This window comes from Scyliorhinus torazame, chromosome 3 (assembly GCF_047496885.1).
Source record: "Scyliorhinus torazame isolate Kashiwa2021f chromosome 3, sScyTor2.1, whole genome shotgun sequence".
Taxonomy (NCBI): Eukaryota; Metazoa; Chordata; class Chondrichthyes; order Carcharhiniformes; family Scyliorhinidae; genus Scyliorhinus; species Scyliorhinus torazame.
This window is the reverse complement of record NC_092709.1, coordinates 191,010,626-191,154,804: the sequence shown is the minus strand read 5'-3', so window position 1 is coordinate 191,154,804 and position 144,179 is coordinate 191,010,626. Positions and strand designations below refer to the sequence as shown.

The 144,179-nt window shown below is 48.6% G+C and overlaps 1 protein-coding gene across 2 annotated transcripts; it reads left to right on the top strand.

Annotated features, from left to right (window-relative positions):
* Positions 1 to 65,218: 65,218 nt before the first annotated feature.
* On the top strand, positions 65,219 to 141,470 carry LOC140408861 (BEN domain-containing protein 4). Of its 2 annotated transcripts, none has more exons than XM_072496667.1 (5): positions 65,219 to 66,027; positions 90,048 to 90,605; positions 91,346 to 91,437; positions 119,049 to 119,289; positions 136,417 to 141,470. In XM_072496667.1, the coding sequence occupies exons 1-5, from the start codon at positions 65,550 to 65,552 to the stop codon at positions 136,635 to 136,637; spliced, it is 1,590 nt and encodes a 529-aa protein (XP_072352768.1). In that variant the 5' UTR covers positions 65,219 to 65,549; the 3' UTR covers positions 136,638 to 141,470. The 2 variants fall into 2 exon arrangements, with proteins under 2 accessions (XP_072352768.1, XP_072352769.1); XM_072496668.1 differs by lacking the exon at positions 136,417 to 141,470 and adding an exon at positions 120,584 to 120,988.
* The last annotated feature ends 2,709 nt before the right edge of the window (positions 141,471 to 144,179 follow it).

Here is a 144,179-nt window from a genome sequence, read left to right as displayed (position 1 = left end):
CCCGAACGATTCAGGCCCCGACAATGGGCTAGGATTGGGGCCGCGTCATCTACACGCGCCAGGCCTTGTCGCCGCGTAAAGGCGGCGCCGCATAGATGACGCGGCCGGCGCAGCATAACTGGCGTCACCCGCGCATGCGCGGTTGCCGTCCTCTCTAATTCCGCCCCACAAGAAGATGTCAGGCGGATCTTGTGGGGCTGCGGAAGGAAGGAGGTCATCCTTCAGAGAGGACGGCCCGACGATCGGTGGGCACCGATCGCGGGCCACCCCACATTTGAGGTACCCCCCTGGTGCAGGATCCACCCTCGCCCCCCCCCACAGGCCGCCCCCCCCCAGCGTTCGCGCGCTGTTCCTGACGGCAGCGACCAGGTGTGGATGGCGCCGGGGGGAACCCGCCATTTTAGCCTGGCCGCTCGGCCCATCCGAGCCTGAGAATAGCAGGGGTGCCGGAGAATCGCCATTTTGGGTGTCTCCGCGATTCTCTGGCCTGCGGCCCGCGGAACTCGACCGGCGTCCCAGGAAATTTTGGGGGCCCAGGCGATTCTCCCAACCGGCGCGGGAGTGGAGAATCTCGCCCACTATGTTCAAAAACTCAGTAAAAAACGTTTGTAAAAAACAAATCACTGCTTTAAAGTTAAGAGCGCAGTCGCGTAACTTTTCCTTCATTGCTGATTCAATGCTTCACGATCATGTTGTATTTGTGATAAATGCTGAACGTTTGTGAGAAAAATTGTTAAATGACCAATTTTGTCATGAGCTGAAGCGATTAATATGTGCAAAGCCAGTGAACAAGCATCCTCTGAATATGCGGAGTTCAGGGCAAACAAAAAAGGCGCGAAGTCGAGAAACATGGCAGACGTCATTAATGCTGTGTCGCAGCACTGAAAACTGTATACAATGGCTGGTGGCCATTTTGAGAGTTACGTCACGAGCGTGATCATGTACACGCACTGTGGACACGTCTATAGTAAAAAACATTGTCTGGCAAAATGCAATCAATGTTCAAATTGTTGCAAGTTTAATCACTTGGCAGCACAGTGTCGTTTCTCAACAGCTTCTCCAGTAAACACATTTTCAAAATCCTACCATGACTACAGAAAGATCCAAAGGCAAAATATCTTAACTGATAATGAAGATTCCTCCTTATTCCCACTAAAGGATACTTTCATGGTTAATGCAGTTACTAGGATTAATGCACTGGATTGTAATCACAAACCTGTACAACAGCTCTCAAAGATAATTAAAGAGTGGACTGCATTACTGGAAATAAATGGCTCATATATTCCATTTGAAATTGATACAGGAGCACACTCAAATTGTAATCCAGAAAATAATTTAAGACAAGCATACCGTACACCGCAAATACAGAAATCTACCTGTAGGTTAACCGATTACCATTACCAGCAGAGGCTCCTGCCGTCTCATTGTTAGAAATGGTGACATCAAAATGCCAATTGACTTTGAGATAGTGGAAGATGATAAGTCATCGCTAATTGGGGTGGATGCTAGTGAAAGATTAAACCTAGTAAAGCGGATACACAAAACAAATAAGTTGAAAGACACGCTACAGAATGAAATTGGGCAACTTTTGGACAAGTATGCACATGTTTTCTCGGGAATGGGCACCCTACTCTTTACATACTCAATCAAACTAAAAAAGGATGCCAACCTGATGATACATGCACCATGACAGGTGCCAGCTCCATTGAGAGATTGTCTCAAGATCGAGCTTGACCACGTGTAACAGCAAGATGTCACCTCCAAGGTCACTCAACAACGGACTGGGTCAGTTCAATGGTATGCATACACAAACCTAATAGAATCTGCATAAATCCAAAAGACCTGAACAACTACATTATGATGGAACACCACCAAATTTCCAAGAGGGAAGAAATCACATCCGAAATGGCTAATGCCAAGCTACTCAGGAAGTTGGATGCCTCAAAAGGCTTTTGGCAACTCAAACTTGACCATCAAAGCCGAACACTCTACACATTCAGCACACCTTTCAGAAGATATTGTTTCAATTGGCTACCGTTTGGAATAATATCGGCATCTGAAATCTTTCAGAGGGCCATGGAGACTGCAATCGAAGTGATTCCGGGGGTAAGAGTCTATGTTGATGACGTTATCATCTGGTCCAATACTCCAGAAGAACATTGTGATAGGCTCAAGAAAGTGTTTGACAGAGTTCAGCATTATGGACTTAAATTGAACCAGGACAAATATCAGTTTCGGATCCACAAATTGAAATTTTTAGGCAATATCATCTCGCAGGAAGGAATACGACTGGATCCAGACAAGATAAAGACCGAGAAGGAAATGGCAGTACCAAAGGACAACAAAGAGATTCTGTGAATGCTCAGTGTGGTAAACTTCATGGAGAAGCTCATTCCCAATTTATCCAATCGTACAATGGCTCTACGTAACCTCTAAAGGAGAATTTAAATGGATGCCTGAACACGCAGCTGAGTGGCAAGGCATGAAAACAGCTCTGACCCACTGCCCCAGTGGGTCGATCTGTGATTCGACGAAAGAAATGAAAATCTCTATTGATGCCAGCAAACAGGACATTGGCGCAGTCCTCCTCCAGAAAGATAATCAGGATATGTGGAAACCTATTGCATATGCATCTCGTTCAATGACTCTTACAGAGCAGAGACATGTGCAAATTGAAAAAGAGTGCCTTGGTCTCTTGACAGGCATCACTAAATTACACAACTATCTTTATGGGTTGCCACATTTCAGTGCCGAAGCTGATCACAGACCGTTAGTGAACATCATAAGAAAAGACCTCAGTGAGATGTCTCCGCGTCTTCAGAGAATGATGATGAAGCTCAGCATTATGATTTCACAGTAGCCTATACACCATGACAAGACTTAGTTGTTGCTGATACCTTATCCAGAGCTACCACTGATTCTAACACCTCAGATACAGATATAATACACATCGTGGAAGCACAAGCCTCATTTGTTGCTGAGATGCTACCAGTGTCTGACAGAAAGCTACAAATCATTAAAGAAAAAACAGAAAAGGACCTAAAAGGTGATCAAATACCTCAAAGAAGGATGGCCCAGTGGAAGTTGCTCAGCTTTTCGCAGTATCAAAGATGACCTCACAGTAATTAACAGATTCCTACTCAAAGGAGACAGGATAGTTATTCCTTCATGCTTCCGACAACGTATCTTGGAACAGATACACGAGGGCCACCAAGGAATTGAAAAATATAATTGACGAGCAAAACAATCTGTGTACTGGCCTGGAATCAACAAGGATTTGGACAATCGCGTGCACGAATGCACAATCTGTCAAATGCATCAGTTGGTGCAGTGCAAAGAACGTTTGTACGAGCATGAACTCATTACCAATCCATGGATCGAAGTTGCTATGGATCTGTTCTACTTTAAAGGTTGCGACTGTCTAGTCATCATTGACTATTATTCCAACTATCCCGAGGTGATTATGCTGAATGATGCAATGACAAGATCTGTAATATGGGCAGCAAAATCCATTTTTGCTCGCCATGGGATACCATTATACATTGTCTCTGACAATGGTCCTTGCTTCAACGGCAGGGAGTGGACACAATTTGCAGAAAGGTATAATTTTAATCACATCACATCAAGCCCATTGTATCCTCAATAAAATGGCAAACCAGAGAAATGTGTAGGAATAGTCAAAAATTGTTCCATAAAGCAATCAATGACAACAAAAACTTATCTTTAGCACTGCTGACGTACAGAGTAACACCACTGTCATGAGGTGTATTGCCAGCTCAGATGCTGATGGGTAGAAAGATTCACACCACGTTACCTGAGATAACTATTCCAGATATGGATCATCAAGAGGTACATAACCGCATAAGATTACGTAAGTAGAAACAAAAAGAGTATGACGACAAGCACACTAAACCTTCATCAAAATTGAATGAAGGCGACTACGTACATTTACAAAATCCAGAAGGTGGATTGCAACACATTGCTAAAGTTCTGAAACAAGTCGCACCCAGATCATACTTGGTTCAGACAGAACAATATTCAATGTTCAGAAGAAATAGAAGAGCATTACTACAAATAAAATGTCATGTTCCATCTGCAACTCAGAACATTATTGCTCAGGATTACATCTTCAAAGACATTGAATTTCCAAATCTGTCCTTGTCACCATTGCGTCAAGACAATTTGGAAGATAACTTTAAACCACTGAGAAAATCAACTAGAAACAGGAGACCACCGATCAGATTAAATTGGTAATGACTGTAATGACTATTCATTTATCATCACCAATGTGACTAAAGTTATTTTTTGCCAATGAATGTAAAAGGAAAACATTAGTTAATGATTCATGCTCGCTCATGTAATGTTCGAAGAAAGAATGTTACAAACAAAGTTCATAACTTTTTTTTCCAAAGAAAGGGGGATGTGACATTATTATAAATGTAAGAACTGCAAGGGTTAATGAAATATCTAAATCAACCACTAGGTGGAGCTTGATGTACAAGTAGATAAGACATTGATGGGGAGAGAAGTGAAGGAGATAGCTAGAGTACAGACTGAAGGAAAGATAGTATGAATGAGAGAAGATCATAGTTAATGTAGTCGTGTAGAGATTAATAGTAGACGAGTGTAGATTATATGTTATTTATCAACTGTGTATTATATAGGAGCAAGTGTCAAATTCAAATTAGTAGTGTTAATAAATTTATAGCTTTGTTCAAGTTCAAGCTATTTTGTGGTCATTATGAACACTATGCCAACCAGCCTGAATTTAGCAACACAAAGAACACAGCAGGGCCCTCTGGCTCCAGGGATCCCAAAGGACGCTTGCCAGGCGCATCAAAGACCACAGGGCACAGTAAGCACAGGCTGCCTCCACCTCTGATGTGTATCCTAGGGAGACATCAAGTTTGAGGATCACTGAGAGGGCACTGTGGGATGGGAGGGGGGGCATCATCGATAGCTAGGGACAGTTATGGTCACGATTGTTCACCATTAAAACACGTTACACCAGAGATATGTGAAGCCTCTGTCACATTATTACGCACTGCCTACACCCCCTTACCCCAGTTGCACTCTGCTCTCCCCCAGCCTCAGCCCCCCAGGCATGTTGGTCCTAGATCTGGGGGCTGCCCCGAGGCATACCACGTGCAGGTGATGGGTGTGAGTGCCCTGTCTGCAGACTGATATGAGTCAGACTGTGGCATAAACTGAGGAGCACCAGAGCACAGCTCACAGCGAGTTATCACCACCTTGCTGCCTTGTATAGTAACCCGCTGACAGTGCTGACCACTATTGCACCTGTATTAGGTGATGCACGGTAGGACCTGTACTACAGGTTCACCGGTAGTCCCTGCCTGCTGGCTCCGCCCAGGAGGCGGGGTATAAATATGTGTGTCCTCCAGCCATCAGCAATTTCACCAGCTGCTGTGGGAGGCCTCCGACAGCGTATCTTGGAACAGATACACGAGGGCCACCAAGGAATTGAAAAATATCATTGACGAGCAAAACAATCTGTGTACATCTGATAGCAATAAAGCCTCAGTTGGATTCAACTATCGTCTCTGTCCAATTGATCGGGTCTCAATTTATTGCTATCAGTTTCTGAGGATGGACCTCCGTATCAAACTGGATCGCCTGTAGTTGGATCCGCACTCAAGCGACACCAGTAAGGACTTCCAGCACTGGCTAGCTTGCTTCGAAGCGCATATCAACGCGGCACTAACCCCTGTTCCGGAGGCTCAGAAGATTCTGATTTTATATTCCAGGTTGAGCTCCAAAGTCTTTCCGTTAATCCAAGATGCGCCAAACTAAGTCGAAGCCATGACCCTACTCAAGCACAGAAAACGAACACGCTCTTTGCCAGGCACGCACTCGCCACTCGCTCTCACCTCCCTGGTGAGTCCATAGAAGACTTCTGGCGGGCCCTAATCCCACTAGTCCGGGACTGTGACTGTCAGGCCGTTACGGCCACGGAACACTCAGACCTCCTTATGCGGGACGCTTTTGTGACTGGAATTGGGTCAGATCTCATACGCCAGCGACTCCTAGAAGGGGCCAAGTGCGACCTCGCAGAGACTAAAACGCTAGCGCTCTCCATGACGGTCGCCCTGCGTAACGTCCAGTCCTACACCCCCAGCCGCACAGCCCACCCCTCCTACGCTTCGTGGACCCCACAGACAGCCGCCCCAGCGGGGACGCTGACCACCCAATACGCCTGCGCTGCCCGCCAGCCAGCGAACCCCGGGGGCCCCTGATGCTATTTTTGCGGCCAACAGAAGCACCCCCGCCAACGCTGCCCGGCCCATGCTGCCCTTTGTAAAGCCTGCGGGAAGAAGGGCCACTTCGCCGTGATGTGCCGGGCCAACTCAGTAGCCGCTATCGCCCCCACCCCCCTCGGTCACAGACAATGCGCCCTGCCATCCTCCCCCCCTCAGACCACGTGCGGCCAGTGGGCACCGCCATCTACCCCTCCGTGCAACATGTGCGTTCCATGGGCGCCGCCATTTTGTAACCATCAAGATCTTTGGGCGCCGCCATCTTGTCTACCCCTCAGCACATGGGCACCACCAGCGTTCCAGGACCCGGGCTCACCAGCCACCCCATTACCAACGACCAACCAAGACTCGCCTCCATGTCAATCGACCAGTCTCGTCCGCATAACCTGACCAACGCATCCACTAGCGTGAAAGTCGACGGACATGTAACCTCCTGCCTGCTGGACTCCGGGAGCACCGAAAGCTTCATACACCCGGATACGGTAAGGCGCTGCTCCCTCACGATACACCCGCCAACCAAAAAATCTCCCTGGCCTCTGGATCCCATTGCGTAGCGATCCGGGGGTACTGTACGCTCACGGTCCAGGGCGTAGAATTCAGCGGCTTCCACCTCTACGTCCTCCCTAACCTCTGCGCTGCACTAAACCTCGGCCTGGACTTCCAGTGCAACCTCCAGAGCCTAACTCTGAAATTCGGCGGACCCTTACCACCCCATACTGTGTGCGGCCTCGCTACCCTAAAGGTTGACCCACCTTCCCTCTTTGCCAATCTAACTCGAGATTGCAAACCCGTCGCCACCAGGAGCACTGCCTTTCCAAGTAGAAAGCGACGCATCAGACGTCGCCCTTGCCGCCACCCTCTATCAGGCAGGCAGGCCCGTGGCATTCTTTTCCCGCACCCTTCATGCCTCAGAAATTCGGCACTCATCCGTCGAAAAGGAGGCCCAAGCTATCGTTTGAGCTGTGCGGCATTGGAGGCATTACCTGGCCGGCAGGAGATTCACTCTCCTCACTGACCAATGGTCGGTAGCCTTCATGTTCAACAACACACAGCAGGGCAAGATCGAAAATGATAAAATCTTGCGGTGGAGAATCGAGCTCTCCACCTATAATTACGAGATTATGTATCGCCCCGGCAAACTCATCGAACCTCCAGACGCCCTATCACGAGGTACATGTGCCAGGTAGACTGACTCCAGGCCCTGCACGACAGCCTTTGTCACCCAGGAGTCACACGGTTGTACCACTTCATTAAGGCACAAAATCTGCCCTACTCCGTCGAGGAAGTAAGGACAATCACCAGGGACTGCCAGGTCTGTGCGGAGTGCAAGCCGCACTTCTACCGGCCGGACCGCGTGCGCCTGGTGAAGGCCTCCTGACACTTTGAATGCCTCAGCGTGGACTTCAAACGCCCCCTCCCCTCCACCGACCATCACACATATTTTCTCAGTGTGATCGACGAATACTCCAGATTCTCTTTTGCCATCCCATGCCCCGACATGACGTCTGCCACCATCATTAAAGCCCTCAACAGAATCTTCACTCTGTTCGGTTCCCCCGCCTACACCCACAGTGACAGGGGATCCTCATTCATGAGCGACGAGCTGTGTCAGTTCCTGCTCAGCAGGGGTATCGCCTCCAGCAGAACGACAAGCTATAACCCCCAGGGAAACGGACAGGTAGAAAGGGAGAATGGGACGGTATGAAATGAAATGAAAATCGCTTATTGTCACAAGTAGGCTTCAAATGAAGTTACTGTGAAAAGCCCCTAGTCGCCACATTCCGGCGCCTGTTCGGGGAGGCTGGTACAGGAATTGAACCGTGCTACTGGCCTGCCTTGGTCTACGGGCAAGTAGAACTGGAGAATGGGACGGTTTGGAGGGCTGTCCAGCTGGCCTTACGTTCCAGAAACCTCCCGGCCTCCTGCTGGCAGGAAGTCCTCCCTGATGCACTCCACTCCATTCGCTCATTACTCGGCACTGCCACTAACAATACACCCCATGAACGTCTTTTTGCCTTCCCCAGGAAGTCCACATCAGGGGTGTCGCTCCCGACTTGGCTTGCAGCTCCGGGAAACGTGCTTCTCCGTAAGCACATCCAACTCCACAAGGCGGACCTGTTGCTGGAGAGGGTGCACTTGTTCCACGCAAACCCCCAGTACGCCTACGTTCCCCGACGGCCTCCAGGAGACTGTCTCCCTCAGGGACCTGGCACCAGCAGGTTCCACCCGCACACCCCCTCCGCCCCCGGCGCCACCCTCCCCTCCCCCGTCGCTCCCAACAGCACCCCTCCAGGACCATCCATCCCTCCCCTGCCCACGCCCGACGATAAAGAGGATTAAACACCCACAAGTCAAGGATGTTTTACGGATGAATAAAATATGTAAAAAATTCAATGCAGGGAAATTCATACTTAATTTTCATTCTTGGATGACCCAAAGAACATGACATTAATTATCTTCAGTGATGCTTCTCATGGCTATCTTCCTTAGGTTTTCAGAATAATTTTGATGGGCGAAAATGGGAAATGTTGCCCTTCGGCCTTCAAAGCAAAGGGGCTGTTTACCACAGGGCTAAATCGCTGACTTTGAAAGCAGACCAACGCAGGCCAGCAGCACGGTTCAATTCCCGTAACAGCTTCCCCGAACAGGCGCTGGATTGTGGCGTCTAGGGGCTTTTCACAGTAATTTCATTTGAAGTCTACTTGTGACAATAAGCGATTTTCATTTCATTTTCATTTTTCAAATAGAAGGGCTTTAGCTGCAGAAACACTGACTTTTACAGAAGCAGTAAATATAAGATTATGTTTGTCAAATCTTTTATGACCGATTATATACAAAGGGTGTACTGAAAACACTTTGTCCATCCGATGCTATATAGAGATAATTGTTCTTCGTCGGAAAACACTCACTTGACAAAAGTATAAGTGAAAAAAGATTAAGGATTTATCAGGCTAGCGTCAAACAAATGTTCGAAAAGAAAGGAAATCTTCAAGATCAAATGGATTGATGCAAGTCATTAATTATCTAATTGCTTCACAAAAAGCAGTGCTTTTAACAAATGATTACTTGGGGGCCTAGCCGAGGGTATCTTGTGGTGTAATGCTTTATGGAGAATATGGAAAATCATTTCTTCTTCAATTTGTTTTGAAATAGAGTTTGTGAATATTATGTGTTCAGTTTTCTTTAAAAAGGTGAAAAGGGAATCTGTTCATTATATAAATCGAAAGAGGTGTGGGCGGGGCCAGCAAATCATGCGCACATGTTTTGGGGTTGCGAAAAATTGGGAAGATTCTGGGTGGGAGTGTTCATGGTCTTAGCCAGGATAGTGGAGGAGGAGGTGGACCGGGTCCCTTGGAGGCGATATTTGGGGTTTCAGAGAAGCCAGAGTTCATGGAGAGGAGGAAGGCCGATGTCTTGGCCTTCGCCTCTCTGATTGCACGGCGACGAATTTTGCTGAAGTGGCGGTCGGCATTTCCACCGGGGGTAGTGGCTTAGTTGGGTGACCTGTACGACTTCCTGCGATTAGAGAAGATAAAGTATGAGTTAAGGAGCTCTTCAGGGAGGTTCGAGGAAAGATGGGGGATGTTTGTGACTATGTTTGAGGGGCTGTTCGTTGCGGGGGAGGGGGAGGTGAAAAAGGGGGAAAATCTGTACAGACTGTATAGTTGATTGTTGGGAAGTATGTTTCCCGGGGTGTTTATTCGCTGTAACCTGTTTTGATATGTGTTTGTAATAAAATACGTTTTTAAAAAAATTATATAAATTAAGGTAAGTGTCTACATGCGGACTTTACACTGGACAATAACGTTTGCACACATAAAGAGACATTTTGTGACACTGGTGATGGGGTAGAGAGTCAGAAGCTATACTTTTATAATGTCTCACTTTGTGAATAAATCTAAAACTGAGTAAAGATTAACTTCAGATCTTCTCCTTCACCAGCTGCCTATAAGAAGTTAAACATGTCACAGTGTCGAGTGCTGGGGCCTCAATTGTTTATGGTTTATATTCACATCTTGGATAAAGGGATGGAGTAGATTACAGCCAAATTTGCTGATGACGCAAAGTTAATTGAGAAAGCAAGTTTTGAAGAGAACACATGGAGTCTGGAAATGGATATGGATAGGTTAACTGAGTGAGCAATAATTTGGTGGATGGAGTATGGTGTGGGAAAATATGAGGTTATCCACTTTGGTGGAAAGTAGAATATTATGAAATGGAGAGAGACTGCAGAATACTATGGTGCAGAGGGATCTGGGTGTCCTCGTAGATGAATCATAAAAGTTAACATGAAGGTACAGCAAGTATTTGGAAACCCATGGGGATGGAGAATGAAGTAGGGACGTCTTACTACAACTATACAGGGTGTTGGTGAGAGCACACAAAGAGGACTGTGTAAAGCTATCTCTTTAGACTTCCGGTGGCGGCTATGCTGTGAACAGTCGCACATTTAGCAGCTCCCGCTCTTGGTGGTTTTTTGACGGCTTTTCAGCTGGATTTTCGTGGCAATTTTTAATGACATAAGTGGATAAAAGTGAGAGGAGGAGAAGGTGACCCCTATCCTATGGAATTACGTTCAAAACGTAATCGCAAAAGAAGGAATCAAAAGCTGGTTGGAAGTGAGGATCTGAGCTTGGTGGTTGCAATGGCAGAGAAGCGAGGTCCGGCCCCGCCGGCTCAATGGTCGATGGATCGGTTGGTTACATACCTGGATGAGAAGTTCGCCCAGCACCGTAAGGAGTGTGCGGAGGACCTGACCAAGGTGGTAGCCTCGATTAAGGAGCCTGTTGACAGGATGGAGGTGACAGTGACGGCCCAGGGACAGTCAATCCAAAAGCTACAGGAGCTGACGATGGAACAAGAGGAGCAGTCCACAGGGATGGCACTGCAAATTGGCATTTTACAGGATCGGCAAAAGCGGCTGCTGGAAAAAGTGGAAGACCTGGAGAATCGTTCCCGCAGGCAGAACATTCAGATCGTCAGTCTGCCAGGAAGGATCGGATGCCAGTGCGTATGTTGTGAAGATTTTCGAGAAAATGATAGGGGCAGAAGCGTTCCACAGGCCATTGGAGGTGGACCGGGCTCACAGAATACTTATGCATAAGCACCAGTGTCCTGAGCCCCCGAGGGCGATGTTGGTGAGGCTGCATCGATTCCTGGACAAAGAACGCACCATGAGATGGACTAGGCAGACAAAACGGTTCGTATGGGAAGAAGCCGAGATCTGGGTTTACCAAAACTTGGGAGCAGAACTTGCTAAGGGGAGGGTGAGTTTTAATAAAGTTAAAGTGGCCCTGTAAGCGAAGGGAATAAAATTTGGACCGCTCTACCCGGCCAGGCTTTGGGTAACCTACGAGGACGGGGAACTATATTTTGGCTCACCGGAAGAAGTGGTGGTCTTCATGAAAGACAACAAACTGGGGGACCCATAAGGACTTAAAAAAAGAAAAAACTGGTCGGTAGCGATGTAAATCAAAATGAACTGTGGTGCACTGTCGCTTGAGTTGCAATGACTGGGAAGAGGAGGATTTCTCTGCGTTATCTAACTTTGACCTTTTAGTGTATGTACCAAGGTACAGTTTCTTCCTTTTTGTTGTGTGTTTGTAAAAAAAGAAAAATTTTAAAAATGGAGGGGGTTGAAGAAAAGTTCTCAACTTGAGATGTTCGAGGAAGGAAAGACATCTGTCTGAATTGTTGCATGCATAATTTTTTCTGTCTTTCCATTTATCCTGTTTGTTTTCACTTCCATTGTTTGGGGCTCTGTTTGACGGTGATGGGATTGATAAGAGTTGTAGAGGGGAGGGGTGGCCGTTGAGCCCAGACCTCAAGTGGATGGTTTGTTTGCTTTCAATGTTCGGTGCTATTGTTTTGAAAACTTATGTTAAGTGTTGGGGGGTAAAGATCTAGCAGGTGGTAGAATCCTAGGCGCCAGGGCCGCGACCTGCTAGGCTAGCTGGTAAGGCTGTTTCACGGGAGCGAAGTGGGGGGAGAGCTGAAAAGTGACGGGGTGTGGGGGGGGGACTGCTGATGATTAGGGGACTTCCAGGAGGCTGGAGATGGAGACTAGATGGCGGTTGCTGCTGAGGGGCGAATCTGGGGAGGTGCGGGCCATGGGCTAAGGGCTGGCCTAGGAAAGGTCATGGCTGATTGACAGGAGAGTGGGGGTGGGGTGCTAAGGCCCCCCCCCCCCCCCCCCCCGACCAGACTGGTTATGTGGAATGTTCATGGCCTGAATGGGCCGGTCAAGAGGGCCCGTGTGTTCCCACACTTGAGACAGTTAAAGGCGGACATGGCCATGTTACAGGAGACACACTTGAAGCTGGGGGATCAATTTAGACTGAAAAAGGGATGGGTCGGACAGGTATTCCATTCGGGACTGGACTTTAAAACAAGGGGGGTGGCCATCCTGATTAACAAAAGAGTGGCGTTTGAGGTGGGGAAAATAGAGACAGGCCTGGGAGGCAGATTTATTGTGGTTAGCGGGAAACTGGAGGGAATGGCAGTGGTGTTGGTAAATATATATACCCCAATCTGGGATGATGTCGCATTTGTTAGGAAGATGCTGGGAAAAATCCCGGACCTCGACTTACACCGGCTGGTTATGGGGGGGGGTGATTTTAACACGGTCTTGGATCCTAGGATGGACCGGTCGAGTTCTCGGTCGGGAAAGTATCAGCAATGGCGAAAGAGCTGCGGGGGTTCATGGAGCGCATGGGAGGTGCTGATCCATGGAGATTTGAGAGGCCAAGGAGCAAGGAATATTCATTCTACTCTCATGTGCACAAGGCGTATTCCAGGATCAATTTTTTTATACTGGACATGTTGCTCTCTTTGGTTGGCTCTTAATTTGGCTTGTTTAATTACGTTTGCTCAAGAGTCGCCAGGTATCTTTCGACACCGCCACAAGGTTCAGAACCGAATATTGATCAATGACTCGATACACCAGTTAGTAAGTTCAAAAGCAATGTCCATTTATTTACACACAGTCAAATCTACTCATGCATAAACTCTACAAACTAAACTACCACTATATGATAACGCCTATACTTAGCTTCGGGTGCCCAATCAGTCAGAGGAACAATGGCCGTTGCTCGGTTCTGAGGCTGCTGGGTTGAGCTGTTAATAGGGTAGCAACTAGGAGCGTCTATCTCATAGCATGCGTTGACTTGGAACTTACTTGGTCTGCTGTAGCTGCTAGGCTGGTCCCTTTCTTCGTTGAGAGCCATAACCAAAGGAGGAAGATTCTCCCTTGGGGAATATCTTTTATACTAAAAGGGGCTTTGCGCGCTTTTGGGCGGCTCTCGAACTTGGCCTCAACTAATTGGGTCTTTCCCAATCAGTCGTATCGATCTTCCCCCAATAGAGGGGTGGTTCCCTGATTGCTGGGCGTGCCCTGGTGACCATGGTCTGCTTTGTCTTAGTCTCTTCTGGCGCCGGGGAGACTGCCTTAACATTGTGTATCTAAATGGTTCCCTTTTGTCCCCGGAGATGGCTCATTAGTATGTAGGTTGCTTGGCAGTTTCTGTCCTGTCTGAGAGTTTAAGGTTCTAAATAACAGACAGAGCTTGCACCTGCTTGTTTCTTAGCATTATCCAATTTTCCCTGCATTCTTTGCAAGTGTCCATTTTGTAATTGGAACGTGGCCATCCCATGTGGCTACACTCCCTCCTTGTGATCCTCAACGCGAAGCTGAAGGATCACACTATTACGTCGTCTTCATCCTTTGACCACCGGGGCACCCATACTTAGGCTCTACACTGTCCTATCCTCTGCAACACAATTTTACCTAAACCATTTGATATACATTCATTATCACAAAACTCTACGGGGCGCTATGACATTAATACATGCATTACAGAAAAATAAAAAAACTGGAACCTCTAACTATTCTCAATAAACTATCCTCATTCAAACAATCCACAAAATTCTCTGGCCTGGCAGTCAGACACAGAGGTTTACATCTCTTTCTTCCACAGAATACATAAAGAAAATGGATGCTCTTTAATCCGTCCCAATGGGTTTGGGGGTCTGGTGAAATCCAAAAATGGGGGACCTAAAACTGTATTCAGGGTTGTGAAAGCGATATGCTCTCTTTCGCCATTTCCTAACTCTAAATGTTTGCACGACACTGCAAAGTATGGCCAGCACTAAGAGTGCTTGGACTACATACGAGAGTGAGTACCAGGTGATAAACTTATCACACCAGGTCGGGGCATTGCTAGCTCTCGCGGGGCTAGTTATCTCGGGGTTCCGTGTATTGCAGGGGTGAGAATCATTTACGGTTTGTGTGGTAGGGTCAGGGGGGTAGCGTCCACGCACAACTGAAGGGATTCCGCTAAGATCCATGTGAACACGAAGGCTGTGTTCATCTTTGTCGGACTTCTTCTTTGTCTTCCTCTGGGGTTCCAGAGTTCTGTGAACAGAAGCATAATTTCTGTTATTATCTTGCTTAAGATCTCATATGTCTGTCTGTCCTTCGTTGCCAATTTCCCTTTATAATTGGTCACCATCTGTGACTCCCTCATTTTTTTTTTTAACCGAATATTTGAACAAGACATCTAACAAAAATACTGCTGTACTGCGAGCCGTCTCGCAGCCTGTCACTAGTTCCTCTGAACTATTGTCTGGGGACAAACTTGTTCCATTAACAAGTTTCTAGGGACAAACTAGTTCCTCTGAACTATTGTCTGGGGACAAACTTGTTCCATTAACAGCCAGGGTGCGTTAAAGGAGTGGTGACGTGGGGCCGTGAAAACCTTCGGGTTAACGAACAACGCTTAACGTGAACAGTAATGAACAAACATTCAACAAACATGGTGCAGGTTCCATCAGAAAGGACACCGTATCTCTCCATCGGTTCCTTTTTTTCTCCATCATCTGGACACCTCACTGCTCAGTAGCGAACAGGGTCGCAAAGGGATTCATTTGGTGGGAGTCAGACTCTATGTCATCATCTTCTCCTAACTGCCAAACTCTTGTCTGTAGTAACCATGCTAAAGCTGCTTGGGGCGAATTGGGATCCATCTCATCATTCCGGATGAGCCTGGACGAATTGTCTCGGTGCCAGAATCGTGTGTCGAGGTTGGAGCTACTATGCTTCAGTCCGTAATCTTCGGGCGGTGGGTCTGGGTCAGGGGCTTTGATATATGTAATCTCAAATGGGTCAGTGGAATCATGCTCGGATTCGCTGGGAGTGGGGCCTGGTACAGGGGGATAATCGTAACATGGTGTGCTGTGGCTATCGTCATCGTGATCGCTAGCACTGTCGCTGATAGTTGATGGAAGGGAGAGGCGGAGTCGTGCCTCTGGGGGCGGAGTTGAAGTTGTGTCTGAGGGCAGGCTGGAGTGGTTGGGGGAGGGTAGGAATGCGTCATCTGTGGGCGGGGCGTGCTCGTCTGCTGCTGCGAGCAGGATGTGGTGTGTGTGGTTATTCTGTGAGCCGTAAGCCTTGGGCTGGTTTATGTGAAACCACGTAGACTTACCATTGGGATAGGTTATTTTGTATACTGAGGGGCTGAGTTTGTCCGAAATGGAGTACGGTCTGGAACATTTTGGGGAAAGGAAATGTAAAGGGAAAGCATAACTTGTTGCCCTACTGTAAACTCAGTGGCATGTACTGTTTTGTCGAAACAAGCCTTGCTCTGTTTCTTCCTGGTTCCAAGTCTTACTGCTGTTGCGAGTTGGGCTGCCTTTATGTTCTGTATCAGTTGTTTAACCTCATTTTCATGCGTGAGAGCTGTAACTGCGGGGCTGGCCAAATCCAGTCCTAATAACTACTCAGTGCCTTTCATGGGCGTCCGGTAATGAGGGTGTGGGGGGTGTATCCTGTGGATGTAGATACCGTGTTTCTTAAAAACATTAAAGCAATCCAGGTGCTATTATTCTGCTGTACCATCTTCCTGAGGGTGGTTTTCAATGTCCTATTCATTCGTTCTACAATACCACTTGACTGGGGGTAGTATGCGATATGGAACTTTTGTCTAATGCCGAAAATCGTGAGGACGTTTTTCATTACACGTCCATGTGAAATTTGAGCCTTGATCGGACTCTATACTGCGTGGGAGGCCCCAGCTTGTAAAGATGTGGTGTGTTAATATTTTAGCCGTTGTCTTAGCCGTATTAGTTCGTGATGGAAATGCTTCCACCCATTTTGTTCCGGTGTCTATGACCACCAACACATACTTGTAACCATGTCTGCACGAGGGTAGGGGTCCTATATAATCTATCTGAAGATTTGTCCAGGGTCCATTAATGGGGCGGGTATGACTAAGTTGAGCCTTTTTAGCATATCTGTCTGGATTGTTCTGGGCACAGATTAAGCAATTCTCAATGTAGTGCGTCACATCGATTTTTAAATCAGGCCACCAGCAAAGCGGTCTGAGGTGGGCTAGGGTGGATTCAATTCCTTGGTGTCCATGATTGTCATGGAACTGACAAATGATCTCATTCCTGTCCTGGTTGGGAACTATATAAATGCCATCCTTCAAAATCACACCGTGATGTGTGGTTATTGAGTTTCTGTATTTATCATACGGGGCTGGGAAGGTTCCCTTTAAAACTTCCCTGAGTTTCTCGTCCTCTTTCTGGGCCTTCGCTAAATCCTGAATGTTGGTCTGTGAGACCTGAACTGCGTGTGCTGGGGTGCTTTGGGGGGGGTTCCAAAAATAACCATGCCTGGAGCCTGCCTTCGCTAGGGCGTCTGCTTTAACGTTACCAGGGGGGTAAGAACGGTGATGACTGCGAACCTTAATTATTCCGGATTTCCTATCCTTCGCTGTCTCTAGGATATGGCGGAGTAATGGGGCTGAGGGTAGAGGTTTACCATCCGTGGAAACAAATCCTCTTGTTTCCCAGAGTGGTAGGAATTCTGTCAAACTATTACAGACATACAAGCTGTCCGAATAGATGTCTGCTGGGGTCGGGAACGAGTGGTGGTCTACAATGTATGCAATTGCTGCCAGCTCTGCTGCCTGCGAGCCTAAGTGTCCTGGCAACTTTAAGGAAATTTCATTTAGGGCGCGTCCCTGCGCGTCCTCCACGTAAATACCGCAACCGGTAATTCTCTTTCCATTTAACACTGTGGACGAACCATCCACATAAATCTTCAGGAGTGCGCACGTGTCTGAGGGCTGGGGTCTCTGGGGTGTACTACCTGTTTTCCTGGGGGGTGTTTTCGGATTAAATGGGCCTGTGTTCTGTTTCGTGGTGATGATCTCACATTCATGAGGGGTGCCTGCATACTGCAAATTATCGGCAAGGAAGGTGTGGGTTTTGGTTCTCTTTACCGTGATGTCCCGTCCCTGCAAAAGAAGGGTCCAACGGGCTGCGCGGATTTGGCTGACTGTGCCATCTTTAAGTCGGCCGTCTAACAAAAGCTGTGTCTTAGGCGAAGTATTGCACTGCCCAAAAAACTGCGAGCAGGTGCCTTTCACAGGCAGAAAATCCTTGCTTTACGGGGTCTAACACGCGTGAGGCGTATGCTACGGGGCAATTAGTAATGACTTTTGGTCCATTCCATTGGCTAAAGCGAGCCAGTACAAATTCGCCTTTACATTTCAAGGGCAACAGTATACGTGGACGTGCCTTCCACAAGGTTGTGGCGTTCCTGGAGGAGCACGGCCAAAAGGGTTCGATCGGTGCTTGCAACTTCGATTGCGTATGGGGAAAGTGGATCTGGGACCTGTAGTGCGGGGGCTGTGCTGAGTGCTCTTTTTAAAGCGTCCACGGCATCTGTATGCTGTGGAAGCCATTCCCAAGGTGCCTGCTTCTTGAGTAGGAGCGCTGCTTTAGTGGCAAAACCATCAGTATGGCTTCGGCAGTAGCCAACCAGTCCTAAAAATGACCTGAGGGCTGAGACATTGTGGGGAAGGGGCAATTTGACAATCGAGTCAATTCTCTTGTGCTCGATCTCGCGTTTACCATGAGTGATCACTGTACCTAAGTAAATCACTTTTTCTTTCAAAATCTGGGCCTTCTTGGGGTTGACTTTAAAACCAATTTCTTTTAGGAGTGCTAGGAGTTCAGCGAGAAGCAAACTGTGCTCTCCCTTTGTGTCTGTCTGTAGTAACAAGTTGTCTACATACTGGACCAGACAATCGGGGCGGGAAAATTTTGCTAACCCATTTGCCAGCTGTCGGTGGAAAATGGAGGGGGAGTTGTGGAAGCCTTGTGGAAGGCACGTCCATGTACACTGTTGCCCTTGAAATGTAAAGGCGAATTTGTACTGGCTCGCTTTAGCCAATGGAATGGACCAAAAGACATTACTAATGTCCAAAACCGAAAAAAATCTTGACTGGAGTCCTTGTTTGAGCATGGTCTCTGGACTCATGGTTACGGTGGGGGCTGCTGCTGGGGTTACTTTGTTCAGTTCCCAGTCATCAATGGTTAGTCGCCATGATCCATCCGGTTTCCTGACGGGCCAAATCGGTGCGTTATTTGTGGAGGCTACTGATCGGAGTACACCTTGATCCAACAAACTCTCTATGACTTTGGAGATTTCTCCCTCTGCTTCCTGGGGAAAACCGTATTGCTTCTGGAGTTTAGGGTCGGGACATGTAATGTTCACAAAGCCAGTCAAACTGCCACAGTCGTGCTTGTGCTGTGCAAATGCTGCTTTATGTTCCTGCAGGACTGCCCTAACTTGTTTGTCTACACTAATGACTCGAGTGTTGAACCAGAAGTCTCCTACTGAGCTAATCCTGTTTACGTACTCTCCTACTGTGAGCGTGGCGGGGGCTCGTGCTGCCTTTGCCATTTTCCAAACACACTTGTTAACTGGATCAAAAGAAAGGTTATGGGAGCTCATGAAATCGATCCCAAGGATATGTTCTGCTGTCTGGGGCAGATCAACTAAAACTACGGGGTGCTTGGTTGTGATGATCCCTATCTGTATTGCTACAGGGGCTGTGATGTGTCCCTGTTGTAAATGGCCTGTAAAACCGTTGAATGCGATGGTTTCTGTTGTGGGCCACGTCTCTCGCTGAAACATTGTGGAGGAATTGAGTATGGCGCGGGACCCTCCTGTGTCCCAAAGGAATTCTACGGGTTGTCCCCTGACTTTGCCTGCTACTACCGATCTACCGGACTTGTCCCAAAGGGTGTCGCAGACCCAAGTTGGGGAGCCCGAACACCGGCAGTCGGTGCCGCTCATGTCTGCATTCTTTGAACGGGCGCTAACGCTATGGATCGGCTTTGCATTATTCCTGTTTAGGGTGCCTGTCTGTTGGCTTCTGTGCTGCTTCTGGGGCGCGTTGCACTCTCGTGCAAAGTGTCCTGGCTGTCCACAGTTGTAACATTCCCGAGCTTTGGGCTGGGGTTGGCTGTTCCTGCCCTCATTTACCCATGCGGGGTTCTGGTGTGCTCTAACTGGGTTCATCTCTGCCTGCTCTTCATCGGGTGCTATAAATGCGGTTTTGCCTGCAATTGATTGCTCCCAAGCGCGGGACAATCTCTTCAAAACCATTTTTCATTGTGGGCCTCATCTGAGAGGTCATAATTTGTGCAAGCTTTTCGTCCTGCTTCTGTGGCATGGGAGACTAGAATTCGGGTCCATTTGGCCATATTATCTAGGGACAAATGGGCGCGGGCTAACTCTCCAAAAACTGCGGTGAATTAAATCCACAAGCGTCCAGCAAATGCTGTGGGGTGCTCTGTCTTCTTTTACCTACACTTATTTAGGCCTTCTACGGGGTCTCCTCTGTTAAAGCCGGTCGCATCAAGGATCGCTGTGTGCATCTCTTGGAGTGTGCCTCCTCCTACATTCTGTGGGTCGGGAAGGGCTGCTACGACTGAAGGGTCGAGGCTTAAAACTGTGAGCTTCACTTGCTCCTTTTCGTCCAGGCCGCACATGGTAGCCTGCTGTTTGACTTTCGCGAAAAATTGGTGGGGGTCTGATGTGGGAAGGAACGGTATAATTTTTCCACACGCGTCCTGTAATTGGGTCACGGTTGATGGGGTTGCGAAAAGGAAGTCTGCTTCTCCTTCTGCTGCGGCCCTGTGGTGTGTGGTTACAGGATTCATGGGGGGGTGTTCTGCCTGTTCGGTTGGGGGTTGGCGCGCTCTCCTTTTCTGGGGGTTCTCCTGCGTACATGTCCCATGTACGTATCTATGGGCAGTCCTGTTCAATTCCTGCCAATCGGGGCCGTTTTCCTGATCTAATTGGGGTCCGAATGTACTTTGAAATCCATTTTGAACGGAAAGCAGAGATTGCAATTCTGCAATTTGCTTCCGGCACTTTGCGTGATCTACGGAGCTCTGCCTTTGTTCCATCGTGGAAGTATGGAGTGCTCGTAGGGCTGCTTTTAAATCATTGCACTATTTCTGCAATTTCTCGACTTGCTGTTCTGTCTCTTGTCTTACCAAGACCGCACGTTGCGTGTCCTGGTAGGCCTTATCATATTGCGTCTGAAAACTGTTCAAATGCGCGAGACAAGACTGATGTGCCCTTTTGGCATCATCCACCTCTCTGCCCCTTGCTGCTAACTGCTCTTTTAAATCTCGATTCTCTTTCTCTACCTCACTCACGTCTACCTCACTGGTTCTGTCTCTCTCCTCTATCTCTCGACGGAGCATCCTAACGACCTCCTCTGTGCCTCGCAATTGTGCCAAACAGGACACGATTGCCATCGGCTTGCGAGCTTTTCCCAAGCTCTTCTTGTGTATCTCTGACAGGTTCTCCCATCAAGTATGTAGTCTACTCCCGGGTCCTGCTTCCTCATTATTACAGAATTCACTCCAAAGGGGCCATCCTTTCCCTTTGAGATATTTCCTGATCTCATCTTCCCAAACGGGACACTGTCCTACTCTACTTGTCGCTGCAACCCCGGATTCCTGGGGGTCCATAAGGCGTTCCATTGCCTTCATTGCCATTTTCTCTATCTAGGTTCTCTACTGAATTTGGAACAGGGGGTGATAAAGTGGTGATGTAAACACGGATACGGCTTACACTAATTTCCAGCCTACAAAACTCCCGACAGTTTTACGCAACAAAATCTCTCAGGTTTACTTCATATCCCTGTTAGTACGCATGCATTAACACACTTCCGAATCCCATTGGCCATGTCACTGAGGGAGTCATTGGCCATGTCATTGAGGGAGCATTGGCCATGTCATTGAGGGAGCATTGGCCATGTCATTGAGGGAGTCATTGGCCATGTCATTGAGGGAGTCATTGGCCATGTCATTGAGGGAGACATTGGCCATGTCATTGAGGGAGTCATTGGCCATGTCATTGAGGGAGTCATTGGCCATGTCATTGAGGGAGACATTGGCCATGTCATTGAGGGAGACATTGGCCATGTCATTGAGGGAGTCATTGGCCATGTCATTGAGGGAGTCATTGGCCATGTCATTGAGGGAGTCATTGGCCATGTCATTGAGGGAGACATTGGCCATGTCATTGAGCGAGTCATTGGCCATGTCATTGAGGGAGTCATTGGCTATGTCATTGAGGGAGACATTGGCCATGTCATTGAGGGAGCATTGGCCATGTCATTGAGGGAGTCATTGGCCATGTCATTGAGGGAGTCATTGGCCATGTCATTGAGGGAGTCATTGGCCATGTCATTGAGGGAGTCTAATAAATGGAGGGGGGTGGTCTGAGGGGGAGAAGAGCATCGGGTGTCGCTATATGCGGATGACCTGTTGCTGTACGTGGCGGATCCAATGGAGGGGATGGTGGAGGTCATGCAGACTCTAAGGGAGTTTGGGGAGTTTTCCGGCTATAAGCTCAATGTAGGGAAGAGTGAGCTCTTTGTATTACAGGCGGGGGACCAAGAAAGAGGGATAGGGGACCTACCGCTGAGGAGGACGGAGGGGAGCTTTCGGATCTGGGGATCCAGATAGTCAGGAGTTGGGGGACCCTACATAAACTGAATCTGACGAGGTTGGTGGAGCAAATGGAGGAGGATTTCAAAAGATGGGACATGTTACCGCTCTCGCTGGCGGGTAGAGTGCAGTCGGTCAAAATGGTGGTCCTTCCGAGGTTTCTGTTTGTGTTTCAGTGCCTTCCCATCGTGATCACTAAGGCCTTTTTTAAGAGAGTGGCAGGAGTATTATGGGGTTTATGTGGGCGAATAAGGCCCCGAGAGTAAGGAGAGGGTTCCTGGAATGCAGTAGGGACCGAGGAGGGTTGGCGCTGCCAAACCTGGGGAGCTACTACTGGGCAGCAAATGTGGCGATGATCCGCAGGTGGGTTATGGAGGGAGAGGGGGCGGCATGGAAGAGGATGGAGATGGCGTCCTGTAAAGGAACGAGCCTGGGGGCGTTGGTGACGGCACCGCTGCCGCTCTTGCCGACAAAGTATACCACGAGCCCGGTGGTGGCAGCAACGCGAAGGATCTAGGGCCAGTGGAGACGGCGCCGGGGTGCAATGGGGGCATCGGTGTGGTCCCCGATCAGGGGTAACCACCGGTTTGTCCCGGGGAAGATGGACGGGGGGTTCCAGAGCTGGCATCGGGCGGGGATTGGAAGAATGGGGGACCTGTTCATCGACTTGACGTTTGCGAGCCTAGGGGCACTGGAGGAGAAGTTCGAGTTACCCCCGGGAAATGCCTTCAGATATATGCAGGTGAGGGCTTTTGTGAGGCGACAGGTGAGGGAATTCCCGTTGCTCCCGGCACAAGAAGTTCAAGATAGGGTGATCTCGGGTGTGTGGGTCAGGGGGGGCAAGGTCTCGGAAATACACCAGGAGTTGAAAGAAGAGGGGGAAGCGCTGGTAGAAGAGTTGAAGGGTAAATGGGAGGAGGAGCTGGGGGAGGAGATCGAGGAAGGTCTGTGGGCTGATGTCCTAGGTAGGGTTAATTCCTCCTCCTCGTGTGGCAGGCTCAGCCTGATACAATTTAAGGTGGTCCACAGAGCGCACTTGACGGGGGCGAGGTTGAATAGGTTCTTTGGGGTAGAGGACAGATGTGGAAGGTGCTCAGGGAGCCCGGCGAACCATGTCCATATGTTTTGGTCATGCCCGGCACTGGAGGGGTTCTGGGGAGGAGTGGCGGGAGCAATATCTCAGGTGGTGAAAGTCCAGGTCAAGCCAAGCTGGGGGCTAGCAATATTTGGAGTAGTGGACGAACTGGGAGTGCAGGGGGTGAAAGAGGCCAGCATTCTGGCCTTTGCGTCCCTAGTAGCCCGGCGAAGGATCTTGCTAATGTGGAAGGAGGCGAAGCCCCCCCAGCCTGGAGGCCTCGATAAATGATATGGCTGGGTTCATAAAGTTGGAGAGGATTAAGTTTGCCTTGAGACGGTCTGCGCAGGGGTTCTACAGGCGGTGGCAACCGTTTCTAGACTATCTCGCGGAGCGTTAGAGGAAGGTCGGTCAGCAGCAGCAGCAACCTTGGGAGGGGGGTGGAGGGGACGTCCTGGGAGGGGGGGGGGAGGAGGGGGGAAGGGGGGACTGCCTGGGAGGGTGGATGAGCAAGAGATAACATGAAAGGTTGGAGAAACTGGCACGTACGGGTGAGGGCCAGTGTACAAAGCTGTGTAAATATATCATTTTGCCATGTGTATATCTTGCTCTGCGCGATTTCTCGTTTTTTTTTTGTTACGGGGGGGGGGTTATAGTTTGTAAGGGAGAAAAATTGTGTTAAAAACTTTAATAAATATATATTTTTTAAAAACACACTTCCGAATCTCAAGAGGCTTGATTAGTACTGTTTTGACACCTGTGGTTTTTCTTTCTGTTCCCAATTGGATTCTCAATTCAAATTTTGGGTTCTCTCGGAGTGGTTAGGCCACTTCTAAGTCGAGTCCCGTCAGATGTCGGTAGTAAATGTTGCTCTCTTTGGTTGGCTCTTAATTTAGCTCTGTTTAATTACGTTTGCTCAATAGTCACCAGGTATCTTTCGACACCGCCACAAGGTTCAGAACCGAATACTGATCAATGACTCGATACACCAGTTAGTAAGTCCAAAAGCAATGCTCATTTATTTACACACAGTCAAATCTACTCATGCATAAACGCTACAAACTAAACTACCACTATTACTAAAGCCAATACTTAGCTTCGGGTACCCACTCAGTCAGAGAAACAATGGCCGTTGCTCGGTTCTGAGGCTGCTGGGTTGCGCTGTTTACAGGGTAGCAACTAGGAGCGTCTATCTCGTAGCGTGCGTTGACTTGGAACTTACTTGGTCTGCTGTAGCTGCTAGGCTGGTCTCTCTCTTCGTTGAGAGCCAAAGCCAGAGGAGGAAGATTCTCCCTTGGGGAATATCTTTTATACTTAAAGGGGCTTCGCGCGCTTTTGGGCGGGCCTTGAACTTGGCCTCAACTAATTGGGTCTTACCCAATCAGTCGTATCGATCTTCCTCCAATAGAGGGGTGGTTCCCTGATTGCTGGGCGTGTCCTGGTGACCATTGGTCTGCTTTGTTTTAGTCCCTTCTGGCGCCGGGGAGTCTGCCTTAACATTGTGTATCTAAATGTTTCCCTTTTGTCCCCGGAGATGGCTCATTAGTATGTAGATTGCTTGGCAGTTTCTGTCCTGTCTGAGAGTTTAAGGTTCTAATCAACAGACAGAGCTTGCACCTGCTTGTTTCTTAGCATTGTCCAAGTTTCCCTGCATTCTTTGCAAGTGTCCATTTAGTAATCGGGACGTGGCCATCCCAGATGGCTACAGACAAAACATTGTTAGTGGGGGTGGTGGGTACAGAGTATTCAGCGATCATAGTATCGAACCATGCGCCTCATTGGCTAGACCTACAGGTGAACACGGGAAATTCTCAGCGCTCACAGTGGAGGCTAGATGCAGGGCTGTTAGCAGACGACAAGATATGTGAGCGAGTGAGGGAGGCCATTGAGGGGTATATAAAAACCAACAACACGGGAGAGACCGCGGCTGGGGTGGTGTGGGAGATATTGAAAGCGGTCATCAGAGGGTAATATATTTTGATTCGGGCCCATAGGTAAAGGGCTGAAGAGGCAGAGCTGGACAGGCTATTGGGAGAAATCTTACATGTGGATAGGAGGTATGCGTAGTCTCCGAATGAGGAGCTCCTGAAGGAGCGTCAGAGACTTCAAATGGATTTTGGGCTCCTGCCCACAGGCAGGACGGAGGGACAGCTGAGGAGGGTTAAAGGGGCAGTATATGAATATGGGGAGAAAGCTAGCAGGGTGTCGGCACATCAGCTGAGGAAGCAGGAGGCGGCGTGAGAAATAGGGAAAATTAAGGATGTGAGGGGGAAAGTAGTGAGGGACCCGGGAGCGGTTAATGATGTGTTTTGTGAATTCTATAGTCGTTTATATGAGTCGGAGCCCCCTGCGGGGAAGGAGGGAATGAACCAATTCCTGGAGAGGCTAGAGTTTCGAAGATAGATGAGGAGCTGGTGGAAGTCTTGGGGGGCCTAATTGGGCTCGGTGAAGTAATAGACGGATTGGGGGCAATGCAATCAGGTAAGGCCCCGGGACCTGACGGATTCCCAGTGGAATTTTATAAAAGGTTTTTGGGGCTAGTGGGACCTCTGTTTGTTAAGGCTTTAAATGAATCCATGGAGTTGGGAGTGCTCCCCCCAACGCTATCACAGGCATCAATCTCTCTCATCCTGAAGCGAGACAATTAACCGGAGAGCTGTGGATCGTACAGGCCAATTTCCCTTTTAAATGTAGATGCTAAATTACTGGCAAAGATCTTGGCCACCAGAATTGAGGACTGTATCCCAGAGGTAATAGGTGAGGATCAGACGGGATTTGTGAAGGGCAGGCACTTGACGTCCAATATTAGACGGCTTCTTAATGTTATAATGATGCCAGCTGAAGGGCGTGAAGCTGAGGTGGTAGTAGCCATGGATGCTTTCGACCGGGTGGAGTGGACATACTTACGGGATATTTTAGGCAGGTTTGGGTTCAGGCAGGAATTTGTGGACTGGGTCCGGCTGTTGTATCAGGCCCCGATGGCAAATGTGAGAACTAACCGAACCCGGTCAGAATATTTTAATCTCGGGAGAGGGACAAGGCATTATTGTTTGCCCTGGCCATAGAGCCTTTATCAATGGCCCTTAGAGCATCGAGTGCTTGGCGGGGGATAGGGAATGGGGGGTGGGGGGGGAGCATAGGGTTTCTCTCTTTGCGGATGACTTGCTGCTTTATGTTACAGACCCGGTGGAGGGGGAGTGACCGAAATCATGGAGGTACTAGGAGAATTTGGGTGATTTTCAGACTGCAAGTTGAATATGGGAAAGAATGAGATGTTTGTGATCCAGGCACAGGGGCAGGATAGGAGACTGAAGGAGTTACCTTTTAAAGTGGTTGGAAGGAGTTTTAGATATTTAGGGATTTAAGTGGATAAAGAGTGGGAGCAGCTCCACAAATTAAATCTGGGTAAAGCGGTCGACCAAATGAAAAGGGATTTCCATAGAAGGGACATGCTCCCACTGATGCTAGCGGGAAGGGTCCAAATGGTGAAGATGACAGTCCTCCCAAGACTGCTTTTCTTTTTTCAATGCCTTCTGATTTTTGTCCCAAAAGCTTTTTTTAGAAAAATAAACGTGGTGATTACAGGTTTTGTGTGGGCGGGGAAAACCTGGAACGGGGTTGCGGAGAGGGGGGTCGGCCCTCCCGTGCTTTACTAATTATTACTGGGCGGCCAACATATCGATGGTCAGGAAGTGGGTAGTGAGGGAGGGGTCGGCCTGGGAGCGACCGGAAGCGGCATCCTGCAAGGGTACGAGTTTGGGTGCTTTACTAACGGCACCCCTGCTGTTCTCGCCGGCTCGGTACTCTACAAGCCCTGTGATGGTGGCAGCCCTAAGGGTGTGGGGGCAATGGAGGCAGCACATGGGATTGGAGGGGCATCAGTGTGGTCTCCGATTTGTAACAAACACCGGGTTGTCCCGGGGAGGCTGGATGGGGGCTTCAGGAGGGATCGGGAGATTTGGGGATTTATTTATCCAGGAGGGCTTTTCGACCTTGAAGGCACTGGAGGAGGAGTTTGAGCTACGGGCCGGAATGGGTATCGATATCTTCAGGTCCGGGTCTTTGTACAAAGGCAGGTTCCAAGCTTTCCTCGCCTCCCCCTGAGGGGACTACAGGATAAGGTGATGTCAAAAACTGGGGTTGGAGAGGGGAGTATTTCAGAGATATACAAAGAGTTGATGGAGTGGGAGGGGGCCCCGATCAGGGAGGTGAAGCGGAAGTGGGAAGAGGAGCTGGGAAGAGAGCTGGAAATGGAAAAGTGGGAAAAAGCCTTGAAGAGAGTCAATTCATCCTCGTTGTGTGCCAGACTTAGCCTGATCCAGTTCAAAGTGGTCCACAGGGCCCACATGATGGTAGCCCGGATGAGCAGGTTATTTGAGGAGGTGGAGGACAGATGTGAGCGGTTGGGGGTAGCCCAGCTAACCATGTACATATGTTCTGGGCATGTCCAAAGGTGAGGGGATTCTGGCAGGGATTTGCAGACATTATTTCAGAAGTCCTGGAAGGGAGGGAAACTCCGAGCCCAGAACTGGCAATATTTGGAGTATCGGATGATCCGGGGATCAAGGGGGGGAGGGAAGCCGATGTCCTAGCCTTCTCCTCCCTGGTGGCCCGGAGACGGATTTTGCTGGGATGGAGGGACTCCGAGCCCCCGAAGTCAGGTGTGTGGGTCAGCGATATGGCAGGGTTTCCCATCCTGGAAATAATCAAGTTCGCCTTGAGAGGATCAACTCAAGAGTTCGCCCAAAGATGGCAACCGTTCATCGACTTCTTCAAAGAAAATTGCATCAGCAGTAAGGGGGGGAAAGGTGGGGGGGGGGGGGGGGGGGGGAGAAAATAGGAGGCATGGCAGTGTTAGATAAGGACAGGAAACTCAGTATACAGGTAATTAGGGAATAGGGCGTGGGCAGTAGGTGTTGCTCTTTTTAATGAGTGGAATACTATCCCACCAGCGTCACCAATAATGTTGCCAAATATGGCAGTTATTAATGATAATATTGCTTTTCAGAGTTGGCTGGTATCAAATGATACCACCACAAGGCTTTACCGGATATCAATCAAAGACCAAACAACCAGTTAGTCAGTTCAAGTTCAAAGATAGTTTATTTATACACAAGGATTACTTCGACATAAAACACAACAAGTTAAACTACACCTAACAACTACAATAACCTACACTTAACTTCAGGTAACCGGCTCTATGCAGATGGACAAGGCCTTTGTCCGGATCTTGCGTGGCTGGGTGGAAGAACTGGCTCTGATTCTGCTGGGCTCATCCGTCTGGTAGCGATCGTTGGTCTTGAACTTGTCTGTCTGGTCGTTATGCTGCACTTGGGTTGGCATAGGCCGGATCCAAGAGAGACCGAGCACATGGCTGTGTCTCTTCTTATCCATCTGGGATTTTGCGCTCTTGGGGCGGTCCTTAGCTTTGGACCCAATAATTCGACAGGTTTCGATCACTGCCTTCGATTTTAGCCAATAAAGTGGCGGGTGCCTTGATGGCTGGGCGTGTCCTGAGCGGTCATTGAACTTGGCTGTTTGGGCTTTTTTAGCAAAGGGACTGGTGCCGGTTAGTCTGCATCTGTATCGGTTACCTGAGTACAGTTCTTTTGTTCTGGGGAAATGGGCCATTAGAATGCAACGAGCGGGGGTTTCGATCACGTCTAGCTATTTGGGTTGCAAATACACACACAAGCTCTGAGTGTGTCTGAGTCCTGGGTTGGCCATAATTCCCATGGTCCTTTGCAGGTGGCCATCTGAGATGGCTGCATAGGGAACATTGTTATTTTCGGTTTTTTGCGTGTGTCGGCCCACGCGGTTGTTCAAGAAATGTTAATGTGTTAAACTGTGAAAATTACAAATGCTTCAATAAAATATTTTCTAAAAAAAAAAGTTCTCTCTTTACTTGCATCAGAGGCAATTCAGGAAATGTTCGTTAGGCTGATTCCTGGGATGAAGGGGCAGTCTTATGGGGAAAGGTTGAACAGTTTGGGCCTGTACTCACTGGAGTTTTGAGGAATGAACGATCTTATTGAAACATATAAGGTTCTAAATGGGCTTAACAAAGTAAATGTTGAGACAATGTTTCCCCTTGTGGGGGAATCTAGAACTAGTGTGCACAGTTTCAAAGTAAAGGGTTTCCCAGTTAAAAAGGAGATGAGGAGGAATTTCTTCTTTCAGAGATAGGGAGCGAAATTCTCCATCCCGCCGCGCCACATTTCTGCCCTGACCCACCGGCGGGATGCTCCGTTACACCGGCCGGTCAATGGGGTTTCCCATTGTGGGGCAGCCCCACGACGTCGGGAAACCCCCGGGCGCCGGCAAAACGGAGACTCCCGCCGGCGGAGAATGACGCCCTAGGTTCCTTAATTATTGGAATCCTCTACCACAGAGCAGTGGGGAAAGTTGTGTCATTGAATATATTCAAGGCTTAGCTAGACAGATTTTTGATCCACAAAGGAGTCTTGAATTATGGGGGGGCAGATAGGAATGTGGAATCAGATCAGCATAAATTAGATCACCCATGATCTCACTGGACGGCAGAGCTATCTTGAGGCGCCAAATTACCTACCGTTGCTGACGCCACTATCAATTACAACGAGACGAGAGTAGAGTGTAATCGAGGCTTTATTACGCAGAGATGTGTAGCCTCCCGCAGCTGCTGTCGAAATGGCTGCAGCTCGGAGTGCACACACATTTATACTCCGCCTACTAGGCGGAGACAGCAGGCAGGGATCTACCCCTGTATCTGTACTACAGGGGCCTTACCGTAATACCCCTCGTATGCGGTATATACAATACAACAGTGGTGACTACCACAGTTGCTCCTATTTCTCATGTCCTTATGTTCTCACATATACATCAGTTTTTATCAGACAATTGGGGATTTTGTGGCTTACTAACTGGTGTACCAGTTTGTTGAAAAATGTTGTACTTTGCAATTTCCTGGTAGAACTAAATCCATTGCAGTTACAACAGGAGCAACTGATAACCTCTTCTGTAGCTGTTAAATTTCTATCAGCTCCAACTGAATTCTAACTGAAGAACATTTTCAAACAATTGTCTTAGCTTGTCACTACACATTGATTAGACCATCACACATAAATGGCTACAAAGTCATCTTCATTTCAGATCAGTGAACTTTCTTTTCACGGAGATACCCTTTTCATTATCTTACTGTTACCTATTATAGGAGATGAGTCTTTGAAAGATGACTTTACATTGGAGCAAAAAGGGAGTTCATTGCTATGTTTCCATAAAGGCAGTGCAGAGTCAAAAAGTGGGTGCATTTTATGTCCTATCTACAATATTGGTGGACTACCTCACATTTGAATTTCACGTTTCAAAACATGTTGTGCAGTACAAATTGTGACAGTTTCCAATATACTCTACTATTGTCGTCAAAACAATAGTGACAGCGCATCAGAAGTGATATATTGGTTGTTAAACATTTTGGGGCATCCGGCAACACAAGTTGCTCCATAAATGTAAGTCTAAGGGCAACACGGTGGTGCAGTGGTTAGCACTCCTGCTTCATGGCGCCGAGGGCCCGGGTTCGATCCCGGTCCCGGGTCATTGTCGGCGAGGAGTTTGCACATTCTCCCCCACAACCAAGAGTCTCACCTCCACAACCAAAAGAAGTGCAGGGTAGATGAATTGGCCACACTAAGTTGCCCCATAATTAGGGGGCACGGTAGCACAGTGGTTAGCACTGTTGCTTCACAGTGCCAGGGTCCTGGGTTCAATTCCTGGTTTGGGTCACTGTGCAGGGTCTGCCTGTTCTTCCTGCGTCTGCGTGGGTTTCCTCCGGGTGCTCCAGTTTCCTGCCACAAGTCCTGAAAGGCGTGCTTGTTAGGTAATTTGGACATTCTGAATACTCCCTCAGTGTACCCGAACAGGCGCTGGAATGTGGCAACTAGGGGTTTTTCACAGTAAATTCATTGCAGTGATAATGTAAGTCTACTTGTGACAATAAAGATTATTATTATTATTAATTGTACAAAAAATGGGTACTTTAAATTAAAAATTAAACAATAAATGTAAGTCTGGTCTTTCTTCTACTGGCAAGTTGGTAACATACTAAGATAGGGAATGAGCCTGTGGGCATCCTCACCTATTTGGAAAATATTAGATCTGTTGATACCAATATCAATACAGACCATATGATGCCATTTGGGGCTCTGAAATGTAAATGACTGCCAAATCGGTTGTTGATTTTTGTCCTTAGATTTCTTTGAGCATTTTCTGCAGATTCTCTCAGCCCTGATTCAGTTGAAGGCTTAGAAAAGCTGCCACAAAGCATGGAAAATCGAGGACAATGTTTCTTATATCACTTTGTGATATGGGTTAGAACTTGAAACATCTATCCTTGCACATATGTTGCAGTTGAAAGAGTATCGTTATCTTTATCATGCTTGACAGTATCCATCATTATTTTTGAAGCAAATGGGGACTTTTGTGTGAATAGATATGATTGTAATTGTTGTTGTTGTATTGGTAGTAATGAGAATCAATTATGTCTGAATATCTCAGATAATCACTGATACAATTTGAGAATTTGTCAGAGAAAATGTTGACAAGTACAGGAAATAATCTTTGTAATTACCATGACTGCATGAATGGAGGTGGAAAGTTTATTTCACTGTCAGTCAAGGAAGTTCCTCTTTCAATTTGATGGAAAACTATTGTACAGACTGGCATTTGTTACATACATTGTCACCATTATTTGCTTGAAGTCTAGCTTTAAATCTCCTAAAGTTGTGAAATGCCTGTGCCATAAAATAATTGTAGGCAGCATTTTATGTTGACTTACATACAGCTCTGCAGGTGGAGAATGCCTGTAAAATTCTGCAGGTAATTCTGCCAACCACCCGCCCGTCCCCAATTTCACTGTGATTTTATAGGCAGAGGGTGAAGCATTGGGCAGACACACTGCCCCCATCCCAATTGAGGACATTAAGGGCTACTTCCTGCCCTGATTGCAATTTTTCAGCTGGCAGGAGGAGTTTGGGGATGGGGGGTTGCCCAACAAGTAGGCCTACTTGGATCACGAGCAGAAAACTGGGGGGTATCTGTTCATTTGGTGACCGGGGGTCTCCCCTTCCACCTCCTCTTAGGTGCCCCCTCACACCGCCCCCTCTCCCCACAGCTCTTGTACTCAATATCCCACAGCCCCATGAACTTCCTGTCCTGGTCCTGCCAAGGGCCTCACAGATTTGCTTGGCATTCGGGTTCCTGGCTCTTGTTTGCTGGGAATCTGCTTCCGATGGCGCTGCTAGGTTCGGACAGCTACCAGTTCACCACATGATTGGCAGCTTTCAGAGGCAGGACTTCCAGATGGGGACCAAAGGCCCACCTCTTGCAATTTAACCCTCCCCAGAGCATTAAATGTCTGTGACGGCATCCATCCAGAGTAGAGGTGAGCTCCCCACCAACATTTTTGGTGGCAAAGCAGGAAACCCTACTGCCCTTTAAAGTTTGCCCTATGAGTCACATAATGAGACTGCCACAGTAGTGCATGGTTTCAATTATGATTGTATGGTCAATATTGTCAATAATCCTGACTTATGTGAATCCTGAGCTGCAAGTCCTGTCATGAACCAAAGATTTCCAAGCAGACATGGGCCAGAACCGTGCTGTACATGCGTAGTTCAGCATTGTAAGAAATTTGGGCCTGCAACAATTGCCAAGGTGCCCGTGTGGAGCTGGCATGAAAACTAAACCATGGGAACTGGTGTGGCAGAAAAGGTAAGCCCACATGATCAGGGAATATTTAGGAGAAGAGAGTGTTCAAGAGAAGAGGAAAGACTCCAGACAGAAAAGGTACTGCTGGTAAACACTCCAGGTAGTTGGGGACTAGAGGGAGCTGAGAAGCTCTGTGCTGGAGAGGGTTAGGGCTCCAAAGAAATCCTGGGAGACACTTATAGCTTGCTGTAGCTGGGGAATTTGACGTGTGGTGAAATCCAGGGCAGTGCCAGCCTAGTGAGCTAGGTGAGGCTATTGAAGAACTGAAATGATGCTATTAATTAAACACTAGAGTGCAGACTCAGGAATCATGGGGAATGTACTCTTGGGAGATGAGATTGAAACCCGAGGAGGTGAGGCATTGTTGAGGCAGTCTGAGATGAAGTAGCTTTCAGGGAATTCAGAGGCTTGATCTTCAAAAGTAAAACATTGGAATTCCTTGTGAGGGAGCAGAGTTTTAATGAGATTGTGTAACTCACCGTGCATATTGATATCTGGGTCTGAAAATTTGTTGCTGAAAAATCTGTGGGATCTGTCTTGGCCCCATCTGTCATTTTTGGTGCACTGTAATCTGTTTGACCACAGTTTTCCTGTTTATTCACATGTACCTCATGTTAATTCTGAATGATGAAGCATAAGATAGACATGGTGAATTGTTTTATTTTTCTGACTTCATATAGCAAAGTTTATTTTGGGTCCGGTTCAGGATTATAACGACATCAATAAGCGTTGTTAAAAGAAATGGCACAGCAACAAAATCACAGCTTTAGCTCCAAGTAATGGTTGCTTGAGGAAATGAAATATTTCTGGTTGCTGTTACTCATGGTGTATGAATATAAGAATATACAGTGCAGAAGGAGGCCATTCGGCCCATCGTGTCTGCAACGGCCCTTGGAAAGAGTACCCCCTCCAAGCCCACACCTCCACCCATCTCGGTAACCCAGCAACCCCATCTGACCTTTTTGGACACTAAGGGTAATTTATCATGGCCAATCCACCTAACCTGCACATCTTTGGACTGTGGGAGGAAACCGGAGCACCCGGAGGAAACCCACACAGACACGGCAAGAACGCGCAGATTCCACACAGACCGTGACCCAAGCCACGAATCGAACCTGGGACCCTGGAGCGGTGAAGCAATTGTGCTAACCACTGTGCTACCATGCCAGTTTTACGATGGTCAGAGCATCCAACATATCTGCATCTGATATACATCCTAAACGTTTTAGTATACGAACAAAGATTTAAAATTAACGTTTTTACAATAATATGAAAAGATGTAGTTTAATACAAGTATGTGAGGACAGCCACAATGATTTACTAAAGCTAACGCTTCATAAATTCTCCTCCCCATCAGCAGCTCCACATTGTGATACTTTAACTGAAGTGCTCGATAAATCAGGCTTAAAGGTAAATAATTGAAATCTTCAATTTTGTTCTGATTCATTTCACAATTAAAACATATTGCCTAAACAAATTGCATTATTTCCGAAGCATGCAAATTATTTCTGATGCTCGTTAGCTAAGTATTCATTTGAATGTAATGGTACAATTGCAGTCCCTAGTGTTTCCTTCATTAACCCAGCTTTTTATTCTTAACGCTGATGGTAGACAAAATTAAAGAATCTCTGTGGTTTTTAGACTTGTTGGTAATGCGCTAACTTTTATTTTTGCACTGTTGGAATGTTTCCTTGGTCATTGCGTTTGCGGAATATTTCTGACTTATTGCCTTTAACTATTTTTAAGATGTTTAATTCCAACAGAGATTTTTAATTTTGATGGGCTAAGAGCTTTAGTTTCTGAAATTATTCTGTTCCATATGTGCAGTTACAAATAGTTTGAACACAATTGTTAATATTAAAGTACAATGGGCTAGATTCTCTGTCCTGCTGCGCCACATTTCTGGTTCAGCACGCCGGCGGGATGCTCCATTTCTCCAGCTGGTCAATGGGGTTTCCCATTGTGGGGCAGCCCCACGCTTTTGGGAAACCCCCGGACTGCCGGCAAAATTAAATTCAGTCTTAAATGGCAACAGATGTTCCTATAACTTGAGAAGATTCAACTTTTGTGATACAATTTCATTGACTTGCTCTTTACCTTATGTGATAACATTTCTCCATTGTTAGCTCTGAGTTCTACCCATTCACATGCCAGATAAATGGGCTGAGATTCTCTACAAACGCGGCTAAGTATTGACGAAAACACCGAAGCGGTTCATGCCGGCGTCAATAGGCCCCAAAGAGCAGCGATTCTGGGTGCCACAAGGAGCCAGCATGGGTGCAACGGGAGGCGTGGGCCGTGGCCCCAGACCGTCGTCAGAGACGCGGCGCCGTGGCACACAAAACAGACGTGGCCCCCACACACAAGCATCCGATCCAAGATGTCCGGCTACCTAGCAGTGCCCCGTTCATGGACAACGATATCGAGACGCTCCTGGACCCCGTCGAGGAGTGGAGGGCGGCTATGTTCCCTGGACCCGGCCACAGGGTCGCAGCCAACGTCGCCCGGAATATGTGGAGGGAGGTGGGCGAGGCCGTCAGCACCGTGCCCATGGCACCAACGCCCCCACCCTCACGCATGCAACATCGCCCCCCCCCCCTCCCCAGGGTGACAGAAAAACCTCAGCCGTGACCCACATGGCTGCACCCACCCATGCCATCCGCATTGGCTGGATGCCCTGTGCACCTATTCCAACATAGACCCAACTGCTGGGCTTCATGCGTCGGACCGCCTAACACTGCTGATGTTTGTTGCCCCTCCCCCTAGGATAAGAGCACCCATAACTTGCGAGAAAGGGAGAAAACCAGAGGGGTTGCCTCTGAATTGCACCCCCACACCACACACAAACAGAGGGCATTGGACGTAGCTGGTGGATCAGAGGACCGGGAAGAGACCGGGCTGGATCACTGTCTGCGTGGAGCCTGAACGTTCTCCCCGTGTCTGCGTGGGTTTCCTCCGGGTGCTCCAGTTTCCTCCCACAGTCCAAAGACATGCAGGTTAGGTGGATTGGACATGCTAAATTTCGCTTAGTGTCCAAGAAAGGTTAGGAGGGGTTATTGGGTTACGGGGGTAGGGTGGAAATGAGGGCTTAAAGTGGGTCAGTGCAAACTCGATGGGCCGATTGGCCTCCTTCTGCACTGTATGTTCTATGAGCATTATTTCTAATGATGGCTGGTCCACAAGCCATAGAACTATATAACTTATTTCAATTTGCAACAAACAAAGATAAGATGTTGTGATAGCAAAATTTGATCTGCACTGCAAGTTACAGATTAATGAAACATAGGTCTTTAAGAAAAGGATGCAAAAAAATGGGGAGTTGATAGATTGCTTTGTGACTGATCTAAAACTCAAAGCTCAAACATGTAATTTCTCAATCCGATCTGATTCAATGTTCAGAGACCAAATTGTATTTGGAATTGTAGATGATAAGCTCAGGGATCGTTTGCAGAGACAGAAAGATCTCCAGCTTGAAATTGCTATCGAAATGTGACGAATGCATGAATTGTCCAAGAGTCAGTATTCTGAGATTCTGCAGAAAGAAAAGTGCACGAAAACGAGCCTCGAATCAGAATGTGTTGGAGCTGCAGCGCAGTTCAGAAAAATGCGCGTTTTGGATGGCAGCCATGTTGCACATGCGCATTCCCGATCTACACATGCGCACTTCGCAAAAAGACGCGAGAAGGAAGAAGACCGATCTGCGCAAGCGCGACGGCACTGTACGCGTGACAACATGAACGTCATGACGTGTAGACGCTGTGGACACATCCAAAGAACAAAGAAAAGTACAGCAAAGGAACAGGCCATTCGGCCCTTGAAGCCTGCGCCGACCATGCTGCCCGTCTAAACTAAAATCTTCTACACTTGCGAGGTCCATATCTCTCTATTCCATTGTATTCATGTAGTTGTCAAGATGCCCCTTAAATGTCACTGATGTCCCTGCTTCCACCACCTCCTCCGGCAGCGAATTCTAGGCACCCACTACCCTCTGTGTAAAAAACTTGCCTCGCACATCTCCTCTAAACCCTGCCCCTCGCACCTTAAACCTATGCCCCCTAGTAATTGGCCCCTCTACCCTGGGAAAAAGTCTCTGACTATCCACTCTGTCTATGTCCCTCATAATTTTGTATACCTCTATCAGGTCGCCCCTCAACCTTCTTTGTTCCAGTGAGAACAAACAAGTTTATTCAACCTCTCCTCATAGCTAATGCCCCCATACCGGGCAATGTCCTGGTAAATCTCTTCCACACACACATAAAATGTCCAACATGGGGAAAAACTCAACCACTTTGTTGTGCAATGCCGAACATCACTTAAAGCAACACAATTAAAATTTATTAATTTAACTAAGGCACATATGAATGTAAGAAGTGTAGACACAACAGAAGAAGCTTATAAGAATGAAAATGTTGCCAATGATCTTGATGCTTACTGCTTAGAAGATTCCTTCTTTGTAGGCATTATTGAAAAATGTGATGATACTACAGATGTTTCATCTCCTTCTAAAATTGTACAATCTATTAACACGGAATCTGAATGGAACACATTGCTTCAGGTAAATGGTTCTGCAATCATTTTCAAACTTGATACAGGAGCTTCTGCAAACTTGCTCAACAAGTATGACCTTTCGCGACTGAGGCAACCTCCTAAAATCCAGAAGACAGATTGTCAATTGCGTGATTATAATGGCAACTCAATCACCTCATTGGATCGTGTATTTATTGGTTGCGAATCACGACACTGCCATATCACTAAGATTTGAGATTGTTGAATCAAACAAATTTTCTCTCTTAGGTGTACAAGCCTGTCAGGATCTTCACCGAGTTCAAAGAATTTATAGCGCAAGTTCACCTCTTCCACCTGTTCAGGAAGACATACAAGGAATTCTTGATCGCTTTCCTCACATCTTTGAAAACATAAATACTCTATCCTATCAATATAAAATTCAATTGAAGCCACATGCCAAACCAATGGTACACCCTCCTAGAAGAGTTCCTGCCCCGCTTTGTGACAAATTAAAGCAAGAACTTGCACGTATGCAAAAATGTGGAATAATAGCCAAGATAACAGCACCGACTGACTGAGTCAGTTCAATGGTGTGTGTAAAGAAACCTTCTGGGGAATTAAGGATTTGCATCGATCCAAAAGATCTTAATGAAAATATAAAATGTTAACACTATCCACTACCCAAGCGTGAAGAAATCACCAGTGAAATAGCAAATGCTAAAGTTTTTTCCAAACTGGATGCCTCCAGAGCTTTTGGCAAATGCAGTTAGATTACACAAGCAAGAAGCTGTGTACGTTCAACTTTGTACACCGTTTGGTCGATACTGTTTCAATAGGATGCCATTTGGTATTATTTCTGCATTGGAAACATTTCATCGAGTGATGGAATAAATGACTGACGGTATTGAGGGAGTACATGTTTACGTGGATGATATCATTGTCTGGTCATCTACACGTGAAGAGCACAATGCAAGGCTGTTGCAAGTATTTCAACCAATACATAAATTTGGCTTAAAATTGAACAGAGCCAAATACAATTTTGGTATCTGATGCACGATCAATTGCACAAAGACTAAAGTTGGGTACAACTGTGACTTTATTACAGTCAGATGTGTGGCCTTCTGCTGCAGCTGGCGAAATGGCAGGGCACTGGAGGTCATCCATATTTATACAGTTCTCTGTGGGCGGGGCCAGCCGGCAGGAGCTACCGGCGAACCTGTGGTGCAGGTCCTACCTTACATCTCCTATTACAGTGGTTCACCACATTCACCCCCTGTTAAAAATGAGTCCGGCGGGGGTGACGTGAAACTATATACAATTAGTACAATTATGTTCAGTGGTAGGGAAAGAAAAGTCCATGTTGACGGTCTGGACTCCGTCAAAGGTTCAGCCGGTCCGGTGCTTTGGTGCTTCATTGGGATCGGCGTAACGGTGGCGGCGAAGTCGGTGCTGGCGGTGGTGGAGGTGGCACCGATGGCGGTGGTGGCGGTGCTGATGCTGGCCAGTCATCGGGGAACTCCGGGAGTGTGCCAAAGTCCTCTTCGTCCTCTTGTGCGGAAAAGGGGAGGGGGGTGGTGGTCCGGTGGGGTCAATATTGGCAACGTGGTGGGAGTTGGGGGGGGGGGGGCGGATTGGTGGTGGGGGGGGTGTTGGGGTGGAACCTGATGGTGCCAGGTCCCTGAGTGAGACAGTATCTTGGCGGCCGTCGGGGAACTCAACGTAGGCATATTGAGGGTTGGCGTGGAGCAGGTGAACCCTGTCCACCAAGGGGTCCACCTTGTGGAGTCGGACGTGCCGACGGAGAAGGACAGGTCCTGGAGCAGCGAGCCAAGTCGGGAGCGACACCCCGGATGTGGACTTCCTGGGGAAGGCAAAAACACGTTCATGGGGTGTGTTATTAGTGGCGGTGCACAATAGTGACCAGATGGAGTGTAGAGCATCAGGGAGGGCTTCCTGCCAGCGAGAGGCTGGGAGGTTCCTGGACTGTAGGGCCAGCTGGACGGCCCTCCAAACTGTCCCATCCTCCTGTTCTACTTGCGCGTTTCCCCGGGGGTTGTAGCTGGTCATCCTGCTGGAGGCTATTCCCCTGCTGAGCAGGAACTGACACAGTTCATCGCTCATGAATGAGGATCCCCTGTCACTGTGGGATGTAGGTGAGGAAACCGAACAGAGCGAAGGTGGTGCTGAGGGTCTTGATGACGGTGGCAGACGTCATATCGGGGCATGGGATGGCGAAGGGGAATCCCTCCCCTGCACCGTTAGGGTAACTATGCAGAATCCTTGGATCTGTACGGAGTGGGATCCTGCAGCTAGGGAAATCTTTTGTGCGCTGGGATAGGTGGTCAAGGAACAGCGTCTTACCGTGTCGGGGTGGATAAAGCTCTCCGTGCTCCCGGAGTCGACTAGGCATGGCGTCTCGTGGCCGTTTATTAGCACCGTTGTCGTCGTCGTCTGGAGTGTCCGGGGCCGAGCTTGATCGAACGTAATTGAAGCGAGACATGGTTGTAGTAGTGGAGTGGGGTCTGTTGTTGCCGTCCAAGATGGCGTCGGAGATGGACAAAATGGCCGCCCCCATACATCGCACGTGGCTGGTGGGTCACAAGATGGCGACGGGGGTGGACAAAATGGCCGCCCCCACGCGTCGTACAGGTCTGGGGCGGTCCAAGATGGCGGCGCCCTTCCTACCCTCGTGGTGGCCGGGACCCAAAATGGCGGCGTCTGCGGGTCGCAATGGGGCGCTGGGGGGGCTGGGGAGCACTAGGACCGCGCGGAGCTCCCTCACCGGGGACAGCGGTGGTCGGGACCCAAGTTGGTGGCGCCGGCGGGTCAGACGTGGGGCGCGGGGTGGGGGTTAGGGGGGCGTTAGGGACGCGCAAAACTCCCTCTTCTCCGTGGAGAGTGGTGGCCGGAATCCAAAGCGGTAGCGCCGGCGGGTCATACATGGGGTACGGGGAGGGGGGTTGGGGAGCGTAAGCGGCGTGCAGGGCTCCTTGTTCTCCCGGGACCGCGGTGGTCGGGACCCAGAGCGGCTGCGGCTGCGGGTCGTACATGGCGTGCTGGGGGGGTTGGGGCGCGTAAACGGCTTGCAGGGCTCCCTGTTCTCCCGGGACAGCGGCGACCTCGCGGGACCGGCACACAACCGCGTAATGGCCCTTTTTCCCGCAGCTCTTGCAGATAGCTGCGCGGGCCGGGCAGCGCTGCCGGGGGTGTTTCGCCTGGCCGCAGAAATAACAGCGGGCGCCCCCGGTGCGACTCGACGTTTGGACCGCGCAAGCCTGTGGGGTGTCCGGGGGGGGGTGGGTTTGTCGCGACGGGTACGTATGGAGCCCAATGGGCTGCCGCGCGGTCGGGGCCGTAGGCGCGGGTATTACGCGCGGCCACGTCTAGGGAGTCTGCTAGGGCCCGGGCCTCTGAGAGTCCTGGCGACTCTCTTTCTAGAAGTCTTTGGCGGATTTGGGAGGAATTCATACCTGCCACAAAAGCATCGCGCATTAACATGTCCGTGTGTTCATTTGCGTTCACCGAAGGGCAGCTGCAGGCTCGTCCCAAAATCAGCAGCACGGCGTAGAATTCGTCCATCGATTCTCCGGGACCTTGCCGTCTCGTCGCGAGCTGGTAGCGAGCGTAGATTTGGTTAACTGGGCGGACATAGAGACTTTTCAGTGCTGCGAACGCCGTCTGGAAATCGTCCGAGTCTTCGATGAGGGAGAAGATTTCCGTGCTCACCCTCGAGTGCAGGACCTGTAGTTTTTGGTCTTCTGTGACCCGGCCGGTGGTCGTTCTGAGGCAGGCCTCGAAGCAAGTCTGCCAGTGCTTGAAGGCTGCTGCCGCGTTCACTGCGTGGGGGCTGATCCTCAGGCATTCCGGAATGATCCTGAGCTCCATAGTCCTTTTTAGGCACGCTTAATAAATTGTAGCGCACAAAGACTCCGTGAGACGAATAGAGTGAAGTCGATGAGGCTTTATTAAGCGTGTCTGTTCCCCCGCAGCTCAATAGTAGACTGGCCTGCGGGGGAGGACTCCGGCTTCTTATACTCCGCCTTCAGGGCGGAGCTAGAGGTCAACGGCCAACCAGGACCCGGGATCTGTCAGCCAATGACATTAGGGCTTCCAGTCCCACATGACCCCCAATACATACTACCACACAGGGATAGAGAGATGGTCCTGAGCTGGACCAAGAAGGCACGGAGTAGCAAATGGGTGATACGTGTGTATCAGGACTGGATTGCGGAGGTGGCGAGAAGGAGGGCGAGCTTTAACCGGGCCAAGGCAGTGCTCCATAGGAAGAAAATAAAATTTGGGATGCTGCAGCCGGCGCGACTGTGGGTCACGCATCAGGGCAAGCACCACTACTTCGAGACGACGGATGAGGTATGGACATTTATCCAAGAAGAGAAACTGGACTAGACTTGAGAGTTTGATGTTTGGAGAGAAGCAGCGAGGTGATGGTACAGAAATGTAAAGTGGGGAAAGTGGAGGGCTATTGTACAGCAATGTTGGACGGGGAATTTTTCTCCCCCCGGGGTGGACACGAAGAAATGTGGGCGCCGGTGGGAAAAGGGACAGGGAAGGGGAATGAGGGAACTGCGCCATAGGGGGCGGGGCTGAGAGGAAAGCGCGGGTATTTTCCCGCGCTATGGAAATTATAGCGGGAAAACGGGCGCAGGAAGGAAGGGAGCCCCACACGCAGGGAGGTCAAAGAGGGAACGGGGGAAGCCGAGGTCAGCCAGAGTTAGCTGACTTCCGGAAGCAACATGGGGGGAGTAATCAAGCTAGAGGGGGATCTAGCGCGGGAGACGGGGGGGGATCAACTGGGTTGCTGCTGCTGAGTGCAAGGGGGAGCTGGTAAGAGATGAGGTGACCGGGGCGGGAAGGCGCTGCCTGGGGGACAGACGGGTGCGCGGGACCTGGATGAGGAGATGGCCTAAAAAAGGGGATGGCTAGTCGACGAGGGGGGGGGGGGGTGAATGGCCCCCCAATCCGGCTGATCACGTGGCATGTGAGAGGCTTAAATGGGCCGATTAAGAGGGCACAGGTGTTTGCGCACTTAAAGAGACTGAAGACAGACGTAGTCATGCTCCAGGAGACGCACCTGAAGGTGGCGGATCAGGTCAGACTAAGAAAAGGATGGGTGGGACAGGTATTCCACTCAGGGTTGGACGCGAAAAACAGAGGGGTGGCAATATTGGTGGGGAAACGTGTATCATTCGAGGCTAAGAACATACTGGTGGACAGGGGGGGCAGATATGTAATGGCGAGTGTCAGACTGCAGGGCGAGGCGGTAGTGCTGGTGAATGTATATGCCCCGAATTGGGATGACGCGGGATTCATGAAGCGAATGCTGGGGCGTATCCCGGACCTGGAGGTGGGAAATTTGATAATGGGGGGGGGGATTTTAACACAGTGCTGGATCCAGGGCTAGACCGGTCCAGATCCAGGACCAGGAGAAGGCCGGCAGCGGCCAAGGTGCTTAAGGGATTTATGGAACAAATGGGGGGAGTGGATCCGTGGAGATTCGCCAGGCCGATGGCTAAAGAGTTCTCTTTCTTCTCCCACGTCCATAAGGTATACTCCCGGATAGACTTTTTCGTTTTGGGAAGGGCACTGATCCCGAAAGTGGCAGGAACGGAGTACTCGGCCATAGCCGTTTCAGACCACGCCCCACATTGGGTGGATCTGGAACTAGGAGAGGAAAGGGAGCAGCGGCCACTCTGGCGACTAGATATGGGACTACTGGCGGACGAGGGGGTCTGCGGACGGGTGAGGGGGAGTATTGAGCGATACCTGGAGGTCAACGACGATGGGGAGGTTCAGGTGGGGGTAGTATGGGAAGCGCTGAAGGCGGTGGTTAGAGGAGAGCTGATCTCCATCAGAGCCCACAAGGGGAAACAAGAGGGCAAAGAAAGAGCGAGATTAGTGGGGGAAATTTTGAGGGTGGATAAAAAATATGCGGAGGACCCAGACGAAGGGCTATACAGAGAAAGACGAAGACTACAGATGGAGTTTGACCTGCTGACCACGGGAAAGGCAGAGGCACAGTGGAGGAAGGCACAGGGGATGCAATATGAGTATGGGGAAAAGGCGAGCCGGCAGTTGGCCCACCAACCTCGGAAGAGGATGGCGGCGAGAGAGATCGGGGGAGTTAGGGACGAAACGGGAAATATGGAGCAGAGAGCAGGGAAAGTGAACGAGGTGTTCAAGACTTTTTATGAGAGGCTATATATGTCCCAACCCCCGGGGGAAAAAGAAGGAATGCTACACTTTCTGGACCAGCTAAGGTTCCCGAAGGTGAAGGGGCAGGAGGTGGCAGGTCTGGGGGCGCCAATCGAGGTGGATGAGGTGATTAAAGGACTGGGGAACATGCAGGCAGGGAAGGCCCCGGGACCAGACGGGTTTCCGGTGGAATTCTACAGGAAGTATATGGATCTGTTGGCCCCGCTTTTGGCGAGAACCTTCAATGAGGCTAAGGAAAGGGGGATGCTACCCCCGACAATGTCGGAGGCGACGATATCGCTAATCCTGAAACGAGATAAAGACCCGCTGCAATGCGGGTCATACAGGCCTGTCTCACTCCTAAATGTAGATGCCAAACTGCTGGCCAAAGTGATGGCGACAAGGATAGAGGATTGTGTCCCAGGGGTGGTGCATGACGATCAGACAGGGTTTGTAAAGGGGAGACAACTGAATGTTAATGTCCGAAGGTTGCTGGGGGTGATGATGACGCCCCCACCGGAGGGGGAGGCAGAGATAGTGGCGGCGATGGATGCAGAGAAGGCATTTGATAGGGTGGAGTGGGACTATCTGTGGGAGGTGCTGAAGAGGTTTGGGTTCGGTGAGGGGTTTATTAGATGGGTCAGACTCTTATATGGGGCCCCGATGGCAAGCGTAGTCACAAACCGGCAAAGATCGGGGTATTTTCGGCTACATAGGGGTACAAGACAAGGGTGTCCCCTGTCCCCGCTACTGTTCGCGTTGGCAATTGAACCACTGGCCATAGCGCTGAGGGATTCTAAGAAGTGGAGGGGGGTGCTTAGAGGGGGAGAGGAACACCGAGTGTCGTTCTACGCAGATGATCTACTGCTATACGTTGCGGACCCAGAGGGGATGCCAGAGGTAATGCAGATACTTAGGGAGTTTGGAGAGTTCTCAGGATACAAACTAAATATGGGGAAGAGCGAGCTTTTTGTAATGCACCCCGGGGAACAGGGTAGGGGGATAGATGCTCTGCCGCTGAGGAGAGTGGTAAGGAACTTCCAATACCTGGGGATCCAGGTGGCCAGGAACTGGGGAACCCTGCATAGACTTAACCTGACGCGACTGGTGGAGCAGATGGAGGAGGACTTCAAGAGGTGGGATATGGTGCCGCTGTCGCTGGCGGGCAGAGTGCAGGCAGTTAAAATGGTGGTCCTCCCGAGGTTTCTTTTCGTGTTTCAGTGCCTCCCCATTCTGATCACAAAGGCCTTTTTTTTTTAAATAGATAGGAGCATTACGAGCTTTGTGTGGGCAGGAAAGACCCCGAGAGTAAAGAGGGGGTTCCTGCAGCGCAGTAGGGACAGAGGGGGACTGGCGCTGCCGAGTTTGAGCGACTACTATTGGGCCGCCAATGTGTCGATGGTCTGTAAGTGGATGAGGGAGGAAGAGGAAGCAGCGTGGAAGAAGCTGGAGATGGCGCCCTGTAAGGGAACGAGCCTAAAAGCGCTGGTGACGGCGCCGCTGCCGTTCTCCCCGAAAAGGTACACCACAAGCCCAGTGGTGGTGGCAACCTTGAGGATCTGGGGGCAGTGGAGGCGACACAGGGGAGTGATGGGTGCCTCGGTGTGGTCCCCGATAAGGAATAACCACAGGTTTGTCCCAGGGAGGATGGGTGGGGGGTTCCAGTGTTGGCATCGAGCAGGAATTAGGATGCTGAGGGACCTGTTTATAGACGGGACGTTTGCAAGTCTGGGAGAGCTAGAAGAAAAATATAAGTTGCCCCCAGGGAACGCCTTCCGATATATGCAAGTGAGGGCATTTACGAGGCAACAGGTGAGGGAATTTCCGCAGCTCCCGACGCAGGGGATCCAAGATAGAGTGATTTCGGGGGCATGGGTTGGAGAGGGCAAAGTGTCCGAAATATAACGGGAGATGAGGAACAAGGGGGAGGCGATGATAGAGGAGCTGAAGGGAAAATGGAAAGAAGAGCTGGGGGAAGAGATTGAGGAGGGGCTATGGGCGGATGCCCTAAGTAGGGTAAATTCCTCGTCCTCATGTGCCAGGCTTAGCCTGATTCAATTTAAGGTTCTACATAGAGCACATATGACGGGAGCAAGACTGAGCAGGTTTTTCGGGGTCGAGGACAGGTGTGGGAGGTGCTCAGGAAGCTCGGCGAACCACACACACATGTTCTGGTCGTGTCCGGCACTGCATGAGTTCTGGGGGTGTGTGGCAAGGGTAATTTCAAAGGTGGTGAAGGTCCGGGTCAAGCCAGGCTGGGGGTTAGCTATATTTGGGGTTGCAGAAGAGCCGGGAGTGCGGCAGGCGAAAGAAGCTGATATTTTGGCCTTTGCGCCCCTTGTAGCCCGGCGTAGGATTCTACTCATGTGGAAGGAAGCGAAGCCCCCGGGCGTGGAGACCTGGATAAACGACATGGCAGGGTTCATAAGATTGGAACGAATAAAATTTGCGTTGAGAGGATCGGCTCAGGGGTTCTCCAGGCGGTGGCAACCGTTCCTTGACTATCTCGCGGAACGATAATGAAAAGATAGAAATGACAGCAGCAGCAACCCAGGAGGGAGGGGGGGGGGGGGGAGGGGCGGGTTGGGGGAGGGGGGGGAAGCACTATTCTGTGCTTTTGCTATTTGTTTTTCTTTTTTAGTTCTTGCTGTGAGTTCACTATATTATTTAAATAATGTTATTTCCCAGTTAATGTATAATCCCTTGTTGAGTTGTAAAAACGGAAACATTTTTGTTTGAAAATTTTTAATGAAATATATTTTTTTTTGAAAAAAGTAGGAATCGACTTGTTTCATTTCTATGGTCGTGATTATGTGTTAATCAAAGACTACTTTTCAAATTATTCTGAAGTCATTAAGTTGTCGACCTGTCGTCAAGGCGACAAAAGAAATCTTTGCAAGACATGGTGTCCCAAACAAAGTCATGACTGATAATGAACCATGCTTAGTTATGAATGGACAGAATTTGTCAAAGCATATAATTTTGCTCATATAACTTCAAGTCTTCACTATCCACAATTGAATGGAAACGTTGAAGAATGGGTTCACATGGTGAAGCAATTTTTACATAAATCCTTTGATTCTCATGCTGATATGAACCTTGCTTTACTCAACTACAGAGCAACTCCGCTTGCTACGGGTTTATCTCCTGCACAATTGTTGATGAACAGGGAATTAAGAACAACTCTTCCATGCATTAGACCACCCGATCCTGATCATCAGCCAGTCATTAAAAAGATGCAACGTCAACAAGACATACAACAACAATACTACAATCAACATGCAGCAACACTGGAATCACTGAATCCAGGTGATCAAGTCAGGATTCGCATTCCTGATGGAGGATGGTCTACTGTTGCTAAAGTAATTTGTCAAGTAGCACTACGCTCATATACCATTCAAACAAATGAAGGTTCGATTGTACAACAAAATCGACGAGCACTTTTGAAAATCAAATCATCAAACAAGATTTTTCCTGATCTTCAAATGCATGAAAGTCAAGGTTATTGAAGACTCACAGGAGACGTTAAAAACTTCTGAAACTCCTCTTTTTGGTTTGAGAAGATCATCCAGTATTAGAAGGATGCCGGAATGACTCAATTTGTGAATCATCACAGTTGGACTGTTGGATTATTTTTTTTTTACCTTATATGTTAATTTCATATACAGATCATGTGCTATGTACCGATACATTTTTTTCCTTTTAATAGAGAAGAAATGTCTAAAAAAAGGGGGGCAGATGTAATATAACACCTGTCTAAATTGCTTTCTAGCTTCTAGGCAGGGGTCTTTTTACTGGGGAGAGGGGGGCTGCCTCTGGGGGGTTCCCTCTATTTATTGGGTCCCTGTGGGGGAGCCTAGTTAGGGGGCACTGGGGGGGTCTCCCATTTTAGGTAGTCCCTGTCCGGGGGGGAGGGGGGGGAATGTTGGGGAAGGGTGGGAAGGGTGTGCATTTTGGGGGAGGCCCTTGGATGGATTTTGATGGTAATCCCCTTAAAGAGTTACCCTCTTGGGCCACCGTGAGGTCCACTACATCAGGCTCACATTTGGGGAGACCTGTTGTAAATCGCACCCACGTGATTCCCGATCCAGGGTTTGAAGTGCATTCCAAGTACTAACTGCAATCCAATCACTCAAGGTGACTGCACTATACTTACCTCTCTTTGATGTGGTCAAAGTTTGTAAACATAACATTGGGGTTTCACCACTTAATCCACTGAACCATGAAGGCAGTTGCAGATGGTTTGTAGAAGCTGTCAATCTCAGACCACCGAGAAACTTATGAAAGGCTGGCATCTAATGGATCTGTGGGCCTTCGAGGAATGGACACGGGGGGGGGGGGGTGCGTCGGGGGGAGCGCAGAGAGCAAAAAAGAAGCAAAGAGAAGGATGAGGTAGAGAAACAGAACAGACACAGGCATTGGCAGGCATGGAGCAGGTCGAGGAACCAAGATGGCGGTGCAAACAGCTACTTGGGAGGGCATCAAGGCAAAGGAAGACCCTGGAGTGCAGGGGCGCATCCATGTGGCATACACATAGCTGGTTGCCACCATGCTGGGTGCCCCAGGACAAAGGAAAACCCCGGAGCTCTGGGGCCCGATCTCATAGTGAGAGCGGAGACAGCAACCATTTTGGACGGCCCCCTAACAAAGGGAAACCCCGGAGTGCAGGGGCGCTCCACCAGGTAAGTATTGGTGACCCCGCAGGACCGGAGGGTCAGAAACCCCCCACCAGGATCGCGATCTGAAACGTAAGGGGACTCAACGGCCCAGTGAAAAGATCCAGAGACTTTGCCTACCTAAGAAGCCTAAAAGCAGACATAATCTACTTACAAGGGACGCACCTGAGGGAGAAGGACCGACTGCTAGTAAGGAAGAGCTGGGTGGGACAAACGTACCATTCATGTTGCAGGCCGAGGGCTAGGGGGAATTGGCAATACTAATTAACAAGAGGACAAGGTTTACAGAAACCAAGACAGTTATGGACCCAGGGGGAACGGTACGCCATGGTCAGCAGTGTCCTGGAAGGGGCACCGGTCGTACTGGTAAATGTGTATGCTCCCAACTGGGATGACACAGAATTCATTAAGAAGACAAACTTAACCTGGGCAAAAGCTAGGCATTCCCAGTGAACCCAAAAGGGGGAGGGGCAGAGCTGGAGGGGCTCCCGTTTAAAACGGCTCAGAACAGTTTCTGTTAACTGGGGATCCAGATAGCCAGAGACTGGACACAGATCCACAAGTAGAACCTAACCAGCCTGGTGGTGGAAGTAAAAGAGGACCTTCAAAGTGGGGCTCACTCCCACTGTCCCTGGCGGGGAGAGTGCAGACGAACAAGATGAACGTACTGCCAAGGTTCCTCTTCCTGTTGTCATGTGAGAGTACCTTTAAGACATGGATGTTTAAGCAATGTATCTTTAAGAAAACAGTGATGTCAGAGAGTGGGTGGAGCTGGGCTTTAGATCAGCCATTTTGCAGTTTAGTTTTGCAGTTTGAAAAAGAACATGTGTGTTTCTGGGTGTTTCCAGAGAGCTGCAGTTTTAAAGAGCAGCTTGTGTGTATCTGTGTGTTTCCAGAGAGCTGCAATTTGGAGGAAAATAGCTTGGGGAGTGTCTGTGTTTGCAGTGAGCTGGATCTCTGCCATGAAAGACTATCTTTGGGTGATTTAAACTCATAATAGTAAAGCCTTTAACCTGATGTCATTCTGTTTAAAGTTGTTAAGTCTCTTGGAAGTTTGAAGGAACATTTTGAGGAATTATTTACTGTTGCAATGTTTTCTGAGTTATCTTTGAAGTAAGGGGTGTTAAGAGATCCAATGTTTATTTAAGATGTTAAGTTGAGTTCATGGAATAAACATAGTTTTGTGTTTAAAAACCCACGTGTCCATAATTGTAATCCCACGCCTAGGGAACAAGCCGTGTGCTAGGAATCATAGAATTTACAACGCAGAAGGAGGCCATTCGGCCCATCGAGTCTGCACCGGCTCTTGGAAAGAGCACCCTACCCAAGGTCAACACCTCCACCCTATCCCCACAACCCAGTAACCCCACCCAACACCAAGAGCAATTTTGAACACTAAGGGCAATTTATCATGGCCAATCCACCTAACCTGCACATCTTTGAAACCGGAGCACCCGGAGGAAACCCACGCACACACAGGGAGGATGTGCAGACTCCGCACAGATAGTGACCCAAGCCGGAATCAAACCTGGGACCCTGGAGCTGTGAAGCAATTGTGCTATCCACAATGCTACCATGCTGGAAAAGCAACAAATACATTAAAGGGAGAGGTTGGTTGAACTCCATGATACATTTTGGGGTTCTGAAAATGCTCGCCCATAACACTGTCTAGATCCATACCGATCTTCATCCCCAAGGCCTTTTTCCAAAATGTAGGCAGTCTAATCATGGCGTTTGTGTGGGTGGGGTGAGTGGGGTGGGGGGGGGGGGGGGGGGGGGCGGTGTAAGAACCTGAGAATTCCAAACCAACACTGCAAAGAAGGAAAATCAAAGGGGGTTTCGCTTTACCAAACCTACAATACTACCACTGGACAGCAACGGCAGAAAGAGTGAGGGGATGGGTTCATGAACCCGGTGCAGACTGGGTACAAATGGAGGAGGCATCCAGTAAAGGAACGACCCTCCGGGCTCTGGCCACAGCAGCACTCCCATCCTCCTCAACAAGGTACACAACAAGCCCAATGCTAGCGGCCACGCTGAGAACGTGGACCCAGCTGAGACAACACTTTGGGATAACTAAAATGTCTCCCATGGCCCCCATCTGCAGCAATCACAGATTACCCCCAGCCATGCTAGATACCACCTTCAAAAGATGGAGGCACACTGACGGTTGGGGACTTTTACGTAGGTCGCAGACTGGCGACACTGGACGAACTGGCGAGGAAGTGGAAACTAGCAAAAGGACAGGAAATGAGACACCGCCAAATAAAACACTTCCTCTGCAAAGAGACAGTAGGGTACCCTGGGGCTCCAGAAACAACACTACTAGAGGACCTGACAGGCACAAGCAACAAGAAGGGGGTATCATGATATCCACATCAGCATATCATGGTGCAATCACACACAAACTGATGGACAGGCAGTTGGACCAACCAGCACATACATAATATCACAGCCAATCACCAGTGAGAGCACATGCACTATAAAACAGGGAACACCACAGTTCCCGCTCATTCTACCAGGAGATAGCTCAGAGCACAGAGCTCACAGCGTGCCACTCAGACATAGTCCATGTGCTGAGTGCCTCACTAAGATAGTGATAGGGCTGGGTCCACAGGTTAGCTGGTGAAGCACGTACCCAAGCCAGCAGTTAGTTGTAACCGTTGTTAAGACAATAAAACAGAGTTGTACCATCTACAGCCGTGTTGGATCATTGGTGCAGCAGAACACCCAACACGACAGGGGGGACAATGTGGGAAAATATACGGACAGTTGCTGGACAGAGCTCGAACACCACTGGCCGAGGCAATGTTCAAGGTTGTGGGGGTGAGGGTGAAGTCGTGCCTGATAGTGGCAATCTTCGGGGTATCGGAGCAGCCAGAGTTACACATGGGGAAGGGGGCCAACGCCCTCGCTTTCGCTTCCCTAATCGCACGCCGGAGAATCCTGCTCGGCTGGCGATCGGCAGCACCACCTGCAGACTGGCTCGCTGACCTCTCGGAATTTCTCCACCTGGAGAAGATTAAGTACGCCATCCGAGGGTCGGAGGAAGGTTGCCTAAATGCATGGGAGCAGTTTGTCGGCCTGTTCCAAAACCTGTTTGAGGCTAGCAAAGAGGAGTAAGTTAAGAATAAAAAACCAAGATAGATGAGGAACCAAAGGACTGTGCAACCCGGGGTGGGGGGGGGGGGGGGGGGGGGGAGAGATGGAAGGAAGGCGGGAAAACCACAAAAGGAGAGAAGATGAGGAGGGTTTTTTCCCCCCCTGAAAACGAAAACAAAACATAGCTGAAGCCAAAGGGAGTGGGGGGGACACACACGGACTGACCATAGGCCGATCCAGAGGATGGCGAAATGTATATAGGGTCAATTAAATGAAAGACAAAATAAACCTCTCTGTACAATAAAGAAAATTAACACGGGTAAGAAAATGTGATATATATATACAATTGTTAATAAATACGAAAAATGCAAATAAAAAGTTTTTTTTTTTTAAAAGATGCAAGAAGGATTTCCTATTTATAGGTGTGGTCACAAATAGGGTGAGACTAATAGAGAGAAGCACTGACACATACAGGTACATATATAAACAGGATGACACACGGAGTCACACTGGGCGGAATTCTCTACTGCCTTCTGCAGGTCCCGATGGGGCGGAAAATCGGGTGTCGAGGGAAAAACTGGATTGCCACCCATTTGCAATCCCTTCGCTGGCAGCGCGATCGAGATTCACACCCGCACACCTGCGGCAGCTTGCAAATGGGTCTTAATGATCCATTTGCATCCACTTAGCAGGCCAGGCAGGTTCTCCGGGCCTGCGGAATTCTCTGGTCCTCTGGGCCGGGAAGCTTATGGGCAGGGTGTACTACTGGTATTTTCCATTGCGGCCCTGACATGGTGGGTCTGACGGTGGGCCAAGGGGGTAACCCCTTAAGGGATGCACGATCAATGACCACTAAAGCGACGTTGTAGTCCAATTGAAGGCTTTAATAAGCTAGATGTTTCCTCCAGCAGCTCAGGTACAGAATGAGGGCTGCTGGGGCGGCACGGGTTCTTATACCCCGCCTATCAGGGCGGAGCTATCATACACTCAAACCAATAGAAGGCATACAGTTTCCACCAATGGTGCTTTAGCCTATCAGGTACCGTAATACCTATAATACCACATTCACCCCCAGTTAAAAAAAAGAGTCTGGCGAGGATGGTGGCCAGAAACTACAAAACATAACATGGTATAATTAGTTATGGAGGTACCGTAATACCTCCGTACAGTGTTTAGTAATTATTTACAAGTCTGGTAGCCATGTACATTTGATGGTTTATATTTACAGATTACAGTTAAAATGAAGCAATCAGTCGATCGGGGGCCCTGGTCGTCCTCTGTGATCGTCGGAGCCTCGGTGGTGACTCCGATGGAGGCTCGGGCATCTGTGACTCCGGGAGCGTGGCTTTGATCTCCATGGCAGCTTCGTCACCCCGAGACGGCGCAGGTGGGGAAAAAGGCTGACCTGGGAAGGGAGCGCCTGCGGGGGGCGTTGGTGGGTGGGAGGCCCTAGACGGGGGTGGCGGAAGGACCGATCCTCCTGTAAGGTGCTGCGGTGGAGGGGAGGGTGGGACTGGTGGCTGGAATGTGCGTGGGGTTCCGGCGGGCGCCAGGTCCCCTAGTGAGACCGTATCTTGTCAGCCAGCGGGGTATGCCACGTAGGCGTAATGGGGGATAGCATGAAGCAGATGGACCCTCTCGACCAACGGGTCCGACTTGTGTGCCGCACGTGTTTTCGGAGCAGGATGGGTCCGGGTGCTGCCAGCCAGGTCGGGAGCGAGGTCCCAGAGGAGGACTTCCTAAGGAAGACAAGGAGACGTTCGTGAGGTGTCTGGTTGGTGGTGGTACAAAGCAGTGACCGGATGGTGTGGAGGGCATCCGGGAGGACTTCTTGCCAGCGGGAGACTGGGAGATTCCTGGACTGTAGGGCCAGTAGGACAGTCTTCCAGATCGTTCCGTTCTCCCTCTCTACCTGTCCGTTACCCCGGGGGTTGTAACTGGTCGTCCTGCTCGAGGCAATACCCTTGCTGAGCAGGAATTAACACAGTTCGTCACTCATAAAGGAGGACCCCCTATCACTGTGAATGTAAGCGGGGAAACCAAACAGTGCAAAGGTGCTATGGAGGGCCTTGATGACGGTGGTTGCGGTCATGTCGGGGCAAGGGGATGGTGAATGGGAACTGGGAGTACTCGTCAATCACGTTCAGGAAGTACGTGTTGCGGTCGGTGGAGGGGAGGGGGCCTTTGAAGTCCATGCTGAGGCGTTCAAAGGGACGGGAAGCCTTTATCAGGTGCGCTTTTTCTGGCCAGTAGAAGTGCGGTTTGCACTCCGCGCAGATTTGGCAGTCCCTGGTGGCTGTCCTGACCTCCTCGATGGAGTAGGGCAGGTTGCAGGTCTTGACAAAATGGAAAAAGCGAGTGACCCCCGGGTGGCAGAGGTCCTCGTGGAGTGCTCGGAGGCGGTCCACTTGTGCGTTGGCACATGTGCCGCGGGACAGGGTGTCAGGAGGCTCGTTTAGCTTCCCGGGACGATACAAGATCTCGTAGTTGTAGGTGGAGAGTTCGATCCTCCACCGCAAGATCTTGTCGTCTTTTATCTTGCCCCACTGTGCATTATCAAACATGAAAGTCACCGACCGTTGGTCAGTGAGGAGAGTGAATCTCCTGCCGGCCAGGTAATGCCTCCAATGTCGCACAGCTTCTACTATGGCCTGGGCCTCCTTCTCGACTGAGTGGCGGATTTCGGAAGCATGGAGGGTACGTGAGAAGAAGGCCACGGGCCTGCCCGCTTGGTTGAGGGTGGCCGCCAGAGCTACGTCGGACGCATCGCTCCCGACCTGGAAGGTGAGGGACTCGTCGATGGCATGCATCGTGGCCTTTGCAATGTCTGCTTTGATGCTGCTGAAGGCCTGGCGGGCCTCTATCGACAGAGGAAAAACTGTGGACTGGATCAGGGGATGGGCCTTGTCCGCGTAGTTGGGAACCCACTGAGCGTAGTAGCTAAAAAACCCGAGGCAACGTTTCAGGGCCTTGGAGCAGTGAGGGAGGGGGAACTCCATAAGGGGGCGCATGCATTCAGGGTCAGGACCTATAACTCCATTTTGCACTACGTAGCCAAGAATGGCTAGATGGTCGGTGCTAAACACACATTTATCCTTGTTGTATGTTAGGTTAAGGATTTTAGCGGTCTGGAGAAATTTTCGGAGGTTGGTGTCGTGGTCCTGCTGGTCGTGGCCACAGATGGTGACATTATCGAGATACGGGAATGTTGCCCGTAAACCGTACCGGTCAACCATTCGGTCCATCTTGTGCTGGAAGACCGAGACCCCGTTGGTGACACCGAAGGGAACCCTTAAGAAGTGATAGAGCCGCCCGTCTGCCTCGAAGGCAGTGTATTTGCGGTCATTAGTGCGGATGGGGAGCTGGTGATAGGCGGACTTGAGATCCACCGTGAAGAAGACCTTATAATGCGTGATCCTGTTTACCAGGTCGGATATGCGGGGGAGAGGGTATGCGTCCAGCTGCAAAACCTGTTGATGGTCTGACTGTAGTCGATGACCATTGTATGCTTCTCCCCGGTCTTTACCACCACTACTTGAGCTCTCCAGGGGCTGTTACTGGATCCAATGACCCCTTCCATCAGTAGACTTTGGACCTCTGACCTATTAAAAATCCGGTCCTGGGCACTGTAGCGTCTGCTCCTGGTGGCGATGGGTTTGCAATCCGGGATGAGGTTCGTAAACAGAGAAGGCGGGTCGACCTTAAGGGTCGCGAGGCCACAGACAGTAGGGGGGGGCGGGGGGGGGGGGTATAGGGCCGCCGAATTGGAAGGTCAGACTTTGAAGGTTACACTGGAAGTCTAAACCCAGGAGTGTAGCCGCGCAGAGGTGGGGAAGGACGTAGAGACGGAAATTTTTGAACTCCCTTCCCTGGACTGCGAGATTTGCTACACAAAACCCCTTTATCTCCACTGAGTGTGAACCGGAGGCCAGGGAGATTTTTTGATTAACGGGGTGGATAAGGAGAGAACAACGCCTTACTGTGTCGGGGTGTATGAAGCTCTCCGTGCTCCCAGAGTCGATTAGGCAGGACCGGTTCACGGACAGAGAGAGGGTCCAGAAATGGGCCAAGAAGGAGCGGAGCAATAAGTGGGACAATGCAGAGATCTGAATATACCCGGACTGGAGCACGGAGGTTGCAAAGCAGAGAGCGGGTTTCAACCGGGCCAAAGCAGTGTTGCACCGGAAAGAACTGAAATTCGGAATGCTGCAGCCAGCGCGACTGTGGGTCACATACAAGGGCGAACACTATTACTTTGAAACGCCTGAAGAGGCGTGGACATTTATACAAACCGAAAAGTTGGACTCTAACTGAGGGTTTGTGAGGGTGAGGGGGATATTTGAGGTTTGATGTGTGATGGTTGTTGTATATAGGGATCAATCACAATCACGCGCAGGAAATGTTACATGGGTTGGGGAAGAGAGACAAGGCCGTGACAGGAGCTGCGCCAGAGGGGGCGGAGCGGGCTTTGGAAAGCGCGGGGTTTCTTGTTTTTCCCGCGCGCGGGAAGGTAGAGGGGGAACTTCCACACGGGGAGGTCAATGGGATAGCGGGGGTAGCCGGGGTCAGCTGACTTATGGGAGTGACATGGGGGGAGCAAGAAAGCTAGACAAGGGTCTAGCGGGGGGAGGGGAGGGGGGGAAAAAGTGTTGCTGCTGCACTGGCCGAAAGATAATGGGACATAGAAGAGGTGGTCGGGACGGGGGTCCCCCGTCTGGGGGACTGGAGGGTGAGGGAGGCGTGGACATGGGACAGGCCCAGAAAAGAAGATGGATAGTCGGCAGGGGTGGATGGGGGGGGGGGGAGTGCCCCTCCAATCCGGCTGATAACGTGGAACGTGAGGGGCCTGAATGGGCCGGTGAAGAGGGCTCGAGTGTTCACGCACTTAAAGGGGCTGAAGGTAGATGTGGTCATGCTCCAAGAGACACACCTGAAGGTGGCGGACCAGGTCAGGTTAAGAAAGGGCTGGGTAGGACAGATATTTCACTCGGGACTGGACGCGAAGAATAGAGGGGTGGCAATACTGGTGGGAAAACGGGTGCTATTTGAGGCCAAGACTATTGTAGTGGACAATGGAGGGCGATATGTAATGGTGAGTGGTAGGTTGCAAGGGGCGCGGGTGGTGTTGGTAAACGTATATGCCCCGATCTGGGATGATGCAGGATTCATGAAGCGCATGTTGGGGCGCATTCCGGACCTGGAGATAGGAGGCCTGATAATGGGAGGGGACTTCAATAGTGTTGGATCCAGCACTGGACTGCTCCAAATCAAGGACTGGAAAGAGGCCGGCGGCGGCCAAGGCGCTCAGGGGGTTTATGGATCAGATGGGGGGAGTGGACCCATGGCGGTTTGCAAGGCCGCAGGCCAGGGAATTTTCTTTCTTCTCCCATGTACACAAAGCCTACTCCCGGATACATTTTTTGTTCTGGGCAGGGCGCTCATCCCGAGGGTGGAGGGGACGGAGTATTCAGCCATAGCCGTTTCGGACCATGCCCCGCACTGGGTGGAACTGGCGCTGGGAGAGGAGAGGGACCAACGCCCGCTGTGGCGGCTGGATGTGGGACTGCTGGCGGACGAGGTGGTGTGTGGGAAGGTGAGGGGGCGTATCGAAAGGTACTTGGAGGCCAATGACAACGGGGAGGTGCTGGTGGGGGTGGTATGGGAGGCGTTGAAGGCGGTGATCAGGGGAGAGCTAATCTCCATTAGGGCTCATAGGGAGACGACAGAGGGCATGGAAAGGGAGAGGTTAGTGGGGGAGATTTTGAGAGTGGACAGGAGATACGCAGAGACCCCGGAGGAAAGATTACTTGGGGAAAGACGACGGCTCCAGACGGAGTTTGACCTGTTGACCACAGGGAAGGCGGAGGCACAGTGGAGGAAAGCGCAGGGGGCGATCTACGAGCATGGGGAAAAGGCTAGTTGGATGCTGGCACACCAGCTCCGTAAGAGGATGGCAGCGAGGGAAATAGGGGGAGTCCAGGATGGAAGGGGAGCCACGGTTCGGAGTGCGACGAAAATAAACGAGGTATTTAAGACCTTCTATGAAGAGCTGTACAGATCCCAGCCCCCAGCGGGGGAAGAGAGGATAAGACGATTCCTAGACCAACTGAGATTCCCGAGGGTGGAAGAGCAGGAGGTGGCTGGTTTGGGGGCACCAATTGAGTTGGAGGAGCTGAGCAAGGGTTTGGGGAGTATGCAGGCGGGGAAGGCCCCGGGACCGGACAGGTTCTCGGTGGAGTTCTACAGGAAGTATGTAGACCTGTTGGCCCCGATACTAGTGAGGACCTTTAATGAGGCAAGAGAGGAGGGGACCCTGCCCCCGACAATTTCTTTGATCTTAAAGCGGGACAAGGACCCACTGAAACGTGGATCGTACAGGCCGATCTCGCTCCTCAATGTGGATGCAAAGTTGCTGGCAAAAGTGCTGGCCACGAGGATCGAGGACTGTGTCCCGGGGGTGATCCATGAAGACCAGACGGGATTTGTAAAGGGCAGGCCATTAAACACAAACGTGCGGCGGCTTTTAAACGTGATGATGATGCCATCGGAGGAGGGAGAGGCGGAGATAGTGGCAGGTATGGACGCGGAGAAGGCCTTTGACCGAGTAGAGTGGGAGTACCTCTGGGAGGCGCTGCGTAGGTTTGGGTTCGGGGGAGGGTTTATCAGTTGGGTTAAGCTCCTTTACAGAGCCCCGGTGGCGAGTGTAGTGACGAACCGGCGGAGGTCGGAGTACTTTTGACTGTACCGAGGGACGAGGCAGGGGTGCCCCCTGTCGTTCGCATTGGCGATCGAACCATTGGCCATGTCATTGAGGGAGTCTAATAAATGGAGGGGGGTGGTCCGAGGGGGAGAAGAGCATCGGGTGCCGCTATATGCGGATGACCTGTTGCTGTACGTGGCGGATCCAATGGAGGGGATGGTGGAGGTCATGCAAACTCTGAGGGAGTTTTCGGGCTATAAGCTCAATGTAGGGAAGAGTGAGCTCTTTGTATTACAGGCGGCGGACCAAGAAAGAGGGATAGGGGACCTACCGCTGAGGAGGGCGGAGGGGAGCTTTCGGTATCTGGGGATCCAGATAGCCAGGAGTTCGGGGGGCCTACATAAACCGAATCTGACGAGTTTGGTGGAGCAAATGGTGGAGGATTTCAAAAGATGGGACATGTTACCGCTCTCGCTGGCGGGTAGATGCAGTCGGTCAAAATGGTGGTCCTTCCGAGGTTTTTGTTTGTGTTTCAGTGCCTTCCCATCGTGATCACTAAGGCCATTTTTAAGAGAGTAGGTAGAAGTATTATGGGGTTTGTGTGGGCAAATAAGACCCCGAGGGTAAGGAGAGGGTTCCTGGAATGCAGTCGGGACCGAGGAGGGTTGGCGCTGCCAAACCTGGGGAGCTACTACTGGGCAGCAAATGTGGCGATGATCCGCAAGTGGGTTATGGAGGGAGGGGGCGGCATGGAAGAGGATGGAGATGGCGTCCTGCAAAGGAACGAGCCTGGGGGCGTTGGTGATGGCACCGCTGCCACTCTCACCGACAAAGTATACCACGAGCCCGGTGGTGGCGGCAACGTTAAGGATCTAGGGCCAGCGGAGATGGCATCGGGGCACAATGGGAGCATCGGTATGGTCCCCGATCAGAGGTAACCACCGGTTTGTTCCGGGGAAGATGGACGGGGGGCTCCAGAGCTGGCATCGGGCGGGGATTAGTAGAATGGGGGACCTGTTAATTGACGGGACGTTTGCGAGCTTAGGGGCACTGGAGGAGAGGTTCGAGTTACCCCCGGGAAATGCCTTTAGATATATGCAGGTGAGGGCTTTTGTGAGGAGACAGGTGAGGGAATTCCCATTGCTCCCGGCACAAGAAATTCAAGACAGGGTGATCTCGGGTGTACGGGTCGGGGAGGGCAAGGTGTCGGAAATACACCAGGAGTTGAAAGGAGAGGGGGAAGCGCTGGTAGAAGAGTTGAAGGGTAAATGGGAGGAGGGGCTGGGGGAGGAGTTCGAGGAAAGTCTGTGGGCTGATGCCCTGGGTAGGGTTAATTCCTCCTCCTCCTCATGTGCCTGGCTCAGCCTGATACAATTTAAGGTGGTTCACAGAGCTCACTTGACGGGGGCGAGGTTGAGCAGGTTCTTTGGGGTAGAGGACAGATGTGGAAGGTGCTCAGGGAGCCCGGCGAACCATGTCCATATTTTTTGGTCATGCCCGGCACTGGAGGGGTTCTGGAGAGGAGTGGCGAGAGCAATATCTCAGGTGGTGAAAGTCCGGGTCAAGCCAAGCTGGGGGCTAGAAATATTCGGAGTAGTGGACGAACCGGGAGTGCAGGAGGCGAAAGAGGCCAGTATTCTGGCCTTTGCGTCCCTAGTAGTCTGGCGAAGGATCTTGCTAATGTGGAAGGAAGCGAAGCCCCCCAGCGTGGAGGCCTGGATAAACGATATGGCTGGGTTCGTAAAGTTGGAGAGGATTAAGTTTGCCTTCAGAGGGTCTGCGCAGGGGTTCTACAGGCGGTGGCAACCGTTCCTAGACTATCTCGCGGAGCGTGAGAGGAAGGTCGGTCAGCAGCAGCGGCAACCTGGGGGGGGGGGGGGGGGGGGAGCTGCCTGGGGGGGTGGATGAGCAAGAGAGGGGGGGGGGGGGGGGAGCTGCCTGGGGGGGTGGATGAGCAAGAGATAACATGAAGAGCCGGGGAAACTGGCACGTACGGGAGAGAGCCAGTGTACAAAGCTATGTAAATGTACTATTTTGCCATGTATATATCTTGCTCTGCGCCATTTCTCGTTTCTTTTTTTTTTGTTACGGGGAGTGGGGGGGGGTTAATGTTTGTAAGGGAGAAAAACTGTGTTAAAAACTTTAATAAATACATTTTTTTATATAAAAGAATGTGTTCGAGGCCGAGACTGATCCAGAGTCACCGAGGCCAATCGCAGCAGTTGAGAGTTCTGTTCGGGCAGTGCGTGGTCAGCCGCGCTGGGGTCCTGGGGGTTCATCCAAGATGGCGTCTCCCATTGGTCGCACATGGCTGGGGGCGCCCATCCCTCCAACGCGGCGTCCGCGGAACAAGATGGCGGCGCCCGGGGTCATAGAAATCATAGAATTTACAGTGCAGAAGGAGGCCATTCGGCCCATCGAGTCTGCACCGGCTCTTGGAAAGAGCACCCTACCCAAGGTCAACACCTGCACCCCATCCCCATAAACCAGTAACCCCACCCAACACTAAGGGCAATTTTGTACACTAAGGGCAATTTTATCATGGCCAATCCACCTAACCTACACATCTTTGGACTGTGGGAGGAAACCGGAGCACCCGGAGGAAACCCACGCACACACAGGGAGGATGTGCAGACTCCACACAGACAGTGACCTAAGCCGGAATCGAACCTGGGACCCTGGAGCTGTGAAGCAATTGTGCTACCCACAATGCTACCGTGCTGCCCTCACGTGGCCCTGGGATATGGAGGTGGCGGCGACCGCTGGCCGCACGGAGCCCGTGGAGAGGTCTGTGGTTGCGGTCCGCAATCGCCGCTGGAGACCGCGGCCACCGCTCAGGCCTGGCATACCCCCATGAAATGGCCCTTTTTGCTGCATCCCTTGCAGGTGGATGCGCGGGTCGGGCAGCGCTGGCGGGGGTGCTTGGCCTGCCCGCAAAAATAGCAGCGGGGCCCCTCGGGGTTGCCAGATGATGTAGGGACCCCATATGAGGGCTATCCTCCCTCCCACAATGCCAGACATGCCCACTCCATCCGCCCCCCCCCCCCCATTCCCTCCTCCGAGACCCCCTAAATAAGGTAACCCCTTCAATAGGAGAACCCCGCACAGGGAGCTCCTAAATTGGGGTCCCCCAACAGAAAGCCTGTAAAAAGGGGGAGACCCCCCCCCTAAAGAAAGTCACTCCTCAATAGACCCCGCAGAAGAGACCCCTATCTGGAAGCTTTCGAGCTGTCCAGACAGAGATGGTGAAAAAGATCCCTTTTCTTATACTCACCTGGGCATACACCTGTTGACTCAGACAGAGGAAGAAGCACGTGTCAATTCCAGGAAAAAAACAGTAACCTGTGTTTAAACCCCGCAGATCCTTGAGCTGCAAGCCATTCATTCATTTCCCTTAATGGGCTGAGATTGACAGCTCTCACAAACATACACACAACTGTGAGCCTTGCTTCATTCACCTTCCTTCATGGTTCTGTAACTCTGAAGTGCTCTGACCACAATGTTTACAAACATCAACCACTTTGAGTTAAATGCTGTCAATTTCCAGCTCAGCACTTCAAAATTACTCAAGTGTGAAGTGAGGGGGTGGTGTTTGGAATGCACTTACCTCTCTTTGAAGGACTCTCAACAATGGCGCCAAGGAGACCAGCCACAAGATTCAGGGACGCTGACCGGGGGAGGCTCCTGGACGCGGTGGAGGCCAGGAGAAATGTCCTGTTCCTCCGAGGGTCCAGGAGGGTGAGCCATTAGGCAGCCAGTGCTGCCTGGGACAAGGTGGTGGCAGCAATCAGTTCAGGCAGTCTGACCAGGAAGACTGGCCTCCCAGTGCAGGAAAAAGGTCAACGACCTACACCGGGCAGCACAAGTGACTAGACCCCAATGTTCCACTCCCCCCCACCCCCCCCATGGGAGCAACCGCCTAGGCTACCGCGAACCCTCCCTCCATCCTCCACCCATCCTTTCAACCCTCCCTCCACCCCAACCATCTCTGCACAACCCCACCCCACCCAACAACTGTGAACCACACATGTGGCTAACGATACCTTCTCTGTGTCTCCTCAGGAAAAGTTCTCCCATAATTTGCGGGAGAGGGCCCAGACTGGTGGAGGGATGCTGGATTTAAGACTCCTCACCTCCTTCGCGGAGCGGGCCCTGGAGGTGACCGGTGCGGCTGAGGACAGGGTGGTCACCCACACTGGCTGGCGGATGCCGCAGAGGTGAGGAACCAGTGGGCTCCACTGGAGGACCTGTCACATGTGAGTAGTGATTGCCTCACTGACTGACCCATCCCTCCCACTCACCACATGTCCATTCTCCCACAGGTCCTCCAGCCAACGGCGCGGCCCATCCCGGGTGGCAGGTTCTCACGACTCCGAGGAGAACAACTGTGATAGTTGCGGTATAGCGGTCATCCTCACCCTTCACCAGTGCAGATACACGAACCTCGGTGGGAAATGTTAGTGGTCTGGCTTCTGGGACACAATCTGGTGAGCACTACACTGCTAATGATGCACATCAGGTGGAGGGAGGAACCCCCACGTGAGACAACAGTTGGAGGTCTGCTGGATCCCAGGACTCAGCTGGGTTCCTGCCTGATGCTGAGCCTGTGGAACAGGGTTACCCGGAGTTGATGGAGATATGAGGGAGTGGCTGGGACATTCAGAGAGAGATGTCAGCGACGCTCCTGCAGGTCCATAGTCAATTGGAGGAGTTCCAGAGCCAACGGGCGCAGCAGATGTCGCCGGCAATGAGTGGCACTGAGGCCAACACTGCTAGGGTGGCGACCGCAGTGGAGAGCCTGGTGCATGACGCCGGCACCATGAGTGAAGGTGTCCAAGGTGTCACGCAGTCGGTGACGGCCACCGCTGAGGGTCGCGACAGTATGTCTGCCTCGCTGGAGAACGTGACCCAGTACTAGGCTGACCTTGATGAGGTTCTGCGGGACATGTCCCGCTCTCAGATTGGGATGGAGCTGCAGAGCTTGACCCAGTCACTGAGGAGCATCGCCGAGGGTGCCGACACGATGGTGTGGGCCATGGGGCTGGCAGAGCCAGATGATGTAGGGACAGCCGGGGCTTGATCCCAAGACACTTGCTGAGACACAGACACTTGCTGAGACACAGACACTCACTGGGACACTGAGAGACACAGACACTCGCTGAGACAGAGACACAGACACTCGCTGAGGCACTGAGAGACACAGACACTCGCTGAGACAGAGACACAGACACTCGCTGAGGCACTGAGAGACACAGACACAGGCTGAGACACTGAGAGACACAGACACTCGCTGAGACAGAGACACAGACACTCGCTGAGGCACTGAGAGACACAGACACTCGCTGAGACACGGAGAGACACAGACACTCGCTGAGACACACAGACACACACTGAGTCACACAGACTCACGCTGAGACACAGTCACACACTGAGACACAGAAAAACACAGACACAGGCTGAGACACTGAGAGACACAGACACAGGCTGAGACACTGAGAGACACAGACACAGGCTGAGACACTGAGAGACACAGACAGAGACACTGAGAGACACAGACACAGGCTGAGACAGAGGGACACAGACACAGGCTGAGACAGAGAGACACAGACACAGGCTGAGACAGAGAGACACAGACACTCACTGAGACTGAGAGACACAGACACTCACTGAGAGACACAGACACTCACTGAGAGACACAGACACTCACTGAGAGACACAGACACTCACTGAGAGACACAGACACTCGCTGAGACACAGACACTCGCTGAGACACAGACACTCGCTGAGACACAGACACTCGCTGAGACAGACACTCGCTGAGACAGACACTCGCTGAGACACACACAGACACTCGCCGAGACACACACAGACACACACTGAGACACAGTCACACAGACACAGAAAGAGACACACGCTGAGACAGTCACACAGACTCACGCTGAGACACAGTCACACACTGAGACACAAAGACAGACACATGCTGAGACACTGAGAGACAGACACACGCTGAGACAGAGAGACATAGACACACGCTGAGACAGAGAGACATCGACACACGCTAAGACACTGAGAGACACACTCGCTGAGACAGAGAGACACAGACACTCGCTGAGACACTGAGACACAGACACTCGCTGAGACAGACACTCACTGAGACACAGAGACAGAGACTCGCTGAGACACTGAGAGACAGACACTCGCTGAGACACAGAGACAGAGACTCGCTGAGACACAGAGACAGAGACTCGCTGAGACACAGAGACAGAGACTCGCTGAGACACTGACAGACTGACACTCGCTGAGACACAGAGACAGACACTCACTGAGGCACTGAGAGACAGACACTCGCTGAGACACTGACAGACATTCGCTGAGACACAGAGACAGACACTCGCTGAGACACAGAGACTCGCTGAGGCACTAAGAGAGACACTCGCTGAGACGCAGGCACAGACACTCGCTGAGACACAGTCACTCGCTGAGACACTGAGAGACACAACCTGTAACACAGAGACACACACAGACACACCCTGAGACTCAACCAGGGGCAGAGTTACAGACACATGCTGAGACACAGAGAGACACAACCTGTAACACTGAGAGACAGACACACCCTGAGACTCAACCAGGGAGAGTTACAGTCACATGCTGAGACACAGAGTCACACCGACACTTGCTGAGGCACACACAGAAACACACACACACAAACATAAATCGAGACAGAGACATACACAGACACACGCTGAGACACACAAACACAGGCTGAGACACAGAACCTCACTGAGGCGCACACACACACACCGAGACACAATGAGCCAACACAGAGACATACAGACACTTACTGAGACACAGAGAGATACGCTGAGATACAGGTAGACGCTGGGAGAGAGACACGTGTTGGGTATTTGCTCAGAGAGACACATAAAGACACAAGCTGTGATACAGAGAGACACACGCTGAGGCACAGAGAGACACGTCCTCAGACAGCACACCCACAGACAGAAGCTGTGACACTGAGAGACGACACAGACACCCGCTGAGTCACAGAGAGACACCCGCTGAGTCACAGAGAGACACCCGCTGAGTCACAGAGAGACACCCGCTGAGACACATACAGAGAGCCGCACACAGAATGATAGAGATTTACAGACAGTCTGGGACACTGAGTAACACACAGTGAGACAGACAGCGACATTTGGAGGCAGACACTGAAAGCAGGGCAACTCAATTGGAAGCAGAAGTCCCGCCCTTGTATCTTTCTCATTGGGTTACTCCGGGGGCTGCGCGTCACTCCGCCGGCATGTCTCCTGGGGATAGGTCAGTGTCCATGTCAATCAGCGGCGGCCTTTCCGACTGCAAACCCGGCCGAGTGGAAGCGTCAAACCAGAAGGATAAGAAAGACTGCCCCCGCCCCTTCGCATAGGCGATCCGCAATGGAGGAGGTGACGAACCAGGTGGAGGACGAAGGACTGCGTTCGGGCACCGTCTCCAAACTGTGCAAGCAGCGCAACCCCTACAGCGTCCTCAAACCATTCCCCGGCAAGAAGGTGATGAGCAGGAGGTTCGAGAGACCCACCATGGTGGAGATGCCGCAACTGGCCATTGGAACTGGAACTGGAGCGGGAGGAGGGGCTCATCACCATCATCCGCCGGTTAGCATCAACACCGAGCAGCAGCCAGAACAACAGCAGCATCACTTCCACCATCAGCACCAACAGCAGCAGCAGCAGCATTACCCATACCAGAGTATCTCCAACAGCAGGGTAGCCCTGGGAGCAGCATCAACATCATCCTCTACCTTAGCTTCAGCATCTCAATCACACCTTGGAGCAGCGGCTCCAGACTATCCTGTCAGGTATCACAACATATCCACAAGCCAATCCGGAGCTGAAAACATCATTCTCAGCGCAGGTACAGTGTCGGTGTCCCTGATCACAGTGTTCATACGTTGTGTTATATTCCATTCACTAAAAGCCAAAAGTTTCTCTTTTGAAGGCAGTAATTTTGTTCTTGGCAAGTTTTCCCAAGAATGGGTGAACTCTTAAGTTACTATTTTGTTTTACAGCATGTACCTGGCTTATTAAAGCACCATGGGTACAACACAGGAAGGATTTTACTCCATATGCTGGTGAATCTGTATTAAGGTTCACTCTCAGTTTAAATTATATTACATGTCGCTATGGTTTGAAGATACCTTTTCGCTGCCGAGTTCAGTGTCATTGTGATAGCTGGTGGCAAAACATAGATACAAATTGAAATGAATACAGAAAACGTGAAGTAAAAAGCAACAATGCCGGGAATATGAAGCAGATTTGTCAGCTTCTGTAGGAAACGACAGGATAACAAATGAGGTAGGGACATTCCTCAAGAATGGCAGTTTGTGCATTTGATTAATGTATTATTAATCACTCACTTTTTACTGTTCTTGGAGTTGATATTTGTACTGCATATCATGGTGCGATTCCAACATTGCTATTCTACATCTCGATGATATATTAAACTCTGAGATTTTGGTGAAATTCAAACACAGGGTTCACCTTTTCAACTAAATTAGCAAAACTGGTTCTGAATTGGTAATTCTTCATAAGAATTTGCTTGTCTTTTATTACATTGTTCCTTTCAGTTATTGGCTGAAAGGTTGTAAATCTTGCATTGCCTTGCATTATGGAGCAGTGAATCCACATTATTACTGCTCAATTAATAGTGAACACTGGAGATTAGCAGCAGCTTGATCAGCATCTGCAAAGGAAAGGTAGCAACATGATTTGCACATAACCAATAATCCAAACTGACACAACTAGGGTGGAGGAATCCCTTTTGGATGAATCATGGCAGGTCAGGACAAGGCGAGGAATATAAAGAGGGGACAGAAGGACAACAGGTAAAGAGTCAAAAGCTAATCACTTCCACAAAAGAGATGTTCAAATTAAAAGTCTATTTGCCGACTTATTAATGAAAAAACTTGATCTTATCTCTTCAGCTCTGCCTTTAATCTACACACACTTCCTTCCCTCCTGTTCAGCTGGCCTCCTCCCCTTTGAGCACAGAGGTTGTAAGTGCAAGTCCCACCCCAGGACTTGAACACAATATTCCAGTCTGCCACAACATTACACTACTGAGGGAGTGCTGCATTGTCAGAGGTGGGTGGTCTTTCAGATAAGACATTAAACTGAGGCCCTATGTTCCTTCTCAGGTGGATTTTAAAAGATTCCATGGTATACGAAGGGCCTGTACTGCGCTGTAATGTTCTATGTTCTATATCGAAGAAGAGCAGGCAAGTTATCTCTTTCACCAGGTTCCTGGTCCTAATATCTCGTAATGTGACTCGGTGCCAATTTTAGCTTCATAACGTTCTTGTAAAGAACTTTGGGATGTTTTATTACAAAGGTGCTGGAAAACAACATGTTGTTGTTAGTTTTTCACTGAACTATCTAGATTATTTCTCAAATTTGTTCCAAATTATGACTGGGCAGTCAGCCTCATCATTTGTAGTGGTGTGTAGTATGTTACCATGATTGAATTTGTTCCTCACAAACTGGTAAAGTTCACTTTTGACTGTCATCATGCAAGATTGTGTCGGGGAGTTGAGGAATATTTTGTGAAGCAATGTAATTGTGATTCCAAATGCTTTATCTTTTATTTCTTTGATTTTGCATTTTTTTTTTTTGTTACATGTAACACCAAATTACACCATGAATATTAGGCTGTTTCTGGTGTCCTTACCTCTGTTTGATCGCTTTAACTGTACCCCCGATAGTACAATTTAAAATTTAAAAAATTCATATATTGGGATAAGATGAGGAAGGCAATTAATCTCCGAGACTGCATAATGGACATTTATTGAATTTGTACAAAATGAATAAAACTTAAGTTCTGCCAATTTGATTGCCAACTAGCCATGGGGTGATAACATTTGGTCAACATGAAAAACTCATCTACATACACCACATTTTAAATACATCCAACAATTGAAACTAATTTTGATTACTTTTGCTTATTTTTTGGCAGAACTGCATTAGGGGAAAAGTGAACCCAATGGCATAAGGTAGCTGAACTTATATCCGTAGAATTTCAATTATTAAGCAAGAGTGCTCAAGTGAAATTATTGCTTCAGTTATGCCCAATTAAGCGTTAACTCAGTTAAAGTGCACAACTAGTAGAAGGTCCCATGGCTAGTGTCATTAGTACTCACTTAAAACTGTAGAAAAAAATAATCGTCAATGCATAATAGCTTTTCAAATCTTTTATTTTGAAAATGTACAGATGGTGATAATTTCGTCAGTTTACTCAATGTGCAGGAGATGGCAAGAATTAGGTGTCACAGTGCGTTAAATGTTCCCTTTCAGCATTTGTGGGCCACATTCAAAGTAAACTTTAGAGAATATTGTTCCGAATTCTTGGTTGCATCTTAGTTCCCAACTGAAATGGATTCAGCCTCCATCTTGTAAAACCGAGTCCACGGTAAGCGTAAGCGAAGTTTCTTCAACTGTTCAGCAATTTTTTCATTTTGAATTAGATCATAATCTAAGTGCTGAATTAAAAATGGATGAGTGTACTTTGTTTAAAAACAAAACAATGATAGATTACCATTTACCTAAAGAACCTGGGTTCAAATAAAATTCTTCAGGTTGATGGAATCATTGCATTTACGTCATAGGAAGAATCAATTCAACTTACCATTTCTGTTCAAATGCCAGCTCTTCAACTGGAGCTTTCCACTATATTTCTATTTTTCTGTCCTTTCCCTGTGCCTTCTATATTCTCTGCTTTCAAATATTTTTCCAATCGCATTTTACATTGATTATTCAATAACTACTTGCAATAAAGGGTCCCATCTTCTCATGTTCCTTTGTGTGTAAACATTTCTTCATTTTCCTTAGTTCTAACAATAACATTTCATCTATGCTCCTTGTACTGACTCAGTGACCACTGGGAAACTGGCTTACTTTCCTAAAATCTTTCAGGATTTTACCAACTTCTATTCTGTGCCTGTTACCTTTCATTATAATAGTAACATAGAACATAGAACAATACAGCGCAGGACAGGCCCTTCGGCCCACGATGTTGCACCGAAACAAAAGCCATCTAACCTACACTATGCCATTATCATCCATATGTTTATCCAATAAACTTTTAAATGCCCTCAATGTTGGCGAGTTCACTACTGTAGCAGGTAGGGCATTCCACGGCCTCACTACTCTTTGCGTAAAGAACCTACCTCTGACCTCTGTCCTATATCTATTACCCCTCAGTTTAAAGTTATGTCCCCTCGTGCCAGCCATATCCATCCGCGGGAGAAGGCTCTCACTGTCCACCCTATCCAACCCCCTGATCATTTTGTATGCCTCTATTAAGTCTCCTCTTAACCTTCTTCTCTACAACGAAAACAACCTCAAGTCCATCAGCCTTTCTTCATAAGATTTTCCCTCCATACCAGGCAACATCCTGGTAAATCTCCTCTGCACCCGCTCCAAAGCTTCCACGTCCTTCCTATAATGCGGTGACCAGAACTGTACGCAATACTCCAAATGCGGCCATACCAGAGTTCTGTACAGCTGCAACATGACCTCCCGACTCCGGAACACAATCCCTCTACCAATAAAGGCCAACACTCCATAGGCCTTCTTCACAACCCTATCAACCTGGGTGGCAACTTTCAGGGATCTATGTACATGGACACCTAGATCCCTCTGCTCATCCACACTTTCAAGAACTTTACCATTAGCAAACACTCTCGTTCCTGCTATCAGTGCTCTACCCCCGCCAAGTCCAATTTATCTTTCCTACGATTCTTTGATCAAAACTGAACTTGATAGTCCTGGTAGGGTCCAAAAGGCATTCTACAACTGAATCATCACCTTTTCAGTCTTGTGTTCCAGATGAATTGAGATGAACATTAACATTCCATTCGCCTTTTTGATTACTTTTTTTTACTTATACAATAGTGTTTAGTGATTTATGTAGATGGACACCCAAATGTAATTTCTCTGCCATAGCTCCTAAGATCTGACCATCAAGAAAATATTCCAATTTGTTTACTCAAGATCCAAAATGGATGACCTCCCATTTCTCCACATTGAACTTTATCTGCCACAGTTTTGTCCACGCATCTTCTTTTGGAACTTTTCCTTCCATCAGCACAACTTTTTACGCTTTATAATTTAATGTTAACTACAGACTTAGAAATAAGAAATTTTATTCCTTCATTCAAATCATGAATATATATGGTGAAATACTGAGATCCCAGAACAGACCTTCAGGGAACCTACTTGTCACATCTGACTCATCAACAAATGAACCCTTCATTCCTAATTTCTGTCTCCGACTAGTTTCAAATCTTGTCACAAGATTACCATTTACTTCGACATCATGCCAACCTGAAAAGTATCTAATTACCCAAACTCTTTGCATTCTATTTGTTAGTGTGCTATCTTCGCAGCCAGGTTTTCTTTATTGCCATGTTTCTAACGTAGCACCTAATCACCTACCTTTATGCAAACCACATTTTCTTTATCTACACACTTAGTGTTTCCCTCAACAAATGAGTTGAATTTATCAGACACACCTTCCCTTTACAAATCAATGCTGATGGTTTCTGATTAATCAAAAATTGTCCAAGTGTACACTGATTTTATCCTGAATTTGAACTTCACAAGTTGCTCACAACCAAGGCTTATAGAGCGGATTTCTCCATAGCCCGATGCCAAAATCGGGATTGGCGATGGGGCGTAGAATGGCTTCCGACACCAGATTCGGGGCAGGCGCCGGTTTGGGATGCTCTGCCCCCTCCAAATTGGTACGCAGTCGCAAGGCCGTTGGCGCTTCATCAGTCGGCCCATCTTCATTGCTCCGCCCCCGATGAGCCAAGTTCCCGATGGCATGGGCGACGTGTAGTCCCACCGGTTGGGATCCTGGCGTGCCGGCAACCGACATTGTCCAGTGCCGCCGCACTCGTCCAGGATCCGTGCCACTGGCCGAGGGACTTGGGCTAGGGGGAGTGGTGCAGGTGGCCAGGAGGTGGGCTGTGGGGTCGGGGTGGGCAGGTTAGGGTTTCAGCATGGCCGGCGCATGTTTTCCAGCGAGCCCGGTGCAGCTCATCAGCCCTGCACATGCGCGGCCTGGAACCCAGCGATTCTTTGTCCGTTTTCCACGCAATCCATGGGTGTTCCACGCAGTGCTGGTGCTAGCCCCTCACTGGGACCAGAATTGGTGAGGGGTTTGTGCTGATTATCCCGTCGTGAATTACCCGTGGATTCTCCGTTGGCACTGGCACTTAGCCTCAGGAATGGAGATTTCAACGGAAACGTTCCTTTTTTTTTTAATAAACATTTTATTGCGCTTTTTTGGTATTGTAACAACAATAAAATAAACAATGTACATGAAACAATAAACATAGTGCAAAAGCCGTCTCCCTTCCTTACAGATCCCACCTTTATTAACCCCCTACTCTAAGCTAAACTAACCCCCCAGCCCCCTTCTGCTGACGATTAATTTTCTGCGAAGAAGTCGACGAACGGTTGCCACCTCCGGGCGAACCCTAACAGTGACCCTCTCGAGGCGAACTTGATTTTCTCCAAACAGAGAAAGCTAGCCATGTCCGATAGCCAGGTCTCCGACTTCGGGGGCTTTGAGTCCCTCCAAGCTAATAGTATCCGTCTCCGGGCTACCAGGGAAACAAAGGCTAAAACGTCTGCCTCTTTCTCCTCCTGGATTCCCGGGTCCTCCAACATCCCAAAAATCACCACATCGGGACTCAGCGCCACCCTTGTTTTTAACACCGTGGACATGACATCTGCACACCCCTGCCAAAATCCCCTAAGCTTCAGACATGTCCAGAACATGTGGACATGATTTGCTGGTCCTCCTGCACATTTTACACACCTGTCTTCCACCCCAAAGCATCTGCTCATCAGGGCTGCTGTCATGTGAGCCCGGTGAACGACCTTAAATTGTATCAGGCTGAGCCTGGCACATGTTGCGGACGAGTTGACTTTACTCAACGCGTCTGCCCATAGACCATCCTCAATCTCTCCTCCCAGCTCCTCCTCCCACTTGCGCTTCAGCTCCTCGGTCTGCGTCTCCTCTGACCCCATAAGTTCCTTGTAAATGTCAGAGCGCCCCCTTCTCCTACCCACCCCCTGGAAGCTACCCTGTCCTGAATCCCCCTTAGCGGTAGGAGCGGGAAGGTTGACACCTGTTTATGCAGGAAGTCCCGCACCTGCAGATACTTGAATTTGTTTCCCCTCACCAAGCCAAACTTCTCCTCCAGCGCCCTCATACTCGGGAAGCTTCCCTCTATAAACATATCCCACATCCTCTCAATCCCCGCTCTCTGCCATAACCGGAACCCCCCGTCCACACTTCCCGGGGCAAACCGGTGATTATTACAGATTGGGGATCAGACCGATGCTCCCTCTGCTCCCACATTTCTCCTCCATTGCCTCCAGACTCTTGGGTCCACCACCACCACAGGGCTGGTGGAGTACCGTGCCGGCGGGAATGGCAGAGGCGCAGTTACCAACGCCCCCAGACTGGTGCACTTGCATGAAGCCGCCTCCATAAGCTCCCATGCCGACCCCTCCCCCACCACCCACTTCCTGATCATGGCTATATTCGCCGGCCCGTAATAGTTACTAAAATTTGGCAGCGCCAGCCTGCCCTCTCCCCGACTCCGCTCAAGCACTACCTTCCTTACTCGCGGGGTCTTGCCCGCCCAAACCAAGCCAGGGATCACTTTGTTGACCCGTTTAAAAAAGGACCACAGAATGAAGATGGGGAGACACTGAAATACAAACAGGAATCTCGGGAGGACCGTCATCGTCACCGTCTGCACCCTCCCAGCCAGTGACTACGGAAGCGCGTCCCAGCTCCGAAAATCATCCTTCATTTGGTCTACTAGTTGGGCAAGATTTAATTTATGCAGCCGGTCCCATTCCTGCGCCACTTGAATGCCTAGGTAACGGAAACGTTTCTAAGCGTTGTACTGAGCAAGAATTGCTGGGTGCTACCTGATGGACGACCTGGCGAGACAATCACCGGTATCTAACACTAATTAGAGTAATGACTGTCTCGCCAGCTAATTCACTTGGACCATGCTTGGCAGCTCACTGCTAACGAAGGGGTGCAGCACTCAAACCGATCCCGCAGAGCAAACCCCAGACACCACGCAGCCATGTCACCGCACAGACCCGCTTCACGCCAACTGTTGGACATGGTGGAGTCCACATGCGATACCCTGTTCCCCCAAGGGGTTGGAGGGTCAGCCACAGAGCAGCCAGTGCCATCTGGGAGGCAGCAGCCATCTTCGCAGGGAGTGTCATCAGGAGGACCACCACCCAGTGCTGCAAGAAGCAAAATGATTTCCACCAGGCCGCACTGTGGCCTCGGCCCCCTGGCACCGGTCCCGCCTGCCACCCCCGGCTGCCCCCCACCCCGATGACGTGAGGTTGGCACCGCTACCCCCACCAGCACAATACTGCACCTGCGCATCAACATACCCTGACACCCACCAGCTCACCCCACCCTTTACCAGCAACAGTGCCCAAGTCTGTCCCCCGCCATGCACTCCCCCCTCCATCCCCTCAGCAGTAGGTGTTCTGTTGCATCCCAGGTCCCAACTGGGTCCCAGTCAGATGTTGAACCTTTGGACCAGGTTATCTGGAGCTGATGCACATGCAGCCGTGTGATTCAGAGGGAGTGTCACTCCAGAGGGGGGTGACACTCCAGTGAGTCCATAGCCGATCGGAAGACTCCCAAAGTCCACAGGAGATGGTGCCGGAAATGCGTGTCACAGAAGCCAACATTGCAAGCGTGGCTACCACAGTGGAGATCATGGAGCACGATGTCAGCACCTTGAGTGGTGTTGTCCAAGGCGTTGCTCAGTGACTGACGGTCATGGCTGAGGGCCTCGGCTGCATATCCTGGTCGCTGGGGGATGTGGACCTTGAGGTGCTGCGGAGCATGTCCCAGTTGCTGAGGAACATGTCCCAGATGCAGGTGGATATTGGCGAAGCACTGCTGAATGTGGTCCAGTCACAGAGGGACATTGCTGAGAGCATTGACACACTGGTGCAGACAATCGGGAGCCGCCAAGGCTGGCAGAGCCATATGATGCAGGGCCCTCTCCAGCTGCCCCTCCATCCCAAGGAGACCCCCAGGGCCCTACGGGCACCGACAAGGAGGAAGAAGTCCTGGAGGCCAACACGGAGCCTCCCTACAGGGAGACGATGGTGGTCACCAGCTCTCCCGAGTCCCCCCTCCTAACGGTGAATCTCGGGATCAGCGGGCGGAACAGGGTGGCACAGTGAGGCATATGCCACCGGTAGGTCTGCATGGTTCTCCGGCCTCAGGCCCTCCAGAGGATGGCTGTCAGGGGTATCAAAGGCCACAGGGCGTGGTAAGCAGTAGGCTGTCACAACCTTTGATGTGTATCCTAGAGAGACACCTAGATGTAGTGGCAGAGCGTGCAGGGCTATGCAGATACAGGATCACTGAGAGGACATTGGGGGTGAGGGAGCAGCACCATCGGTAGCTAAGGATAGTTAGGGTCACAGTTGTTCACCATTAAAACACGTTACACCAGAGACATGTGATGCCTCTGATACATTATTCCGCACTGCAGTTCGGCCTACACACCCCTTGCCTTCCGCAAGGGGAGAGGGGATGAGATGACCGATGAGCCACATCCTATGAGAAGCGAGCAAGAATGAGGGCCCTCTGGGCAAGCCAGACCCTCGCTTCCGCCTGTCCTCCATCCTCCAGCTGCTCCCACAGGTCCTCCCCGGACTTGTCCTCCAGCCCCTCCTGGTCCGGCTTCTCCTTGTCAGTCTACTCTGCGGCCGCATGTTCCTCCTCCTCCACCTCCAGCACCTCGCCCATCTGCACCTCGCCCCTCTGCTGTGCCATGGTGTGGAGGGCACAATAGGCCATCACAAAGTGGGCAACCCTCCAGGTGGTGTACTACAGTGTACCACCAGAGTGATCGAGGCATCGGAACCGCATTTTAAGCAATCCGATGCACCACTCAATGACAGCCCGGGAGGGCATCATTATATCAGGTCTCTGCATCAGTCTCCGGTCTCCACACTAGCATCATTAGCCAAGATCTCCGTGGATATCCCTTATCTTTCAATAGCCGACCGGTCACCCCCGAAGACGCCAGGGAGCTCCGACTGCCCCAGGATATAGCTGTCGTGCATACTATCTGGGAAACATGCACACATGTGCATGATCTTGAGGTGGTGGTCACACTCGCGTTGAACGTTCAGGGAATGGAATCCCTTCCTGTTAATGAAGGGTGCTCCCACCCGAGCCCTGGAATGAACCCGAAAAGCTAGTGCATTGGCCTTGATAGACAGAGTGAGGTACCCTCAATAATGATGCTTAGAGATTAAACTGTAAAGAAGGCTTTATTAGGCTAATAACTATGCTACAGATTTGGACGAGAGCTGACTGCTATACAGACCATGAGGCAGGGCTTTATGTATGGCTCCCAGATGGGCGGAGCCAGAGGCGGAGTCCCCAGGGTTCCAAGCCTGGTCTTAAAGGGGACATCACCTTACATGATGATAAGGCAGTAACCGTTCATCACATTCACCCCCTGTTTAAAAAGGAGTCTGGCGGGGGTGAAGTGCCATCATAGGTCCATCCGTCTCGGCGGCCGGATCGTCCTCCTCGATCTCCTCAGTTCGGGTGGTGGTGCGGCGGGCACGGACGTCCCGGTTGAGGGCACATCCGGCAGCACAGCGGTCGGAGCTTCGGTCCGGCTCGGGGCAGAGGAACTAGGCAGGGCCGGGGGTAGCGGAGCCGGCGCCGGCGGGGTGTGTAAAGGGGGGGCGCAAGGGGGGGTGCATGGTAGGAGCTCACCAACGGGTGGTAGGGCCGGAAGGGGGTGTGTTGTAGGGGGCGACGGGTCCTGCAGGGGAGCGGCGCGGGAAGGGGCGTCTGTGGTGGAGGATCCAGCGGGCGCCAGATCCCGGAGGGAAACCGTATCTTGCCTGCCGTCGGAGTACTCCACGTAGGCGTAACTGGGGTTGGCGTGGAGCAGTCGGACCTTTTCAACTAGGGGGTCCGTTTTATGGCTCCTCGCGTGCCTCCGGAGAAGAACAGGTCCCGGAGCCGTCAGCCAAGGTGGAAGCGAGACCCCGGAGGTAGACTTCCTGGGGAAGAGAAACAATCGCTCATGATGGGTCTCATTTGTGGCCGTGCAGAGGAGTGACCTAATGGAGTGTAGGGCATCGGGTAGGACCTCCTGCCAGCGGGTGGTTGGGAGATTTCTCGACCGCAGGGCCAGAAGGACAGCCTTCCACACGGTCGCGTTCTCCCTCTCCACCTGCCCGTTTCCCCGTGGGTTATAGCTGGTCGTTCTGCTCGAGGCGATGCCTTTGCTGAGCAGATACTGACGCAGTTCATCGCTCATGAACGATGTACCCTGGTCGCTGTGGATATAAGCAGGGAAACCGAACAGGGTGAAGATGCTGTGCGGTGCCTTAATCACCGTGGCTGAGGTCATGGTGCAGGGAATGGCGAATGGGAAACGGGAGAACTCATCGATCACGGTGAGGAAATAGGCATAACGGTTGGTGGACGGGAGGGGCCCCTTGAAGTCCACGCTCAGTCACTCAAAGGGGCCCGAGGCCTTCACGAGCCGAACCTTGTCTGGCCGATAGAAGTGCGGTTTGCACTCCGCACAGACCTGGCAGGCCCTGACCATGGCCTTGACCTCCTTGGTTGAGTAAGGTAGGTTGCGGGACTTGATGAAATGGACGAGCCGGGTAACCCCCGGGTGGCAGAGGTCATTGTGGATGGCTTGCAGGCGGTCCACCTGTGCGTTGGCGCATGTGCCGCGGGACAGGGCATCTGGGGGCTCGTTGAGCTCCCCTGGACGATACTTGATATCGTACGAGTAGGTGGAGAGTTCGATCCTCCACCTCAAAATTTTATCGTTTTTTATTTTGCCCCGTTGCGTGTTATCGAACATATAGGCGACCGACCATTGGTCGGTGACGAGGGTAAACCTCCTACCGGCGAGGTAGTGTCTCCAGCACCGCACAGCCTCCACAATGGCTTGTGCCTCCTTTTCGACTGCAGAGTGTCGAATCTCGGAGGCGGTGAGGGTTCGGGAGAAGAACGCTACTGGTCTGCCTCCTTGATTGAGGGTAGCAGCCAGGGCGATGTCTGATGCATCGCTCTCTACCTGGAGAGGGATGGTTTCGTCCACCGCGTGCATGGCGGCCTTGATGATGTCGGCCTTGATGCGATTGAAGGCCGATTGAGCCTCAGCCGAGAGGGGAAAAGTGGTGGTCTTTAGGAGTGGGCGGGCTTTGTCCGCATACTTGGGGACCCACTGGGCGTAATAGGAGAAAAGCCCCAAGCACAGTTTGAGGGCCTTGAGGCTGCGGGGGAGAGGGAGTTCCTTAAGGGGGCGCATGCGATCGGGGTCGGGACCTAGGACCCCGTCTTCCACGACATAGCCGAGGATGGCCAGCTGGGTGGTGTGGAAAACGCATTTGCCCTCGTTATAGGTCAGGTTAAGGGCTCGGGCGGTCTGGAGGAACTTTTTGAGGTTAGCGTCATGGTCCTGCTGATCATGGCCGCAGATGGTGACATTGTCCAAGTACGGGTATGTAGCCCGCAAACCGTACTGGTCCACCATTTGGTCCATCGCCCTTTGAAAGATGGAGACCCCATTTGTGACACCAAAGGGGACCCTGAGGAAGTGGAAGAGCCGGACGGCTGCTTCGAAGGCAGTATAGAGGCGGTCTTTTGGTTGGATGGGGAGCTGGTGGTAGGCAGATTTGAGGTCGACCGTGGAAAAGACTCGGTATTGGGCGATCCGATTTACCATTTCCGCGATGCGAGGAAGGGGGTACGCATCAAGCTGCGTGAATCGGTTTATGGTCTGGCTATAATCCACGATCATCCGTTTCTTCTCCCCGGACCGGACTACCACCACTTGCGCTCTCCAAGGGCTGTTGCTAGCCTCGATGACCCCCTCTCCCAGTAAACGCTGGACCTCTGACTTGATAAAAGCCATATCTTGGGCACTGTAGCGCCGGCTCCTGGTGGCGACGGGCTTACAGTCGGGAGTGAAGTTAGCGAATAGCGAGGGGGGTGCGACTTTCAGTGTCGCAAGGCAGCATACCGTGAGGGGGGGCAAGGGTCCGCCGAACTTCACTGTCAGGCTTCGGTGGCTGCACTGGAAATCCAGTCCGAGCAGCAGGGGGGCACAGAGGTGAGGGAGGATATAAAATTTGAAACGGGTGTATTTGGCACCCTGGATTGAGAGATCCGCAATACAGTACCCCGTGAGTTGTACCGAGTGGGACCCAGATGCGAGGGCTATGGTTTGGGATGTGGGATGGGTGCGTAGGGAGCAGCGCCTTACCGTTTCAGGGTGGATAAAGCTCTCCGCGCTCCCGGAGTCGAAGAGGCATGCAGTGTCGTGCCCGTTGACCTGGACCTGCATCATGGAGTTCTGCAGGTGTTTTGGCCGAGTTTGATCGAGGGTGATCGCACCCAGTCGCGGGTAGTCGGAGTCGTAAAATGGCCGCTGCCGTTGGTCGCACGTGTCGGGTCGAGAAGATGGCCGCCGACCAGATGGCCGGTCCCATGATTCGCACGAGGCTGATGACTCGTCAGAAGAGGACGTGTCGGGTCGGTGCGCAGCAGCATTACGAGGCCTGCGGGCCTGAGAGCCTGATTTTCGGGCCGGCTGTTCTTTGTTTTTCTGGCCCCTGGGTCTGGCCAGGCAGACCCTCGCAAAGTGCCCTTTCTTCCCGCAGTCGCTGCAGATCGCGGAGCGGGCTGGGCAGCGTGGGCGTGGGTGCTGGCCCTGCCCGCAGAAGTAGCAAGGTGTGCCCCCATGGTGAGCGGGTCGCCGCGTGGCGCAGGCCTGTACTACGGGCGAGTCTGAGGAAGTCCGGGGGGGGGCTGGCAGAGTCCGCGGGGTACGTACCCAAGTTATGTCGGGCCACCTCCAGCGAGGAGGCGAGCGTTAGCGTCTCCTGGAGGTCTTTTGCCCCGTTTTCGAGCAGTCGCTGCCGGATGTAGGTCGAGCGGATGCCGGACACGAAAGAATCTCTGATGTGCAGGTTCATATGGACTTCCCCTGTCACATCCTGATGGTCACAGTCCCTGGCCAGTGCGGTGAGTTTCTCAACAAACTCGTCGAGCGATTCCCCCGAGCGCTGCCGGCAGGTAGAGAGCAGATGCCGGGCGTGCACCTCATTGACGGGTTTGACAAACCGCTTGCGGAGCAACTCAATCGCTTCCTCATAACTCGTCGCCTTTTCGAGCGTGGCGGAGATTCTGTGACTCACCCGGGCGTGGAGTAGACGCAGCTTGCGTGGCCCCAGGATGGGAGTCTCTGCGGAGTCCAGGTAGGCCTCGAAGCACCGCAGCCAGTATTAAAAAATTTCCTTTGCCTCCGGCGTTCGTGCTTCCAGATTGAGCTTCTCTGGTTTTAGGCCTGCGTCCATCCTGAATCTAGTTTAGCCTAATAAATTGAGGTACCCTCAATAATGATGCTTAGAGATTAAACTGTAAAGAAGGCTTTATTAGGCTAATAACTATGCTACAGATTTGGACGAGAGCTGACTGCTATACAGACCATGAGGCAGGCCTTTATGTATGGCTCCCAGATGGGCGGAGCCAGAGGCGGAGTCCCCAGGGTTCCAAGCCTGGTCTTAAAGGGGACATCACCTTACATGATGATAAGGCAGTAACCGTTCATCACACAGAGGGAGCGAGTATCCTTGTCCTCCACATGGTGTCAAATCTGTAAGGATATGGCACAGGTGCCACACGTCCCCTTGTTGAGGAGAATCCTCTTGTGGCATATGCTGTCCGACGTCTCTTCAAACTACTAGCAACACCTGTACACCTTGGATTGTCCCTGGCCTCCCTCTCTGCGTCCCTCCCTGGCCTGAAGGGTGGCTGGGACCTCGGGATGTGGCACAGGCCCCTGCACCTGGTTTGTTGCCTTGAGCCTCGGTCGACACTGCTGCCACCATCATTTCCAGGGTCTGACCGCCTGTCCTGCCACCGCCACCGTGCTGGCAGCTGCAACGGGGTCCACAATATTATCCATACTGTGATATCTGTGAGGAATCAGAGAAGGTGAGAGGCTATGGTTTCCACCCCTGACCCTCAAATCTCCCAAGCCTCCCCCACCCTTATACTTCCCACCTTCTCTCATGGTGCCATCCAACGAGCTGGTTGTGCTGGGGGACCCCGCCCTGCACAGGCATCCACAGCCACAGCAGGGCCCCTGGGCATCGGACCCACACTGGGAAAAATGCTTGGACAGGGCACAGGCCCCCTCCCAAATCCACATACCCACCCTCTGAACACGGGGATGTCCCCAGTGCTGAGGCCCAGCTTTTGTGTGTTTGATTGTTGGCTGCTGCCTCTGTGGCATTGATGCCTCCAGTTGTCAGGCAAAGTGTCCAAGCCTTACAGTCTGATTCCCCCACCCCACCGAGCACAGGAGTAGCAGCCCCAGTGTTCCCGGGCTGATTGCCCGATTTCCAATTGCCACTCACCTCCTCTATCCCCACAGCAGCCATTGTTAGATTCACGTTTTAAATAGGTGTGCTAAAGGCCACCCACGTGACCGATACTGGAGAGCCGGTTAGATCATGCGAGGCCGTTTGACAGGAGGTCTTTCCTGTTAATGAAGCAGAGATTGGCCTTAATTGGTTTCTTACCACGTCATGGCAGAATCCGGATCTCGCCAACAGGAGCCGGCAGGTTAGATCAGAAACCAATCGGTGCCTGGCACGCTTCCTGATTTCCCCCTCTTCCCCGATCTAATTGGAAAATCATTGTGTTCACTCTAACCTCTCAATTTGTTGATCGAATCGCCAATTGTGATATGCTACCGTTACACCTTGTCAGAATGTGTTTAACTGGTACCTTATCAATCTCTTATGGAAATATCTCCTGCAAATATCTCCAAATGCTGGTTCACTGTTTGATCTGGACATTTTCCAACCAAACAATCTGGGTTATATTCTTTTTGTGCCATTGAAATGAGCTAATTTCCAATCTAACACCTTTACCGTTAACCCCTTTTTTCACAAGAGCTATTTTCAATGTCAATCTAAATGCATTTATTGTCATTGTTTTCCAAGTATTTCTCAACCTTTAAATCATTTGCCAATCCCTCTTCATTCCTGAGAACCATGATTCACATTGCATCCTTCTTGTTCAAAGTGCAACGTACACATTGAAAAATAATCCTCAATGAATCCCATACCTTACTGTACCTTAGAATACGTCAAAATAATTAAAATGTGATGAAATAGTTGTCTGCGCTCTGTAGTGTCTGTACGTCTGGAATGATCTTCGACGACATGAGTCCTAGATGGTCATGTATTCATTGCACAAGACTTTCCCTAATATGGCATCAACTGGCACTAAATTAATCATCTTTCTCCGAGACAAATGTTTCCAGAGAAAGGAAACATTTCTCACTCTTGTGATTTGAGATGATGTTGTTTGGTTAGGGTGGGGGCACATTGTTGGAACAGAACAGAAGGGGTTTTACACCCAACCTTGGTCGACTTATTGACAGAATTGCTGATGTCAATACTGAGTTCCCTAAATTGAAAGTGTTTGGTCAGTGACATCCTTCATCTTGAAGATTATAAAAATCATATAAAAAGAACCAAAACATAATTTTGTTTTATTGCTGCAATTCTGTACACATAACCAGTTTCTTGGAGCATAACGTGCACATGTTCCTGAGTCCAAACCTTCCTAATGTACTTAGGGCAATGATTTTCAATTGAATTGTATTTTATGTTTAGTTTGCGTCTCATTTTGGCTCTGCATGTGAATTCAGCAGTGCTTGCTTTGCAAAACGAAGGTCGATAATGTTGTTTTGAGAGGATGGTGATACTCTTCTGAGGTTACAGGTAAAGCCACAGTATTAGATAATGGCAAATTGTTTTGCTCCGTTTCTGTCACCATTTTGAAAACTGGCAAACAAACCATATTCTGATGATGTTTAAGATGATTCCAAATGGTTGCAAGTTTAATATTATCTTATGAGAGTGTGACAATTTTATAAGGTTTTATTCATCTCATCTGTATGCAAATCCAACCCCGGTCTCAGGCCTTTTGTATCATATCAATTTCAGCTGATGAAAGAATGTCAGACATGCCTGAATACTACCTTATGCATATTTATGAATCATCACATCAACGACAGCCAATCCGTGCTGAATATTCCAAATGTTTAAAGCACAATAACTAGCCAGGACATTCTATGCAAAACTATCTGAAGTGTTGTGCATTTTGCAAAATAAATGGTCTTTTTTCAATCCGATACCACAGCTAAAGAAGAAAAATAATTAAATGTCCAAAAGGTTTATGGGAACATCTGCACTTTATTAAAAATGTGACAACAGTGAAATTGTTTTTTGTGGTTAGGGGTATTACTGACAGAGAAATTTATTGTGTATCCTCTGTATACTTTGACATTATGTTGTACATTTAATGAACGTGCAACCTTATTTATAAAATTACCTAGTTACCCACGTCATTCTTTTGTGCCTCACTGTGCAAAATCATAGCCACGATTGTTCATGTAGTGAAACTGACTGCACTTTGAAATAATTAATTTTATACGAAACACTTGGGGATGTCCTGAGGGATATGATAAAATGCTATATAAATTCTTTCTTTCTAAAGTTTTTTCCCAATCACTTCTTTATGACGGTGATGGCTCTTGTAATAAAAGTCAGCTAAGTGTAACAATGTTAAAAGCTGTTTAAAAGAAAATTAAAACCTTGCGGTACTGTCATATAAGGCTGAAGACAATAAAAAATTAAACTATTGCTCAGGGCTTGAGACTAAATTGAGGTTAAAGACTAGAAACATTCTTGATGGTATTGATAGAGAGCCGCCAGTATTAATATCAAAAGTATTCAGCCATTTTCCTCAGCATAAAACAAGCAACATCTGTGCATGGTAAGGCCTAAACTCTCATCGTTTTTTGAACTAATTCCTGCAAATATTTTTGAGTTGCTTTCTGAAACCAGCAAGTTTTTAATACAATTACAAACAGGAAATGATGAATGAAATGAAATGAAAATCGCTTATTGTCACAAGTAGGCTTAAAAGAAGTTACTGTGAAAAGCCACATTCCGGCGCCTGTTCGGGGAGGCTGTTATGGGAATTGAACCATGCTGCTGGCCTGCCTTGGTCTGCTTTCAAAGCCAGTGATTTAGCCCTGTGCTAAACAGCCCCTGATAGGACAAGATGGAGAAAAGGTAAAGCTGACTTGTTAAAGTGAAGCATTCTTGGACCAGAACTAAAAATGCATTGAGAATAACAAATACAGTGCTGCCTGATGTATTTTGGCTACCTTTCTCCAGTTAGGCTACATGCATAATGTACGGTGAAGAATGTTTTCATTCTCTTTATTGGTAGGTGTATTTTGAAATATTTTTGTGTTTATTTCAGCTACATGTAAGAAAATGTCTGCAGCTTTCACTTTCATCCATGTTTGAGCATTTGCAACCAAATCAATGTTTAGAGATGCAACAGTTATGATCAAAGGTCCCAAAATGTTATGCTGTCTTATTTCTTTTCATGCAGACTCTCATCACTTTCTGTTTTTAATTCAAATTTACAGCCTCTGTAGCTTCTCTTTATTTGTAAAGTTTACATTTGAGCTTCAGCCACTGAGAGCTGAGCAGGGCTTTTCCAAGGCTGGCAGTCCTCACGGTGACAATGAATCAAAGAGTACAAGTAAATGAAACTCTAGATACTTCCTCGTTTTATCTTGTCCAGTTCCATTAAAGGGCACACTTATCTTCCAGATTCCCGCTCTGACAAAGGGTTTACATTCACATGTCTTTTATCTTTACAAAAAATGTTGGAGCCTGCCGTGTATTTGCAGCATTCATTCGTATTCATTGGTTCAAGAAGTAATCTCGCCACCCCCTTCTCAAGGGCAGTTTGGGATGGGCAATAAATGCTGGCCTAGCCAGCGATGCCCACGTCCGATGAAACAATTTTTAAAAATTCTCTTTAAATTTCTAAAAGGTATGTTTGTGGAAATTGGCTTGGATCTGTAAGTTTACTTTCTGAATACAGCTGCAAGGCTTGTGCACCAGGAACTGGCTTTACTCTGACAAGAGGCCATCCAGGAGCTAGTATCACTTGATCAGAAACTGGAACATCCGCGATGCTGAGGAGGTCGTGGATAGCACGTTCAGTGAATTGTCACACCGCAGATTAGGATTGGTGAGGGAGACAGAGAATGGGTGACCAAAAGGCAGAGGAAGAGCAGGAAGGCAGTGCAGGTGTCCCCTGCGGTCATCTCCCTCCAAAACAGGTATACCATTTTGGATACTGTTGGGGGAGATGACTCACCGGAGGCGGTAGTAGCCAGGCTCATGGCACCGTGGCTGGCTCTGCTGCACAGAAGGGCGGGAAAAAGACTGGCAGGGCTATAGTCATAGGAGTCAATCGTAAGGGGAGTAGACAGGCGTTTCTGTGGTTGACTCCCGAATGGTATGTTGCCTCCCGAGTGCACGGGTCAGGGATGTCTCAGATCGGCTGCAGGACATCCTGAAGGGGGAGGGTGAACAGCCAGTTGTCGTGGTGCATATAGGCACCAATGATATAGGTAAAAAACGAGATGAGGTCCTACAATCAGAATTTAGGGAGTTAGGAGATAAGTTTAAAAAGTAGCACCTCAAAGATAGTAATCTCAGGATTGCTACCAGTGCCACGAGACAGTCAGAGTAGAAATTCAAAAATAGTCAGAATGAATGCGTGGCTTGAGAGATGGTGCAGGAGGGAGGGGGTTCAGATTTTTGGGAAATTGGAACCTGTTCTGGGGGGCGGTAGGGCCATTACAAATCGGATGGTCTACACCTGGGCAGGACTGGAACCAATGTCCTAGGGAGTGCTTTTGCTAACACTGTTGGGGAGGTTTTAAACTAATGTGGCAGGGGGATGGGAACCAGATTAGGAAGTTAGAGGTCAGTAAAGAGGCAGCAACTAAAGCCAATAAGGTACGAGATAATAAACTCAATGTGACTAAGGGGAAGAGTAGACAGGGAAGAGATGATGAGCGCAAAGGGACAGGTGGTCTGAGGTGCATTTGTTTCAATGCGAGAAGTGTAGCAGGTAAGGCAGATGAATTTAGGGCTTGGATTAGTACCTGGGAATATGATGTTATTGGTATTGCTGAGACTTGGTTGAGGGAAGGGCAAGACTGGCAACTAAATATCCCAGGGTATAGACGCTTCAGGAAGGATAGAGAGGGAGGTAAAAGGGGTGGAGGAGTTGGATTACTGGTCAGAGATGATATCACAGCTATGATTAAGGAGGGCACGATGGAGGATTCGAGCACTGAGGCAATATGGGTAGAGCTAAGAAATAGGAAGGGTGCAGTAACATTGTTGGGACTTTGCTACAGGCCTCCCAAAAGCGAGCGTGAAGTAGAGGTACAAATATGTAGACAGATTATAGAAAAATGTAGGAGCAATAGAGTGGTCGAGATGGGAGATTTTAACTTCCCCAACATTGAATGGGACTCATGTAATGTTGGAGGCGTAGATGGAGCAGTATGTAAATAGTCCAACTCGGGAAGGGGCCATACTGGACCTGGTATTGGGGAATGATCCCGGCCAGGTGGTTGAAGTTTCAGTCGGTGATTACTTTGGGAATAGCGATCAAAATTCCGTAAGTTTTAGAATACTCATGGTCAAAGACGAGAGTGGTCCTAAAGGAAGAGTGCTAAATTGGGGAAAGGCCAAGTATAACAAAATTCGGCAGGAGCTGGGGAATGTGGATCAGGAGCAGCTGTTTAAGGGTAAATCCACATTTGAAATGTGGGAGTCTTTTAAGGAAAGGTTGATTAGAGTGCAGGACAGACTGTCCCTGTGAAAATGAGGGATAAACATGGCAAGATTGGGGAACCATGGATGACGGGTGGAATTGTGAGACTAGCTAAGATGAAAAAGGAAGCATACATAAGATCTAGGCGACTTAAAACTGATGAAGCTTTGGAGGAATATCGGGAAAGTAGGACAAATCTCAAACGCACAATAAAGAGGGCTAAAAGGGGTCATGAAATATCTTTGGCTAACAGGGTTAAGGAAAATCCCAAAGCCTTTTATTTGTATAAAGGAGCAAGAGGGTAACTAGAGAAAGGATTGGCCCACTCAGAGACAAAAGAGGGAATTTATGCGTGGAGTCAGAGGAAATGGGTGAGATTCTTAATGAGTACTTTGCATCGGTATTCACCAAGGAGAGGGACATGACGGATGTTGAGGCTAGGGATGGATGTTTAAATACTTGAGGTCAAGTCAGCATTTGGAAGTTTTGGGTATTTTAAAAGGCATTAAGGTGGACAAGTCCCCAGGTTCGGATGGGATCTATCCCAGGTTGCTGAGGGAAGCGAGGGAAGAAATAGCTGGGGCCTTAACTGATATCTTTGCAGCATCCTTGAGCACGGGTGAGGTCCCGGAGGACTGGAGAATTGCTAATGTTGTCCCTTTGTTTAAGAAGGATAGCAGGGATAATCCAGGGAATTATAGACCTGTGAGCTTGACGTCAGTGGTAGGCAAACTGTTGGAGAAGATACTGAGGGATAGGATCTATTCACATTTGGAAGAAAATAGACTTATCAGTGATAGGCAGCATGGTTTTGTGCAGGGAAGGTACGTCTTACAAATCTAATAGAATTCTTTGAGGAAGTGACAACGTTAATTGATGAGGGAAGGGCTGTAGATGTCATATACATGGACTTCAGTAAGGCGTCTGATAAAGTTTCCCATGGCAGGTTGATGGAAAAAGTGAAGTTGTATGGGGTTCAGGGTGTACTAGCTAGATGGATAAAGAACTGGCTGGGCAACAGGAGACAGAGTAGTGGTGGAAGGGAGTGTCTCAAAATGGAGAAAGGTGACTAGTGGTGTTCCACAGGGATCCGTGCTCGGACCACTGTTGTTTGTAATATACATAAATGATCTGGACGAAGGTATAGGTGGTCTGATTAGCAAGTTTGCAGATGCTAAGATTGGTGGAGCTGCAGATAGTGAGGAGGACTGTCAGAGAATACAGCAAAATATAGATAGATTGGAGAGTTGGGCAGAGAAATGGCAGATGGAGTTCAATCCAGGCAAATGCGAGGTGATGCATTTTGGAAGATCTAATTCAAGAGCGGACTATCCAGTCAATGGAAGAGTCCTGGGGAAAATTGATGTACAGAGAGATCCGGGAGTTCAGGTCCATTGTACCCTGAAGGTGGCAACGCAGGTCGATAGAGTGGTCAAGAAGGCATACAGCATGCTTGCCTTCATCGGACGGGGTATTGAGTCCAAGAGTCGGCAGGTCATGTTACAGTTGTATAGGACTTTGGTTAGGCCACATTTGGAATACTGCGTGCAGATCTGGTCGCCACATTACCAGAAGGATGTGGATGCTTTAGAGAGGGTGCAGAGGAGGTTCACCAGGATGTTGCCTGGTATGGAGGGTGCTAGATATGAAGAAAGGTTGAGTAGATTAAGATTGTTTTTGTTGGAAAGACGGAGGTTGAGGGGGGACCTGATTGAGGTCTACAAAATTATGAGAGGTATGGACAGGGTGGATAGCAACAAGCTTTTTCCAAGAGTGGGGATGTCAATTACAAGGGGTCACGATTTCAAGGTGAGAGGGGAAAAGTTTAAGGGAGATGTGTGTGGAAAGTTTTTTACGCAGAGGGTGGTGGGTGCCTGGAACGCTTTGCCAGCGGAGGAGGTAGAGGCGGGCACGATAGCATCATTTAAGATGCATCTAGACAGATATATGAACGGGCGGGGAACAGAGGGAAGTAGATCCTTGGAAAATAGGCGACAGGTTTAGATAAAGGATCTGGATCGGCGCAGGCTGGGAGGGCCGAAGGGCCTGTTCCTGTGCTGTAATTTTCTTTGTTCTTTGGTATCACTCCAACAGAGCTAAAATAACTCAATCTGGAGCTGGTGTCACTGACCCTTCACTGTCACTGGGTTAAAGTCCTGGAACTCCATCCCTTACAGCACTGTGGGTGTAATTAGAGATGGGCGATGAATGCCGCACCAGCCAGCAAGGCCCACATCCCTTGAATGAATTTTTAAAAGTATTTTTCTGATTGTTTTGCGAATAAATGATATTTGCTGTGCCACAGCAGTGAAAACAATGTAGAGGATTATCATAGAATTTACAGTGCAGAAGGAGGCTATTAGACCCATCGTGTCTACGTCAGCTCTTGAATGAGCACCCTACTTAAGCCTACACCTCCACTCTATCCCCATAACTCAGTAACCCCACCTAACCTAAGGGGCAATTTAGCATGGCCAATCCACCTAACCTGCACATCTTTGGACTGTGGGAGGAAACCGGAGCACCCGGAGGAAACCCACGCTAACATGGGAAGAACGTGCAAACTCCACACAGTCACCCAAGGCCGGAATTGAACCTGGGTCCCTGTAAGGGGCTGTAAGGCAGCAGTGCTAACCACTGTGCCACCCTTGGGCTTGTCAGTAAAATCCCAAATATGCTTATGCTAGAGCTCTAAAATATTTCAAAACATCAATTTCTAACAGAAACGAAGCTCAGTGAGTGTTCCAAAATTATCTCTGACTAATATGAGTTATTGACATTTCAAGTGTTGCAGCAAAGTTGATCTGTGTTTGTCCAGTTTCACTAGGGGAAGCAGGAATTATATTTACAAAACTTTTCAACTTGGGAAGGTTAAATATCTATCTTTTTCATTAGTTAACGATGTTCAAGTCAGATTTAGATAGAAGGTTTTTAGACAAAAGGTACCCAGTGGCTTAGATGCCTATATAAGAGGCAATTTGTAGGAATAGATAGTGTATAAACAATGCATGTGATTTTATAACCTAAGAATTACTAATATCAGAAAGTCCAAAGATGTGCAGCTTAGGTGGATTGGCCATGCTAAATTGCCCTGAGTGTCCAAAATTGCCCTTAGTGTTGGGTGGGGTTACTGGGTTATTGGGATAGGGTGGAGGTGTGGACCTTAGGTAGGGTGCTCTTTCCAAGAGCCGGTGCAGACGCAATGGGCCAAATGGCCTCCTTCTGCACTGTAAATTCTATGAAAAATTCTATGAAAAAAAAAAAATGACTGTTGGCTGAGCTTGCAATACTAAAGACACAAAATGGCTTTTGGCTGAACCACCCACATTCCTGGACAATCATTAGCTGGGTTACATTGCAAACTGGTATAAATAACATCATTTAATTACAGACAGCAGTTAGTCAGGGAGACAGGAATGATTGATATCAAGGCATTGAATGGGAGATTCTAGGGAGGACTTCACCAGTGACTGATAACAGCTCCACAGGACAAAGAGCATTATGTATCCTCGCCAGCCCAAGGTCAGGTGCAGGCAGGAAAAATAACATTAACAGTTAGTATGAGTGACTTCTTCTACCAACTTACTTTACGTAATATCAAATTTAATTGGATAGATAACTAATGTATTTAATCTATAATCAGTATTATTGGACAAGGTCCAGCCGAAATGGGCTGTGTAGCTGTTTTGAAAAATGTATAAGAATGGATGTTTTCCATTGTTTGGTGGAGAGATGGTCTGGGGCTTTAACAGGTGTCATCTCCCCGCTGGCGTAATAAACCGTTTGATGCGAGGACCAGTAGCCCTGGGCGTTGAGTGATTTCTTTGAGATCCTCTCCCGCTAACAATGATCAGCCATAGTACATTGGGAATTTTGAGAAACACCTCGGGCTCTATGTTTGCCATTATAAATATTGGCTGTAATTGTAAGTTTACAGTTAGTAAGTGACATCCAGTATTGGATGAAACTGATGCAATTTGCACTTTAGGTAATGTAGTTTTTATAAATTTTATGAACAAAGTATGTTTTTTTTGCACAGCATAATGTGTGTTTCTGTTCCACCACAGAGAGTCGCTTAATACTTGATGCCTTTGCACAACAATGCAGTAGAGTTCTGACTCTCCTAAAGGACAATGGAAAACTTCTGGACACCAACCAACCTCAAATCGTTTCTTGTGTTAAAAAAGAGAGTGGATGTTATGATGAGCGCACAGGACAGTGTCAGCTAGTCAAAGGTGCCCCAATGCAGCCACGGTCATCAGACAATTCAGAGATGGAATTACAGAATGTGCAAAAGAGACATCAAACCTCAGCCTTGCTTCGTGTGTTCACTGATTCTCTTCAAAGTTACCTACTTGCTGGGGGGCGGCCTTCACAGAGTACTGTGGGAATGAATGAATGCAATCATGTGATCGGAATGGATCCACTTTCCATATCTCCCACCCATACTTTGGGAGGGTGGACATCCCCAACAACATCAGACTCACATGTCCATCCATCATCCACATTCCCCGAGGAGGAGGAAGAGGAGGGCTACTGTCAGAGGTGCCAAGAGTTGGAACAGGAAGTAGTTTTACTCCAACAGGAGAATGAGGAGCTAAGGAAAACTTTGGATTGTATTCCAGGTGTGTGAAATCTAATATTATAACACTGTTCCCTCATACCCTAAATACTAGTGGTTAATTTAGATTCATATTTACGCTGATTATTTTAGAGTCAGAATTGAAACTCTGGTCTTGGACAACTCTGCACGATATTCTTGACCCCAGCTTTAGATGTTGCATTCCTTAAAATTGCAAAGCATTACTTACAGAAGCAGTTCTTAGAATCTTTAGCATAAAGTCCTTATTGTGAGGGAAAATTTCAGGACTGTGGATGCAGATACTATTACATACATTATTGCAACGGAATATGAACCTACAGCAGTCAAGCACACTTTCTAGCTATCTACATATTGTGACAGTAGTTGATCTTTGAAAGTACAAGAAACAGTAAGGATGGGAGTTAGCGTTAGTTTACATGACTTACTATAGAATGGATTTCTCCTTCCCCTTCTGTGTCATCAAGTAATGTTACTGCAAATGATGGCAAAACATTGCATTTGCTGATTGAATTCCGACAAGTCCAGCCAGTGCATACATACCCTCTGCAGTTTTATTCTTTGCTGAGAGTTTAATGTTTTTGGAATTCACAACGATTGAAGAGATTCTTATGGTTGCTGTACTATAATTATTGAAGTAAAAGACCCATAAAATGACTTTCATGAAAACCCTGGCTTCCTGAATGCTGAATAGTGACTCATTCTATTAAGATGCCTGCTATGATTGTGCTAGATGTTTATCTGAAATGATTTTCTTTCATGCAGTGCCCTGCCAGACTGTTCTTGATTATTATAAGACTGTACTCCAGCATCACAATCAACTAGTTCAACCAGTCTCCGAGGATCAACCATCAGAGGTACTTTTGCATGGAAGGGGTCCTTCATGATAAGTTATTTTTGTGCTTATTTGACATTGCTGCCTCGCATTGAGATTGTATCATTAGTATTTCCTTTCTGTTCATTTTAATTTCCTTTCCCTCTGCATTGTGTTAAGCTGGTGTAAGCTTTGGGTCTTTTACTGTACCTTTTGTATGGAAACTGAAATTGTGCTTATAATTATAGGGGTGGATTCTCCGGCCTCGCCCGTGGCAGGACCCGTTGTGAGCGAGAATGAAAAATTTGGCGTTCCAGCCAAAACTCCATTCACTTTCAGCAGCACCGGAAAATCCCAGCCACGAACGAGGATGGAGGATTTATGCCAATAATTCCCAGAAACATACTTAATGACTAATGAGGTGTACTATTTGACAGTAAGCGTTTGATTTTCTGAAGATTGCAGGATTGTAAAAATTGTTTGTTTGGCACAATGTGGTGCAGATATGCATTAATATATGTAATTTGTTTCACGCTGTACTCAGCAGCAACCTACTTTAACAATAGAAACTTTTGTCAATCACACCCATACAGTTGGAACCAAAAGTCTCATTTTTTGATTTGTGATGTTGACATAAATTCTATGTTAAGTAGCTGCAGGGTAGAACAAAAATGCTAACCTGAAACATTTTACCTTAAAGATACACATTCAGGTACACTGTATAATGTTTGATTTATGGGTTTATACAAACATACATAATTTACAGGCAGGAGAAAGCAAGCTGGTCCATCCATCCTGCCCCATACTATGATGGCCGAAATATGTGTCATCTGAGGGTCTGGTGTTGCTCTGTTTACATGCTATAAATATGGCAGTTAATAAGGTCGCATTTCTTAATCCTAATTATGAGTGTACTTTCAGAGTCGCCGGGTATCTCTCGATACCGCCACAAGGTTCAACCCGAATACCGATCAAAGAGCCAATACACCAGTTAGTTAGTTCAAAGTCAATACTACTTTATTTACACACAGTATGTTTTATTCATGCACAATAACACTACAGGCTAAACTATATCTATCACTAACACTTAACTTCGGGTGCCCACTTAGGTCAGAGAAACAATGGCCTGTTGGGTTTGAAGAGGTAACAGGAGAACAGCTAAGGTCGTCCGTCTGGTAGCGAGCGTTGACCTTGAACTTACTTGCTTCTGGTGATGCTGGTGGAAGGGTATCTCCGCTTGAGAGCCGAATCCAAGAGAGTGAACCTTTCGAGGGGGTTCCTTCTTATACTTGGGGGGGCTTCGCGCGCTTTTGGGCGGGCCTTAAACTTGGTCCCAATTAATTGGGCAGCTTCTTGATCATTGTCATCGATCTAAGCCAATATAGGGGCCGGTGCCTTGATGGCTGGGCGTGTCCCAAGTGGCCGTTGGCCTTGCTTTGTTTGTGTCTTCTGGTTGGGGTAGTGGCGCCGGAATGTCTAAGACAGTATCGGCTACCTGAGCACTAGTCCTTTGTTCCCGGAGATGGGCCATCAATCTGTAAATCGACCCAGAGTTTCGATTCCGTCTGCTGACTGCCTTCCAAATATACATTCAGGCTCGGTGCCTGCTTGTTGCTTTGTATTGTCCATTTTTCCCTATAGGCTCTGCGAGTGTCCATTTTGTATCCTGGAAGTGGCCATCCCAGATGGCTACACGCCCTCCTTGTGATCCTCAACGTGACGCGTGAAGGATCATATTACTGAATCTTCTTTGTTCTCTGCCTAAGTCGAGCACCCGCAATCAAGGACAGGTTCTATCCTACACTGTCCTATGGATTGGAACCTTTACCTAAATTGCTTTATGTACATCACATTATCATAAAATTCTAAGGGGCGCTATAACAATCAAGCATTACATTTCTTTTTCATTTAAAACACGGGAACCTCTAACTATCCTTCTCTAAACTACCTTTAGTCAATCAAAAGAATTTACAAACAGTATAAACTATATAATAGCAGCATTACATTTCTCTGTATCTTGGTGGTCAAATACAGAATTTCACATCTTTCTTTTATTAGAACAAACAAAAAAAATAATCTATGCACTTTAGTTACTTAGAGAGAGTGGGGGGTTTGCTGGAGTCCGAAAATAGGGGGTCTGAGTGTATATACCGGAGTGCGGGAGGCTTTCCCTCGCCATTTCCAAAGTCTCAGTGTCTGGATGACACTGCAGAGTATTGCTATGACTAACAGTGCTTCTACGATGTACGACAGGGAATACCATTTTATAAAGTTGTCACACCATGTTGGTGGTCAGTGGCTGTCTCTGGGTGTGGTGTATGGCAGGGATGGGAAACATTCACGGCCTGTGGGGTAGGGGTCGGGGGTCGCGTCCGCGCACAACTGTAGTGATCCCACGAAGATCCAAATGTAGATCATAATGTCTGTCTTCATGTTCTCTTTTCTTTCTTGGTCTTCCGTTGTCTTCTGTTGTTCTGGATTTCTTGTGGACACAAGCATAATATTTGTTATTACCTTGTTTAATATCTCCTATGTCTGTCTGTCTGTCCTTTTATTATCAATTTCTCATTAGAATTGTCACTATATGTGACTCCGTCATTTTTTTTAAACCAAATATTTTTGGGGACAAGACATCCGGAAAGAAAATACTGTCACAGCGCAAGCAGCCTCGCAGCCTGTGTGATCGATGCGCTGAGTGGGCAGATAATTTCTCCGTCCAGGAGCAAAGTGTTTCTCCAAGTGTTTGAGGATATAAATAGCATGTGGGAGTGCAACCTAAGGATCGCCGGAAAACAAACAACTTGTGGCAAAGAGCATTCTTTAAACCACAGACTAAAAGAACAGTAAAAGAGTTTCAAACCAAAAGCTCCGAATGGGGTGCGTATGGGCCGCGGCGGGACAAGAATGGGTGGAATCCCCGGGTAGGACGGTGACCAGTGCCATAGGTGAACTACCCGAGCATAGCTGACCAGATGGGGGTCCTCAGGCAGGGCGGTGACCAGTGCCGTTACTCCAGTGCCTGGGTGACCGGACAAGAACGGAAAGAATTTGCTTTCATCGTGGATACTGCCTCTTATGATTGCCATCGAATCAGAAGATAGTTATGACTGGGTGCCTGTCGACAAACCAGTTCCTCTAACTACCATTTGGCATTAAAAGAGTAGGTATGACTGCATCATAATTTTGCGTGGGGCCATGAATAAACTTTATCAGAGGGTCATACACAAACAAACATTCGACATTTAAAATTAACAAACTAAAATAACAAAATTGGGCAGGCTCCATCAGGAAGAGGGACACCGTCAATCTCCATCGGTTCCTTTTTACCATCATCTGGACACCTCATTGCTCTATAGCGAAAAGAGTCGCAAAGGGGCTTGTCTGATGGGAGTCAGACTCTGAGTCATCATCTCCCGGTTGCCACACTCGTGACTGGAGTAGCTGCGCCAAGGCTGCTTGGGGCGATGTGGGGTCCATCTCATCGTTACGGATGAGTCTGTAGGAATTGTCGCGGTGCCAATGTTTAGTGTCTAGGTTGGAGGTGGTAGGGGGCAATCTATCGTCATCAGGCGGTCGGTCTGGTTCAGGGGCTTTTATGTAAGTGGTCTCAAAGGGGTAAAACGAATCTTGTTCGGAGTCGCTGGGAGTGGGGCCTGGTGCAGAATTGAAATTGTGTGGCGGCTCCATGGGGTCTTGCGTATCAGTGCTGTCGCTGTCGCTGCTGGTCGAATGAAGGGAGAGGCAGAGTCGTGCCTCTGGGGGTGGAGTCGAAGTGGTGTCCGAGGATGGGCTGGACTGGTTGAGGAAGGGTAGAATCATAGAATTTACAGTGCAGAAGGAGGTCATTCAGCCCATCGAGTCTGCACTGGCTCTTGGAAAGAGCACCCCACCCAAGGTCCACACCTCCACCCTATCCCCATACCCAGTAACCCCACCCAACACTAAGGGCAATTTTGGACACTATGGGCAATTTAGCATGGCCAATCCACCTAACCCGCACATCTTTGGACTGTGGGAGGAAACCGGAGCACCCGGAAGAAACCCACGCACACACGGGGAGGATGTGCAGACTCCGCACAGACAGTGACCCAAGCCGGGAATCGAACCTGGGACCCTGGAGCTGTGAAGCAATTGTGCTATCCATAATGCTACCGTGCTGCCCATTAGGTAGGACCTGGTCGGCCATGGGCGGGGCGTGTTCGTCTGTTGCTACAACTGAGATGTCGTGTGAGTGGTTGCTCTGTGTGCCATAAGCCTTAAGCTGGTTTATGTGAAACCATCCTGCCTTGCCATTGGGATAAGTGATCTTATAAACGGAAGGGCTGACTTTGTCTGAAATGGAGTAGGGTCCTGCGAATTTGGGGGAAATAACTGAACTGGGGTTGTATAGGGATAGCATGACCTGCTGCCCTACTGAAAAGTCTGTGGCGTGTACCGTTTTGTCAAAACATACTTTACTTTGCTTCTTTCGTGTACCAAGCCTAAATGCTGCGGCGAGCTGGGCTGCTTTAACATTATCGAGAATCTGCTGTACTGCTTTCTCATGGGTGAGAGCGGTGACTGTGGGGCTGGCCAAATCAAGTCCTAACAAGTATTCTGTTCCCTTCATGGGTCGTCCGGTCATGAGGGTGTGGGGGGTGTATCCGGTCGAAGTGGATACCGTGTTCCTTATGAACATGAGTGCAAAAGGGAGAACCGTATCCCATGTGGTATTGTGCTGTTGCACCATTTTCCTGAGGGTTGCCTTGAGGGTTCTATTCATTCGCTCTATGATTCCGCTTGATTGGGGGGGATAGGTAACGTGAAATTTTTGTCGGATGCCGAAAATTGTGAGGACATTTATCATGACTCGTCCTGTGAAACGTGAGCCTTGGTCTGAATCTATACTACGGGGAAGTCCCCACCTTGTAAAGATGTGCTGCGTTAGGATCTTGGCTGTCATTTTAGCCGTGTTAGTTCTAGATGGAAAAGCTTCCACCCATTTAGTGAAGGTGTCAATTACTATCAACACATACTTAAAACCATTCTTGCAGCGGGGGTAGGGGACCTATGTAATCAATCTGTAAATTCGTCCAGGGGCCATTAACAGGCTGGGTGTGACTGAGCTGAGCTTTCCTCGCATACCTGTCTGGATTGTTCTGGGTGCAAATTAAACAATTTTCAATGTATTGCGTTACATTGGATTTCAAATCGGGCCACCAGCAGAGAGGTCTGAGGTGGGCAAGGGTTGCATCTATCCCTTGGTGTCCATGGTTGTCATGGAATTGGCAGATAATTTGGTTTCTGTCTTGGGTGGGGACCACATAAATACCATCCTTTAAAATTATGCCGTTGTGTGTTAAAGTGTTTCTGTACTTATCATAGGGAGCTGGGAAGTTACCTTTTAAAACTTCCCTGAGCATTTCGTCTTCCTTTTGAGCCTGAGCTAAATCTTGGATATTGGTCTGTGAGACCTGGACCAGGTGTACTGGGGCACTCTCGGGGGGGGGGGATTCCAAAAGTGACCGTGTCTGGAACCTGCCTTTGCTAGGGCGCCTGCCTTAACATTATATGGGGGGGGGGGAAGAACGATGGTGGCTACGGACTTTAATGATGCCGTATTTACAATCGTTTGCTGTCCTGAGAATATGCTGGAGTAATGGGGCTGAGGGTAGGGGTTTTCCATCCGCGGAAACAAAACCTCTAGATTCCCACCGGTGTAGGAATTCCGTTAAACTATTGCAGACATATAGGCTGTCGGAGTATATGTCGGCTGGAGTTGGGAACGAGTCGGGGTGCTCTACAATATATGCTACGGCTGCTAATTCGGCTGCCTGCGAACCTAGATGTCCAGGCAATTTCAGTGATATCTCCTCTGACGCACGTCCCTGCGAGTCCCCTACATAAATGCCACTACCAGTGATTTGTTTACCATTTAAAACTGGAAGAGCCATCCACATAAATCTTAAGAGGTGCGTCTGTGTCTGTGGGCTGGGGTCTCTGGGTATAGTACCTGGTTTCGGCGGAGCTGATTTGGGTACAAAGGGTCCTGTATTGTGCCTGGTGGTGATAACCTCACACTCATGTGAGTTGCCTGCGTACTGTAGATTATCTGCTAGAAACGTGTGTGTCTTAGTCCTTTTAACCTTAATGTCCCGTCCTTGTAGGAGTAGGGTTCATCGTGCTGCGCGAATTTGGCTGACTGTGCCGTCCTTTAGTCTACCGTCTAGTAGAAGTTGGGTTGGGGTGTGCTCTGTTAAAATGGTTACGGGGTTGAGTCCTGTTATGTACGCAAAGTACTGCACAGCCCAAAAAACTGCGAGCAAGTGCTTTTCGCAGGCAGAAAATCCTTGCTCTACTGGATCGAGAACTTGTGAAGTGTATGTCACGGGGCCTAAACGATCGTGTTTTTCTTGGAGGAGCACATCCGAAAAGGTTCTGTCGGTGGTTGCGACCTCAATTGCGTATGGGGAGAGTGGGTCTGGGACCTGTAATGTGGGAGCTGTGCTGAGGGCTCGTTTTAATGCATCCACTGCATCCGTGTGCTGTGGAAGCCATTCCCATGGGGCTTGCTTTTTTAGGAGTTCGGAAAGAGGGGCTGCCTTTGTGGCAAAACCGTCTATGTGGTTCCTGCAGTAGCCAACCAGTCATAGAAATGACCGGAGGGCTGTGACATTATGGGGCAAGGGTAATTTAACAATGGAGTCAATGCCTTTCTGTTCGATCTCGCGTTTGCCATGGGTGATCACTGTGCCCAAATAAATTACTTTTTCTTGGAGAATCTGGGCCTTTTTGGGGTTTACTTTACATCCGATTTCGTGAAGGAGTCCTAATAATTCGGTGAGAAACAAAATGTGTTCTCCCTTAATGTCTGTCTGTCGAAGCAAGTTGTCTACATACTGGACAAGGCAATCGGGTCGGGAAAATTTAGCTAATCCATTTGCCAGCGGTCGGTGGAAAATGGACGGGGATTTGTGGAAGCCTTGTGGTAGGCACGTCCATGTGTATTGCTGTCCCTGGAAGTTGAAAGCAAATTTGTATTGGCACTCTTTATCCAATGGAATGGACCAAAAGCCGTTGCTGATGTCCAAAACCAAAAAACATTTTGACTGAAATCTCTGTTTTAACATTGTCTCGGGGCTCGTGGCCAGGGTGGGGGCTGCTAATGGGGTCACTTTGTTTAGTTCCCTATAATCGATGGTCAGTCGCCATGAGCCATCGGGTTTCCTTATGGGCCAAATTAGGGCATTGTTCGTTGAGGCTACTGAACAAAGTACGTCTTGGTCAAGTAAACTTTGGATGATCTTTGTGATTTCTCCCTCTGCTTATTGGGGAAAACCGTACTGTTTTGGGGGTTTGGGGCCGGGTCCTGTAATGTTGACTAAACCTGCTATCTTGCCGCAGTCGTGCTTGTGCTGGGCAAAAGAAACTTTGTGTCTCTACAAAATGTCTCTAACGTCTTTGTCCTGACTAATGGTTCGTGGATCAAACCATAAGTCTCCTACTGCACTAATCCCGTGTGCGTAGTCTCCAAATATGAGCGTGGCGGGGGCTCGTGCTGCCTTTGCCATTCTCCACACACATTTATTTACGGGGTCGAACAAAAGATTGTGGGAGCTCATAAAGTCTATCCCCAAAATGTGTTTGGCTGTCTGGGGTAGATCTACCAGAACGACGGGTTGTTTGGTTTTAATGTTGCCTATCTGAATCGCTACAGGGGCTGTCATGTGTCCCTGCTGCAAGTGTCCTCTGAAACCGCTGAGGGTAATGGTATCTGTGGTGGGCTATGTGTCTCTTGGAACATTGTGGAGGAATTTAGCGTGGTACGGGACCCTCCTGTGACCCAAAGAAATTCTATGGGGTGTCCCCGGACTGTGCCTGCTACTACCGGCCTTCCGGACTTGTCCCAAAGGGTGTCGCAGACCCAAGTTGGGGAGTCCGAACACCGTCAATCAGTGCCGTTCATGTCTACGTTCTCAGAACGGGTGCTAACACAATGAATGGGCTTGGCTCTATTCTTATTCAGGGTATTTGCCTGCTGGTTTCGCTGCTGTTTCTGGGGGGCATTGCACTCTCATGTGTAATGTCCTAACTGTCCGCAATTGTAACACTGTTGGGATTTAGGCTGCTGTGGGCTGTTTCTTCCCTCGTTTACCCCTGCGGGGTTTTGGTGTGTCCTGACTGGATGCATGTTAGCAACTGCCTGCTCTTCATCTGCTTTTCTGTAATCTGACTTTCCCGTAATCTGACTTTCCCTGAAGGGACAGTTCCCAAACTCGGGAAAATCTCTTTAGTACCCATTTCACATTGTGGGTATCGTCTGAGGGGTCGTAATTGGCGCAAGCTCTCTGTCCTGCTTCGGTCGCGTGAGCGACTAGGATTCGAGTCCATTTGGCCATATTCTCTGGCGTCAAATGGGCATGGGCTAACTCTCCAAATACTGCTGTGAACTGAGTCCAAAGGCGTCCAGCAAACGCCGTTGGGTGCTCGGTCTTTTTCTGCCGACATTAATAGAGGCCTTCTACGGGATCTCCCTTATTGTAGCCGATCGCATCTAGGATCGCTGCATACATTTCTTGGAGGGTGCCTCCTCCTACATTTTGTGGGTCGGGAAGGGCTGCCACAACTGTGGGGTCGAGGCTCAAAACTGTGAGCTTCACTTGCTCTTTTTTGTCCAGGCCGTACATGGTCGCCTGTTGCTTAACTTTTGCAAAATAATGGTGTGGTTCCGATGTGGTTTGGAATGGTGTTATTTTGTCACACGCGTCCCTTAATTGGGTGACGGTTAATGGGGTGGTGTACAGAAAATTGGGGTCTCCGTTTGTTGTGGCCCTGCGCTGTGTGGTGACACGGTTCATGGGATTGTGCGCTGGCTGTTGTTGCTGATTTTCTCCTTGGTTCAATTGCTCTGTTTTATTACCTTTGCTCTCGAGTCGCCAGGTATCTTTATGATACCGCCACGAGGTTCAAGTCCGAGTAATGATCAATAATCCGATACACCGATTAGTAAGGTTTAAATCAAAGCACATTTATTATACACAGTAATCGCTACTCGTGCACAAATTCTACGTCTAAGCTACTTCTACAACTAACAGGCCTATACTTAACTTTGGACTAGCCCAGCAGGTCAGGGAAACAAATGGCCTTTTGTTCGGGTTATGAGCCTGCGGGATTCGAAGTTGCTACGGATTGGCCTATCTCGTAGAGAGCGTTGAATTAAGACATATGATTTCGATCTTCACTGCTCCGGTCACGGTCAATGTTGGTTCGTTGTTGCTGGGTGACCCGGACAGGAAGAAGAGCGTGAAGAGAGCGAAGAGGTGGAGAAGAAGAGTGAAGAGAGAGCGATTTGAACTTGGGGCTCAACTCTTATAGACCCGAGGGGCTTCCCGCCTTTCGGGGCGGACCCTGGACCTGGTCCCAAGTGATTGGACGTTGTCCCAATCGCTTGGTTCGATTTTCTCCAATGCTGGAGCGGTTCCCTGATCGATGGGCGGTCTTGAGGTGCTCGTTCACCTCCTTTGTGTTGGCTCCTGCTGGCGCCGAGGAGTCTGGCTTTGCTTTGTGTGTCAAAAATGTTACTTATTGTTCCCGGGGATTGCTCATCAGTATGCAGATGGCTGCTACATTGTTGTGTTGATGGTCGCTGGTATCGATGTTGTCTGGTTTTTGCAGAGGTAAATACACAGCAAACCTGCAGCCGCTGGTTTCTGTCTTGTTGGCTGATTTTCCCATCAGCCTTTGCCGTTCGCCATTTTAAATCGGGAGTTGGCCAATTTAGGTGGCTACACTGTGCAGTCGGGGGTGGGGGTGCTTTTCTTTTCTGAGGTTTATCCTGAGTACATGCTCATGTACATAGCGGTGGGCAGTTACATTTAACTCCTGCCAATCGGGGCTATTTTCCTGATCTAACTGGGGTCCAAATGTATTCTGGAAACCATTTTGTACAGAAAGCAGGGATTGCAGGTCTGCAATTTGCTTTCAGCATTTGGCGTGGTCTACTGAACTCTGCCTTTGTTCCATCGTGGAACTGTGGAGTGCTCGGAGGGCTGCTTTTAAATCGTTACATTGTTTCTTTAATTGCTCGACTTGGTGTTCTGTCTCTTCACGTACCAACACCGTTGCGTGCCTTATCATATTGTGACTGAAAGCTGCTTAGGTGAGCGAGACAAGATTGGTGGGCCCGTTTGACATCCGCCATCTCCTTGTTTTTTGCCGCTAACAGCTCTCTAAGTTGCCTGTTAACTTTCTCGCACAAGCTAACGTCTCCCTCACTATTCTTCTCTCTGTCCTGAATCTCTCTGCGGAGCGTCTTCACGGCCTCCTCTGTGCCTCGCAATTGTGTCAAGCAGGTCACGATTGCCATCGGCTTATGAACTTTCCCTAAGCTTTTCTTATGAATCTTGGTCAGGTTCTCCCACCAAGTATGTCCTACACTCCCGGGACCTGTTTCCTCATTTGTACAAAATTCACTCCAAAGGGACCATCCTTTCCCTTTTAGATATTTCCGAATTTCCTCTTCCCATATGGGACACTGCCCTGCTCTATTGGTCGCTGTGACCTTGAATTCCTGGGAGTTCATAAGGCGTTCCATTGCCTTCATTGCCATCTCTATACTGTTATCTCTGGGTTTCTACCGTAAAATTGGAACAGTGGGGAATAAAGCGGTGATGCAAACACGGGTTCGGCTTAAGCTATTTTCCGGTCTACAAAACTCCCGACAGTTTTGCGCAACAAAATCTATCAAGGTTTACCTTGTATCCCTTGTTAGTACGCATGCAAATAACACACTTCCGAATCTTGGAGGTTTGATCGATATTGGTCTTACACTTGTGGTTTTTACTTTTTCCAATTGGATTTCTAATTCAAATTTGGGTTCTCTCTGAGTGACAAAGTCACTTCTAGGTCGAGTCCCGTCAGATGTCGCCAGTAATGTTGCTCTGTTTACTTGCTATAAATATAGCAGTTAATAAGGTCGCCTTTCTTAATCCTAATTATGTTTCTACTTTCAGAGTCGCCAGGTATCTCTCGATACCGCCACGAGGTTCAACCGAATACTGATCAAAGAGCCAATACACCAGTTAGTTAGTTCAAAGTCAATACTACTTTATTTACACACAGTATGATTTACTCATGCACAATAACACTACAGGCTAAACTATATCTATCACTAACACCTATACTTAACTTCGGGTGCCCACTTAGGTCAGAGGAACAATGGCCGTTGTTCGGATCTGGGCCTGTTGGGTTCAAAGAGGTAACAGGAGTATAGCTAAGGTCGTCTGTCTGGTAGCGAGCATTGACCTTGAACTTACTTGCTTCTGGTGATGCTGCTCTGCTTGAGAACCGAATCCAAGAGAATGAACCTTTCGCGGGAATTCCTTCTTATACTTGGAGGGGCTTCGCGTGCTTTTAGGTGGGCCTTAAACTTGGTCCCAATTAATTGGGCAGCTTCTTGATCATTGTCATCGATCTAAGCCAATAAAGTGGCGGGTGCCTTGATGGCTGGGCGTGTTCTAAGTGGCTGTTGGACTTGCTTTGTTTGTGTCTTCTGGTTGGGGTACTGGCGCCGGAATGTCTGAGACAGTATTGGCTACCTGAGCATTAGTCCTTTGTTCCCGGGGATGGGCCATCAATATGTAAATCGACCCAGAGTTTCGATTCCGTCTGCTGACTGCCTTCCAAATATACATTCAGGCTCGGTGCCTGCTTGTTGCTTTGTATTGTCCATTTTTCCCATATAGGCTCTGCGAGTGTCCATTTTGAATACTGGAAGTGGCCATCCCAGATGGTTACACTGGCATAGAAAGGGTTAATGTGGGACTGGGTACAGTATTGCCCATACTGTGATATAAGGGAACACATGACCAGAGGGCACTCTTGTACTGGACAGAGATGTGTGCAGAGGCAAGCATGTAGGCAGCTCCTAGCTTAGACTTTATATTTTGTATATGTTCATAGTTATGAGGAGTTAATGAACACTGTTAAACTATACAAGACACATAACCTCTTCGTGAGACCAATCAAACTGCACATAATATCTTACAACAGCTATCAGATCAACCCAGAGCCTTGCAGAGGCTGGATAAGAAATTTAAAACCTGGAAGATTGAAAGAAACAGCATACTGACCTGATATAGAGCACCAGAACTGAAGGTGCAGAAGGAGATCACTAGAGAAAAACTCCAAAGCAGGATTGAAAGCAGGTAGTAGAAATAAAATTCCCTTCTGCAGCCGGAGACTCCATTGAATCCCATGGGCATCCAACTTCAATATCCAAAGAGTGCAGAGGCAGACGACCTTGTAGTGGTCAGCTAAAGAACTTAAATCCTTGGCCAGAACAAGTTTTGTAAAAAAATCGGTTAAGTCAGCAGCGGTCATAACTGCCATTTTAAAATGCACCGCAAACTGCCTGAGTCCCAAGGCATGGCTCCAATCAAAAATATATACATTTAAAAAAAAATAATTGGCAGCTACAAAACCCAGGAAAAGGCAGGAATTGGCATTTCACAACCGGAAAATACTTAAAATACTGTGGAGAAGACTCAGAAAGGTCGATCCTGAGAGTTGCTGCTGAAAAGTTTGAAAGACAGAAATAGCTAACGCCATTACAGCGGGAACCCACCAAAACTGACAAGAATCTCACTTGAGAAGAAGGAAATCTCATTAAGGAGCATACTGCAGCAGCCATCTCCTAATGGCCTTTAAAGCTACATACATTTTTAATTTTGGATGACTGTGGATCTGCCTTACCAGACTAGCTTGGTGTCGCGCAAGGCCCAGGCCAATCACAAAACTGGAGATACTGCAGAATGAGATTCCTTATATACATAATTGCTTCAGGTTCAGTCAACAAGACAGAATCTGATCAGGTTAACACACTGCTTTATTCAGTACATCCAATAGCCAATGATGTAATTGCTAAATATGGAATCAATTAATCATCAGCAAAGCTTAACAAAGTTTTAAGATCATTTAGCACATATATTAATTTCATCAATAACAAGATCCTTGAAAGAGCAAAGTTTAACAAACGTGTTCAGCAGCCTGGAGAACTTGCTGTCTCCTTTATTAATAAGCTGTACAGAATGGCTGAAGGCTATGGCTACAGTGACTACAGTGACCAGAAATCGGAGCTAATTAGGGACAGAGTGGTAGTCAGACTGGCAGATGGTGCCATCACAGACATGCCTCAAGCTAAGGAAGATTTCACCCTTGAAAAGGCCATTTAGACTTCCAGGCAATCTGAAATCCATTTACAGCACAGATCCATTTTAAGGGGGAAGGCAAGCAATGGTACAGAACATCCCCCACTGTCCAGCTGGTAAAACAGCAGAGGAACACTCCAGGCAAAGGGAAGCAATACCTTAACCAACCACTAGATGGCGAACAACAATGCCAGTGCTGTGGAGCCAAGAGACCCCATGGGCGTGTTGAGTGTCTCAGCACAGTGTTTTAATTGCAACCACATAGTAACACTTCAGAAAGCTTTGCAAAGCTAACACAATCAGACACACAGATGGTCACAAGATCATAGAATCATAGAACACCTACAGTGCAGAAGAAGGCCATTTGGCCCATTGAGTCTGCACCGACCTCCGAAAGAGCACCCACCTAGGCCCAATCCCCTGCCCACCCAGCTCTATCCCCTGTAACCCCGTAACCGAACCTTCACATCCCCGGACACTAGCATGGCCAATCCACCTAACCTAAGATGATTCATGAGCTGAGGTAACACGCCAAGAAGACACACAAACATGCTTCTTGGGTGAAGCCAAATATCAATGATATTCATTCCAGAACACGGCCATCTCAGTTAATGGTCATCTCAAACTTTAAATTGGGCATGGGAGCCAGTGTTATGGTCCTCTCAGACAAGGAACCATGGATGGTGACTCAATATCTGATGCTACCCACAGCTGTATGAAGCAGACGGTATCAACCTACCAGTGAAAGGTACTCTGAAGGTGACATTCGTGTACAAAGACAAAAGAATACGAGAGACGCTGTTCTTCATCCACAAACAAGAATGCTCCCTTTTAAGCTATAAAGCCTGTGTTGGCCTCAACCTCCTTCAGAAAATTGACAAGATTAACTTGCAAGGATCTGCTTCCAAATTTAAAAAGAAGTTCCCAAAACTCTTCACCAGATTGGGGTGACTGAGGACCGCATACAGGATTGCACTGAGGGAGGATGCTAGGTCCATGTGCCTGTTCATGCCATGAGAAAAACTTCATCCACTCATGACACAAGTGAGGCAACAGCTGAGCGAGATGATAAACATGGTGTCATCTCCCCCGTCACTCAGCCAACCGAATGGAGTTCAGTGCTGGTTCCACTCCCAAAAACCGAACAGGTCCATCTATACCTGCAGTGACTTGACACAGCTCAATATGCTGTGATGAGAGAAGTCCACCGATGTCCTCAGTGGACAACAACCTGACCAAACTCTCTAAAAGCACAGTGTTTCCAAAGTTCAATGCTAACTTTTGGCAACTAGCACTACGAAAAGTCCAAATTTCTGACATTCATCAACACCTTTGGCAGATTCTGCTTCAACAACTTACCATTCTGGATAACTCTACAAAGGAAATCTTTCAATGCATGATGCCGGCCATTTTACGAAGATTAGAGGATATCATCTGCCATATGGACGATGCTTTGGTCCATGGCATGGCAGCGAAGAACATGACAAAAGGCTCACAGCAATCCTAAAATGCTTGCAGGAAGCAGGACTGGCATTTAATGAGACGTACAAATTCTCCAAGACTTTTATTTGGTTCTTGGGGCACGTCGTCAACAACTAAGGCATCACAGCAGTCCCAGAGAAAACAAAAGCTATCAGTGAGTTTCCAACCCCATCTCAACTTCCTGGGTGTGGTGAACCAGGTGGCAAAATGTTTACCCAATCTGGCACAGGTCACGGAATCCGTGCAGCACCTTCTCAAAAAGGACAATGCACGATACTGAAACATGCTCTAAAATCGAGCATGTGGTTGTGTGGTTGCATCAAAGCCATGCTGTTCTCAACTGACATCCTGGCCCACTATAACCCATCCCAGCCCTCCACCATAGCAGTGGATGCTTTGTCCACAGGCCTTGGAGCAGTTTTACTTCAGGAACAACTAGATGGATGTTGCCGGTATTACACATTCATAGGACAGTCGGATGCAGACACCCTGATCAGTGTCGTGGGCGTATAGATGTTTACGGGTTACATTATTGATCATTGAAACTGACCATAAGCCATGGGTGTCACTGCTAGATGAGCAGGAGCTGGCAAAGATTCTCCCCAGAATTCAGAGATTCCACCTACACCTTATGAGGTTCACATATGAGATGGTATATGTAAAAGGACAAAAACAAACAATGGTGGACACACTTTGCAAGACAACAGTGGACCTTCCAACGAAACATGATGCCAACCTGATTGAGGAGCTTGAATCATGCTCCAAATCATTGAGGAGTCACCTACACACTACCTCAGGGAAACACCAGCCAATTCACTTTGGAACAAATGCGTGATCCTTCAAAACATACATGAGGGCATTATCAAATGTAGGGCATGGGCCCAATCCACTGTGCAGTGGCCAGGCATTTCATGAGCAATTGAGGACATGATAAGTGAACTGTCAGTTGTGTGTGCTGCACAATCAGGACCAGAGAGATCCTCCTAACCCTACACTGTTCTTAACCAGGCTGTGGGAGCAGTCAGCCATTGATTTATTCATCTTTAATGGCAGATTCTTTCACACTGTGGTGGACTACTTCTCCCAATGGGTTGAGGTGAAGAAAATGTACACGACAACTACAAAGATGGTGGTGAGAAGGTTGAAGGAGATGTTCGCAAACCATGTCCTCCTGGTCCAGTTAGTTGGATATCAGTCCACAATTTACAAATGAATACTTCACCCAATTTGCCAGCACCATATCAGCACCATATACCCACAGTCTAACAATGAGCCAGAAAAGCCCTCCTGAGGGAAAATGCCGACTTCCCAACAGCACTGTCAACATACAGGTCCAATCCAATGCTGCTTAAACCCATCTGAGCTTCTGCTGGACAGGAAACTCCGCACACAACTCCCAATCCTGCCAAATAAACTTAACACCAGGGTTGGCAACCACAAATTACCAACACATCCAGGACAGACAGCAGTCCTATAGGCAGGAGCAGCTTCCACCTACAACAAAACACCAGACACCTGCCACACTTGCGCAAAGGACCGTGATAGCGAGGGTGTTATTGCCCGGAACGATGATGACCAGCCACGGTCATACTTTATCAGTGTTTTGGAAGCTATGGTCCGGGAGAACAGGGGGAAACGTCTCCTCATCCTTTGAGGTGATCCTACCACTATACATTGGAGAGAAATTGAAGAAGACAACCAAATGCCAGAATGACCACATCCAAAGCAACCTCCTATTCATCAAGGTTTATACACTGAAAGAGCCCACTACTCCTCCAATTGTTGTAAAGACAAGATCTGGAAGAATTATAAAGCCTCCAAAACATCTGAACCAGTAAACGCAGAGACCTCAGGAAGGGGAGAAGTAGTAATTGAGGTAATGTAAATATGTTGGGTAAACAGGAATGCATTGTGTATATATATTGGAGGGACTTCCGGTGATGGGGATGTGCTGAGAAGTCGCACATCAGGTGGCTTTCCTCCCACAAACCTGCAAAATAGGCTCTTCTCACCCGAAATTGCCCGCTAACACCAAGGGAAAACATCCCCACACCTCTACCAGCAACAATATGAGGGGAAAATGCTAAATAGCAGTCATTCCAGAGGCCGCATGGAAACTAGGAGTGGAAAAAAACAGGAGAAACAAACGGCCAAGCCTGCTGACGCACGAAGGGGCAAAGCTCGGGACTCGCCAGAGCGAGAGGGACCAGCCGGCTGTGCAAGGAGACCCCCCCCCCCCCACCCCCCCAGCAGATGGTGGAGGACGTTTCTCTCCAGAGAATTGGGAGAACATCGGGAAGGGACAAAAAATGATATCCAAACTGTGGTCAAGGGTGCTGTTGCGGAAGATCTGGCGTCCATGCAGGTGGCCCAAGACAAGGTGGGAGAGGCGACTGGAAGCCCAGGAAAACACAATCAGAGTGCTGGGAAAAAGCCGCAACAGACCAGGGCGACCGGATCGCCACCTGGAGAAAGAAGTGGCAAGACTGGGCGCGACACAGGGGTTCTTGAAGGGGAAAATCGACGACCAGGACAACCGATCGAGGCATCAAAATCTATGGATAGTGGGCCTGCCAGAGGCGATCGAAGGTAGGAACCCCATGGACTATGTGGCCCAAATGCTGGGCAACCGGGTGGGAAGGGATAGTTTCCCAACCCACCAGAAATTCACAGAGCCCACCGGTCGCTTTGCCCAAAGCCCAGAGCCAGAGAACAGCCAAGGGCGATAATCGCCAAAATGCACTGGTACCAAGACCGGGAACGAATCCTGTGTTGGGTGAGATAAACTAAGAACTGTAACTGGGAAGGTCACTAGATTCTACCAGGACATTGGGGCTGACCTGGTCAAGCGCCGGGCAGAATTCAATACGGCCAAGGCTGTGCAGTGTAAAAGCGGCGTAAAGTTTGGGATTCTGTACTCGGCCAAACTCTGGGTCACATTCCAAGGCAGGATCCACTTTCCCATGGCCCCTGCGGACATGGACAAGTTTATCTTGGAGAACGTACCCGAGAAACGGCAGCAGACAAAGCGGTGAAGAGCTCATTGGAAAAGGCTTTTACTTTCTGAGTTGACAACTGTGAACCATCATGTTGAACACTGCGCGGGATTGTACTGTCTCGTTCTAGGGACAAGGGAGGAAGGTAGAAGGTGAGGGGAAGGGGAGATAGGAAGCATAGGGAACGGGCGACGGGAGGATGCACAATCAGCCCTGGGAGGGGGGCCACCACACTAGCAGGGAAGGTAGCACCAGGAAGCGTGCAGGAAAGAGAGGCAGCGGCGCATCTCCCGCAAGGGGGAAAGCACCTGGCAAAGACGAGGGGGGCAGACACCGGGACCAGGGGGATGACTGGGGGAAGAAACAGAGAAATAAAGGGGGGACACAGCTATGGGGGGGGGGGAGGAAGATCGAGGGTGGGAGAAAACACTACAAGGGGAAATCAGGAACAGAGAGAGCAAGGGCATTAGGATGGCTATAACAGGCCACACTTGGCAACTTTTAACAGATGGCACCACAAGCAACCACTTTGGTGGGTCCCTGAACAAGGAGATACCCTGGAGTGCGGGGACTCACCCACGTGGCGTACTCACAGTTGGCGGCCATGTTTGGTGCCCCCTGGACAAAAAAGAAACCCTGGAGCACAGGGACCCGAACTCATTTGAGGAATTTCTTCTGCCAGAGGGTGGTGAATTTGTGGAATTCTTTGCCGCAGAAGGCTGTGGAGGCCAAATCACTGAGTGTCTTTAAGACAGAGATAGATAGGTTCTTGATTAAAATGGGGTTCTGGGGAGAAAGCATGAGAATGGGGATGAGAAAATATCAGCCACGATTGAATGGCGGAGCAGACTCGATGGGCCGAGTGGCCTAATTCTGCTCCCATGTCCTATGGTCATACGGCCATGGGGAGAACAGTGACCGCGGCCATGTTGGACGGGCCCCTAACAAAGGGATGCCCCGGAATGCAGCGGCATGCCTAACAGGTAAGTGTGAGTGATCCCGCCGGGCAGAGGGACAAAAACACCCATCAGGATATTCAGCTGCAACGTCAGGGGACTTAATGGCCCATTGAAAAGATCCAGAGTCTTCGCCCACCTGAAAAGTTAGAAGGCTGACAGAGTGTTCCTCCAAGAGACGCACCTGAGGGAGAAGGACTGACAGCGGGTAAGGAAGGGCTGGATGGGACAGATATAACATTCTTGCTACGGGGCGAGGGCAAGGGGTGTAGCCGTACTGTTAAATAAGAGGACGATGTTTACTGCGACGAGGGCCGTTACAGACCCAGGGGGATGGTACCTCATGGTCAGCGATGTCCTGGACCGGGCACCGGTAGTCCTGCTAAACATGTACACTCCCAACTGGGACGACATGGAGTTTATAAAAAAGACCATGTCGGAAATCCCAGACATAGACACACAGCAACTGATCATAATTCTTTGAAAAAAAACAGGCGTTCCAACAACAGTAAATAAAATGGCAATCAGGGCAGCACGGTGGCACAGTGGGTTAGCCCTGCTGCAGTCTGGGCAGTGTGACTGCTGGATGCAGATCAGAGGCAGCAGTCGGTGCTGCAGAGTACTAAGCCAGGCTGTTTAAAAAGCCTGTCTGGGTTTTCTGGGACTTCTTAATAATCTTTATTAGTGTCACCAGTAGGGCAACAGGGTGGCGCAGTGGCTAGCATTGCTGCCTCACGCCGCCGAGGTCCCAGGTTCGATCCCGGCTCTGGGTGGAGTTTGCACATTCTCCCCGTGTTTGTGTGCGTTTCGCCCCTTGTTGCTCTGTTTCTCTGGTTCTAAATATGGCGGTCAATGTGGTCGACTTCATTAATCCTAATTACGTTTGCTTTAGAGTCGCCAGGTATCTCTCGATACCGCCACAAGGTTCAAACCCGAATACTGATCAAAGAGCTGGTACACCAGTTAGTTAGTTCAAAGTCAATACTATTTATTTACACACACAGTAAGATCTACACATGCACAAAGTACTGCAAACTAAACTATCTCTAACACTAACACCTAGACTTAGCTTCGGGTGCCCACCCAGGCAGAGGAACAATGGCCGTTGTTCGCATCTGAGGTTGTTGGATTCAAAGAGGTACAGGAGAACAGCTAAGGTCGTCCGTCTGGTAATGAGCGTTGACCTTGGACTTACTTGCTTCTGGTGCAGCTGGTGGACGGGTCTCTCCGCTTTGAGAGCCAAGTCCTAGAGAGCGATTCTCTCTCTGGGGTTTCTTCTTATACCCGGAGGGGCTTCGCGCGCTTTTGGGCGGGCCTTAAACTTGACCCCAATTAATTGGGCCGTATCTTGATCACTCGTATTGATCTTGACCAATAAAGGGGTGGGTGCCCTGATGGCTGGGTGTGTCCTAGGTGGCCGTTGGCCTGGCTTTGTTTACGCTTTCGGTTTGGGGAACTGGCGCCGGGGTGTCTGGAGCTAGATCGGTTGCTTGAGTGTCTTTCCTTTGTTCCCGGAGATGGGCCATCAATATGTTAATTGATCTACAGTTTCAGTCTTGTCTGGGAGCTGCCTTCTCAATACGCATACAGGCTTTGTGCCTGCTTGCTTTCTTAACATTGTCCATAGTTCCCTGAATTCATTGCGAGCATCCATTTTGTATTCTGGAAGTGGCCATCCCAGATGGCTACAACCCCTCCTTGTGATCCTCAACGCGAAGCGTGGACGATCAAATTACTGCATCTTCTTTGTTCTCCTCCTAAGTCGGGCACCCATAAGGAAGGACAGGCACTACACTACTCTGTCCTATGGATTGAAACTTTTACCTAATTTACTTTAGGTACACGCATCATTATAAAATTCTATGGGGCGCTATGACATTCAGGCATGCATTACAAAATAAAAAAACTGGAACCTCTAACTGTCCTTAATCTAAACTATCCTTAATTAATCAAAAGAATTAACAACATTTTAAATTCTTTTAAACTGTACAATAGTGCTTTTCATCACTCGTCCTGTAAAATGGGAGCCTTGATCGGACTCTATACTGCGCGAAAGTCCCCATCTTGTAAAGATGTGCCGAGTGAGGATTTTAGCTGTCGTTTTGGCTGTGTTTGTTCTGGATGGAAAGGCTTCCACCCATTTTGTGAAGGTGTCGATGACGACCAACACATACTTAAAACCATTCCTGCAGGGGGGTGGGCGTCCTATATAATCGATTTGCAAATTCTTCCAGGGGCCATTAATGGGGCGGGTGTGGCTAAACTGACCTCTTCTTGCATATCTGTCTGGATTGTTCTGGGCACAGATTGAGCAGTTCTCAATGTAGTGAGTCATATCAGTTTTAAATTGGGCCACCAGCAGAGAGGTCTGAGGTGGGATAGGGTAGCTTCTATGCCTTGATGTCCATGGTTGTCATGAAATTGGCAAATAATCTGATTCCTGTCCTGGCTGGGGACTACATGAATTCCATCTTTTAAAATCACACCGTTACGTGTGGTTAACGCGTTTTTGTACTTATCGTAGGGGGCTGGGAAGTTGCCTTTTAAAACGTCCCTGAGCTGTGTGTCTTCTGATTGGGCCTTTGCTAAATCCTGAATGTTGGTCTGTGAGACCTGAACTGTGTGTACTGGGGTGCCCTCGGGGGGGGGGGGGGGGGGGTCCAAAAGTGAACATGTCTGGAACCTGCCTTTGCCAGGGCATCTGCCTTAACATTACCAGGGGGGGGAGAACGATGATGGCGACGGACTTTGATAATTCCATATTTCCTTTCTTGGCTGTTCTCAGAATATGCTAGAGTAATGGGGCTAATGGTAGGGGCTTACCGTCTGCGGAAACAAATCCTCTAGTTTCCCACGGGGGTAGGAATTCGGTTGCACTGTTGCAGACATATAAACTGTCCGAATACATGTCGGCTGGGGACGGAAACGAGTCGGGGTGATCTACAATGTACGCTATGGCTGCCAGTTCTGCTGCCTGCGAGCCTAAGTGTCCTGGCAATTTTAACGAAATCTCTTCAAAGGCGCGTCCCTGAGCGTCCTCTACATAAATACCGCAACCAGGAATCCTTTTCCCGTTTAAAACTGGAGGAGCCATCCACATAGATTCTAAGGGGTGCGCATGTGTCTGTGGGCTGGGGTCTCTGGGGTGAAGTACCTGGTTTCGGGGGAGCTGACTTGGGTATAAAGGGTCCTGTGTTGTGTTTAGCAGATATTATTTCACACTCATGTGGGGGTACCTGCATATTGTAATTTGTCAGCGAGGAAAGTGTGGTCTTTGTCCTCTTAACTGTTATGTCCCATCCCTGTCAGAAAAGGGTCCAACGGGCTGCGCGGATCTGGCTGACTGAGCCATCCTTAAGTCTACCATCAAATAGGAGTTGTGTTGGGGTGTGTTCAGTCAGAATGGTGATGGGGTTGAGTCCTGTAATGTCGGCGAAGTATTGTACTGCCCAAAAAACTGCGAGCAGGTGCCTTTCGCAGGCAGAAAATCCTTTTGTGGTAAAACCGTCGATGTGGTTTCCACAGTAGCCAACCAGTCCTAGAAATGACCGGAGGGCTGTGACGTTATGGGGCAGGGGTAATTTGACGACCGAGTTGATTCTTTTCTGCTCGATCTCGCGTTTGCCATGTGTGATTACTGTTGCTAAGTAAATCACTTTTTCCTGTAAAATCTGGGCCTTCTTGTGTTCACTTTACAGCCAATTTGTTGTAGGAGTCCTAATAATTCTGCGAGAAGTGAAATGTGCTCTCCCTTTGTGTCCATCTGTAGAAGGAGATCATCTACATATTGGACCAGACAATCGGGTCGGGAAAATTTGGCTAATCCGTTTGCAGCTGTCAGTGGAAAATGGAGGGGGAGTTGTGGAAGGCACGTCCACGTATATAGCTGTCCCTGGAATGTGAAAGCAAATTTATATTGGCACGCCTTATCCGATGGAATGGACCAAAAGCCGTTGCTAATGTCTAAAACTGAATTTTTTTTTGACTGTTGTCCCTGTTTGAGCATGATCTCGGGACTCGTGGCTATGGTGGGGGCTGCTACTGGGGTTACTTTGTTCAGTTCCCGATAATCAATGGTCAGTCGCCATGATCCATCGGGTTTCCTGAAGGGCCAAATTGGTGCATTATTCGTGGAGGCTACTGATCGGAGTACGCCTTGATCAAGCAGACTCTGTATAACTTTTGAGATTTCTCCCTCTGCTTCTTGGGGGAAACCGTACTGCTTTTGGGGTCGGGGTCTGGACCTGTAATACTTACCAAGCCAGCGATCTTGCCACAGTCGTGTTGTGCTGTGCAAATGCTGCTTTGTGTCGCTGCAGGACTTCCCTAACTTCTTTGTTCTGACTAATGGCTCGAGTGTCAAACCAGAAGTCCCCTACTGCGCTAATCCTATTTTCATATTCTCCAACTGTGAGCGTGGCGGGGGCTTGTGCTGCTTTTGCCATTTTCCCCACACATTTATTTACTGGATCGAATGATAGATCCTGGAAGCTCATAAAATCAATGCCTAAAATGTGTTCGGCTGTCTGGGGTAGATCGACCAGAACTACGGGGTGTTTTGTTTTAATGTTCCCTATCTGGATTGCTACAGGGGCTGTGATGTGTCCCTGCTGTAAATGCCCTGTAAAACCGCTGAGTGTAATGGTGTCGGTGGTGGGCCACGTGTCTCGCTGAAACATCGTGGAGCAATTGAGCGTGGTGCGGGACCCTCCTGTGTCTCAAAGGAATTCTACTGGGTGTCCCCGGACTGTGCCTGCCACTATCGGTCTACCAGACTTGTCCCAAAGGGTGTCGCAGACCCAAGTTGGGGTACCCGAACACAGTCAGTCGGTGCCGTTCATATCTGCGTTCTCAGAACGGGCGCTAACACTGTGAATTGACTTTGCTCTATTCTTATTCCGGGTGCCTGTCTGCTGGTTTCTCTGCTGCTTCTAGGGCGCATTGCACTCCCGGGCAAAGTGTCTTAATTGGCCGCAATTATAACACTCCTGGGATTTGGTCTGCTGTGGGCTGTTTTTTCCCTCATTTACCCATGCGGGGTTCTGGTGCGTCCTCACTGGATGCATGTCTGCCTGTTCTTCCTCTGCTTTACCATAAGCTGTTTTACCTTGAATGGACTGCTCCCAAGTGCGGGACAATCTTTTCAAAACCCATTTCTTGTTGTGGGCCTCGTCTGAGGGGTCGTAATTTGCGCAAGCTCTCTGTCCTGCCTCTGTCGCATGAGAGACTAGGATGCGGGTCCATTTGGCCATATTATCTGGGGACAAATGGGCGCGGGCTAACTCTGCAAACACCGCAGTAAGATGTATCCACAAGCGTCCAGCAAATGCTGTGCGGTGCTCTGTCTTCTTTTGCCTACACTTGTTTAGGCCTTCTACGGGGTCTCCTTTGTTATAGCCAATCGCATCTAGGATCGCTGTGTGCATTTCTTGGAGTGTGCCTCCTCCTACGTTTTGTGGGTCGGGAAGGGCTGCCATGACTGAAGGGTCGAGGCTTAAAACTGTGAGCTTCATTTGCTCCTTTTCATCCAGGCCGTACATAATCGCCTGCTGTTTTACTCTTGCAAAGAACTGGTGGGGGTCCGATGTGGGTAGGAACGGTATAACCTTATCGCACGCGTCCCGTAATTGAGTGACGGTTAATGGGGTGGTGTATAGAAAATCTGGGTCTCCTTCTGTTGTGGCCCTGCGCTGTGTGGTGACAGGGTTCATAGGGTTGTGTTCTGCCTGTGCAGTCGGGGGTGGGGGTGCTTTTCGTTTTTGTGGTTTGTCCTGTGTACATGTCCCATGTACATACCTATGGGCAGTCTCATTTAACTCCTGCCAGTCGGGGCCATTCTCTTGGTCTAACTGGGATCCAAACGTGCTCTGGAAACTATTGTGGTTCATAAGGCGTTCCATTGCCTTCATTGCCATTTCTATCGCTATCTCTGGGGTCTATAACAAATTTGGAACAGGGGGTAATAAAGTGGTGATGTAAACACTGGGTACGGCTTACGCTAATTTCCAGGCTACAAAACTCCCGACAGTTTTACGCAACAAAATCTCTCAGGTTTATCTTATATCCCTGTTAGTATACATGCAAATAACACGCTTCCGAATCTTGGTTGTTTGATCAGTATTGGTCTTAAGTTTGTGGTTTTTCTGTTCCCAATTGGATTCTAATTCAAATTTTGGGTTCTCTCAGAGTGACTAGGCCACTTCTAGGTCGAGTCCCGTCAGATGTCGCCAGTAATGTTGCTCTGGTTCTAAATATGGCGGTCAATGTGGTCACCTTCCTTAATCCTAATTATGTTTGCTTTAGAGTCGCCAGGTATCTCTCGATACCGCCACAAGGTTCAAACCCGAATACTGATCAAAGAGCCAATACACCAGTTAGTTAGTTCAAAGTCAATACTATTTATTTACACACACAGTAATATCTACTCATGCACAAAGTACTGCAAACTAAACTATCTCTAACGCTAACACCTAGACTTAGCTTCGGGTGCCCACCCAGGCAGAGGAACAATGGCCGTTGTTCGCATCTGAGGTTGTTGGATTCGAAGAGGTACAGGAGAACAGCTAAGGTCGTCCGTCTGGTAACGAGCGTTGACCTTGGACTTACTTGCTTCTGGTGCAGCTGGTGGACGGGTCTCTCCGCTGTGAGAGCCAAGTCCTAGAGAGCGATTCTCTCTCTGGGGTTTCTTCTTATACCCGGAGGGGCTTCGCGCTTTTGGGCGGGCCTTAAACTTGACCCCAATTAATTGGGCCGTATCTTGATCACTCGTATTGATCTTGACCAATAAAGGGGTGGGTGCCCTGATGGCTGGGTGTGTCCTAGGTGGCCGTTGGCCTGGCTTTGTTTACGCTTTTGGTTTGGGGAACTGGCGCCGGGGTGTCTGGAGCTAGATCGGTTGCTTGAGTGTCTTTCCTTTGTTCCCGGAGATGGGCCATCAATATGTTAATTGATCTACAGTTTCAGTCTTGTCTGGGAGCTGCCTTCTCAATACGCATACAGGCTTTGTGCCTGCTTGCTTTCTTAACATTGTCCATAGTTCCCTAAATTCATTGCGAGCATCCATTTTGTATTCTGGAAGTGGCCATCCCAGATGGCCTACGCCCCACAACACAAAGATGTGCATGGTAGGTGGATTGGCCATGCTAAATTGCCCCTTAATTGGAAAAAAATGAATTGGGTACTCTAAATCTATTTTTAAAAATGCCAATCAAACCAACCAAATGGTCTTTTTGTATCAATAACAGATGCTTTAAGTACTTCCCATTTATTCTTTTGATTAAATATATATTGAGACATTAACAGAAAAATAAAATAGATGCCAACAAAACAAAGTAAATAGTTCTAAATGTCTGTGTAAACTACCCCCACAGTTAATACTTTAATGAGTCTAGGCTCTCAGTCAAGCATGCAAAATGAGGCTGTGAGCTGGAATGGAGGGTATGAGAGGCCATTGGCTGTGGATGGCAGGGTATGAATTGGCATTGACTTGGCATGGGCATGAAGGTGGCACAGGGAGTGGATTGAGTATGGGTGATGGGGTGTGAGAGAGCAGGCCTAGAGGACTTAAAATGCAACCACACAACTGAAATTAAGTCCCAGAGAACCAAAGAGGGCCTTCCATCCTGCTGGCCTCATCACTCGCCCTGTAGCTACCTCTGATCTGCTTCCAGGGGTGTCGGGCTCGACTCCATCTTGCATTTATCCCCCTCATGGCAAAGATTCCATTCAGGGCACTTTCCACCAAAATAGGCACAGCAAGCTAGGAAATGTCCGACTCGCGCTATCCACCTTTGTAGCAGAAATCCGGCCCTACACCTCTGACAGTGGCAGATCGTTTCTTCCTGCTCTGGGAATGTAAAAGATGGATTGCCATGAATGTAAAGCATTCCAGGATCCACCTAACTGATACATAAATGCACACAGCTCGCGAGAACCAAGTATCCTCAATATGATGTGTTTCTCTGTGATTCTCCTATACGTTAAATAAAGTGTTTCTAAAGTTAAAAGATCAATAGGGTGATGTGTCTTTACCTTTTGAATTCTTATCTAGTTGGTATATATTAAGTAGAGAATATTAGCAGTAGTTATGAGAAACTCTGGCCAATCTTACTTTGATTTTCACATCTAATCAAACAGTTAGAACAACTGGAAGTGAGTAGGAAGATAGGAATCAAATTAAAGGTTTCAAATAAAATCACAAACTGGCGGCAGGGAACTCGGAGTCTCTGGTGCGAGATCTGATTTTGTGTTCCCACTTGGTGTGGCATGTGCAGGGAGTGCATGGAGGAAAATATTATTTGTGAGTGCTTCCTCCATTTTGAAATCTGTTTTTAATTGCAGTGTAGCTTCTGTTTGTCATGTCTATCAAATATGCTGTTTACAAGAATGGATATTGATACCTTATGATAGTTACTAAAGGGTGCAGCAATTTAAAAAAAAAAAAAAAAAAAATTTAGAGTACCAATTCTTTTTTTCCAATTGAGGGGCAATTTTAGCGAGGCCAATTCACCTACCCTGCACATCTTTTTGGGTTGTTGGGGTGAGACCCACGCAGACACGGAGAGAATGTGCAAACTCCACACGGACAGTGACCCGGGGCCAGGATCGAACCCTGATCCTCGGCACCGTGAGGCAGCAGTGCTAACCACTGCGCCACCATGCCACCCGAGAGTGCAGCAATTCTGAATCTACTATTGATTCTCTGTGTTTACTACAGTCATTCTATGTTGGAACCAAATGCAGCAAATCTTTACTCTAATACTTCCTCAGGGAGCCATGTGAGGCGGATTTGTGCACACGTTATGTTTCAAGGAACTGTAGCTGAATTCACTTGCGTTTTCGTTTTATTTGAAGAAAGTGATGCGAGATATCCGAGCTCTGTCAGTGTACTAGTTGTTAAATATATAACTGCAGATGTTAAATGGGATGAACAAAATTGGAATCTGGACATCTCATGCTGATTCATATTTAATCACATTCTTTTTGATTAAACTGTCTTCATCATTTCAAATATTTGTCATCTTTAATTTTCAGGGAAACAAACAGTTGTTGAACAACTATCCGGTCTACATCACCAGTAAGCAATGGGATGAAGCTGTTAATTCATCTAAAAAGGATGGCCGTCGCCTTCTCCGTTACCTCATCAGATTTGTGTTTACAACAGATGAACTGAAGTATTCCTGTGGACTGGGGAAAAGGAAACGGTCGATGCCACTGGGAGAACCTGGCCCTGAACGACGTCCTCTTGACCCAGTAAAAGTCACCTGTCTCCGAGGTATAAATTAATGTTCTGTGTACGCAGGATAGTGTGTACATAGTTACAGGGTACTTGCCAAAAGAGAGGCAGTACAGTTGACCCAATAGAGGAGGGGTGGCTGTGGGTCAATTCTAAGTCAAAATCGATTCAACGTAAAAAGATTGAGTGGGTTCAAGTCCCATGCCAGAGACTTGAGCCCAGGTAAACTGATACATCATTGAAGTACTGAGAGAATGCTGGAGATGCTACCTTCCAGAGATGTTAATCTAAGACTCTTCTTAGATGAATGTAAAAGATCCCATGATGCCATATTGATGAAGAGCAAGAGAGTTCTGTCCAATATTTATCCTTCAGCCAACACCACTAAAAACACATTATCAAGTATTTCTATTATTTATTTTTCTATTACTCATTGGTTGTGGAGGTCACTGAATTGGGCCAGCATTCATTGGGGTTACTGGGTTAAGAGGATGGGGTGGAGGAGGTGTGTGCTTGAGTGGGGTGCTCTTTCCAAGGGCCGGTGCAGACTTGATGGGCTGAATGCCCTCCTTCTGCACTGTAGATTCTATGAATTGCCCTTGAGAACATGGTGATCCGCCCTCTTGAACACAACTGAGTGGCTTGCTCGGCCATTTCAGAGGACAGTTAAGAGTTAACCATGTTTCTGATAGTCTGGAGTCACATAGAAGCCAGACTGGGTACTAGTGGCAGGCTTGTTTCCTAAAGGACATTAGTAGACCTAATGGGTTTTACAACATTCCAGTAGTTTCATAGTCACTGTTACTGCTACTTAGCTATCCTAATAAATTTAGGGCCTTGGGTCCTACTCGGCCATGGGGCTGCATTCTCTTATTCCTGCGGTAGCAGGTTTGGACGCAGGGCCTGGAGCAAAATAGAGAATCTCACATCAGGGGGTTTCTCCATGCAATTGCCCTGAGTGATCATCCTGAGACAGGGTTTGTCAGCACTGGCTACCGGCCCAGCAGCAGGAGGTAGCTAACTGGGCTCAGTTAGTTGTTAAGTTGGGGATAAACTGGTATCACCATCAGCATCGTTCTGGTGACAGACAGTCCTCCATGCCTCTTGAGGCGGAAGCCCAGCAGGTGTCTAGAAGTATCCCAGCAGTAGGGAGTTGTTGGCAGCTGTCAGGATTGTGGGATCTGCAAAGCATCCTTCAATCTCCTCTATCAGAAATGTGGATGTCAGAGGGTCACACTGCAGTCACAGGCTATCATGTGGAGGCGCTCTCTCACAATGACGGCCAGACAGCTGTGGTCACACTTATTTTTTTTGCCATTTTATTATTCTTCAGGGGGCCTCCATCTTTGGTTGCTGCCAACTACACATCACTGCAAGCCGTCTGAATGGGCCTCCCGGTTACCTGGTCCATCCACTGTCCTTAACTGGACAGGCCTGTCAGAGATGGTTTCTTAATTGGCCATCTTCAAGAAGATTGCGACTGACCATGATCACTTGCAGGTTCCTATCCCAGAATTGAGGCTGCTATCAGGATTGTGAATCAACCAGGAAAATCCATCCCATACAGAGTGGGCATCTCTTGATCTGTTGTGCATGAGCTGATTCAACTGAGCTAGTAGCTTGCAGATATGTACAGTTAGCTTTCATGGCCCTCAGTGCTGGCCAGAGGTATCACAAGTATTTACTCCCATGAATTCTGCTGGAAAGAACATGCACAAACATTGTGTGAGGACAAGATTTAGTTTGATTCTGATGCCACCTACAATAAATAACCTGACAATGCGCGCATGTGCTCAAATATGGAGACTTGCCACTTGTGCAAAACACTTGAGTGTATTTGAAGTCTATTGCAACACTGCATATGCAAGAATAGACGCCACTGGGGAAAGAAAATAAGTGCATGAGCAAGGGGGTTACAGATTTCTTTAGAAACATTTGCTGTCTTTAATTATCCTTAATTCTGTTAGTCAATCTTTGGTTTGGGGGGATCCATTATCCAAGTCCTGTTCTGTTGTTTCCTGTAGCATTACGTCAACGTTGAGTTCAACACTGGATGAACTTCTACTGATGGCATTTAATACATTTTAGAAGTCTTAGCAGTTTTCTGATCAGTCTGGCTCATGTGTGTGACCTGCTGTCACTCGGGCTGGGCAGCCTTTGATTAAAATTACTGAAAGTGTAAAACAAAGCAGAAAATGTCAGACAGCACCTGTGAAGAGAGCGGCTAAATTGGAGTTTCAGCTGCGGACCCTTCTTGAGAACTAGAAGATATTACAGCATTTTTAAAGGAGCTGAACTAAAGGAAGGGGGAGGAAAAATAGACTTATGTGGTTGCACTTCTCCTGCCCTGGAGGGGGCTTGAGAGCAAAATGAGAGAATCTCGTGTCAGGATAATTCCCCACCATGGTTCCTCCTCCAAGTGATCTTACTCGAGTCAGGGTCCAACCAACATTGGTGACCCACTCGGCAGCAGTGAGTAACCAATTATCAGGAATTAGGTGCCCACTGGAGAGAAGATTGGTGATGTCACCGGAGTCTTCCCTACATTGGATGGACCCAGCACTGTGATCGAAGCCCGGCAGATGCCTGGAGATGATCTCCCGGCAGCAGGCCAGGAGCTAATGAGACATTTTTTAATTCTCCAACTTCTCCACTCATTCACCACCCCCCACCCACCCCCACCAACCTACTCTCCTCCTGGCAACCCCCCTAGAAGCAATTTTTAAAAAGTTTTATAACTCTTCAGAGGACACCTCCATCTTGATGTGCCCACGCATTCTTCTACCTACATTTGCAGCACCCCCCTTGCCCAGTGGAGCTGCCAACTGGACATCACTGCAGGCCCTCAAATGGGGTCTGCCAGTTCCCTGGTCCATCCACTGTCTGTAATTGGATGGGCCGCCTGGAGGTGACATCTTAACTGGTTCCAAACTCTAATTGAGGTCGATGCCAGGTTCCCGACCACACATGAGCAACGAAATAGAACAGCCTGTAAAATGTGCTTACTTTAAAATACAAGCAGGGCTTGTATTTAACCATTGTTGTTAACCATTAGCTACTGATAAACAAATGATCTGAGCAGGTTCTGTAAAATTGCTGTTGATTACTACATTACATTTTGGTGGAATTGAAAGTCAAAAACACAGGATTTGGAGACCGAGGAAAAATTTCCAGGGAAGTGCGGACTGATATATATTGAGGCACAAAACACATTATTACTCTAATATTAGACTACATGCTTTGAACACTGACCTTTTATTTCAGTGTTTTTCAAACTTTTTTTCGGGACCCACTTGGGCCAACCGGCCGACCTTCAGGGCCCACACCAGCCAATCTTCGCGACCATGCTGGCCGAGCTTTGCGCCCCACGCCACATTCACTTACTTTTAATACGAAAGGGGAGCCTGCTTGGTCCTCACGATCTCACTCCAATCAGATTCACAGGATGGGAGGGCAATGCACATATCAGGTGCAGATTTCAGCCAGTTCTTTTGTGCCATCTTCATCTTTGTGGGAATGGAAAATCCAACCTCGCATAGGAGGTTGTGAAGGGCAATAGCAACAAAATGCTTGATTTACTCAGCATTGGATACTCCTGGGAGATGCGACTCCAGAATGCTGACAGACCAATGGGCTTTTGATGTGTTTTAATGTGCTATCACAGGCAAGGTACAGCAGCTTAGTCTTTTCGTTTGGAGTCAGCTGTAAGTTAATAACTGACTCTGGGGTCTCAAATTCCAAAGGAATTTTTCACCCACCACTTCTCTTTCAAAATCTGAAACTTCTCCTCTCATTTGACAGTACCTCCCTGCATATAACACATATGGGTGTTGCATCCTTATTTTCATGGGCACAATTGGCTAAACCATATCTCAAGCAACCATCTTTATACTGCTTTGTTTCCCAGTTAAGTTTCTTCTTTGTAGGTTGTTAACCAACTGCTCGAGAGCTTTGCATAGAACTCACGATATCACTGCTCTGTCCTGCCCTGGATTCCTGTGCAGCTCTCTCCAGCAGATTCAGATGTGAGATCCTGGCCAGTAGGTACACTGCTTCTTTGTATCTCTGGTTATCTCTTTCTTGTAATAAAATGATTCACCTTCACAGTCCTATTTTGCTTGCCAGCAGCGAGAAAATGGACAGTACGAAGTCTTACAACACCAGGTTAAAGTCCAACAGGTTTGTTTCGATGTCACTAGCTTTCGGAGCGCTGCTCCTTCCTCAGGTGAATGAAAAGGTATGTTCCAGAAACATATATATAGACAAATTCAAAGATGCCAAACAATACTTGGAATGCGACCATTAGCTGGTGATTAAATCTTTACAGATCCAGAGATGGGGTAACCCCAGGTTAAAGAGGTGTGAATTGTATCAAGCCAGGACAGTTGGTAGGATTTCGCAGGCCAGATGGTGGGGGATGAATGTAATGCGACATGAATCCCAGGTCCCGGTTGAGGCCCCACTCGTGTGTGGAACTTGGCTATAAGTTTCTGCTCGGCGATTCTGCGTTGTCGCGCGTCCTGAAGGCCGCCTTGGAGAACGCTTACCCGGAGATCAGAGGCTGAATGCCCTTGACTGCTGAAGTGTTCCCCGACTGGAAGGGAACATTCCTGCCTGGTGATTGTTGCGCGATGTCCATTCATTCGTTGTCGCAGCGTCTGCATGGTCTCGCCAATGTACCACGCTTCGGGACATCCTTTCCTGCAGCGTATGAGGTAGACAATGTTGGCCGAGTCGCACGAGTATGTACCGCGTACCTGGTGGGTGGTGTTCTCACATGTAATAGTGGTATCCATGTCGATGATCTGGCATGTCTTGCAGAGATTGCCATGGCAGGGTTGTGTGGTGTCATCGTCACTGTTCTGAAGACCGGGTAGTTTGCTGCAAACAATGGTTTGTTTGAGGTTGCGCGGTTGTTTGAAGGCAAGTAGTGGGGGTGTGGGGATGACCTTGGCAAGATGTTCATCGTCATCAATGACGTGTTGAAGGCTGTGAAGAAGATGACGTAGTTTCTCCGCTCCGGGGAAGTACTGGACGACGAAGGGTATTCTGTCGGTTGTATCCCATGTTTGTCTTCTGAGGAGGTCGGTGCGGTTTTTCGCTGTGGCGCGTTGGAACTGTCGATCGATGAGTCGAGTGCCATATCCCGTTCGTATGAGGGCATCTTTCAACGTCTGTAGATGTCTGTTACGCTCCTCCTCGTCTGAGCAGATCCTGTGTATACGGAGAGCTTGTCCATAGGAGATGGCTTTTTTAATGTGTTTAGGGTGGAAGCTGGAGAAGTGGAGCATCCATGGGTTTGCAGTAAAGCGAAGTGCTGAGGTGACCGTCCTTGATGGAGACGAGTGTGTCCAAGAATGCAACTGATTTTGGAGAGTAGTCCATGGTGAGTCTGATGGTTGGATGGAACTTATTAATGTCATCGTGTAGTCGTTTCAGTGATTCTTCGCCGTGGGTCCAAAGGAAAAAAATGTCATTGATGTATCTGGTGTATAACGTCGGTTGAAGGTCCTGTGCGGTGAGTAGGTCCTGTTCAAAGGTGCATGAAGATGTTGGCGTATTGGGGTGCGAATTTGGTCCCCATGGCTGTTCCGTGCATCTGGATGAAGAACTTGTTGTCGAAGGTGAAGACGTTGTGATCCAGAATGAAGCGGATGAGTTGCAGAATTGTGTCTGGAGATTGGCAGTTGTCGGTGTTGAGTACTGAGGCTGTTGCAGCAATGCCGTCGTCATGGGGGATGCTGGTGTAGAGTGCCGATACGTCCATTGTGACGAGGAATGTTCCTGGTTCAACTGGTCCATGGGAGCTGAGTTTCTGTCGGAAGTCCGTTGTGTCACGACAGAAGCTGGGCGTACCTTGTACGATGGGTTTCAAGATGCCCTCGATGTAGCCAGAGAGGTTCTCACACGGTCCCATTGCCAGAAACGATAGGAGACCTTTCAGGAGACAGCTTGTGTGTTCTGAAACTCATTGTGAAGCGAGTCAGCCTTGCAAGTTGGTTAAAAATAAATAATACTATACCTACAAATCCATCTCGAGTTTTATTGAGGCCAGGTTGACAGGTAAAGAATTCAATATTGTCATTTGGTGCCGAAACCCGGGAATCGAACCCGGGTCTGAAACTCTAGAACCGAGTGAGGTCGGAGACAAAGAAATCTCTGCAAATACATTCAAATGGCATCAAATTTCACATACAAGATTCCCATTGGTCATCCTATACATCTCCTGACCTGGCCATATATCCTGATTGGCTCACTTCGCATTCCTTAACCCTGGGCCTCTTGTTACCCAGCATTCTTTTCCCCATCCTCCCTTGCCATGCTTTCTGAATTCCTTTGTCCTTTGTGAACTCACTACTATCTACATTACTGTAACTAGTATTTGAACTAACTATTTTATATCACATTCGTTTGTTCAATTCGTCATTCCCTCCTTTTATCAGTTCATGAAAACCTATCTGTCCAACCCGTAGTTACGGCCCCTCATCTAAGAAGATTTGTCGCTGCATTTCCAATTGCTGTTGCAGCCCCCCGTCATCCACTGCATCCTCGTGGATCGTAACAGCCAAGATTCTAGGGGCGTCTATATGTTCCAGTGCACCCTGCATTTTACCCAGGTTTCCCTCAGTCCTAAATAAATTAAGTATATCTCCTGATAACCCACGTTCTAATTGTACTCCCCTTCTCACACGCTCCGTCCTCTCTCTAGTCCCCCTCTCTCTCTCACAACCTCTTCCTACCCTCTCCTCACGGTCTGACTTTACCTTTATGGCACCACTCTTAACACATCCAAAATCAAATTTATATGTACTCCAAAAACAAGGCAATGTCCATGCAATGTTCCCTTCCCATCGCCGGTTCGTATAAGGTCCCCCATATCTGGTGGAGTTGGCGTACTGCTCTCCTAGTGGATAGCAGGTTAACGTCCATCTGCAGCTTTTTCCTCTCTGCCAGCAGCTCTGCGGTCGGGGATTCGGAGTACTTTCTGTCGACCTCCAAGATGGAGTCAAGCAGCTGTTGCCTGGCCTCCCTCTCTTCCTTGTCTCTGCGTGCCTTGTAGGCTATAATTTCCCCTCTGAACTCAGCCTATAGTGTCTCCCAGAACGTGAAAGGTGAGACTTTAGTGCCTCCACTTTCTTCCCCAGATCATCGATTGTGCGCTGGAGGGAGGCCAATGCCTCCGCCACACCTTCTTCACCGCCACCTGGATCTCTATTGTAATTGCCTCCTTCATGACAGCCAGCTTCTTTATTAGGAAGCTTCACCCGTTCCCTGGTGGGGAGGGAGAAGTTGTTGCTTGTGTCGACGCCAGTGCTCGGGTCGCCGGTCTTCCCCACTCTTGGGCAGCCGGGATTTCCACCTCGCCTCGTGGGTCCACTGGCTCATCTGCCCGCTGGTCATGTCCCTTTCCGTCACTTCAGCCCTCTCATTTGCCCCTTGAGCTACCATTCGCCGACATCCTCTTCACCACTGTGCATCCTTCTCTTTCGGAGTTCTTTCTGTTTGCTTTTCAGACCAAATTTCTCTGAAATTAACTATTTTGGTTCTAGTTGGGAGGAGAGCCACCTGATGTGCATTCGCTCAGCACATCATCGTCACGGCAAGTCACAAATTATTTTTTAAATTAATCTTCCAAATTTCCTTTCTCACCTGTATACATTGGTTCATGATGGACAAGTCTCAGAGGCACTAACTGTCCACCAGTATTTCCCCCAGATAGGCCTACTTTGTGAGCGGGTCCAGACAGTGATGCTGTTTGATTGTGCTAGTCAGCAAAGCCAACGCTGTCCAACACATACTTTCCAACCAAGGTACTGAATGTTGGTCATAAATGGTAGGGCGATCTGATTTTGTCCCCCTCATTAACCCTCAGAGCATTGAAGCCAATTGTAGCAGCCCTAAAATAGCCCATTGCCTGTAAACAACGTTTTGCTATCCCAGTAACTCTCGGCTTCAGATTCACAGCTAAACATTCTTAATTCACCAAATTTAACCCAAGCCCTTCCACTCAGGAAAGCCATCATTACATCAACCTTTGTGTCTCGAAACTTGCTGCACAGAATACAAACATCGAGCAAAATTATCCCAAACAATGAAGTTTGATTTTAGGTGGGACCCATAGGGTGATTCCCACCAGGTGTTTAGGCGCGATCCAGCTCACAATTCACCCTCACTTAGTCATTTTTTTTGGAGCTTAGGAGATTCTCACTGGAATACCTAACACTTAGGGCTCCATTCGACTAATTGGGAACAAAGGCGCATAGCGAGTGCATTTAGCGAAGCCCCCAGCTTAATGCCCTTTACGCAGGGTGGTGCCCATGCTAGTTGGCATTTCCACCTGGGCACCATGGAAGTGCCAGGCTGGAACCCAGGTTCCACTGCCAGGGCATCACCCTGCACAAAGAGCATGCAGCTGAGGGCCCCCAATCCCCTGGGAGACCTCCATGAGTGGCGTTCCATCTCCCCATTTGTGGGGACCAGTGCTGAACAGTACTTGCCCAAGGTCTCTGAGGCGAAGGGGATGAATTCTAAAGTCTCGGTTATCTCGGGAATCTGCATGTTAGAGTGAGACTAACTGTAATATGCAGATTTGCCAAAACGCGATCCTGCCAACAATGGGCTGGTTTACATTGCAACATCTCGTGAGATCGCATTGGATCTCGCGAGGCGTTGCGAACCGGGTAGATCCTGGGATCAGGATCTCCCAGCTTTTATTGGCCACGCTGCGCTGTGGCAAGCTGCTTTTCAGGTGCAGCATGGCCATTGGACCGTCCGCTTTGACTTTTTTTTTGGAGTGGGAAACTAAAGACCGGCTTCTCCAACATTGGGGATACCCATATCTCAAAATATAGCTGAAGATTCCCCCCCACCATGGACATTGCGACCCCCCCGCAAATATGGGCAACAGCCCCAACTTCGACTCTGGAGGAGCAACCTCCTCTCCATCATTAAATGTCCACGTCACAAACACCCTCCCCCCACCCCCTCACCACCCAGGGATGAGGTGACCCGGCCTCACCCCCATCGATCCTCGCTGGCATCGGAGCATTGCCCCCACCCTCCCCCATACCCTGCTATGGGGTCGGTGAGGGCCCCCTCTATTAAGGTCACGCCTATAAGGCTACCCCCTCCTTTGAGCCCCCTTTTTTTCAGGCACCCCCTTTCAGGCATCCTCTTCACCCCCTCACCCTTCATATTCTCTTTCACTCACCCCCTTCATACCCACCCTTCATTCCCTCCCACCCGTCATACACCTTTAGGCCTCCCAAATTCAGGCCCTTCCTTTATGCACTCCCTTCACATGCCCCTTCACTGCCCTGAGGCTCTGCCCCTTGGCACCCTGGCAGTGCCCCAGTTGTTTGTTTGGGCAGGTACGGTAACCAGGATTAGGAAGACGGTGCTTCAGAGAGGGTGGCAGTCAGGGGGTCTGGCCCTTTCAAACCTGTTGTATTATTATTGGGCAGTGAACGCCAAGATGGTGCGGTTTTGAGTAGAGAGCCGTAAACTTTGTGGGTGAAGATGGAGGTAGGCTCTTGTAAAGGGTTGGGGCTGCGGGCCCAGGCAATGGCACCGTTCGCATTCGCTCCAGGGAAATATTCGGGGAGCCGGCGGTGGTGGCCATGTTGAAGATATAGTAATAATAATCTTTATTGTCACAAGTAGGCTTATATTAACACTGCAATGAAGTTACTGTGAAAAACCCTTTGGGAAGAACGTGCAGACTTCGCACAGACAGTGACCCAGCCGAGAATCAAACGTGGGACCCTGGTGCTGTGAAGCAACAGTGCTAACCACTGTGCTACCGTGCTGCTCTTTATTGGAGGCAAGATATGGAGGCAAGTTCAGCAGCACTTTAGATTAGGGGCAGGGTCAAGGTTGGATGCTAATAGGTTTCGGGGATGGGAGGAATGGAGGGTGATGGAGATGAAGGACTTATTTTGGAAGGGCGTTTCGCGAGTTTGGATGAATTGATGAAGAAGTTTGGGATTCTACGGGAGGGAGGCCTTTAGGTATATGCAGGTTCAAGACTTTGCAAAGAAGGTTTTTCCAACATTTCTGATGGTGCCATCCTTGTTGTTTGAAGGGGTGTTGACAGTGATGGGGTTGGAGGGTGGGTCATATCAGAGATTTATGTGATGATTCTGGAGGAGGATCGGGTGTCGTTGGAGAGGTTCAAGGCCAAGAGGGAGGAACATATAACAGAGAAAATACAGCACAGAACAGGCACTTCGGCCCACAATGTTGTGCCGAACCTTTGTCTTAGATTAATCATAGATTATCATTGAATTTACAGTGCAGAAGGAGGCCATTCGGCCCATTGAGTCTGCACCGGCTCTTGGAAAGAGCCCCCTACCCAAAGTCAACACCTCCACCCAACACTAAGGGCAATTTTGGACACTAAGGGCAATTTATCATGGCCAATCCACCTAACCTGCACATCTTTGGACTGTGGGAGGAAACCGGAGCACCCGGAGGAAACCCACGCACACACGGGGAGGATGTGCAGACTCCGCACAGACAGTGGCCCAAGCCGGAATCGAACCTGGGACCCTGGAGCTGTGAAGCAATTGTGCTATCCACAAGGCTACCGTGCTGCCCTTAAGAACAAATAAATCTACACTATATCATTTTACCGTAATCCATGTACCTATCAAATAGCTGCTTGAAGGTCCCTAATGTTTCCGACTCAACTACAGGCAGTGCATTCCATGCCCCCACTACTCTCTGGGGAAAGAACCTACCTCTGACATCCCCCCTATATCTTCCACCATTCACCTTAAATTTATGTCCCCTTGTAATGGTTTGTTCCACCCGGGGGAAAAGTCTCTCACTGTCTACTCTATCTATTCCCCTGATCATCTTATAAACCTCTATCAAGTCGCCCCTCATCCTTCTCCGTTCTAATGAGAAAAGGCCTCGCACCCTCAACCTTTCCTCGTAAGACCTACTCTCCATTCCAGGCAACATCCTGGTAAATCTCCTTTGCACCTTTTCCAAAGCTTCCACATCCTTCCTAAAATGAGGCGACCAGAACTGTACACAGTACTCCAAATGTGGCCTTGCCAAAGTTTTGTACAGCTGCATCATCACCTCACAGCTCTTAAATTCAATCTCCCTGTTAATGAACGCTAGCACACCATAGGCCTTCTTCACAGCTCTATCCACTTGAGCGGCAACTTTCAAAGATGTATGAACATAGACCCCAAGATCTCTCTGCACCTCCACATTGCCAAGAACTCTACCGTTAACCCTGTATTCCACATTCATATTTGTCCTTCCAAAATGGACAACCTCACACTTTTCAGGGTTAAACTGCATCTGCCACTTCTCAGCCCAGCTCTGCATCCTATCTATGTCTCTTTGCAGCCGACGACAGCCCTCCTCACTATCCACAACTCCACCAATCTTCGTATCGTCTGCAAATTTACTGACCCACCCTTCAACTCCCTCATCCAAGTCATTAATGAAAATCACAAACAGCAGAGGACCCAGAACTGATCCCTGCGGTACGCCACTGGTAACTGGGATCCAGGCTGAATATTTGCCATCCACCACCACTCTCGGACTTCTATCGGTTAGCCAGTTCGTTATCCAACTGGCCAAATTTCCCACTATCCCATGCCTCCTTACTTTCTGCAGAAGCCTACCATGGGGAGCCTTACCAAATGCCTTACTAAAATCCATGTACACTACATCCACTGCTTTACCTTCATCCATATGCTTGGTCACCTCCTCAAAGAATTCAATAAGACTTGTAAGGCAAGACCTACCCCTCACAAACCCGTGCTGACTATCCCTAATCAAGCAGTGTCTTTCCAGATGCTCAGAAATCCTATCCTTCAGTACCCTTTCCATGACTTTGCCTACCACCGAAGTAAGACTAACTGGCCTGTAATTTCCAGGGTTATCCCTATTCCCTTTTTTGAACAGGGGCACGGCATTCGCCACTCTCCAATCCCCTGGTACCATCCCTGTTGACAGTGAGGACGAAAAGATTATTGCCAACGGCTCTGCAATTTCATCTCTTGCTTCCCATAGAATCCTTGGATATATCCTGTCAGGCCCGGGGGACTTGTCTATCCTCAAGTTTTTCAAAATGCCCAACACATCTTCCCTCCTAACAAGTATTTCCTCGAGCTTACCAGTCTGTTTCACACTGTCCTCTCCAACAATATGGCCCCTCTCATTTGTAAATACAGAAGAAAAGTACTAGTTCAAGATCTCTCCTATCTCTTCAGACTCAATACACAATCTCCCGCTACTGTCCTTGATCGGACCTACCCTCGCTCTAGTCATTCTCATATTCCTCACATATGTGTAAAAGGCCTTGGGGGTTTTCCTTGATCCTACACGCCAAAGATTGTTCATGCCCTCTCTTAGCTCTCCTAATCCCTTTCTTCAGTTCCCTCCTGGCTATCTTGTATCCCTCCAATGCCCTGTCTGAACCTTGTTTCCTCAGCCTTACATAAGTCTCCTTTTTCCTCTTAACAAGACATTCAACCTCTCTTGTCAACCATGGTTCCCTCACTTGACCATCTCTTCCCTGCCTGACAGGGACATACATATCAAGGACACGTAGTACCTGTTCTTTGAACAAGCTCCACATTTCACTTGTGTCCTTCCCTGATAGCCTATGTTCCCAACTTATGCACTTCAATTCTTGTCTGACAACATCGTATTTACCCTTCCCCCAATTGTAAACCTTGCCCTGTTGCACGCACCTATCCCTCTCCATTACTAAAGTGAAAGTCACAGAATTGTGGTCACTATCTCCAAAATGCCCCCCCACTAACAAATCTATCACTTGCCCTGTTTCATTACCAAGTACTAAATCCAATATTGCCCCTCCTCTGGTCGGACAATCTACATACTGTGTTAGAAAAGCTTCCTGGACACACTGCACAAACACCACCCCATCCAAACTATTTGATCTAAAAAGTTTCCACTCGATGTTTGGGAAGTTAAAGTCACCCATGACTACTACCCTGTGACTTCTGCACCTTTCCAAAATCTGTTTCCCAATCTGTTCCTCCACATCTCTGCTACTATTGGGGGGCCTATAGAAAACTCCTAACAAGGTGACTGCTCCTTTTCTACTTCTGACGTCAACCCATACCTCAGTAGGCAGATACTCATCGAACTGCCTTTCTGCAGCTGTTATACTATCTCTAATTAACAATGCCACCCCCCTACCTCTTTTACCAACCTCCCTAATCTTATTGAAACATCTATAACCAGGGACCTCCAACAACCATTTCTGCCCCTCTTCTATCCAAGTTTCCATGATGGCCACCACATCGTAGTCCCACGTACCGATCCATGCCTTAAGTTCACCCACCTTATTCCTGATGCTTCTTGCGTTGAAGTATACACACTTCAACCCATCTCCGTGCCTGCAAGTGCTCTCCTTTGTCAGTGTTCCCTTCCCCACTGCCTCATTACACGCTTTGGCATCCTGAATATCGGCTAACTTAGTTGCTGGACTACAAATCCGGTTCCCATTCCCCAGCAAAATTAGTTTAAACCCTCCCGAAGAGTACTAGAAAACCTCACTCCCAGGATATTGGTGCCCTTCTGGTTCAGATGCAACCCGTCCTGCTTGTACAGGTCCCACCTTCCCCAGAATGCGCTCCAATTATCCAAATACCTGAAGCCCTCCCTCCTACGCCATTCCTGCAGCCACGTGTTCAACCGCACTCTCTCCCTATTCCTAGCCTCGCTATCACGTGGCACCGGCAACAAACCAGAGATGACAACTCTTGTCTGTCCTGGCTTTTAACTTCCAGCCTAACTGCCTAAACTAGTTTATTACCACCACACCCCTTTTCCTACCTACGTCGTTGGTACCAATGTGCACCACGACGTCTGGCTGCTAACCATCCCCCCTTAAGGATCCTGAAGACACGATCCGAGACATCCCTAGCCCTGGCACCCGGGAGGCAACATAGCTTCCGGGAGTCTCGCTCGCGACCACAGAATCTCCTATCTATTCCCCTAACCATTGAATCTCCTACTACTATTGCTTTTCTATTCTCCCCCCTTACTTTCTGAGCCCCAGAGCCAGACTCAGTGCCAGAGACCTGGCCGCTAGGGCCTTCCCCCGGTAGGTCATCCCCCCCCAACAACATCCAAAACGGTATACTTGTTTTGAAGCGGAACGGCCACGAGGGATCCCTGCACTGTCTGCCTGTTTGTTTTCTTTCCCCTGAATGTAACCCAGCTTCTCTTGTCCTGTACCTTGGGTGTGGTTACCTCCCTGTAACTCTTCTCAATCACCCCCTCTGCCTCCCGGATGATCCGAAGTTCATCCAGCTCCAGTTCCCTAAGACGGTCTTTGAGGAGCTGGAGTTGGATGCACTTCCCGCAGGTATAGTCAGCGGGGACACCGGTGGTATCCCTCACCACCCACATCCTACAGGAGGAGCATGCAACTGGCCTAGCCTCCATCCCCTCTTACCTTACAAAATATAGCTGCCCTGTGGACCAACTGGACCTCCGCCCTCCGACTCTGCTCCCAATCAGCTGCACTCTCTGTAAACTCCTGGCTCCCTTCTCGCTCTTTGCGGAAATGTAGGAAACGAAATGAAAGGAGCACCTTACTCTCCCCTCACCTAACTCCCTCAGTCACCAAACTCTCACTATGGCACTCAAATGCACCAAATTCAGCACTCAGTGATGCAATTGAGGCCAGGAGGGATATCCTGTTGTCCAGAGAGTCCTGGAGGGTCGAGGTGGCGGCAGAGCACCGGGAGTGTGACCAGGAAGACTGGCCTCCAGTGCTGTAGAAAGGTCAATGACCTACACCGACATTGCCACCTACCTCCCCCACCCTCCGAGGCCTTTACACCCCCGTGCGAGCATCCACCCCCCCAACGCTTTGGTAGAGGAAGAAATAAGGAAAAAAACTACTTGTTGGAAACCAAAGGACACAAACTTAAGACAATTGGCAACAAATATAGGGTAGATTCCCGATGGTCGTTACACCTCATGAGATCTAAGGAGTTCTCGTGAGACGTTGCTATCCAGATCACACCCACAATGGGCAGGACAATAGACTTGCAGAGTTAAGTGAGCTTAAAAGCTCACTTAACTTTACCGATGCCAGATCTAACTGGCTCCTGGGACCTACCGGCCTCACCGAGGGGACCCATCTGGGCGCTGTTTAGCACTAGGTGGAAATGGCACCGTGCCGGGGGGGGGTCTCCCAGGCAATTGGAGGCTCCGGGGGGGGGGGGGGGCGGTCTCCCAGGCAGTTGGAGGCTCTTGGGGGCTGGTATTTGGGTGCAGTGGCATCCTGACACTGCTTATGCCACCTGGACACCTTGGCACTTCCAGTCTGACATCCTAGCAGTGCCACCTGCACACCCTGGCAGTGCAACTCGGGTACCCAGGGTGCCAAGCTGGTAGTGCCAAGGTGCCAAGTGGCATTTTGTCCACGCTAGGGATTAGGCCTGGGGATGCCCTGCCTGGGTACAAGAACCCTCCAGCAGGTGAGTTGGAGTGTTGGGGGGACCAGGGTCGCCGTAGGCGGTGTTGAGAAATCAGGGCGCTATTTAAAAATGGCATCCTGATCTCTTTCTGCACTGCGATTGAGTGCAGCTTCAGTGGGGCATTTTCCATTGAGCCCCCAAGAGTGACATTGGATAGTGGGGTCACTCCTGATGCTACAAGGGCCAGCAACGGCTCCTCTAACCTCGCCCAGAATGGACTCTTTTTTTTCATTAGTTTGTGCCCTTGTAGTTCATCCGGCCCTTCAAGTCTGCTCTGCTCTTCAATATGGTTATCCTCATCTCAACACCATGCTCCCGCACTCTCCCCATGCCCCTTGGCACCGTTAGAGTCTATAAATCTATCTAGTTCCTTCTTGAATATATTCAGTAACTTGGCCTCCACAGCCTCATGTTGTAGTGAATTCCACAGGTTCACCACCATCTAAGTAAAGAAATTTCTCTTCATTTCAGTCCTAAATTGCCGACCCTGTATCATGAATCTGTGTCCCCCAGCTAGAGGAAACAACATCCCTGCATCCAGTCTGTCCATCCCTGTCACAATTTTCAATTGGAACCCTTCTCATTCTTCTAAGTTCCAGTGAATACAGGCCCAGTTGACCCAATCTCTCCTCATATGACAATCCTTCCATCCAAGGAATCAGTTTGGTGAACCTTCCCTACACTCCCTCTGTGACAGATATATCCTTGCTTATCAAGGAGACCAAAACTGCACCCAATACCCCAGGTGTGGCCTGACCAAGGCCCTGTACAGCTGCAGTAATACATCCTTGATCCTGTGCTCAAGTCCTCTTGCAATGAAGGCCAGCATAACATTTGCCTTGCAAACTGCTTGCTCAACCTGCCTGCTTGCTTTCAGTGACTGGTGTAAAAGGATACCTAGGTCCCTTTGTACGTCAATATTTCCCAATCTGTCACTATTTAAATAATACTCTGTCATTCTGTTTCTCCATCTGCAGTGGACAACTTCACATTCATTCATGTTATACTGCACCTACCATGTATTTGCCCACTCACTCAAATTCTCCAGATCACCTTGAAGCATCTTAACATCCTGCTCACCTCTCACTTTCCTGCCAAGTTTTGTGGTGTCAGCAAACAGGAAAAGGTAGGGGAGTGTGTCCAACTGAGTTGCTCTCACTGAGGACCAGCATGGACAGAATGGGCTGAAGGGTCTCTTCTGCCTTGTAATCATTCTATGTGAGCCTACCTTATGGCATTAATTCAGGGAAAATCATTGCCTGGTGAATGTTTCCCCCCACAATGTGCATTTCTATCTCCATTTGACCCTGACATCCAGGTTCCGAAACCCATAGGGAAAAGTCCCGCCAGATTTGAAAAGGAGAAATTTGCAGGGCTGTGCAATTGGAGCTAATTGGACAGATCTTTTAAATGGTCAACACATGCGCTGCAAGCCATATTGCCTCTTTATGTGCAATATGATTCTACGTATTTACAAAACTAATGCTAAATATTTATGCTGCAGACATTACAATGAAATGCATAGATAATTTGTTTTAAGGTTGGGAATTACTGTCCTGGAAGTTAATATAGGAAGCTCCTTTAAATTAAAAGACACTAGCTTGACATTTTAACTAATTTGCAACATTTATTTGCAATGTTTTTGGTCTCCTTAATTGCTTTGTGCCACTTGCAGAGTTCATTCGGATGCATTGCACCTCTAACCCAGATTGGTGGATGCCTTCAGAAGAACAAATTAACAAAGTGTTCAGTGATGCTGTTGGGCATGCTCGTCAAGGACGTGCTGTTGGAACTTTCCTTGGAGGCAGTGGTGGATCCTATTATGAAGGCTTTGACCATCAAATGTCGCAAGACGAAATGTTTAACAAGGGCTGCCATGAAGGCTCTGGTGACTAAGAAACAACAGCGTCCATATATAACTGCCACATTGGTGTAAAAAATGAATGTATATTAATCTATGGTTGTATTGGTGTTGACACCAACTAGCTATGATGCAAATCAATTTCAAATTAGAACATTTAATTAAGATAACATTTCCTGCAGAAGATATACCAAAAGTGACCTCAGAGGTTAACCTGCTGTGACTGTGATTGATTTGGTTAATATCCATTTTCCTGAACACCTGAAGTGCTATTCCAGGCCTGGAACTGAGGAACTTTATTTAATCTGTCCATGTTAAAACAAAGTAATGTCATGTTCACAATGCTTGGCCCAGGTAAGGCAAAAACAACCTTTGAATTAAAATGAGGTAATTTTTCTAAAAGGATGAAAATCAATCCTATGAAACGATAAAATTAAAAATAGCGCTAAGGTTCATCAGAGTCTAACCCTGGGCATCTGAGCTTAGCCAACTCCTGGGATAATAGAGAAGCTTCTGCAATTATCATCTGGAGTTGTCCTTTTACCTGTTCCAACTGAATTATATTACTGACAATATCTGAAGAGATGTCAAAACAGGAGTTCAGCCCACAGTCTCAAAGGTACCTTAGATATATACTAATATATAGTTTACTGAATCTGGAAATAGATCCTATTATTGTATAAATTCAAATCTCACCACAGTTTCAGTTACAAACTTTAGTATGTAGCAGTTAACTGGTAGCACTTCAGAAATGTAGCACTCTTGTCAAGAGAATCAACAAGTAATATCATTGTCTTTTGTTAGTTGTATGGGTTAATGGAGATAAACTATGAGCGCAGGTAAGTATCATTCCCTACAAAAATGCTGATCTGCCAAGTGCAGACACTGGCGATGGTTATATTGCACTTTGCTTGAATACCTTCTGTTCACATATACAAGTGCATTAATGATGAATGTTGTTGTATTTGTATTACTGGTATTAAAAGTAATTTTATCAAGGAAATTAACTTTAAAAGGTAGATAGTAATTATTTTATCCCATGGGAGATGTTTCTTATACACTAACAGATTGACTACTACAGTGGCAAAGTACCCATGTTGTGACTATAAAAAGTCAGCTGCCCTTGCTGATCAGTATGACTTTAAAAATATCCTACAATTATCAATAAACTTTAATAAACCATTAGCTCATAACATTTAGCACATATAAATGAAGCTTAAAACAAATGGCCAGGAACTAAGAGGGGATATCATTCTGGCTGGAATAATTCATAGTTTAAAGTGAAAAGGAAACAAAATAAAGAACATGTTATGAAGATCAGAAATATTTTCACAGATACTTTTCACAGTGACAATCATAGAGTGTATCACCTTGTGTATAATATATATATATGTATATATATTAAAAACTTGGTGATCTTTTTATCAACAACTGTGCTTTTTCTAACATGATATTGTTTTCCTGCATAGCGGACACAATGAAAATATTTTCTGATGGGTGGTAAGTATTTCAGTTTGGTTAAAGATGTAGCATGTTTAGGGCTGTGTTGACAGTTCTGGCATGATGATAAACAGAGAGACAGTGAATGATGAAAATCTGTAATAAGAACAGAAACTGGTAAGATACCATAGGTTCACCTGTATGGGAAGGTGTAAGATAGGCCCACGGGTGGAATTTTCCGGCTTTTCGCCAGCAGGATTTTCCGTCCCCGTCAAAGTCAATTGACTTTGAAACGGTTTGCCACAAGGTATGCCCCTGACCCCACTGCAGCAGTGCCGTAAAATCCCACGTAAATGCTTTAGATGCAACACATCATCAGAACTGGTACCACAAAGTTGGAGAAGCCCCTTTATATGATGGACCAAAGTTTACCCAACAGGTAACGGTTTAGTTCAATTCTAATAAGTGTTTTCATAAAGAGGTAGCTAACCGGTTTAATGATCCACTAATCCATTGTGAAATTCTGGAAAATTGTGTAATGTGCTTCACACTGTAAGATAATTTCAAATCCATCCTGGCCTATGGATGATCTTATAGTGTCCAACAGGATAGCAGCTACAGATCAACCGTAGCACTAGTGCTTCTGAGTTGGAAGGTTGTGGGCTCAAGTCCTACTCCAGAGACTCGAGCACAAAACCTGGTTTGACACATCAGTGCAATACTGATAAAGTGCTGACCTTGGAGATGCTGGTTTTCAGATGAAATGTTGAACTGATGCACCATCTGCCCTCTCAGGAATATAAAAGATCCCATAGCATTGTTTTTCAGAAGAGTAGGGAGACTCTCCCCAATGTTCTGTCCAACAATTATCATACATCTAACATCACTAAATAAGGTTATTTGGTATTAATGTCATTGTTGTTTGTGGGACCTTGATGTGCATAAATTGATTGTAGTGTTTCCTACATTATAGCAGCAGTAACATTGCAAAATGACTTAACAGTTGCTGTAAGGTGCTTTGGTACACCCTAAGGTTGAAGGCGCTATCTAAATGTAAGTCTTTCTTTCTCCGAGACCTCCACTGCAGATGATTTATATATGAGCAACAATACTTTACTCCAGTTTATAATTTTAAATTCAGTTGGCATCTCAGAAAATAACTGACATATTTCCTTTGTGTTACGGTCAGTTCCACTGAAATGCCTTCAGCCTGGCTGTACCAGTTCTGTGGACTAAATCAGCAATAAAATCTAACTGTACCACTTTAGTGTAAGTGGCAATATCTCAAATTACTTAGCGTGTTCTTACAATTCACTCATTGGGAAACTATACCCAGGAGCAAAGTTTAAAATATGGGCCAGACTTTCAGCCACTGGATAGAAAATCTGTTCCATTGGAGTAATTTTATTCCTGCCATAAATATTTCATTTGATAGCCTTTCTTTTCTCTCAATTCTGATGCCCATCAAGGTGTTGCTCCCTGGATACTGGCAGTGGATTTTCCAAGATGGCGATCATTGTGGATAAACTATCGGTTGAATTTTCCCAGCCTGTGATGATGGGCTTGGAGTAGCATCAAGACTGTCCCCCACATCTCCCCCACAAATTTCCATTGCGAATGAAGTCTCCCACTGGGGCGTGAACCTTGATTGGCTTCCCACACAATGGATTTGGGCGTGATTATGCAGCCATGATGGTATTTTGCTGTCAGAGGAGCAGCTCTCCGACATGTGCGGAGGCCATCATCTCTATGGGGACGGCCTCCCCGTGGCAAGCCTGGGGGAGAATGAGTCCATTCAAGATTGAGGCTCCAAGCTGCAAAGAGGGTGCTGCAAGCAGGAAAGCCTGCAGCAGTGGCCCAAACAATGCACAAGGAGAGGTTTCCCCTCCTATTTGAAGGATCTAACAGCTATGCCCCTAATAATTTTAATTTTAAATGCATGCCTCCCATGCACCCTTGCAACTACCAACATTCCTCAGCAACGCCCATCTTTCCCAGAGGAATTGCCAAGGCTGCAGGAGCTTTCAGCCCTCTGTTTGGGCAAGCAGCATCGAGAGCAGGCACTCCGTCCTTAACAAGGCAATACTGCCAGTAAGTGCTGGCACGGAATCCCCATTTTGTCCCAGCACCAGGGTCCAGAAGCTTCTGGGAAATTCAGGCTCTTTTGAGTGAATGTTTGAATAGCGAGCATTGGTAGGCTATCTGGCTATAATTTCAGTCAAGCCTGACAATCACCTATTACACTTTCTGCATAGTAATTGTGGTTGAGAAACCTTGGTCAATTATGGCTCCAGTCTAGTTCAAGGGAACCAATGCAAACTGTAGCACTTCCATTGAAATCCCAACAGAGATTAACTAATCCCACACAGATTGAAACCAGACTTCAGTACATCAGACAGTATGTATAAACATTAAAGTTGGTTCACAGGTTTTCAGATGGGACTCTCACTCAAAGGTAGCATAGTTCCGAGAACAGGGGCAACAATAACTGACTCACATTCTATTTCGTTAGGGCTCCCTGCTGGGAACATGGAATCAATGAATTTACTCTAAGAAATGAAATAACAAATCATTTCAATTCTTAATTTTAATAAGCGCTTCAATGTACAGTATTAACCTTATTTTGCTTCTGATATGTGATAGTTTATTTAATACCAATGCCAGGATACATTCTGACAAGCAGTTCTGTTAACTGTTAACAAATGGTTGAACCCCACATCCTTCTATGTCATCAAAACATGCTGCAAAAATAACCATGAAATAATATCACTCTTCATGCCTCCGAGAGAGACAAATTTGTTCTTCAATCCCGTGTTCATGAGAAATATCATTCATGGGATAATTTCCCAGCATTGAGGTTGAGCACTTTTTCCCATGTTATTTGCGCTGTTAAAGTGACTGGTCAGTGCAGTGATAAGTAAATGTATATTCTTGTTCTGTTAATTGTAAAGGATTAGTAATGTTAGCATTCTCACACAAGTGTACTTTTCTCTGTCTTTACTAAAAGTGTGCACTGATTTGGAACAGAGACTTTTTGTTACATGTCGATTATCTTTTTTATTTTGATAATGTATGTAGGTCCTAGTGTCGGTAGGTCCCAATGTAAGTTCTACTTTGTCTTGCTGGTTTAAACACCAACAATACACAATAAATAGCGTTCTTACAGGAACATTATTGTATTATCCCAATTTCTGCATTTCATTTGATGTTTTAGAATCTTCCGGTTTTGTGGTTTGATAATTTTTTTTTTTAAGTGAACAGCAGGGGGAAGAAATTGTACACATTTGTGATTTTGTATGTAGCAAACTGATCAGTAGTGTGTGCAGGCGGGCAACATCTGCCTTATGAACAACTTTGATATCTCAAAAGGCAGGCAATCGGAGTGACTTCATTCTGAAGATTTGTCTAATAAAGACACTGAAAACAGAGAGTTGTGTTTTCTCTTATTTGCTGTTTCCACCAAAACAACTTTGACTTTAGTGCAACTTTCGCTATGTCTGCCTGAGCACAAATGGCTCAGGGAATTGGTAGAACAGATTGGCTCACCAGAATCATTCAGTGCCCATGCTGACACATAAGAAACCACTTTAAAATCAATGAGAAACAGTCTTGTTAGATAATTAGACATTTTAAATATTACTCTTCGCAATGCCATATTACAGGATTGGCCTTGGGAGTGCAATATACATTGGATTGCCACTCCTTGCCCAATTACTTACACTATTTGGAATTTCCCCCAAATTTGTCATTGCCAGGTTCTGACTGAAACCGGTGTGTATCTCTCCAGATGCACAGCCGAGTTTTCACTCCAGATTCTCTGGCACTCAGTGCACAGAGAATCAGGGGGCTTGGTTTGTGCTATCACACTGGTAGGGTGGGGGCCTGATGGAATAGATAAAGTTGGTCCCACAGAGATCGGGGCGCCACCTTTAAAGGGCACCCCAAACTGCGCTGAAATTAAACTTCCACCTCCTCCCCACAGACACAGAGGACCCCCACCTCCTCACTCGGCAAACATCAGGGCACTCCCACACCCTCCCCACCACACAAGCATTGGGGCATGCCCCATCACAGACATCGCCCCCCCCCCCTCAAACAGGCATCGGGTAACTTCCCCCCTCAAGCATAGGGAACTTCCCCCTCCCAAGGCATCGGGGCACCCACCACATATAAAGAGGAACCCCGCCCAATGGAGCCCGCCTGACCGGTGGCTATACTTACCTGTACACCCCCAGCATGTTCATCATGACTGGTTTCAGGGGAATTCCAGTGGTGGCCATGAGCCAAAAGGTGGTGATGTGACCATCAATTCACTGAGAGACACGTTGAGAAGTAAACCATGGTTTTAATCAGCTTACAACTGAGCCTGCCTGTGACCGGTACAACAATGAATGCGGCCCTGCAAGTCAGCTGCCTTTATACTTCCTGTAAGGGGTGGAGCCGTGGGCGAGCCCGTACATGCCCCGAAAAATCCCCCTGTGGGTGAAGCCGTACAATGGCCCATAAGTGGAGCCCACAGGGTTAAATACATAACGTAACACGATACAGCAGTAACATGATATCACAGTGCACTGGTGAATTAACAGTAGTTCCATTCACCCCCTGTTTAAAAAATGAAGTACGGCTGGGGTGACGGGTTTACAGATACAGTCGGTCTGGTGCCCGGATCGTACGTTGCGACCGCCGAAGCACTGGTGTTGCAGCCGTTTTGGGTGGCTGTGGAGCTGGGCCCGGAGCAGGCACAGGCGTGGACTCCTGGAGCGGCTCTTCCGGAGCTTCATTCCTGTGGACCGGTGCAGCGGGTGGGAGGGAGCACGAGAACCATATTTGGGTAGGGATGCTGAACATGGGAGGTTGGATAGGGGTAGGGGCACTGAACATGGGAGGTTGGACGGGACCAAGTGTGGGGGATGCCGTAATGGTCGTGGTGTCGGAGACTTCCGGGTGCGGCGATGCGGTGCTAAGCCGTATGATTCGGCAGCTCCCGCTACCACGGACTTTCGGGCTCGCTAGAGGAGCCCCAACAGAACTTTTTTTGACAAAAACCCGTGGGGAAGGGAAGAGAGAGGTCCCACTCCAACGCCTATGAAACGGACCCGAAGTGCAACGGCCAGAAAAGCGGCACTGGAGCAACGGGAGAAGCGAGGTAAAAAAAACCAAAATGGCGGCGGCCAGGGACAAAGGGGAGCTGCAGGAGTTCATCAAGCGCTGCTTCGAAGAGCAGCGCGAGGTGATGCGCAAGGAGAATCTGGCGCCTATGCTTTCGGCAATTGAAGGACTCGGGATCACCCGGTAGGCCCACGAAGCTAAGATCCAGGAGGTACAGAAAAGAGTCAGTCAGAACGAGGACGAGCTCTTGGGCCTGGTGGTGAGAGTGGAGCAGCACGAGGCGCTACACAAGAGGTGGGCGGGAAGACTCGGAAGACCTGGAGAACAGGTCGAGGAGAAAGAATCTGCGGATCCTGGGTCTCCCTGAAGGAGTGGAGGGGGCTGATGCCGGGGCATACGCGAGCACGCTGCTTGGGGCGATGATGGGCGCGGAGGCCCCTTCGAGGTCGCTGGAGTTGGACGCGGCACACCGGGTGCTGGCGAGGAAGCCCCAGGCAAATGAGCCGCCAAGGGCGATGGTGGTGAGGTTTCACCGGTTCACGGACAGAGAGTTTGTCCTGAAATGGGCCAAGAAGGAGCGGAGCAATAAGTGGGACAATGCAGAGATCTGAATATACCCGGGCTGGAGCACGGAGGTTGCAAAGCAGAGAGCGGGTTTCAACCGGGCCAAAGCGGTGTTGCACCGGAAAGGAGTGAAATTCGGAATGCTGCAGCCAGCACGACTGTGGGTCACATACAAGGGTCAACACTATTACTTCGAAACGCCTGAAGAGGCGTGGACCTTATATACAAACCGAAAAGTTGGACTCTGAGGGTTTGTGAGGGTGGGGGGGATGTTTGAGGTTTGATGTGTGATGGTTGTTGTATATAGGGGGTCAATCACGCGCAGGAAATGTTATATGGGCTGGGGGAAGAGAGACAAGGCCGCAACAGGAGCTGCGCCAGAGGGGGCGGAGGGGGCTGTGGAAGGCGCGGGGTTTCTCCCGCGCGCGGGAAGAAAGGCGGGAAGGGGAACGAAGGAACGCATA

Coding starts and splice junctions, on each gene's coding strand:
- LOC140408861 (XM_072496667.1), top strand. CDS start 65,550: ATGGAGGAGGTGACGAACCAGGTGGAGGACGAAGGACTGCGTTCGGGC. Junction 91,438..119,048: donor CCGAGGATCAACCATCAGAG/GTACTTTTGCAT, acceptor TTTAATTTTCAG/GGAAACAAACAGTTGTTGAA. Junction 119,290..136,416: donor AAAAGTCACCTGTCTCCGAG/GTATAAATTAAT, acceptor TGCCACTTGCAG/AGTTCATTCGGATGCATTGC.